General features: G+C 44.7%; 2 protein-coding genes, 1 long non-coding RNA gene and 1 pseudogene across 6 annotated transcripts; 2 read left to right on the top strand and 2 right to left on the bottom strand.

The window, feature by feature from the left end:
• The first annotated feature begins 15,455 nt into the window (after window positions 1-15,455).
• Window positions 15,456-20,069, top strand: LOC141735590 (uncharacterized). The gene is made up of 2 exons (XM_074568618.1): window positions 15,456-16,768; window positions 16,891-20,069. The coding sequence occupies exons 1-2, from the start codon at window positions 15,643-15,645 to the stop codon at window positions 18,294-18,296; spliced, it is 2,532 nt and encodes an 843-aa protein (XP_074424719.1). The 5' UTR covers window positions 15,456-15,642; the 3' UTR covers window positions 18,297-20,069.
• Window positions 20,070-27,431: 7,362 nt separating this feature from the next.
• LOC141735429 (uncharacterized) lies at window positions 27,432-45,438 on the bottom strand. The gene is made up of 3 exons (XR_012584719.1): window positions 44,898-45,438; window positions 29,366-29,451; window positions 27,432-29,160 (listed from the first exon to the last, which is right to left on the bottom strand). It is a non-coding gene; the product is annotated as an uncharacterized LOC141735429 (long non-coding RNA).
• A 41-nt stretch (window positions 45,439-45,479) lies between these two features.
• On the top strand, window positions 45,480-103,120 carry LOC141735428 (E3 ubiquitin-protein ligase KCMF1-like). 4 transcript variants are annotated; one of them, XM_074568158.1, is made up of 7 exons: window positions 45,480-46,011; window positions 67,977-68,144; window positions 76,786-76,925; window positions 88,644-88,745; window positions 92,802-92,976; window positions 100,210-100,489; window positions 102,498-103,120. In XM_074568158.1, exons 1-7 carry the CDS (start codon window positions 45,996-45,998, stop codon window positions 102,748-102,750), a joined length of 1,134 nt encoding a protein of 377 aa, XP_074424259.1. In that variant the 5' UTR covers window positions 45,480-45,995; the 3' UTR covers window positions 102,751-103,120. The 4 variants fall into 4 exon arrangements, with proteins under 4 accessions (XP_074424259.1, XP_074424260.1, XP_074424261.1 ...); XM_074568159.1 differs by having other exon boundaries at window positions 45,505-46,011; window positions 76,786-76,922; XM_074568160.1 differs by lacking the exon at window positions 45,480-46,011 and adding an exon at window positions 46,908-47,102.
• An 11,994-nt stretch (window positions 103,121-115,114) lies between these two features.
• On the bottom strand, window positions 115,115-117,956 carry LOC141735472 (uncharacterized; annotated as a pseudogene).
• Between the last annotated feature and the right edge of the window lie 26,223 nt (window positions 117,957-144,179).

The following is a 144,179-nucleotide window of genomic DNA, read 5'->3' as shown; positions in this document are numbered from 1 at the left end:
AGAACCAGTATCCCTTAGGCCAATGGGTAGCAGTCAGGCCTTTCCTCCTGCTCGAACCTCTCCCGGTTCATAGCTGAGAGGCTGCTTCCCGATTCTCTCTGTCTGCAGCCAGATAGATAACCGGTATCCCTAAATACAGGTAGTAGTCAAGCACTAACCCCTGCTCAAACCTCTCCCAGCTTATAGCTGAGAGATCACTTCCCTTAGGACCTTCCGACACCAAAGGAATCCTATCCGTGGCGCCTTTTAGAATGTCATGTCCCACTCTCAGGAAAGAGGTGTGTGTGGGGGGGTGTAAGTGACTCAGATTCGTAAATCCCCAACAGCGTGGACTGAGGTGAGATAAATCTCAAGGTCCATATGGAAACATTTATTAGCTTCCCAAAATGGTTAGTATAGGTCTTAACAAGTCCACGATAATTGGTTAGGTATATAACAAATTATGGCAAGCGGTGAGGTATGCATTGTGTTACTTAACAACAGGTATAGGACAACTTATGGCAAGCGGTACTTAAGGTCGTTACTTAACAACTCTAAGAGAAAAGAGAAACCGAGGGATAGAGAAAGGAAAAGACAGAGATAAAGAGATCACTGGTCCTGGTTCCAGCGTCTTTTTCAGGGAATCTTCCCAGGCATAATCTTCTTTCTTGGAAAAATCTTCCCAGGCACAGTCTTCTTTCTTGGGAAGAATCTTCCCAGGCACGATGATCTTTGTTTCTCTCCAGGGGTGCTTATTTTCCCCTTTTATGTTTGCTGAATGAGCATGGTCCACCCCCCTTGCTGAGGACAGCCTTGTCTCAGGTTTCTCCCTTCTCCCAGGTGATGTGTAGCATGATTTGGGTGGAGAGACGAGTGCCATAGTCATACATGTTTAGTATGATCTCTATAATCTTCATTAGCATATGCAGGGGTGTGCGCTTTCATATGCATTTCGTGGATAATGAAGCAAAGGTCACTTATCAGACACAATGGCCTTGAGAACTGAGAACTAGCAAGCTCACCACACGAGTGGCAGAACTACCTCATCTTCACAAAACAGTCTTCCCACTGCTTTTCCAGCACCTGTGAGTCTTATCAGTTCTTTGAATGTCAGGCCTGAGAGAGTGTGTTGTGAGTGTTTGAGGCATTCCATTGAAGGCTTGGAGGGCCTTCTCCCCCTCGTCAGGGAATTTACAGACCGTCTCTTGCACCACCCCGTGGCTCAAACACTCCAAGTTTTTCTTTGACCATTGTGATCTGAACATAGTGTATATGTGCAGAGGAAAGAGAAGACAGAAAGAGAGATCATACATATAACTTCTGTAAGGCCTAGCATTGAATCACACAATATCATAAGGGTGATATTTACAAGCCATTTTCCCCACCTTGTCACTCCTAATGATTTCAAGATGGAACATGACCACGAGAGTGGATGGTAGGAGTAAAGAGAACAAACAGGTAGTCATACTTTGCATCACAGCAATCCCTACCATTAAGAATATAAATCCTATTAACAAAGCTATTACAATTTGCGCTAGCCACTTTCCCCACCCCGTGAGTCCCAAAGTTTGCAGAAGAGAAGAGATCCATGATCCAGGACTCAGTCCATCAAACCAATCCTTCAGTTGGAGCGATTGGAACAATTCTCTGGTTTTATCTGCGACTTCCTTCATCCTTGCACGGTCATCTTCTATGGAGGTAGTGACATTGTGGATGCTAATACGGCTATTTAGCATGCCACACACTCCTTGTTCTTTAAGCAACAGCATGTGCAATGCTAATTGGTTTTGGAGTGTCATCTTGGAGACTTCTTGTACCTGTGCATTTAATTCTCCAAAAGCATATCTAAGACATATTTAACTGGGAATACAACTTACTAGAACTATTGGTTAAGGACTGATAACAAATTTGGTTCCATAAATATTCTCAAACAGAATTGCTCGGAAGTTGATACAAAAGCCCTTGGGTATTAAAATCCACACCCTGTTACTTTTCCATGATTGACCCTCTTTCTGGTCAAGAAAAAGGGGTCTTAAATTATTTTCAATATTTTTGTAAGATTTAGACTAATCGTTGTAAATTTGGACTCTTCTGTTGCGGAACTAGGGAGTGTGATGCACATCCCCTAGTCCGTATGGTTCCAAATGTGCATAAACCTTTGTATTGACTCCCATGCCAAAACTGGGATTCAAATTTACAACTGACTGAGGCAAGATTATACATACACTAAGTACGAATACAAACTTCTCCCACGCCATCTTTCCCTAGCAAAGTACAAAACCAAGCATAATAAAAATCAGACAGGCAATGCAAGGAATAACCCACTTAACAATCAAAAATATAAGTCCCACGATGGTTGTTGATAACCTGTAAAACATATATAGAGCAGAAAATAGTGAAAAAGGTGATCTGCCTAGTGTGGGTCCGATGGTCCTTCCCGTGAGCATCAGTGGCTGCCCACACATATATGTTGATGGGAGTCTTCAGGGTTTATATCCTTTTAAAAATAAAAAACAATCGTAATACAGTGATGAAAGGGTTAAGAAGGCAAGAGTTCAGTCATTCTGTGGAGTGTCTCTAAGAGGTCCACAAAAAAGGAGCAAACAAATTCATACAACAGGAGACAGCAGGAGACAAAGTTGGGGGTTTGGGGTTTTTTTTCTGATTCCCCACACACACACCTTTTTTTCTGGACTGCTGTTAGATTACTGCCATATCACTAGATTTCCTGAGGGGTAATTTCTTTTGGTTTTTCCATGCTCAAGTAAGCTTCTCAGTTCCTTCAACCAACAACAGATTCCTAATCCGTACATTCTTCAGGCGGGGTTCAAATGGAGAAACAAGTTTTATGCATGAGGGAGGAGGTTCTGTGTCTGGGTGGTTAGAGGACGAATCTTGTATTTGGAGCACTCTGGGGGTTCCCTCCTCTGTCTGCTGTATGTGGCAATAGTGAACTAATTGTGCATACCACTTCCTCACTCTTTCTCACTGTGCAACCCTCACAGGGGAGGGGGCTCCTGCCAGCACAGGTTTCAAGACCTTAAAGGGTCATTGTAGAATGATCGGTTGTTGCTGTATGATTCTTTCAGCTATGTTAGGCACTGCAGCTGTCAAGGAGCCTGTGTTGGCATTCAGACGCTGGTAATCAATTGTCAATTGCCAATTCCCATTGGGCTTACAGACTGGCCACACCAGGGAATTATAGGGTGAGTGTGTGGGGATAATTAGGAAGCATTTCTTTACTGAGAGGGTGGTCAAACACTGGAACAGGCTTCCTAGAGAGGTGGTCCCCAAGCCTGTCAGTGTTTAAGAGGCATTTAAACAATGCCCTTCATAACATGCTTTAACTTTTGGTCAGCCCTGACTTGGTCAGGCGGTTGGACTAGATGATCGTTGTAGGTCCCTTCCAACTGAAAATCCTATCCTATCCTATCCTATCCTATCCTATCCTATCCTATCCTATCCTGTCCTGTCCTGTGTTGATAAGCGTCTACTAGTCTCTGCAGTCACTTCCAATCACAAAACACAGCATGAGCCTAGTCCCTGGCACATCAAATGAGGCTCCAGGCAACCTCATGCATTTGTTTAGTCCTCAGGGTCCTTAATATCTGTGTAGGTATTGCAGTGATATGCAGAGTGATTTGGAGGTACAGCTTGTCCTTACCTCCTTTTGCACAGGAAGGTCTCTGCCATAATATGAGGAGGAGTGTAGGTAAGGACTGAGTTCCAGGCAGACTGTAGAAGAGAAGGCTCAGGGGAAGTTACCAGACCATTTTCTCTCCCTACCCCTGGCCTTGGAAGAAAGAGAAGTATACAGTCTGGGCCTGTGTTCTCTCTTATGATTTTGGGAGATTTGAGTTCCATGGCTGCCAGATGCTCTTTGGCTGACAGCAATCTGGGATGGTTCCTCACTGTTTAGGAGACAGAGACATGTCCTTCCTGATCCTCCAGCATCCAAGGGCAGTGAAGTGTGACTTGGCCTCCAAGGAGTTCTGGACAGTAACATGTCACTTATTCACCCAGCAGAGATAGGGGATGTTCTGATCGGCCTGAATCCTGAGGCAAGTGAGTCTCTAAAACTGTATGCCAAGCCTGGGATTTGGTTCAAGTCCTAGATCATGAAAAATGTGTTCTCTTCCTTCTTCGGAGTTTGGTGTCTGATGCATTTCCTGTTTGCAAACACTGCTGCCATTAGGACCTCACCCCTTCCCCAAGCCACATTGGATGTGGGAATCCTGATGCTGATTGATAGTTCTGTGTTGGATGGCAGGGGTTGTGTGTGCTTGCTTTGTAGCCATCTTGATGAGTGTTCCAAGACATAGCAGAGCTGTACTTCATTTTTTCCAAGTGGTCTCTGGCATTAGTGACCAACTAGCAGTTGTTTTTGAGCCTGAAGGCATTTATATGGAAGTGAGTTTAGCTTGACAAAAGCTGTTTGAGTCCACTTAATGCAGCAGAGAAACTTGGGGTGGCACTACTAACTTCCAGCAACTGTGCTGGCTATTTTAATTAGATTAGATTAGATTAGATTAGATTAGATTAGATTAGATTAGATTAGTATTTCTGGGAGGGAAAGGGGGGAGGGAAAGGGGGGAGGGGCACATGAGCACGGAACAGAGAGAGGGAGAGAGACAGCTATAAAGAGACAGGATGTGAGAGAGAGACAACTGAGAAGGCAGAGATAGCGAGAGAGGCAGAGGGACAGAGAGCAAGAGGGAGAGAGAAAGAATTAGAGAGGCAGAGAGAGAATGAGAAGGGAGGGAGACAGAGAGAGGCAGATCAAGAGGGAAAGAGGCAGAGAAATTATTAGAAAGTGAGATGGGGAGAGAGACAGAGAATGAGTGAGGAGTCAGGGAAACAGAAAGGTAGAGAGAGGGATGGAGAGAGCATGCATGAGCACATGTGGGGGAGACAGAGCACGGAGAGACACCGAGAGAGCATGAGTGAGAGAAGTAGGGAGAGACAGCATGAGAGAGAGACAGGCAGAGATAGAGGGCAAACAGAGAGACAAGAGAAGAGAGAATGAGCAAGAGCAAAACAGTGAGAGGGAAAGAGGCAAGGGGGGGGGAGGAGAGAGCGCTCAGTGGAGAGGGATGGGGGGGAGAGACATGCAGAGAGAAAGATGCAGGGAGAGCCAGAGGCACAAAGAGAGCCGGGGGAGAGAGTGTGAGTGACACTGACAGGAGAGAGAGAGTGTGTGACAGACAAGGGAGGGGGGAAGCGTACAGAGAAATAGAGAATGAGACATAGAAATAAATGGAAAGACAGACAGCATGAGAGGAGTGAGGAAAAAAAGCAAGAGAGAAAGTCAGGGAGAGCTATTGAGAGAGTGGGGGAGAGAGGCAGATGAATAAGAGGAAGGGAGACAGAGGGAGAGGGGAATGGACAGAGAGGGAAAGGCACAGAGAACAAAACGGAGACAGAGAGGCAAAGAGAGTGAATGAGAACTGAAGAGACAGAGAGGGAGAATGTCAGACAGAAAAGAGGAGCAAGAAAGACAGAGATCGAAACCAAGAAAAAAGGCAAAGGGAACAGAGAGAGGGAGACGGGGAGAAACAGGGAGAGGGAGAGTGAGAAAGAGAGATGATGAGAGAAATAAAAAGAGGCACAGCTAGAACAAGACACAGAGAGAGAGAGGCCGTAAGAGACTCCTCGATGTACAATGGTCTTCAGGATTACTACAGAGACCAAGAGAGAGAGGCAGAGACAGAAAAAGAGACCAGGGGAGAGACCAAGAGAGAGCGTGGCATGGGAAGGAGGGGAGATAGACTGTAAGAGAGTGAGCCCAAAGTAGGAAGAATAGCACACTGAGATAGAGTGTGGGACCAAAAGAGAGAAACTTACAGGGAGAGAAAGGCAGGAGAAGTTGCCTGAGGGGGCGAGATACTGAGAGAAAGAGAGGGGCACACACCGAGAAATTCCACGAGAGAGATAGAGGCACACTGAGAGTGAGAGGCACCGCATGACTGAGGAGAGACTGAGGCCTGACTGAGGAGAGACTGAGGCCGAGAGAGAGATCCAGAGGGTAAGAGGGCGGGGGGTGAGGCTGAAAGGGTCAGAGAGAGATGGAGATCAAGATAGAGAAACTGAGACTGAAAGAGAGGCCGAGGCTGAGGGAGAGATCTGGAGAGGCTGAAACCAACAGAGGTGGGGGAGAGGCCAAGACCAGGAGGGAGGGAGGCAGGAGGGGGAGACATGGCTGGGGGGATGGGAAGGAAGGGGGCGGGGGAGACACACACACTGAGACCTTCAGGGGGTGAAAGAGGGCAAGAGATAGTGGATGAGACTTAGGGGAGGGAGTAAGGGAGAAATAGAGGGGAGCAGGAATCCAAATGCTGAGAGAGAGAGAGAGAGAGGCCGAGAGAGCACGGGGGTGGGGGGATCGAAATGCAGGTGTGCAAGAGCAAGACAGAAACATAGAGGCTGAGGCAGGGGCAGCAGAGAGAGGGCGAGGGCAAAAGAGAGACCGAGAGAAGCAGAGACTGAGATAGAGAGAAAGAGAGAAGTCCAAAGGCAGCGAGACAAAGACGCACAGGATGAGAGCGGGTGGGCGAGGCCAAGACAGTGGCCGGTGCTGAGAGAGTGTGTCCGAGGGGGAGGGGCAGAGGTGAGAGAGAGAGGGGCAGGGAGAGGGGGCAAGAGAGGTCGAGAGACTGAGGACAAGATGGGGAGGTGGAGAGAGGGAAAGAGAGGGGACAAGGCAGAGAGCCACCGGGGAGGTGGGCAAGACCAGGGGAGGAGAGGAAGAGGGAGTCAAAGATAGAGAAGGGTGGGGGGAGGTGGGGAGAGAGAGATCCAAAGACAGAGAGGGGGTAGAGACTGAGAACGAGAGACCGAGTATGAGAGACAGAGAGGGTGAGAGTGAGGAAAAGAAAGACATCGGGGGGGGGGGGAAGGAAGAGATCCAAAGACTTGAGAGAGAGAGAATGTGCGGCCAAAACGGGAGGGGGTGGGTGGGGTAGAGGCAAGGGCAAGAGAGAAAGCGATAGACCAGGGGGTGGAGGTGGGGAGAGGGAGAGAAGTTGAGACAAAAAGAGATTCAAAGGTTGAGGGGGGGCAAAACCGAGAGAGGCGGGGGGGGAGGGGGCTATGCTATGACATAGAGAGAGAGATTGAGACATGCTGATAAAGAGAGCGTGATCAAGAGTTTGAGACAAGAAAAAGAGAGAGACCTAGGGAAGAAGAGGGATCTAGACAGAGTGGCTGAGGGGGGTGGGGTGAGAGAGTCTTAGAGAGAGGGCAACACCAAAAGGAGGACGAGACTGAAGGGGGGGAAAGATTGAGGTCGGAGGAAGGGGGAGAGCATGAAACAGGGAGAGGGAGAGAGATTGCTTGGGGAGTCGAGATACAGTGGGCAACGTCCAGAGAGAGGGAGGCAGGGACAGAGAGAGGTGGAGCGTGCATGAGTGAGAAAGGCCAGAGGCCATGGCTGAGAGAAAGAGGGAGAGACCAAGGGGGGAGGAGACCCCGAGAGAGGGGGAAGAGGCCAAGGACAAGAGTGTGCACGAGCACAAAACCAAGAGAGCACAAGACTGATCCATGCCAAAAGAGACTTAACAAGAGAGGAGCTGAAAGAGAAAGTGCAGGTGTGCTGGGGGGAGGGAAGGAGAGATGCCAGGCAAGACACAATGATACATGCTACAAGAGACTTAGAGAGAGTATGAGAGGGCAAGAGACAGAGAGTAGATGGGGAGAGGGGCCAAGGCCAAGAGGAGGGGATCCAAAGGCTGAGACAGAGGTGGGGGGGGGGGGAGGGAGAGGCTGTTACGTAAAAGGGGCAAAGCGGTTTTGGCAGAAAATAAACCCCCTTGCATTCTAACACTCCTCACCGAGGTGGGAGGCTAGGTGCGGCTAGGTTTAAATTCTGAGTGATGCCCAATTCAGCACTATCAGTCTAATCACGTTTAATATGTATTAAACTATTGCGATTTGGATACACTAATAGTGGACTGCACCTTCAGTCTAGTCGTGCTCCTGAACTAGCACGGCCACTCTCCAGTCTTTGGTCGCGTTCAGTGAGAAACCAAAACGACTAGCTACTTAAACAGTGTAGTTTATTTAAGCAACAGATATATAGGTTCTTAGGATTGCCGGTGATAAATACACTGTCTGCAAAGCACGTGCAAATGAAAGTATTGCTACATATACAAAACGCGCGACAAAGTTATAAGCGATACAGCCTGGCTATAAATGTAGGAAAGAGAGTCTCTAGAGAAATTTCTAAGTTTCCCGAGGAAGGACTCGGTATAGTCTAAGTCTTACCCAAAGGCGTCCCTATGGAGGGGGGAAGAGAGGCTCAGCCCGTCGACTGATCCCAGAAGTCAGTGATGGAATTCTTTGCGATGGTGTCTTCCCTGGGTATCCCCCCTCTCTCGGGCTATTTTTATACTATTTGTTATCTTCAAGGTGGAGTTTGAGTGACTTTAGTCATACATACTTTTATCATGATTGGTGTAAAATTCTCTCGCTTCACAACTAAAGGTATAGTTTACGAGAAATTCAGGGCGCAGACTCAAGAAGGAGTGGTTGCACCTTGGAGGCGGGTAGCCTTTGGGATGGAGGTGTGTTTTCGTATTATAATGACATTATAATGAGCAAAGTTCGCACAAAGGACAGCATTTCATCAAAATTTGACAAAATGTTGGCTCTGAGTATCGAGCGGGCAGCTAATTGGCAGTTTATCTGTGTCATGGTATCATCCCATTCCTGTATCCGCTATACATCATAAGGTAAAGCCGCGGAATAATTGCATCCCATCCTGTACCTCATGTAGCTTCACAAGCATCCTTATCAGGGAACCACAGATGTTGTGTCCTTCATGCCAGCTGCGGCTATTTTCTACCTCAGAAGCCTCTTGATTTTATACTTTTCCTTAATGTGTGAACAGTGCTGTACTTTTGTATTTTTAGCCAATTTGGTAATTATTCCACAGAGGCCAAGAGGGAAAGGGCATGAACAAAGCTGGGAGAGAAAGAGACTGACACATACCAGGAGGGACAGGGGGAGGGGAGAGGGAGGGTCCAATTCAGATTGAGAGAGAAGCTAAGACTAGGGGGAAGTGTCACACAGAGAGAGAAAGAGGCAAAGGGGGGGTATCCAAAGTTTTGGGAGAGGCCAAAATGGGAAGGAGGGGCGGCCGAGAGAGAGAGTGTAAGAGCTTGAGTAGGGAGCTGAGACTGAGAGTCCTAGTTTGAGGTAAAATAGAACCAATTTTTTTTTTTTTTTCTGGTAATCTTACTTTTCAGTTAAGTCTCTTCTAACTAACTGCACTTTCTGCATATGGGGGGGCAAGAAAGAAAGGGGCTGAGGGCAAGACAAAGAGAGGGAAGCCAAGACAGAGAGAAATGTAGAACTAGCAAGAGAGATGCAAAGGCTAAGAGAGGGTAGAGAGAGGAAGAGGTCCAAATGCGCATGAGAGAGAGGCCATAACCAAGAAGGGGGGGTGAAGGGGGTGAGACTGGGGGAGAGGGGCAGAGGACAAGGATGAGAGAGAGAGACTGAGACATGGCAAGAAAGACTTAAAGAGAGAGGGGCAGAGACCCAGAGAGGGAGGGCAATGCAGAGAAAGACTGAGACACAGTGATATCAGATTAAAGCCAATGAATAAAGGTAACCTGGTAGTTCAGCAAAATTCTTATAAGTTATAAATCAATAGTGCCATTAGTACAAGACAGCATGAATAACAGGAAAAGTTGAGTTTCACAGCTGGTTGGTTAAGAATAAGGCAGGTACCTAGGAACGGGAACAGACTGACCACCGAAACATACTGCAAGCCAAAGAAGAACCATATATGGCTAGATCGACTGAGTTCACCAAGCAGTCACCACAAGTTTTGGAGTCTACGGCCACTGAGGACCACCAGAGGGACCACCACGACTCGACCACGCATGCGTTCTATAGGAGGGGACTATGTAAATGAGTTCCAAGAATTTGAGTGAAGATGTGTAACCATTCCAGGAAATCAAAATGCATATGTATGTGATAGCCTAATAAAAACTGTGTTGTGTTTGACATAGGGTATGCACGCTAGGAGGAACGATCCCCCGTGCATCCAGCGCTGTAAATAAAGAATGCCTGCCTTCTAAAACTCAAAACAAGTCTTAGAGGGTTTTACGGTAACAACTTCAAGAAAGACTTAAAGAAAGAGGGGCAGAGACCCAGAGAGGGAGGGCAATGCGGGGGGGGGGGCATGGGTAAGACAGATTGATACATGCCAAGAGAGACTTAAAGACAGAGTGAGAGAGACAGAGAGGGAAAGGGGGAGGCCAAGGCAGAGAGAAAGGCCAGGACTGAGACAAGGGAAGGGGTGTGGTATTGAGAGAGTGAGTGAGACGGAGGGGGGGGGAGGCTGAGACCAAGAGAGACCCTGAGAGAGAGAGAAGGAGAGGCAAGGTCCAAAGGCAGGGGGGGAGACTGAGACAAAGCAATAGGCTGGGACACAGAGAGAGAGAGTGAGGCCGAGAGAGAGGCAGAAGTGCAGAGAAAGAGAGAGAAATCCAAAGGCTTGACAGAGCTAGAGAAGGGCCGAGACAGGGAGAAAGGTGAGAGAGGGGCCAGGACCGAGGGGGGGGAGGGGCGAGAGAGAGGCTGAGACAGAGAGACTGGTCCAAATACTGACAGAGGGACAGAGAGAGGCGCGACTGAGAGACACCTGAGACAGGGGGTGTAGGTAGATAGGAAGAGGGAGAGGAAAAGGCAGTAAAACAGAGAGAGAGCGATTTATATTGAGGGGGGGAAAGAGAGAGATTGAGGCGTTTGGGGGGTGAGAAAAAGGGATAGATAGAGATGTAATAAATAGAATCATGTTTGTTAATCAAATCAGGCTTTCTTAAAGGCTGGTGAAAACTTACACTGTTTCGACTCTTCACATACTTAAATCGCAGGCATCCAGCGTGTTATCTGGTGCACTTTGACACCTAAAGGCCTAAATCACAGGCATCTGGTGTGTTTTAACACTTCAAAGGGAAGAGCTAAGTTGTGCGATAAGCTGAAAAGAGTCTCCCCAAGGACACTGATAAAGATGAGGAGCCTTCAGCCTCACGACCATCAGGAGGCGGGACAAGACCGACCCCCTAGCAACACGTCGCTCAGACACGGAATATACCAGGATTGACACATATACGGGAACCAGAAGAGTATATAATCAGCTACTTTTGGGAAGTGGGTGTGCGCCGTTGGCGGAGCAAAGACTCCCCGGCCGCCCAGCGCTGTTTTGCTTGTTGCCGCTTGCTTAATAAACTAATTTGATTAATTGGACTGGTTCCTGTCAATTATTGGGCCTCAATCTATAACAAATTTGGTGCCGTGACTCGGATAGAGGCAATTTGGCTGTAAACCTCACGGGGGGGGCGCCCCGCTGAGTAAGCGGCCCCTGTTGGGGGTTTTTACACCCAAAACCTCTACCGACAAACTCGAAATTCGGCAGCAAGCAAATAAAAGCCGGCAACCCCGTAAACTTTGTGCACGAAGACCCGAACGAAGACTCAGGAGTGAGTAAGTATAGGCCGGTGATCCGTTCGGTTGGGGTTGGGTATCCTGGAGTGTGCCTGTGTGAGACGTCCACTTGAGGACGAAGCAAGTGCGGACCCCTTAGTAGTGCGGTTCCCATCTCCCGCGAGGGACTGGGCCACGAACAGGGGGAAAAGATTGTGTGTGTGTGTGAAGGCACTCCGGAAGATGGGACAGAAGAAAAGCAAGCCTTCTGATCCCATGGGTGGGTCGGTGCCTAAGGTTAGGTTACCCCAGATACCGCCAGACAGTCCGTTAGGATTAATGATTAAATATTGGGATGATTACCCTTCTAGGCAGGGTAAGGATAAAGCAAAAATGGTACATTATTGTATGGAAGTTTGGGGTGGGAAACAAATTAGAAGTGACCACCTGTATTGGCCCGTTTTTGGGTCCTTTGAAGATTGGATATGCCAGGCTTTACATATTTATGTTAATTCTAAGGAACTCTTTAGCCTGGAGGAGAGTGAATATGCACACTTGTGGATAAGGTCAGAGACGAGAGTAAATCTATATCACTTGAGAGAGAAGAAACAGGGGGGTAGGAAAAAACCCCGGGATGAGGATGAAATCCCTACCTCACCCCCCCCTTATGTACCACCAGCACCACCGCCACAGCCTTCACCACCCCCAACAGCGCCAGACTTTTTCAATACAGATTCTCCCTCTGGTTCTTCTGAAACTAGACGAGTAACTCGAAGTCAAACTAGGATGGGGGAGGATAAAAGTAACTTATATCCGCTTAGGGAAGTTGCTATGGGGGGAGCGCAACCTGGCATGGGATATGTTTCTGTCCCTCTGAACTCCGGGGACGTTAGAGAATTTAAGAAAGAAATGGGAAACTTGTTAGAGGATCCCCTAGGAGTTTCAGAACGGGTAGACCAGTTCCTAGGACCCAACATTTATACCTGGGATGAACTGCAGGCCATATTGGGCATATTGTTCACTGCAGAAGAAAGGGAAATGATCAGGAGAGCTGGGATGAGGATTTGGGACCAACAACACCAGCAGGGTCCTGTGGCAGATATTAAATGGCCTCTTCAGAGACCTAATTGGAATAACCAAAACGAAATAGACAGAGGTCATATGCAAGATCTGAGGACCATAATTGTCCAGGGGATAAGGGAATCTGTCCCTAGGGGACAGAATATAAACAAAGCCTTTAGTGAACATCAAAAGAAAGATGAAACCCCTACGGAATGGTTAGAGAGATTGAGAAAGAACCTCCAATTGTATTCAGGGCTGGACCCTAGTACACCGGTAGGGCAAGCCTTGTTAAAAACCCAATTTGTAGCTAAATCATGGATGGACATTAGAAAGAAACTGGAGAAAATGGAGGATTGGCAGGATAGGGGTTTGGATGAATTGTTAAGGGAAGCCCAGAAAGTGTATGTCCGCAGGGAGGAGGAAATACATAAGAAACAAGCCAGAATGTTGGTAGCTGCAGTCAGAGAAGGGCAAAGGACGTCAACCCCTGGAAAAGGGTTTGAAACTCGCCAGATAAGACAGGAGACCCGAAAACCTTTAAGAGGGAGAGAATGGGGAACTGTGGTTTGTTTTTATTGTGGAAGAAAAGGGCATGTTAAAAAGGACTGCAGAAAGAGAATGATGGATGAGAAAATGTTCAAAGAAGACTAGGGGTGTCAGGGGCTCTATTTGCTGGGAACCCGAGAAAAAACAGAGCCCTTGATAAAACCAAAAGTGGGTCCCCAGTAACAAGACATTGAGTTCCTAGTGGACTCGGGAGCAGAAAGATCTACCGTTCAAAAATTGCCCCAAGGATGTAAAATATCCTCGGCGACTATACAGGTTATTGGAGCAAAAGGAGAACCTTTTGGAGTACCCGTAATAAAGGATGTGTTTTTTGAAACCCATTCTAAGGTAGGGGTGGGGTCCCTGCTACTCATGCCTGAAGCAGACTATAATTTATTGGGCCGAGATTTGATGATTGAATTAGGAATTGGCTTAGAAGTAGAAAATGAAACACTAAAAATTAAACTGTGTCCCTTACGAGTAAGAGATGAAGAGAAAATAAATCCTGAAGTCTGGTACACCCCGGAAACAGTAGGTAAGTTAGATATTGAACCCTTTTCAGTAACAATAAAGAATCCAGAAATACCAGTCAGGATAAAACAATACCCCCTTCCTAGAGAAGGGAGGCTAGGTTTGAAACCTGAGATCCAAAGATTACTTGAAAAGGGGTTGCTAGAACCCTGTATGTCTCCTTTTAATACTCCCATCCTGCCTGTAAAAAAGCCGGATGGAAAATATAGGTTAGTACATGACTTTCGAGAAATTAACCAGAGAACAATAGCTAGATTCCCGGTAGTGGCGAATCCACACACCCTCCTGAGTCAAATAGGGCACGATAATCAATGGTATAGTGTAATAGATCTGAAGGATGCATTCTGGGCATGCCCCCTCAAAGAAGATTGCCGAGATTACTTTGCTTTTGAATGGGAAGACCCAGATAACCATCGGAAACAATTACGGTGGACGGTATTGCCCCAAGGGTTTACCGAATCTCCGAACTTGTTCGGACAAGCCTTAGAACAAATCCTGAAGGGGTATGAGTTAAGTGAAGGAATCACACTGGTCCAATATGTGGATGATTTGCTCCTAGCTGGTGATAGCGAAGAAAAAGTGAGGCAGGAAAGTATTAAGTTACTAAATTTTTTGAGTTTACAAGGATTGAAGGTATCAAAATCAAAACTACAATTTGTTGAGAAAGAAGTAAAATATCTGGGACACAGACTAAGCAAGGGAACTAAGAAATTAGACCCCGAAAGGGTGAATGGCATACTGTCATTACCGGCTCCTAGAACTAAAAGACAGGTTAGGCAATTATTAGGTCTCTTTGGCTATTGCAGGCAATGGATTGAGAACTATAGCAAAAAGGTGAAGTTCCTCTACACCAAATTAACTAAGGATGGATTATTGAAATGGTCGGAGGATGATGATAAACAATTAGAAACACTAAAAACTGATTTAGTAAATGCCCCAGTTTTGAGCCTGCCAGATGTAAAGAAACCATTTTATCTATTTATCAATGTTGATGAAGGGACCGCATTTGGGGTATTAGCACAAGAATGGGCAGGAAGAAGGAAACCTGTGGGATACTTATCTAAACTCCTGGACCCTGTAAGTAGGGGTTGGCCTACCTGCCTTCAAGCGGTAGTAGCCGCAGCCCTTTTGGTAGAGGAAGCCCATAAATTTACCTTTGGAGGAGAATTGAGGGTATTATCACCTCACAATATCAGGGAAATTTTGCAACAAAAAGCTGACAAATGGATAACAGACGCCCGACTCCTAAAATATGAAGGCATCCTAATCTCCTCTCCCAAACTGGAACTCGAGGTAACAAGCGTGCAGAATCCAGCACAGTTTTTGTATGGGGAGCCGAGTGACAAAATAAATCATGATTGTCTTTACAACATTGAGGAGCAAACGAAAATCAGACCAGATTTAGATGAGGAAGAACTTGGAGAAGGAGAAAAGCTATTTGTAGATGGATCATCCCGGGTAGTTGAAGGAAAGAGAAAATCAGGCTTTGCAATCATTGATGGAAAAACATTTAGTGTAATAGAATCCGGACCTCTGAGTCCTAGTTGGTCTGCACAGGCTTGTGAACTATATGCTGTATTAAGAGCCTTGCAACTTTTAAAAGGTAAAATTGGAACCATATATACGGATTCAAAATATGCCTTTGGCGTAGTGCATACTTTTGGAAAAATTTGGGAAGAAAGAGGTTTAATAAATTCTCAAGGAAAAGGATTAATACACCAGGAATTAATAGTCCAGGTCTTACAAGCATTACGAGGACCAGCGGGAATAGCCGTAGTACATTTAAAAGGACACCAAAAAGGATTAAGCCCATTAGTCAGAGGAAACAATCTTGCTGATCAAGAAGCAAAAAGAGCGGCATTAATGGTGATCCAGGCTAAAAGAACTCGGGAGGACTGTATAACTTGTGGAAAGGAATCAGACGAATTCCCATGTTATGAGTGTTGGAAGGATTTTGGAATCGATGCAGTCCCTTGCAGATGTCTAATTTATGATGAATGTGACAACCCCAAGTATAGCCATTGCCATCTACACGGAAAAATTCACTCAATCCTGAGTTTTACAGTGCAGGAAAAAGATAAGCTGACTCAGATGGGAATCAGGGAGACAGAAAAAGGAAAGTGGACACTCCCGGATGGCCGGGAAGTTCTCCCAAAACCTCTGGCTTTGAAAATCATGCAGAAATTCCATGAGAACACCCATTGGGGAACTCAGGCGTTAGTGGATCAGTTTGCCACAAAGTATATGTGCATTGGTGTATACAATATAGCAAAGAGAATAGTTAGCGAATGTATGACATGCAAAAGGGTCAATAAACATCAGTTACGGGAAAAAGCCCTGGGGGGAAGGGAACTGGCTCACAGACCATTTGCTAAAATCCAGCTAGACTTCACTGAACTTCCAAAGGTGGGACGATATAAATACTTATTAGTAATCATAGACCACCTAACCCATTTTGTGGAAGCATTCCCGACAGCTAGAGCCACCGCTCAAACCGTAGTGAAGACTTTGCTGGAAAATATAATCCCTAGGTATGGATCCATAGAGGTAATAGACTCTGATAGGGGCTCCCGTTTTGTTTCAAGAATAGCAAGGGAAGCTCTCTCCTCTTTGGGGACAAAATGGGAATATCATACTCCCTGGCATCCACAAAGCTCGGGAAAGGTAGAAAGAGTAAATGGGGAAATAAAGAAACAGCTCACAAAATTGATGTTAGAAACTAAGATGTCATGGGTAAAGTGCCTCCCCTTAGCACTACTGAATATAAGAACACAGCCCCGAACTGATGTAGGAATTTCCCCCTTTGAAATGTTATATGGGATGCCATATGATTTAGAAATTCCGCAGGACCACCCCCAACTTGAAAATTCACAAATTAGACCTTATATAATTCAACTCATGGCTAGGAGAGAAAAGCTGCGGAATAAGGGCTTAGTAGTACAGAGACCCCCCTTGGATGTAGCCATGCATAACATAAAGCCAGGAGACAAAGTGTTAATCAAATCATGGAAAGAGTCCTCATTAACCCCCCCGTTGGGAAGGGCCCTATCTCGTTTTACTCACCACAGAAACAGCCACCCGGACAGCAGAGAGAGGCTGGACTCATGCGAGCCGCGTAAAAGGACCATTAAAAGACTGTTCTTGGGAAGTGACAAGCCCGCCTGGAGATCTGAAGATTGCCTTCCGGAGGTTGTAAATGGACACACATATAACTGTGGTACAAGTGAGCGACTACAGCATATCAGTGGGGTACGGTTACGGTGATACAGGGGACATAAGAATCAAGTGTGACATTCTGAGCTGTAACTGTTATCCTTTTTATTTGTTTTATTTGTAAAGGGTGTCGAGAACGGAGGGGGACCCATTGCCGTTACGGGATACCCCCTCGAGGGGTTTGCCAACCTTGTGGGGACAAAGAGCGTGAGCTCACCAAATTGGCTCTAAACATAAAAATATTTAATGGTGAAATCCAGGAGCAATCTAGTGAATGGCGGGAGATATTTGCACGGGGTATTAAACCCGAGTACTATTGCTATCACCCTAGCGAACCTGCTCCATTTGTAATTGACATTATTAAAGTGTGTTGTCGCAAGACACTTAAAGGGGTTCAGTGCGATTCACCTGAAATGCACAGAAGCAAGCGACTAAAAATTGCATTTATTCTCCTGAAGACTACCCCTGCTGCCGAGAAGATGATACCCCTCGTGGCTCGAAGCAACCGAGTCGACGAGCGAGGCAGAGGAGTAAAAAGCTGTGGAGAACAGAACCCGCAGAGTGGGACTGTACAAAGCCACTGGGAGGACTGCCTCAGTGTTAACCAAGGGAATCGCACGAAATGCCCCGGGAGGAGTGATAGCACTGAAAAGGACTGGGTAATTGCAATGAGTGTTCAAACTAAACTTATTAGCCAGCCGGGTTTCCACCCTTCTCGCCACACTCTAATTCTGATTTTACTAAATCTTGTAGGTGTACACGGATACTCTCACCAACCATTTAAATGGACATTAAGTAGGTGGGAAGATCATCACGTGATTCAAACTGTCACGAGTCCTGGGGCACCGACATTTAAAACACACTTATGTGAGTTAGCTCCCATAAAACCCTGTTTAAATCTTATGGGGTATTATCTGTGTCCAAGCTCCAACTCCGGGAGAACATATTGCAATGCTCCCAACCAGTATTATTGTGCGTACTGGGGATGTGAAACGATCGCCTCAAATTGGAACCCAGTAGCAGGGCCGGATAAATACTTGACAGTTCAATGGGGCCCTCAGGGATGCAGGCCCCCACAGCGTGATCGATCTGGGGGAATTATCAATCTCGGAAATTGCATCCATCTAGAATTAACTGTACAACAACCTCTTGATGAGGGGTGGCTTCTGGGAAAAACATGGGGAATACGGTATTGGGAACCTGGAAGCGATAGAGGGGGACTCATATACATAAAGAAAGAAATAGTCCCTAATGACCCTGATCTGGTGGGACCGAATGAAGTACTAGCGGGAGAAATATCCCTCTCGTCAGATGAGGAGATACCTAATGGAACAGATACTGGGACTACTACAACAACAGCAACACATATTAACACCCAGGAACCTAGGGGCAATTCTCTTTGGAAATTGGTGCAAGCCAGTTATCAAGTATTGAATGCTACCTATCCAAACTTGACAGAGCATTGCTGGCTGTGCTATCACATTCGGCCACCTTTTTATGAGGCAATTGGGGTAACTACTAACCCTAAATGAATCAATGGGTCAAACCCCTCACAATGTCTGTGGAAAAAGGAAATCAGTCAGAGCCAGGGAATTACATTGGCTCAAGTAACCGGGCAGGGGAGGTGCATTGGGAATGTGCCCCACAATAAGAAGCACTTGTGTAAAACCATGATCCCCTCAAATAGGAAACCACCAGCTGACTGGTTATTACCAGCAAAGAATACCAAATGGGTCTGCTCCTCCATTGGAGTAACTCCTTGCTTATCGCTGGAATTATTCAATGAAAACCAGGATTATTGTATCCAAGTGTTAATAGTTCCTAAGATTATATATCACCCAGAGGAATTTGCCTATGAATATCAAACAGTCCCAAAACATCATTTGAATAAACGAGAACCCTTTACAGCCCTAACAGTGGCTACGCTGGTAGCTTTAGGTGTAGCTGGAGTCGGTACAGGGACAGCCTCCTTAATTCAACAAAATCAACAATTCAATTCCCTTAGAGCAGCTGTAGATGAAGACCTCGAAAAAGTAGAGAAATCTATTAGTGCTTTAGAGGCCTCCCTGAGATCCTTATCAGAAGTAGCATTACAAAACCATCGAGGATTGGACTTATTGTTTGCACAGCAAGGGGGGTTGTGTGTTGCTCTGGATGAGGAATGCTGCGTATATGCAGACCACACTGGAGTAGTTAGAGACACCATGACAAAACTACGAGAAGGATTAGAAAAAAGAAAGAAAGAAAGAGAAGCACAGCAAAGTTGGTATGAATCCTGGTTCAATTATTCCCCATGGATGACTACGCTATTATCTACCATTGCGGGACCTATGCTACTATTAATTTTGGGATTAACATTTGGCCCTTGTATATTGAACAGAGTAATTGAAATTGTAAAGGGCAGACTGGAAGCTGCCCATTTAATGCTTCTCAGGGCTAAATACGAGTCATTAGATCAGGAACCAGCAATAGAAGAAACATTAGCTTTAAGTCACGCTGAACTCCAAAGATTTGATGCACAAAATGGTAAATAAAAAAAAAAAAAAAAAAGGGGGGGATTGTAATAAATAGAATCATGTTTGTTAATCAAATCAGGCTTTCTTAAAGGCTGGTGAAAACTTACACTGTTTCGACTCTTCACATACTTAAATCACAGGCATCCAGTGTGCTATCTGGTGCACTTTGACACCTCAAGGCCTAAATCACAGGCATCCGGTGTGCTGTCTGGGGCGCTTTGACACCTCAAGGCCTAAATCACAGGCATCTGGTGTGCTTTAACACTTCAAAGGGAAGAGCTAAGTTGTGCGATAAGCTGAAAAGAGTCTCCCCAAGGACACTGATAAAGATGAGGAGCCTTCAGCCTCACGACCATCAGGAGGCGGGACAAGACCGACCCCCTAGCAACACGTCGCTCAGACACGGAATATACCAGGATTGACACATATACGGGAACCAGAAGAGTATATAATCAGCTACTTTTGGGAAGTGGGTGTGCGCCGTTGGCGGAGCAAAGACTCCCCGGCCGCCCAGCGCTGTTTTGCTTGTTGCCGCTTGCTTAATAAACTAATTTGATTAATTGGACTGGTTCCTGTCAATTATTGGGCCTCAATCTATAACAGAGAGAAAGAGAGGGGAAAGCTGATACCAGGAGACAGAGAGGTTGAGAGTGAAGCCAAACGAGGGGGAGAGGGGTTGAGAAACACGTAGAGAGTGAGACAGAGAGACACAGACAGGAGCCAAGGGAGGGGGGAGAGCTACCTCCAAAGACTGGGGGGGCAGACCTAAAAAAAAAAAAGGGAGGAGAGAACAAGAGGGGTGTGGTGAGACTGAGAGAGGAAGAGATCGATAAAAAAGAGAGATGGCAAGACCACGTGCATGAGAGAGGCCAAGAGAGAGGCTAAGACTGAGAGATAGGGACATGCTGATAGAACTCCAGAGAGGGAGAAGAAGGGAAGGAGAGGAGAGGAGAGGAGAGAGAGTGGGGTGCCAAGACTGGATGAGAAAGAGAGCTTGAGACATGCCAAGGGCAAGAGAGGGCATGGGGGAAGGAGAGCTAGAGGGAGACAGAGTGAGACAGCGAGGAGTGGATGAGAGAGGCCAAGACTGACAGAGAGAAGGAAAGGAGGAGGGGTGGAGAAAGAGAGAGAACAAGGCTGGAAATATGAGAGAGATTGAGACCCGGGGGGGAGGGGAGAGAAGGCAAGAGACAGAGGCTGAGGCTAAGGGTGGGGGAGAAAGACTGAGACTGAGAAATGCTGAGAGAAAGAGCAAGAGAAGGAGAGGGGAGGAGCCGAGAGAGGCAGGCTGAAACTGAGGGACAGAGATTCAGAGATTGAATGAGAGCAAGAAAGATCAAGAACGAGTGAGAGACTGAGACCTGTTGAGAGAAAGAGAGGGAGGTTGCAAGGTAGAGGGGGAGATGCTGGGGGGAGGACAGGGGGGCAGAAAGAGAAAGACAGAGAGAGAGATGAAGACTGAGAGAGGCTGTGGACAAGAATGAGAGAGAAAGAAAGGTAGGGGGCTGCAGTAACTGAGAAGTCACTTCCAGGAGAGCAGTTTTGTTGTGTGTTTTTTTCTGTTTTGCTAGAAACAGGAAAACAGTCCCATCAGCTCTTTTATCACCACCATCCTACCTGCTACTCCTTTGTTCCCAGAAATAAATATGGTCTTTCAGCTCTGCAGCATCCCCATTGCTCTTTCTGATTCACTTGCTCTTTCTGCAGTAGCTGTGATCTCTAAGAGCATAGGGATGCAGTCTCTGTCCCAAAGCCTGGGTCTTGCTGCTTTCACAGTAATCACTAACAGGACAGTCTTGACTGTATACCCAGTCTTCTGCTTCTTCTTTGCAGCAGTGCCCTAAGGATAAGGAAACACATATAGGACCAGCCTGCACACCATAATGATCTCACAGGAAGATAGCTGCAAGATTGCCTACAACCACGGGCAAAGGGATTTCCCACACGCACTCTCTGTGTGAGACACCTAAAAATTCAGTTTGGGATTCATAGTCTCATTGACCAGATATTCTGGCTTGCATGTTCTTTTTGGGAACCCCTGGGGATCCTTTCCTTATTATCCGTGTTATAGATTGTGGCCCAATAATTGACAGGAACCAGTCCAATTAATCAAATTAGTTTATTAAGCAAGCGGCAGCAAGCAAAACAGCGCTGGGCGGCCGGGGAGTCTTTGCTCCGCCAACGGCGCACACCCACTTCCCGAAAGTAGCTGATTATATACTCTTCTGGTTCCCGTATATGTGTCAATCCTGGTATATTCCGTGTCTGAGCGACGTGTTGCTAGGGGGTCGGTCTTGTCCCGCCTCCTGATGGTCGTGAGGCTGAAGGCTCCTCATCTTTATCAGTGTCCTTGGGGAGACTCTTTTCAGCTTATCTCACAACTTAGCTCTTCCCTTTGAAGTGTTAAAGCACACCAGATGCCTGTGATTTAGGCCTTGAGGTGTCAAAGCGCCCCAGACAGCACACCGGATGCCTGTGATTTAGGTCTTGAGGTGTCAAAGTGCACCAGATAGCACACTGGATGCCTGCGATTTAAGTATGTGAAGAGTCGAAACAGTGTAATTTTTCACCAGCCTTTAAGAAAGCCTGATTTGATTAACAAACATGATTCTATTTATTACATCCCCATGCACATGTTCACCAAATCACAGAATGGTTGAGGCTGGAAGGGACCTCTGGAGGTCACCTGGCCCAAACCCCCTGCAGACAGCTTTTGAATATCTCCAAGGAGGGAGACTCCACAATCTCTCTGGGCAACCTGTTCCAGTGCTCGGTCACCCTCACAGTGAAAAAGTGTTTCCCGACTCTCAAACGGAACTTCAGCTTGTGCCCATTGTCTCTTGTCTTGTCACTGAGCACCGCTGAAGAGAGCTTAGCTCCATCTTGTTTTCACCCTCCCTTCTGGTATTTATACACAGGAATGGACTGCACCAGCATGGGTCCTTTCCACGGGGTCACAAAGCCTGCCAACAAACCTGCTCCTGCATGGGCTTCTCTCTACAGGGCCACAGGTTCTGCCAGAAGCTTGCTCCAGCATGGGCTCCTCTCCACGGGCTACAGCTTCCTTCAAGGGCACATCCACCTGCTCCAGGGTGGGGTCCTCCAAGGGCTGCAGTGTGGATATCTGCTCTGACGTGATGCTCCATGGGCTGCAGGGGGACAAACTGCATCACCATGGTCTTCTCCACAGGCTGCAGGGGAATCTCCACTCTGCTGCCTGTAGCACCTCCTCCCCCTCCTTCTTCACTGACCTTGGTATCTGCAGGGCTGTTTCTCTCACAGCTGCTGCAGAGTGTTTTTTACTCTTTCTTAATCATGTTATCACAGAGGCACTACCACCATCGCTGATTGGCTCAGCTTTGGCCAGCAGGTGGTCCATCTTGTAGCCGGCTGGAACAGGCAGCCAGCCCAGGTCACCCAACCACAGATACAGAGACATTGTCTGAGCATACAGGGATGAGGTTAGGAAAGCCAAAGCCCAAATGGAATTTAATCTGGCCAGAGATATGAAAGACAAATAGAAGGGCTTTTCTAAGTACATAGAATCATGGAATCATAGAATTGTCGGGGTTGGAAGGGACCTTAAAGATCACCTAGTTCCAACCCCCCCTGCCATGGACAGGGACACCTCCCACTAGATCAGGTTGCTCAGAGCCTCATCCAGCCTGGCCTTAAAAACTTTCAGGGATGGGGCTTCCACCACCTCTCTGGACAACCTGCTCCAGTGTCTCACCACCCTCATGGTGAAGAACTTCTTCCTAACGTCCAGTCTGAATCGACCCATCTCTAGTTTTAATCCATTCCCTCTAGTCCTACCATTACCCGACATCCTAAAAAGTCCCTCACCAGCTTTCTGGTAGGCCCCCTTAAGATACTGGTAGGCCACTATAAGGTCTCCTCGGAGCCTTCTTTTCTCCAGGCTGAACAACCCCAACTCTCTCAGTCTGTCCTCATAGGAGAGGTGCTCCAGCCCTCTGATCATCCTCGTGGTCCTTCTCTGGACACGTTCCAGCACGTCCATATCTCTCTTGTAGTAGGGGCTCCAGAATTGGACACAGTACTCCAGGTGGGGTCTCACAAGAGTGGAGTATAGGGGCAGAATCACCTCCCTCGACCTGCTGGCCACACTTCTCCTGATGCAGCCCAGGATACGATTGGCTTTCTGGGCTGCTAGTGCACACTGACGGCTCATGTTGAGCCTCTCGTCCACCAGCACCCCCAAGTCCTTTTCTTCAGGGCTGCTCTCAAGCCAGTCACTGCCCAGCCTATATCAGTGCTTGGGATTGCCCCGACCCAGATGGAGGACCTTGCACTTGGTCTTGTTGAACTTCATGAGGTTGGCATGGGCCCACCTCTCCAGCCTGTCAAGGTCCCTCTGGATGGCATCCCTTCCCTCCAGCGTGTCAGCTGCCCCACACAGCTTGGTGTCGTCAGCAAACTTGCTGAGGGTGCGCTCAATGCCACTGTCCATGTGACAGTGACATAGGTGACAAAAGGAAGACTAGGGAAAAGATGGGCCTGCTGCTGAATGAGGCAGGGGATCTGGTGACATAGGACATGAAACAGGCTCATGTACTGAGGCTTCTTCACCTCAGTCTTTCCTGGCAAGACCAGCCTTCAGGAATCCCAGGTCCCAGAGACCAGGAGGAAAAGCTGGAACAAGGAAGATGTACCCTTGGTGGAAGAGAATCAGGTCAGGGAATACTTAAGCAACCTGGACATACCTAAGTCCATGGGCCCTGATGGGATGCACCCATGAGTGCTGAGTGTTGTGGTTTTGGCCGGATTGGCCAATCAGAATGACAGATGGCCCTCCCTCCCCCTCCAAAGAGAGGAGAGGAAGAGATAAGGAGATTTACGAGTTCAGAAAAAGAACTAAACTACTTTAATGAAAATAATAATAAATAAGGAAATAATAAATAATAATATTTTTTTTTTTTAAAGTATACAATATATACAAAACCGTATCCAGCTCCCAGGATGATGATCACATCACCAGCAGGCACAGGGAAAGTCCCAGACTGGAGTCAGCAACAGACAGGAGCTGAATTCCAGATCTGGAGTCAGGAATGCTCAGATCGGGATCAAAGGCAGACGAACAGACAAGGTTCTCCTCAGACGTTGGCCATTGAAGAAAGAGACTTGACCTTTTGATCCCTCAGCTTTTATACTGAGCGTGATGCAGATGGGATGGAATAGCCTGTTGGTCAGTTTTGGGTCACCTGTCCTGTCTGCTCCTCCCTGCAGGTGGGACCCCTCTACGCTTTTCCGCTTCCGACCCTCTAACGGGGCAAATACCGAAGTGAGCTGACCCCTTATGAGCTGAGCCCCTATGAGCTGAGCCCCTATGCCCTTTACCCTCATCCCCAGGGCTCTGTAGTCACTCTTGATACACTTTGGGATACCCTTGACAGTACTGGTCCTGCCTACATGGAAGAACAGGAAAGGGGTAATAGTTGGAGGGCCAGACAAGCCCTGGCAGTCCCTCTGCAATATCCTGGATCCTAGCTCCTGGAAAACAACAAACTTCCTGAGACATCAGGTCATGTTAGCAGATTAATGCCTCCATCGCCCGCAGGAAGGAGTCTTGAGTAACTATCATGTGCCTTTTCTCCTTTGTGCAGACAGAAGGCTTTGGCTCACCTAGCTCTGATGAATCCCCTGAAAGGTCTTGTTTCTCCTCATCAGTGCCCAGAGCATTATTCCTATTCTGAAGTGCTTGGTCACTCTGTGCCCCTGCTCTATCTGTTGTTCTCTGTAAGGAGGAGTTTAAGAGAATGGGATGTGCCAAAAGGATTGGAGAGACACAAAGAAGCTTGAACATGCACAAGGGCTATGGACTCCTATGAGGCTACTCAAGGGGCATCCATTTAACCCCTGCCCCAGTGCAAAGAAGAGACCAATCTTGTGAGCTGAAACAAGAGGCCCTCACAGCCAGACCCAAACCACCAGGATGACCATTGTGTTGGTTTTGGCTGGGACAGAGCTAATTTTCTTCACAGTAGCGGGTAAGGGGCTATGTTTTGGATTTGTGCTGGAAACAGTGTTGATAATAGAGGGATGTTTTAGTTATTGCTGAGCAGTGCTTACACAGAGTCAAGGCCTTTTCTGCTCCTCACACTGCCCTGCCAGCAAGTAAGCTGGGGGTGCACAAGAAGTTGGGAGGGGACACAGCCATGACAGCTGACTCCAACTGACCAAAGGGATATTCCATACCATATGACATCATGCTCAGCAATAAAACTAGGGGGGAGGTTGGGGGGGTGGGGCGCTGCTTGGGGACTGATTGGGCATCGGTTGGTCGGTGATGAGCAATTGTTTTCATTTGTATCACTTGTCTTTCTTGGGTTTTATTTCTCACTCTTTTTTATTTTCCCTTTCATTACAATTTTTTATTATTATTATTTCAATTATTAAATTGTTTTTATCTCAACCCACGAGTTTTCTCATTTTTACCCTTCCAATTCTCTCCCCCATCCTGCTGCTGGGGAGTGAGCAAGCGGCTGTGCGGTGCTTAGTTGCCAGCTGGGGTTAAACCACGACAGTCTTTTTTGGTGCCCAATGTGGGGCTCGTAGGGTCTGAGAAAATAACAGATTGACCAAAGCATATTAGAAGGGATTCTTGTCTGTTGGCAGTTGTGGGTCACGATATTGATTCATCGGTTCTCTAGTTTATCTGATCTGTGCCATGCTCTTTTTTTTTGCTGTACACGTGTCGTGGTTTAGCCTCAGATGGCAACAAGGAACCACGTGCCGCTCGCTCGGGCCTTCCCAATATGGGAAGAATCAGAAGAAAAAGACAAGACTCTTGGGTTGAGACAAAGGCAGTTTAACAGAACAGCAAAGGGAACAAGAAAAAACAACAATAATAACACGGAGAGAGGAATGTACAAACACGATTAGGGAACTGCCACTCCCCGCCCAGACCCAGGACGCCCCAGCCCTCTCCAAGCAGCGACTTCCTGTCCCCTCCCCCGGCAGCTCAGGGTGGGCACGGCTCACATGGCATGGAATACCTGTGTCCCTGCCGGAGCCTGGTTAGAATTAACCCTATCCCCGCCGGAACCAGGACAACATGTTAAAGATTGGTGTTGGCTTTTGCGGTTTGCTGTGCCCTGTAGTGATTAGTGGTGTTTTGCCTGGGAGATTTGTTATTAAAACATTGATCTTGATCTTAATCTTGTATTTGGACTCTGTACTGAAGCCATTACTATACTTCGGGTACCACCTCACGGAGACAATTAAAAATTATACTTCTTCTGAGAGGTTCTTTTTTTCTGGAGGAAATACAGAATGGCACCTTCACCACCTTCTTCTGTGATGTTTTCCCCCTCATTTCAATAACTTTTCAGTATCTTGAACATCCTTGGGTTGTTATAATACTTCTATTGGTATTTCTTAGGAATATTGCTTCAGTTTTGTCTAAGGTTAACAAGCAATTTAGGAATATGACCCAGGCTCCGCAACAGGATGGTCATGAGTGGCAAAGCATGTGGGAGAATATGGGCAGCTATCTAAAGAACTTCACTCACTCACAACTACAGGATCCTGATGAAGTGATAGAATGTTTGAAAAAAAAAATGCCGTGGCTATTCCAGAGAGGCACAACTTACCACATTGTGCTGGGCCCTGGTCAGCACCTACCAAACACTGCTTGATATTATGCAGCACCCTCAAGAAGATAGGGTTTCTGGATCTGAAAACATACCAACAGACACTATGGCTAAACCAGACACTATAGCAGTTACCCATATAACTAAAAAGAAACAATGGAAGCAGAAGTCAACTCGTTTAGTAAGGAATGAAGAAGCTTCTAAGAGGGAGCAGGAGAAAGAATCAGAAGAGGCAGCCTGTTCTGCAGCAGAACAGCCACAAGAACAGGAGGAGGAAGAGACTGAAATCCTAAATGAGGCAGAAGCCACCTGATCCCTATCCCAAACTGAACTGCGAGATATGCAGAAAGATTTTAGCTGTCAACCAGGCGAGCTAATTCTCATCTGGTTACTCCGATGCTGGGATATTGGGGCTAGTAGTCAGGAATTAGAGGGTAAGGAATCCCAGCAGCTGGGATCCCTTGCTAGGGATAAGGCCATTGACAAAGGGATCGTGTGAGAAACACTCCTTATCCAATAACAACGGCTCAGGCAGTGATCAATACGAAGCACATTTTATTTAAACATTCCTGCAAGAGCGGGTGTCCTAGCAGGTAGGCACACCTGAGGTCCCAAAATAACTTCTTTTTATTCCCTATTCCCGGCCGAAATTTCCCTCCCCTGTTTCCCCATTGGCTAGGTACTTCAGGGTTTACAGCCTATCCGATTCGCCTAAAACTACTTCCATTCGCTCCGCCTCTGTTTACTTCTCCCCATCACCCCTCCTAAACCCCTTGCTTCACCTGATTATTTCTTCCCTTTTTTGGTATTATTGCCCACGGTAGCTGGTCTCAGTTAAACATTCATCCTCCCGTTAAACTACCGATGTGGCATAGACTGGTTTCTCCTTTGTCTAAGGGATGAGCATTCCTGCATGTCTCCTGATAAGCCTTTGTGTTGTTAATCATTCCCTAGCTACATCATTGCAGACTGGCCACGTTGTTCCTCTGCAAAAACAATACTTAGATTTCTCTTACAGATTGGAAAAAGGGCAAGAGTGCTCAGTCTTTGGCAGTGACTCCTGTCAAGTGTGAAGGACAGGTATCCCTTCAAGGAAGAACTTGCAAATTCCCAAAGCAAATGGACCACCCTTTTGGGAGGTATCCAGTATCTGAGGGAATTAGCCATGGTGGAGGTGATCTACAGCAACCTGGATGATGAGCAGGTACCCAAAGACCCAGATGAAATCCAGCGCATACAGTCCATGTGGTGAAAGTTTGCACAAAGTTGTCGTGTCCCACTCTCAGGAAGGAGGGGGGGTAAGTGACTCAGAATCGTAAATTCCCAACCGCGCAGACTAAGGTGAGATAAATCTCAAGGTCCATATAGAAACATTTATTAGCTTCCCAAAATGGTTAGTATAGGTCTTAACAAGTCCACGATAATTGGTTAGGTATATAACAAATTATGGCAAGTGGTGAGGTATGCATTGTGTTACTTAACAACAGGTATAGGGCAACTTATGGCAAGCGGTACTTAAGGTCATACTTAAGGTCGTTTCTTAGGGATAGAGAAAGAAAAAGACAGAGATAAAGAGATCACTGGTCCTGGTTCCAGTGTCTTTTTCAGGGAATCTTCCCAGGCATAATCTTCTTTCTTGGAAAAATCTTCCCAGGCATGATCTTCTTTGTTTCTCTCCAGGGGTGCTTATTTTCCCCTTTTGTGTTTGCTGAATGAGCATGGTCCACCCCTCTTGCTGAGGACAGCCTGGTCTCAGGTTTCTCCCTTCTCCCAGGTGATGTGTAGCATGATTTGGGTGGAGAGACGAGTGCCATAGTCATACATGTTTAGCATGATCTCTATAATCTTCATTAGCATATGCAGGGGTGTGCGCTTTCATATGCATTTCGTGGATAATGAAGCAAAGGTCACTTATCAGACACAATGGCCTTGAGAACCGAGAACTAGCAAGCTCACCACACGAGTGGCAGAAAACAAGACAGTTCAGGCGCCAGAAGTGTGAGCCTTATCAGTTCTTTGAAGGCCAGGCCTGCATTATTTATTTCCTTGTGAGTGTTTGAGGCATTCCATTGAAGGCTTGGAGGGCCTTCTGCCCCTCATCAGGGAATTTACAGTCATCTCTTACAAAAGTGCATTGACATCATATACCCACACCCTGGCGATAAGGAGCTGGACAGACACGGAGGCACCAACTGTAGATGAACTGGCCAGACAACTCCAAGAATACGAAGAGAATCTCACTTCCTCCATGCGGGCCTGCATCTCGGCTGTGAAGAAATTGACCCAAAAATTGTCCCAGCAATTCAGAGAGAATATGTCTTCCTCGCTCGTACTGACCAATATGTCAGCTATTAAGAATCAGCTTTTTTCTGCATGAGGAAAAGGGTGCCAGTGGTGCACACCACGTGCAACCCTGTGATTCTATCTACGTGACCACGAGGGGGACATGAGGAAGTGGGATGGTGAACCTACCTGGAGACTAGAAGCTCGGGTACAGGAACTGCAAGGAAAAACAACAGACGAAAGGCATCCATCTGGGAAAATTACTGCTCCCGTTTCTGTTGGGCAGAGTAGAAGGGCTGATTGTACTTTTGAGCCTGATGAAGGGACTTCTCTTTTGCAGCTACAAAAATCAAGTAATGAAGACTCCAACCAGGAACAGAGGGGCTCTGCCTTTGTCAAGGCGGAAGAAAGGGACAACCAGTTCTACTGGACTGTGTGGTTTTGATGGCCTGGCAAATCAGCCCCATGGGAGTATAAAGATCTAGTGGACACCGGTGCACAGTGTACATCAGACTGCAAAGGGGCAGAATCTATCCATATTTCTGGAGTGATGGGAAGATCCCAACAGCTGTATGTGTTGGAGGCTGAGGTAAGCCTAACTGGGAATGAGTGGCAAAAGCATCCTATTGTGACTGTGCTTATGTGAGAAATAAGTTCTGGTCCGAATGAAATAGGCTCAGGCAGAATCCTCTGTGAAGCACATTTTTATTCACGTTCTTGCAAGAGCGGGTGACCTAGCAAGTAGGCACACTTTCAGTTCTTGAAACACACCTTTTTATTTCATAATCCCAGCCGAATTTTTTCCCTCCCCTGTTTCCCATTGGTTAGGTACTCCAGGGTTCACAGTCTGTCTGAGGCACCTAAAATTCTTCCCGGATGTCATAGAATCATAGAATCATAGGGTTGGAAGGGACCTCTGGAGATCATCTAGTCCAACCCCCCTGCCAGAGCAGGGTCACCTACAGCAGGTTACACAGGAACGCATCCAGGCAGGTTTTGAATGTCTCCAGAGATGGAGACTCCACCACCTCTCTGGGAAGCCTGCTCCAGTGCTCTGCCACCCTCAAAGGAAAGAGGTTCCTTCTCATGTTTATATGGAACTTCCCATGTTCAAGTTTGTGCCCATTACCTCTTGTCCTGTCCCTGGGCACCACTGAAAAGAGCCTGGCCCCATCCTCCTGACACCCACCCTTTAAGTATTTATAAGCATTGATAAGATCCCCCCCTCAGTTGTCTTTTTTCCAGACTGAAGAGACCCAAATCCCTCAGCCTTTCTTCATAAGAGAGGTATTCCTCTCTTATGGTGGTGTTCCCTAATCATCTTGGTAGCCCTTTGCTGCACCCCCTCCAGCAGTTCCCTCTCCCTCTTGAACCAGGGAGCCCAGAACTGGACACAGTACTCCAGGTGTGGCCTCACCAAGGCAGAGTAGAGGGGGAGGATGACCTCCCTTGACCTGCTGGCCACACTCTTCTTGATGCAGCCCAGGATGCCATTGGCCTTCTTGGCCACAAGGGCACATTGCTGACTCACGGTCATCCTATTGTCCACCAGGACTCCCAGGTCTCTTTCCACAGAGCTGCTCTCCAGCAGGTCAGCCCCCAACCTGTACTGGTGCATGGGGTTATTCCTCCCCAGGTGCAGCACCCTACACTTGCCCCTGTTGAATTTCATAAGGTTCCTCTCTGCCCAGATCTCCAGCCTGTCCAGGTCTCTCTGTATGGCGGCACAGCCTTCCGGTGTGTCAGCCACGCCTCCCAGCTTTGTGTCATCAGCAAACTTGCTGAGGGTGCACTCTGTCCCCTCATCCAGGTCGTTGATGAATATATCGAAGAGGACTGGACCCAGTACTGACCCCTGGGGAACACCACTCGTCACTGACCTCCAACTAGACTCTGTGTCCCTAATCACTACCCTCTGAGCTCTCTCTTTCAACCAGTTATCTAGCCACCTTACTGTCCATTCATCAAGCCCACTCTTCCTAAGCTTCCCTATGAGGATGCTGTGGGAGACCGTGTCAAACGCCTTGCTGAAGTCAAGGTAGACCACATCTACCACCCTCCCCTCATCTATCCATCCAGTCATGCCATCATAGAAGGCTATCAGATTAGTCAGACATGATTTCCCCTTGGTGAATCCATGTTGAGTACTTCTGATAGCTTTCTTTTCCTCCACATGCCTTGAGATGATGCCCAGAACGAGCTGTTCCATCATCTTTCCAGGGATGGAGGTGAGGCTGACTGGCCTGTAGTTCCCCGGCTCCTCCTTCTTGCCTTTTTTGAAGACTGGAGTGACATTGGCTTTCCTCCAGTCCTCAGGCACCTCGCCTGTTCTCCAGGACCTTTCAAAGATGATGGAGAGCGGCCCAGCAATGACTTCCACCAGCTCCCTCAGCACTCTCAGGTGCATCCCATCGGTACCCATGGACTTGTGGATATCTAATTGACCTAATTGGTCCCTCACTCGATCCTCCTCAACCCAAGGGAAGTCTTCTTCTTTCCCTGTTACTTCCCCAATGTCTGGGACTCATGAGGGCTGGCCTGAGAAGTAAAGACCGAAGCAAAGGCGGCATTCAGTCTCATTCAACAGTGGGCCCACAACTTCTCTGGTCTTCCTTTTGCCTCCAATATACTTGTAGAAGCCCTTCCTGTTGAGCTTGACATCCCTAGCCAGGTTTGATTCCAAGGAGGCCTTGGCTTTCCTTGTTTCATCCCTGCACGCTCTGGCTGCATTCTTGTAATCCTCCCAAGCAGTCAGTCCCTTCTTCCACTTATTGTGGATTTCCTTCTTCCGCTTGAGCTTTTTCTGAAGCTCCCTGCTCAACCATGCAGGTCTCCTGCGTCCCTTGGCCGATTTCTTGCTCTTAGGGATGCACCAGTCCTGAGCTTGGAGAAAGTGGTCTTTGAATACCAACCAGCTCTCTTGAGCCCCTTTGCCTTCCAGAGCCCTAGCCCACGGGATCTCTCCAAGCACTTTCTTGAAGAGGTCAAAGTTAGCCCTCCTGAAATCCAAGGTTGTAATTTTACTTCTTGTTGTTTTGTGCGTAGTACCCATAATCCTGAACTCTATCATTTCATGATCACTACAACCTAGGGTGCCCCCAACCTTAATGTCCTCCACCAGTCCCTCTGTGTTTGTCAGTACCAGGTCCAGGAGTGCTCCTCGCCTTGTTGGCTCCTGTGCCACCTGTGTCAAAAAGTTATCATCAATACGCTGGAGGAGCCTCCTGGACTGTGCGTGCCTGGCTGTGTGGTCTTCCCAGCAGATATCGGGGTGATTGAAGTCCCCCATGAGAACCAAGGCCTGTGACTGCGAGGCTACCTTCAGCTGTCTGTACAAGGCCTCATCAGCTTCCCCATCCTGATCAGGTGGCCTGTAATAAACACCCACAACAGTGTCCCTCATATTTGCCTGCCCCTTAATCCTTACCCACAAGCTCTCAACCCTCTCTTCATCCGCCCCTAGTGAGAGCTCGATGCATTCCAGATGCTCTCTCACATAGAGTGCAATTCCACCACCACGCCTCGCTGGCCTCTCTTTCCTGAAAAGGACATAGCCATCCATGACAGCATTCCAGTCATGTGAGCTGTCCCACCATGTCTCAGTAATTGCAATGAGATCATGGCCCTGCAACCGCACACAGATCTCCAGCTCTTCCTGCTTATTCCCCGTGCTACGTGCATTGGTGTATAAGCATTTCAGAGAGGGAGTCGTGTGTGTAGTTTTGACCCTTGAGATGTGGTGTGCCTTCTGGCTCTCAGAAATACTGGCACACTGGCCCACAAGTGCTGAGCTACTACGCCCTGGCACCTCACCAGCAAGCCCAGTACCATCCCCACCCCCCTTCAAATCTAGTTTAAAGCTCTCTCAATGAGCCCTGATAACTCTTGTCCTAGGACCCTTTTCCCCCTGGAAGTCAAGGTATTCCTACCTGTTACCAGCAGGCCAGGCATTTTGTAGATCAGGCCATGTCTTGCCTCTGTTTACTTCTCTTTATGCTACACCTAAAGGGATTATCTGACTAGTTTATTTCCTTCCTTTTTGGTAAAATTGCTCAATGTCATTAGCCCTGGTTAAATGTTTGACTACCCTTCTGGACACTAATCCAGTAGGAATCAGTTTGTCCTTTTGTCTGTGTGATAAGAGATGTTCTACAAGCCTTTGCTGGAGCCTCTTTGTCTTAGTCATTCCCTTATCATGTCACCTCTGATGGAAACGGCTTTTCTCCTCTGCAAAAGCAATACCTGCCTGTCTTACAGCTTAGTTTCCATCTGGGGTTAAACCACAAACAATGCAGTATTACTGGTGTAGCCTTTGGGGTTTGTGCTGTGCTGCAAGACAGAGGCAACACTGTCCACTAAAATGGAAACCCAGAACAAAACGCAACTTCAAAAGAACGCGTGCGTTGTCATGCAGTGATCCTAACTACAAGACAATTTACATCGAGGAGTTAGTGATCCACACAACAATTAACTAAGTAAGCAGAGTCCTGCATTGTGCTGCACATATCCCTTAGCCACAGGATAAACTTAGCCAGCTTTTTGTAACAGAGGAGCCTGCAGGCAGATCCCACCTGGTACCAGTGATTACAGCCACTGCATTTCCTTGCCTTGATCTAAAAGCAGTGAGTTCTCATTTAAACATCCTTTCTGTTTGACAGTAGAAATGAACAGAATTTTTTTCTTGTAAGAAAACCCTGTAAGAGCTCAAATGACTAAAATGGGGCAACCCTATCTACAGATAGGGTTTGCATGGTGTGCTGCACCCTGATGTGGAATAAATACTAAATTGGCTAAAAAATACAAAAGTACAGCATTGTTCACACATTAAGGAAAAGCATAAAATCAAGAGGCTTCTGAGGTAGAAAATAGCCGCAGCTGGCATGAAGGACACAACATCTGTGGTTCCCTGATAAGCTACATGAGGTACGGGACGGGATGCAATTATTCCGTGGCTTTACCTTATGATGTATAGCGGATACAGGAATGGGATGATACCATGAAACAGATAAGCTGCCAATTAGCTGCCCGCTAGATGCTCAGAGCCAACATTTTGTCAAATTTTGATGAAATGCTGTCCTTTGTGCGAACTTTGCTCATTATAATGTCATTATAATACCAAAACACACCTCCATCCCGAAGGCTACCCGCCTCCAAGGTGCGACCACTCCTTCTTGAGTCTGCGCCCTGAATTTCTCGTAAACTATACCTTTAATTGTGAAGCGAGAGAAATTTACACCAATCATGATAAAAGTATGTATGACTAAAGTCACTCAAACTCCACCTTGAAGATAACAAATAGTATAAAATAGCCCGAGAGAGGGGGGATACCCAGGGAAGACACCATCATAAAGAATTCCATCACTGACTTCTGGGATCAGTCGACGGGCTGAGCCTCTCTTCCCCCCCATAGGGACGCCTTTGGGTAAGACTTAGACTATACCGAGTGCTTCCTCGGGAAACCTAGAAATTTCTCTAGAGACTCTTTTTCCTACATTTAAAGCCAGGCTGTATCGCTTATAACTTTGTCGCGCATTTTGTATATGTAGCAATACTTTCATTTGCACGTGCTTTGCAGACAGTGTATTTATCACCGGCAATCCTAAGAACCTATATATCTGTTGTTTAAATAAACTGCACTTTTTTAAGTAGCTAGTCGTTTTGGTTTCTCACTGAACGCGACCAAAGACTCGAGAGTGGCCGTGCTAGTTCATGAGCACGACTAGACTGAAGGTGCAGTCCACTATTAGTGTATCCAAATCGTAATAGTTTAATACATATTAAACGCGATTGGACTGATAGTGCTGAATTGGGCATCACTCAGAATTTAAACCTAGCCGCACCTAGCCTCCCACCTCGGTGAGGAGTGTTAGAACGCAAGGGGGTTTATCTTCTGCTAAAACCGCTTTGCCCCTTTTCACGCAACAGAATTTTGGCGTAGTCGGCAGGATTGCCATGGATAAACTGCTGCAAAAATATGATTGTGCCCCTTCCCAGGCTGGGAAGGAGTGGGCCCGTAAATTTTGGAAGGATGAAGAGAAAGTGGTGGAACGTATTGAAGAGTGTCGGGTTTCACAGAAGCTCAGAGCGGGGAAAGGCAAAGGTGTGATTTGTGCGGTGATAGGCGCCTGTTTATCTTGTGCACAACAAGAAGCTAGGGAAACCCCTGCTCCTAATCTGATTTCAGCTGTAGAATATGCAACCCTGAAATCGGAGAATGAGGTGTTGAAGTCATCACTAGCCTTTCAAAAGGAGACAGGAGAAAAATTAAGAACTCAAGTTGATAAGCTTGTGAGTGAGAATGAATGTTTAGGAAACCGGAATGCTCAACTTGGGAGTGAAAATCACCAACTTAAAATGTTATTGGAAAGGGTGACTGGGCTCTTAGATAAAATGCAGCCCTCGACCCAGGTCCAACAGATTCGTAAATTAATGTGTTATCCAAATTCTGGAACCCAGACCGGAGATTTTTGGTCTAATAGTGAAGATGAGGAAGAAGATGAGGAGGGAAGGACTTTTACTGTGAAATCTCGAGTCTTTCCTTTACGACCTCTGATTAAAACTGAAACCACAGTTGATGAGGATGATGAGGAAGTCTGCAACACTGTGCGTACTATTCCGTGGACACCAACAGAGTTAGCGAAAATAAGGGAAAAATATTCGAGGTGGCCAGAAGAATCAGCTGTTGAGTATGTGTGGCGAGTTTCTTCTGAAGGAGGAGATAGAATTATGTTGAGTGAGGAAGAAGCAGGAGACTCTTGGGGACCAGGAGTGTTTTTAACTACAATGGACGGGGATCATAATTATTCCCTAACCGCTCGAGCAGCCTTTTGGGCAGGTGGTATGGATCCGCGAGAGAGGGGAGAGCCATTAGAGATTAGAGCTACAGGCTACTCTGAACTGTTTGCGGCGATACGGAAAGCAGCTTGTCTGCAAGCCATGTATGACAGAGAGGATTTTCGGAAATCCCCAATGTCAGCTGCTATCGACCCCGATCGATTAGCCCCTCTCATCCGTGGTCTTCCCGATTGCCTGAAGCCATTTGTTGTTCGTACTCAAGATCGTATACGAGAGGCTCGGGATGCTCATGGGCGGGGCCGGCGTCGCTACATGCCCACCTGGAATGAATATGTACAGGAAATAGACCAGTATGGGCGCCGAATGGGCTGGGCCAGCCTAACTAGTGAAAAATCCTCCGAACACCCCCGAAAGGTTCGCCAAGTCCGAACTCACACTCAAAACCCCAAACCGGTGGAAAGGTTTAAGCCTGATAAGGACCGGAATGAGTTGTGGCGTAAAGCCCTACAATTAGGGGTGCCCCGACAATTCTTGCACGGTGTCCCTACGGGAGATCTCCGTACGCTGGTCCAATCTCTAACTAGAAAGAATAATTCGGCTGGGGAGAAAAGTCTAACCAGAGAATCCCCAAGCTGTGAGAAAATTGTGCCTTCTGCACCGGAGCGTAATTTGATTGATTTGTCAGAGTCCCAGTCAAAAAACTCCTATCCCCGGGGAGGGCAGTGAGCCACCCTGTCCGGCGGGTACTGGCTATTCAATGGCTCTCTCATAAAGATTCTGAACCTATTATTGCCATTCCTGTCGGACCCCGGAGGATGTCAGTAAACTTTATTATTGATACCGGAGCCCAAATGTCTGCAATCACTAACGAAACGGCACAACTTCTAGGTATAAATCCCACCAAACGCAGAGTCAACTTCGCAGGAATTGATGGTGTGGTAAAAACATGCCCCGTTGCAAAAATTAACCTCTGGTTGCCAGGAGAGCAGCGGATGACCAGGGTGGAAGTGTTAGTGGGTGCCTCGCGTACTAACCTCCTAGGATTTGACGTGCTGCGTGGGCGAATGTGGAAATTCCCAGATGGAACTGTGTGGAGTTTTGCAGGATGCGAAAAAGTAATAGACACAGTGAAATTGAGTCTCTTGGAAACTTCCATGCCTTTACCTCCCTCTAAAATCACTAATGTCCGGCAGTATCCACTGCCTGCAGCTGCACTTGCAGGAGCAGACGGGGTGGTATCAGATTTAGAAAAAAGAGACATCATCAAGAGGACTCACTCGCCTTATAATTCACCGGTGTGGCCCGTAAAGAAACCAAACGGGCAATGGCGTTTCACAGTAGATTACCGAAAGTTGAATGCCAACACTGCACCCCTCACTGCCACAGTTCCAAATATCGCGGAAATTGTGACAATGATACAAGGAGCTGCCCATCCTTGGATGGCTGCCTTAGATGTTAAAGACATGTTTTTTATGATCCCCCTCCTTGAGCAGGACAAAGCGCGGTTTGCATTCACGTGGAAAGGAGTCCAATATACCTTTAACCGACTTCCACAAGGATACAAACATTCCCCCACCATTGCTCATAATGCTTTAGCTAAAGTGCTATCAGAGATTCCTGTTTCACAGGGATGTATGGTATACCAATATATTGATGACATCCTAATAGGGGGAGAGAACCAAGAAAGTGTAAAAGACATGATGGAAAACATCCGAAAAACATTACTTGATTTAGGATTGGAAATTCCAGACTCAAAGTGTCAGGGACCTGCACAGGAAGTTAAATTCCTGGGGGTCTGGTGGACTAAAGGAGCTGCTTCTGTCCCTCAGGATACCCTGGAAAAAATAGAGCATGGACAGAATCCATCCAGCGTGAAGGAGTTACAGCAAGTTCTGGGAACTTTAAGTTATTGGCGTAAACACATCCCTGGCTTTTCCATCATTGCTCGCCCCCTTTATAGTTTGCTCAAAAAGGGTAGATCCTGGGAGTGGACTAAACAACACACTAATGCTCTGCAATTACTAATAAAGGAGCTAAGGTTATTCCAACAGCTTGGTCCTATACATCCAACTGACCCTGTCCATGTAGAATGGGGGTTCAGTGAACATGGTTCCCATTGTAATTTATGGCAGAAAGGACCAGCAGGACCAGAGAGACCATTAGAATTTAGCTCTCACTCCTTCAATGATACTGAGAGCAGATATTCAGACCTTGAGAAGGGTTTACTGTCCCTAGTGCGAGCGTTGCAACGAACAGAGCAGATAAGAAGAGAACAGAGTGTGATCATTCGGGGACCTTTTCGCCTCCTAGATGTGGTCCGTAAAGGGACAACACCACCAGCTGGCATTGCCCAGAAACCTACAGTTCGAAAGTGGTATGCTTATTTAGAAGGCATTAATGAAATCATGCCAGTCTCTGAAGGCAGTGTTAAAGTATCCAAGCTGCAAAAGGATATAGATGGTGCCCTATTGTTCCAATCCCCACCAAATAGACCATCTCCGATCCAAGAAGCTCCTCCTTTGAAGGAAGGCAGTGATCTTACAGGAGTGTGGTTTACTGATGCGTCATCTCACCGTGAAAACAATAAGTGGAAATATAAGGCCGTAGCACTGGAAGTAGCAACGGGAGAAAGAGCGATTGAAACAGGGGAGGGTAGTGCACAAGTAGGGGAACTCAGAGCTGTCCTACTAGCTGCACAACATGGAGCCACCTCCATTTACACTGACTCATATGCTGTTTTTAAAGGAGCCACTGAATGGATAGGACACTGGGCAGCCGATGATTGGCAGGTGAACAGAGTCCCGATTTGGGAGACGGACAGTTGGAAGCAACTGTTAGAAATAGGAGGACAGAGAACATTGCACATTGGTTGGGTAAAAGGCCATGATCGTTCAAACTCGATCACTGCTCAATTCAACCAACAGGTAGATAGCCTCACGCGGCTACAGCAAATTGACATTGTAGATGATGGTCGGGAATGGGAACACTTACTTGAATGGTTACATGTTAAAGGTGGCCACACAGGCCGTGCTGACCTGTATCAGGAAGGTCTAGCCCGGGGGTGGCCTGTGTCAGTTAAGCTGTGCGAACAAATAGTAACTGCCTGTTCACAACGTCGCCTACGACTCAGCAAAGATCATCCGAGTAAGGCGCCTCCCTTACACATTCGGGACAAGAAAACGTTGTGGCATTCATGGCAGATTGACTATATTGGGCCCTTGAGATCATCAGGTGGGAAAAGATATGTCCTGGTAGGAGTGGAGATTATCTCCAGCCTCAGTATGGCCAGCAGTTTCAAATCAGCTACCGGGGACAACACAGTGAAAGGCCTAAAAGGGTGGTTCAGCACACTTCCCCTTCCCGAGGAAATCCAAAGTGATAACGGTTCACACTTTACCGCTTCGGTGGTACAAGATTGGGCCAAAGAAGAAGGGATTCGATGGGTATTTCATACTCCCTATTATCCCCAGGCTAATGGCATTGTTGAACGCACCAATGGATTGGTTAAGCATTTTGCAAAAACTCATGAACCTGGTTGGCATTTGCGATTGGACGATGCCATCTATCAATTAAATAACAGATGGAGTGGAGACGGCTGTCCTAAAATGAAAGCTTTCTGTGTATGTGCCAATATTATCTCTCCAAAGGCTCCCAATGAACCGGGAACATACCCCGGAAGATTTCACCCTGGGCAACCTGTGCTAGTGAAAATGCCTCAAATTGGGACGGTACCAATGGTGCTAGCTACTCCCAAAAATCCCTATGCATGGGAAGCCAAGGACTGTTCAGGGAAGATACACCGGATCAGCACCTGGTGGATCTCGCCTTCTTTTTAACCCTGTCGGTCGAATAAGACCGAGCAGATTTTCTTTTCCTTTGTGTCTTACAGGAACCTTGGATGAGCTGTACAGACGGATTGGCCTACGCTACCTTTGAGTGTCTCCAGGGAATCCTGACATTGATCCTGGCAATAATACTATTTTTATTATGTATGGCTACCTGGAGGCCCAAATTCTAAAATGACAAATTGGCAGATGGAATTGATGCTATTCAGTTTTACCTTTTTATTCCCTGTTGTTTGTAGTCAGAGAGACCCAGAGTGGCCATGGTCTCAAGCCTTTGTTAAACACAATGCGATGGCAGGTACTAGAAAGGGAGAATTGAGTTTGGCCACTGTAGTTCTACAGGAAAATGAGGTGTTACATGAGTGGACCTGGAATAGTTGGTACCCAGTCCTGAAAGGTAAGGCAGGGGTGGAAGCCCGAGTAGGGTGTAGAATGATCAATGGCTCAAACCATGAGAAGGCCATGAGAATAGAGATATTTCGCCCTCAGAACCCACGCTCAATGACGACAAAGCACTGTGTCACCGACAAGTGGGATTGCTGGTATAATTTTACTCTTGTTGAACCCACTCTTGTAACTTGTCGTTGGCAACAGGATGAAATAGCGCTGCTATTTGAATTCAAGATAGACGTAGCACCTGACCTTTGGGATAATGCATTGTCACGGTACACTGCAAGCACTGGAACACCAGGAAACAAAAGGGGTTTAAATCTCTCCACTCTGGTTATACAAGGAAGTGAAGTATATTCCAGAGATAAATGGAGATGGAATGATTCACTTCAAATGGCTAAAATCGAGGCCACCCTTGGAAAGAGAATACACATTGGTTGCCGATTTATCAATGGGTCTACTCACCACAGGCCAACTTTAATTAAAACCATCTATGTAGACTCTACCAAACCAGACAAATACAACACTGACTGTTACAAAATTATGGAGCCAAATTCAGATTGCTGGCACAATTTCACTTTTATCAAACCTACAATAGTGTATTGTATTTGGGGCTACAGGGGCACAGAATTGTTATTTGAATTTATGATTGACTCAAATACACCTGAACTTGCCGAAATAAATCCAGAACCTACACCCCCACAAACTCTCAAAGGCGTACCTTCTAAGCCCTCCATTAGTCTAACTCCTTACATTTTCAACATTGGCCCTTATGTTATTAAACACACAGGTCAACAACAGATACTGTTTAATCCCACATATTCCCTCAAACGAGTAGAATTGTCAATGCAGATTAAAAACTCTGCGATCAAACCCACTTGTTTACCATTCCTAAGTACATCTTATGCAGGATGGTCAGCATGGTTACGCAGACGAACTTTTGCCACTTCACAACGACTGAAGAGGGATGTGACTGGTATCTTAGGAACAGGCCTGGGAGTCTTAAATAGTATAGATGCTGAGATACTTGCCAACAAACTAGTCACAACCACTACTGATCTGGACAAATTAAGACGTCCCCTACAGTCCTCTCTATTAGCATTGGGAAACCACCAATGGCTTTTATCGAATATATTGCCTCAGTGGGAAGAAACGGGTGAAAAAGACCATCAGCTGATCACAGATGCACTTGGTACAACCCAAAACAATGTTTCCTTGGCTCTTAGTTGTATCCAAGCCCAATTGTGGATGCAATCTATGACAGCCGCAATCATAAGGGAAGGTGAAGAAGGCACCTTGCCCACCGAAATTCGAAAAGTAATATGGGATAACGCAATTGAATTTGAGAAAAAATTTCAGTCCTGGTGGTATCTGGTTAATTTCACCTATGATCCCATTGAGAGCAAGGCCACAGCTTTTGTCTTAACAATACGCAATGCTTTGGTATACACCATATACCCAATCATTGCGCTGGGGTTGAATCACCAAGGAGCCATACTCTATCCAATAGAGCACAGAGTGTGGGCACAACAAAATGAGAATAAATGGCAAACTGTTGATGTTGACGCATGCGTTTCACGAGACGAACAAGGATTCATTTGTGAGAGTAATACCCTCAAAGCACAAGACATTTGTCTTGACACCAACCAGAATGTTTGTCACTTTGAGATACATCCCGATGAAACCCCAGAAACTGTGCTTGTATAGATTGGGAAAGGGTGTGTTTGCATGAGGTCTCCCTGTACTCTTGTATTCATAGATGACATAGTAGTTGATATAAGTAATCACTCAAACCTTTTTGTTTGTAACTTTACTAACATTATCGGATGTGACTTCAATTATTCAGCTCCTGTTACATCTTTTCAATTGCTACAATCTAATTATACATTGATTCGAGATTTGTTGCCTACCCCCATCGGAATGAATCTCTCACTGGTGAAGAAGTTACTACAACACGATGAATTGAAGCGACTGTTGAAAGAGGCCCAAGAAAATGGACAGAGAACTTTGATTACCGTCCATCATGATGTTGAAGAAATACACCAAGTGCTGGAAAGAGTCAAGAGAGACAGAGGACATGGATGGGGAGATACTCTTTTTGGATGGTCACCGACAGTTACAGGACTTTATAACAAGATGCTCCATCCTGTTGTTGTTTTACTAATACTCATTGTTTTGTGCTTCGCTTTGACAATTGTTTTGTATGTTAGACTTTGGATTATGATGAAAAGTTTAACTCATTTGATCACTCCACGAGATGTATTTGCACTTGATATCCCTCACCACAAGAACACATGTGATCTTTCCTATCAGTATTGAGTATCATGGAGCTTGAGTGACTGTAGTCACGGGGTGGATTATGTGGAATAAATACTAAATTGGCTAAAAAATACAAAAGTACAGCATTGTTCACACATTAAGGAAAAGCATAAAATCAAGAGGCTTCTGAGGTAGAAAATAGCCGCAGCTGGCATGAAGGACACAACATCTGTGGTTCCCTGATAAGCTACATGAGGTACGGGACGGGATGCAATTATTCCGTGGCTTTACCTTATGATGTATAGCGGATACAGGAATGGGATGATACCATGACACAGATAAGCTGCCAATTAGCTGCCCGCTAGATGCTCAGAGCCAACATTTTGTCAAATTTTGATGAAATGCTGTCCTTTGTGCGAACTTTGCTCATTATGATGTCATTATAATACCAAAACACACCTCCATCCCGAAGGCTACCCGCCTCCAAGGTGCGACCACTCCTTCTTGAGTCTGCGCCCTGAATTTCTCGTAAACTATACCTTTAATTGTGAAGCGAGAGAAATTTACACCAATCATGATAAAAGTATGTATGACTAAAGTCACTCAAACTCCACCTTGAAGATAACAAATAGTATAAAAATAGCCCAAGAGAGGGGGGATACCCAGGGAAGACACCATCATAAAGAATTCCATCACTGACTTCTGGGATCAGTCGACGGGCTGAGCCTCTCTTCCCCCCCATAGGGACGCCTTTGGGTAAGACTTAGACTATACCGAGTGCTTCCTTGGGAAACTTAGAAATTTCTCTAGAGACTCTCTTTTCCTACATTTAAAGCCAGGCTGTATCGCTTATAACTTTGTCGCGCATTTTGTATATGTAACAATACTTTCATTTGCACGTGCTTTGCAGACAGTGTATTTATCACCGGCAATCCTAAGAACCTATATATCTGTTGTTTAAATAAACTGCACTTTTTTAAGTAGCTAGTCGTTTTGGTTTCTCACTGAACGCGACCAAAGACTCGAGAGTGGCCGTGCTAGTTCATGAGCACGACTAGACTGAAGGTGCAGTCCACTATTAGTGTATCCAAATCGTAATAGTTTAATACATATTAAACGCGATTGGACTGATAGTGCTGAATTGGGCATCACTCAGAATTTAAACCTAGCCGCACCTAGCCTCCCACCTCGGTGAGGAGTGTTAGAACGCAAGGGGGTTTATCTTCTGCTAAAACCGCTTTGCCCCTTTTCACGCAACACCTGATCAGAGGCCCATTCAGTGCTGCACAACTCAGGGTTCCCAGAGTCTGAAGGGATGTAACATTATCTATACTATCTTCTCCTTCTTTATAGTGTTAGCTCTAATAAATAGCATTTTAAATGATGCGTTACAGAGTGTAAGCGCCTTTCTTACCGGGATCATGATGAACCAGCACCTCCTGGTGCAAAACACTCTCCTCCCTCTCTGCTCCTGAATCCCTATCCCCCCAATCCTGTTCTGCCCTCTCCCCCCCGCCTATTTCCCCCTCCCCACACTCCCTCCCCCTAACCTCCAATCCCCTTCTCCTTTCCCCCTCCTCCACAACCCCTTCTCCCTACTTTCCCCTCTTCCCCTTCCCTTCAACCCCACTGCGGGCCCCTGTGCCTTCTCCCCTCTCTCTCCCCCTAACCTCTTACCTACTCTCCCTTCTTCCCCCCTCCCCATACCTCCCTCTCACTTCCTGTCCCCCTCCCCACTCCCCCCCCGTTTTCCCCATCTTCCTCTCCTTCTTACTCCTTCTCCCTTCTCCCCTTCCTTCCTCCCCTCCCTACCCCTTCTTTCCTTCCTTCCCCCTACCACCCCTTCCCCATCCGATCCGTCCTTCCCCCCATCTCCCCCTCCCATGATAGATGTTTTACCTTTACAATTTCTTCTCTAGACTAATGTCTTTTCACAAAATACAAAAAGATGCAGGGAAAGCAAATAAAATTCTGCAAGTCAGAAACTTTTTGCTATTTCATCATTCTTTATAAGGTTCTGCCTCCCCCCTTCCCAACTATGTGGCGCTCACTTCTAGGGACATGTCTGTCACAGTAATTGGGCACGCTACTGCTACCTTAAACCTCTCATCGGAAAGCTCCTGCAGCGGTCAGGAGCTGTGCAATGTTTGGAGTTCCCCCTTCCCATTCTGAAACACACATCCCTATCCTTTGGAGTCTAACACCAGTAAGAGGCAGAATGAAAAAAAAAATGCACAGAAAAGTATGGGAATATCCCACTAAAATGGCTTAGTTCACCTATGACAAATCAGTATGTTACTGTGGCCACAAGGTCGTCCTCTCTTCACCTCTCATCACTTCGCAGACTAAGCAGAAACACTGAGAATTATCAAGACTAGGTAAACCCCACGCATATGCAATATGGCACCTGTTGCAGGCAGGCTGGCATTTACCTTTCTCGGCTGATTAAGAAGTTATCCGAGCACCCTCAGCATTGCAGGAGTCAGGAAGCCAGGACCGGGCAGGAAGCATCAGGGCACGTATCAAATTCATCACTGCTCGCTACACCTCCCCGAATTACAGAGAGGGTTTTGCAAGCTACACTGGAAAGTAGGGGGAATGGGAAGTACCATGAACCACCTCGCTGAACTTTGTCCCCTTCCTCAAGGCTGCTGTCGGGTTTCTGCTATTCCTCGCTCTCTGGCGTCCTTACTAGAGGATGAGGGAGGAGATCTCCGTGCATCCACAAAGGCACAGCTCCACCGCTACAGCAGCGTGTTCTACAACAGGGGCGAGCGGGGGGACTCTTCTCCCTGCCTCCCGCGGCACGCGGGCAGTTGTCATAGGCCGAAATGGTGGAGGAGGCTATGTCTCTGATGAATGCCTGGAGACAGCAGTCTTTCCTAATTTGGAGGAAGAAGGGGAGAACCCCATCCAGTACATGTAAGCTACTCGCAACCCCGCGGCTCCCCCTGCGTTGGGTGGTGCCGATCCTCCTTTCCATTGGCTATTTCCTCTTCCTTCCTGCTTGCAGTAGCAGCGGCTATTGGACAGAGAAGGAATGAAGTAAAAAAAGAGAGAAAGAATTAAAAAAACACAAAAGAGATGGAGAAGGAAAGAAACGGGGAGACTTTGAGCTTAGGACGGGAAAGAGCTGAAGGGTGCAAGAAGGAGTCAGTGTTCTTACAGTAACAATAGAAGAGGAAACAGAGGCGGGGACTCAGGAAGCGGGGTGTAGATTAAAGCGGCGGAAGAGGAAGAGAGGCCTAAGATTCGCTGTATCGCGGTACCTGGGAAGTCGCTGCTGGTGGATCCGCCCCCCCCGAGGGAGGGAGAGAGAGAGAGGGGCCGGCCGGCCGGCCGCTGCTGCCGCCGCCGTTAGAACAGATACCTCTTTGCTTCACCCTCCCTACTTCTTTCCTCTTTTTGTTGCCTGTTCGCTTCGCGCTTAGGGGTCAGCGCGTAAGGCGGCAGGGATCTAGGCTAAAGCGACGCCCGAGCAGCCCAGCGGGAGCCTAGGGACAGGCCTGGGCTGCAGCCTCAAAATTAGGATGTCCCGACATGAAGGTGAGAGGCCCAACGCCGCGGGGCTGGGGGGAAGAGATGTCCTTGAGCCCTGTACGGCGTTAGGGCCTTGCATGCCGCCGTGGGAGGTGGGTCAACATGGCGGCGCCGTCGCTGAGAGCGGGGCCTGTAGAGTCGGTCGCGGAAAGTGGCCGTGGTGGGAGGAGGAAGGTGGAGGCTAGGCCTCACTTTGCAGTATCGCGGGAGGGGAGATGATGGCCGTGTCCGTTACGGGTGGATCCCTAGTCTCTTTTTCTGTCGCCACTAAGCACGCGCGCCAGGCCTGCGCTTGCTGAGGTTGAAGGGGCTGCTGCAGCTTGAAGTGGGCATGATCTCTGTTACTCCTCGCTAGCCTGCGACTCGGGCCTTGCCTCACCCCGGACAAAGAGCGTGTCCGAGGCAGATAATGGAGAAGACAGGAGAGCTGATTATTTTCACTTCTCATAATTCACTGTTTGAAGGATGGGGCCTGAGAGGTGGGCCTGGGGGAATCTGTTTTGGGGAATGGAGGAAGGTGTAAGGGAGGTGGGAGGTATGTGTCAGGATGAGTTGCTGATTGTGTCCCTGGAGTTGTGAATGGCATGATGTGAAGGGAGAAGGGGTGCAGGAGAGGAAGAGGAGGCAGGCTTGGCATGATATGCTCCCCGTAAGGGGAAGTACCTCCAGGTTTCTTAGGGTAGGGAAGAGGAGGAGAAGGGACTGTGGGGCACGAGGCGCGGGGAGAGTAGTGTTTGAGGGGAGGCGATACAAGGAGGGTGGCGTGGCACCCAGGAGAAGTGGATTGGGGTGTGGTCTGCTTTAGTATAATGACGGGGGAGGGGTTGCACGGCAGGTGTGGAAGGAACTCGCGCACGTAATTGGCTGTGGTGTTGGGAGAAAGAGTTTATGCTGTCTTCGTGGTTTTGTTCAGTTGTAGTTTGTATTTTGGTAGCTTTGGCAGGTTGAGAAGTAACATATTCTTTTTCAGTTTTGTATTTTAAAAGAGGAAGCATGCTGATGCAGTAGCAGCTTTTGTAGAGAGTTCATCATACAATTATTTTCAGTGTTTGTCCTTGTTTCCTTGTTCTATGGTTTGGGGTTTTTTTTTGCTATGGGTAAGTGAAGTGGATAGTTATGGATTAATAAAAAAAGTGAGAAGAATGGAGAGAAAAATATAAAAGGGAATTTACATAGAGAGAAGTTGTGTGTGATATTTGTAAAGAAACTTGCTTAGTTTTCTACCTCTTATTACTGGTACTTGCACTAATATAAAATATTCTGTAGAAGTTCTGCCTTGTATCTTGAAAGGATAATTTTTTGCTCTGTTAGGAACTAAGTTTAGCACCTGTATCCATACATAATTTTGATTCTTCTAGAACTGTGAGAATAATCTATTTAAAAGGAATGGAGAGATCTTTATTTAAGATTAATGTTTTGAAAGCAGTGTGCTAGAAGACTTCAGTGTTTGGGAGTAATAATACTGACTTTAGATGGGAGGGTTGGTAGCTTGATGTTGAACTAGAGTAAGTATGATGGCTATTCTTTGTATAGCTACAGCATTTTGTTGTTGTGTGTGCTTGCCTATCTAAGACCAGTCTTGCCTGAATCTACTAACTTTTTTTGTCTAGTAAATGTACCAAATCCTCTTGCTTTTCTTCTGATTAAGATGTGGTTTTATGTGTGTTTGGTTTTTTTGGTGGTGTGTGGTTTGGGGGGGGGAGAGTGGTTGTTTTGGTTTTGGGGGACTGGTTTTGTGGGTTTTTTGTTTTGTGTTTGTTTTCTTTTTTTTTTTTCAAAGAGAGTGTGTGGGGTTGTTGGATTATCTGCATAGGACACAGATAATGAGGCAAATGCTAACAACAGTGAGTAAAATAAGGGTTAATAAAAACTTTTTTTGTGGTTTAGGAGAAAAAGCTCTGTAAACTGCTGCTGTGATAAATATCCATGGTATGCGATTTAAAGCAGGATAGCAGGATGCAGACTTCTTAGACTGCGCTGGTTAAAGCTACAAAAATGGTATGATGTGTTCAGTGTTGCAGTGTTTTAATAAAGGAGAAGAATTATAAAAACTTTTTTTAAAATGTGTTTCTGACATAGAGGTTATGTTTTGAGGTTTTTCTAGTGGATAGTAGGTATTGTTTGTAGTGTGGGGAATAATGTTTTTCTCAGTCTCTGTTCATCAGTAGAAATCGAAGTATGGAAATAACATTAAGTATGGTTTTGTTAAAAATTGGAAACGGGTATATCAATGGTCTTTGAAGTGGCATGTTTTTAAAAATGAGAACAGTTATCTTCTAATAAACTGTTGATGGTAACGTTACATTGTTGACTTAAATATCTTTTTATATAAAGGAAAAAACCCATCAAAACTGAAAAGATAAAACTGCAGCAACAGTTGTACTTTGTGATAGGATTTTTATAGGAACCTGGTTTGTCTTGAGTTTTCTTAATGTTTTTCTTTTATTCCCCATTTAGTATGTTCTAAGTGTTAATTTTATATTAGTTATAAGGGCAGAATAAGCTGCCTTGATGAAGGGTTTGTGGCTGGCTTAGAGTTCTCAAACTGTAAGTTGATGAAGTTGTTTTTGCAAGGATAAGGTGTAAGAGAAAAGCGAGTTTCAGTCATGTTAATAAATTTTACCTCTGCTGTTTGTTTTTTGTCAAAATGGCTTGTTTTTGCCAGAATCAGTTTTGTGATGGGGAAGGATGTATTTGAGAAGATAAATGCTGGAGAACTTGGAATTCTGATGTCTCGGGGCTCTAAATAAGTATTTGATGGAGGTATAAGCTTACTTTTCATCAGGGTCTCTTGGCAATTTTCTTTGCTTTGTGGCAAGAAATTAAGTCATGTTGTGGATCAGAAAATAGTTGGGAGATAGGGGGGAAAAAAAAAAGTAGAATTCAGCCATTGCCTTTTGCCATTGACTGTTTAATACCTTCAGAAATGGAACTGATGTAGAACTTTAAAAATTATCCAGAGAGTGGAGGATGTGGGTGAAGGGAATAGTGGGATAGAAATGTTTGTGAATAAGACAATTATTTGAGCTGGGGGTGACTAAAGGTTTTCCAAGTAACTTTAGAAAGTACTAAATAAGCTCAATGCATGACCACCACAAGATGAGTGAAATTAACTTGTGCTAAAAAGAAGAGCAACAGGGAGAAACTAACTTTTCATATACCTTAAAGTGTCTACTTAAGTGGTATCAACTTGGGAGAGGTTGTGGGGTATCACTGTAGATAATCATGCTTCTGTTTTTACTGCTACTGAGTTTGGTGGTGAGATATGAAAAATGTTACTGCATTCAAGAAGCTGTTCAGAACAGCAAAGTTGTCAAGCTGAGCACTTGAGAGTTGGGATGTGCCAGAACTAGCTTGTGTGGAGAGACCTAATTCAGCTCTCTGAGTATGTGCGCTGTGAAATTACGTAGCTGTATATTTTCTTCTCTGTTGTACTCTGCTTTGTCAAAGGTGTATAGGGAAGGAGGTTGTTGTATGTAGGGGAGGACCAGATGAGGCATTATAGAAAGAAAGTATTTTTGACATTGAATTTTGTTGTGGAAAGCTGGATTCATTCCTGCCTCTCTTATGGAGTTCTTGGGAAGTGCCAGGCAAATCACTTGGACAAGAGTTTACAGGTGGCTGCTATCTGTGTGCTTCTTGTTTCATGAAGGCTGAAAACTTTGGGCATTCACAGCTGCAACTCTAATACCTGCAAATGGGGTAGTTAAAGGCTGTGAAAATGAGTCATAAGATGACCAACAAACAGTTTAACTCAGATATCACTGTCAGATTTCAGTATAACAGTGTTATAAACTATTGTATGTAGCTTGAATCCCTTCCAAAGAGCTCAAGAAGTGATGTGAATTGGGGGGGGGGGGGGGGGGAGGAGACAAAGGACTCTTGCATGAATAGAGACTGAAAAAATCTTTATCTTCAAGGTTGACAGAATCTAAAAAGGGAATAGCTTAAATAATATAGATGAAGAGTGCCTATAACTTTTTTCATAATACAAGAATAGGAGGTTATACAATTAGAGGCAAATAATTCAAAACCAATTGACAGAAGTGCTTTTTCACACAGTGTGTAACTAGACTGTGCAATACTTTTTCACAGAAAAAGTATTTATTTGAGATAGAATCCAAAGTTTTAATCCTTCAAACTTTGTATTTCATGTCTCTTAACTACTTGAGATTAAAAGGTTGTAGAGAATCTAATGTCTGATATTCTGTCATGTTTCCTACAACTTCTTAGTCAGCTGAATCTCTGTCCTGAACTCATGCTAATTCTGATGTTTTTACGTAAATATGATTCTTAATGTCATTCACATGTATTAGGTTTATGTGACAAGGTTTTGGGGGGTACTGCAGGGGCAGCCTCAGTGAGAAGAGACATGGGACTGCCTGTGTGCTGAACAGAGCTGGTTCTAGCTGGCTCTGCAAAGGACCCGCTGCTGGCCAAAGCTGAGCCAGTCATTGAAGCTGATGGCACCTCTGAAAACAAATTTAAGAAAGGGTAAAAATGCTGTGCAGCAGTGTGTGTAAGAAAGGGGGGAGGGGAGTGGAAGTGTAAGAAACAATCTTGCAGACAGCAGGGTCAGAAAAAAGGAGGGGAAGGAGGTGCTCCCAGTGCTATAGCAGGTATATTTCCCTGCAGCCTATGGAGAGGAGTGGGAGCAGGCCAGTGGTGGGACCTGCAGCCCATGGAGAGGACCACAGTGGAGCAGGCTCCAGGAGAGAATTGCATCCTATGGAGAAGATCTGGTGCAGGAGCAGGCTAGTGGCAGAAACTGTGGCCTGTGGAGAAGACTGTGCTGGAGCAGTCTTTTTCTGAAGGACTGTAGTCCATGGAGAGGACCTGTGCTGGAGTAGGGGAAAAGTGTGAGGAGAAGGAGTGGCAGAGACAAACTGTTATGGACTGACTGCAACCCCCAATTTCACATCCCTCTTGGTTTGGGGAGAGGAAGTAAAGAGTTAGGAATGAAGAAGTGAAGTAGAGCCTGGGGAGAAGGGAGGGAAGGTATTTTATTTTTTTAGGTTTGTTTCTTGCCATCCTACTTAATTTATTGCAAATTAAAAATAAATTTTCCCTAAGTCGAGTCTGTTTTGCCTCTGAAAGTATCTTTATCTCTACTCATGAGCTTTTCCATCCTATTCCATCCCCCACCCCTTGCCCTCTTGAGGAGGGGGAGTGAGAGTGTCTGGGTGGCTATCTGGTAGCCAGATGAGGTTAACCCATCACAAAATGTTTGTTTCAAAATTATATCACAGTGTTATCATAATTAGTAACAATGAAATAAAGTAATTCTGAATTTCTTTCAGTGCAGAGTATAGTGACGTGTTCAGTTGTTTCACTGGCTTCCAGTACGTGTAAATGAATTTTTTGGTTTTGAACTATTTCATGAAGCTTTATTTTGTGTAAGCTCAACAACTGTCTAGAGCCTAAAAGTGAGACCTCTGCAAGTTTAAAATATTGTTTTTTCCTCGTAGAAGTGCCTTCAACTCTTCTTATCACTTACATAAGTGCTCCTCATTCGTAGAGTTCAGAACTGAATCTCAGAAGTGAGTACAAGCACTCGCTTGACTCGTACCTTTTGCAGTCTTTGGTTCAAGGTTGGAGCTCTTTTTGAAAAGAAATAAAACCCTCAAGGCACTTTGAAAAGTGACTAGGTTTGTTGTTTAAACTAAAGCTGTTTTCTCTACCTCTGCAAAACATTTGAGTTGCTCTACAGAATTATGGTAGTGTGGCAGGAAATTGGTGGTAGCCTCTGTGAATAAATATATGGGTCACATGCAAGTGTGCTAGAAAGCCTTCAGTATTATTTGGGGTCTGGACATAAGTGTCTTTTAGAGGTATCCAACTGGATAGTCATGCTCTAAACTGCTTTATTAGTGATGTTGTTGAGATAACTATCTCAAGTACCCTAGCCCCATAGCAGTGGATCATCGGAGTTTCTCAAGGTTGGAAATGTATTAGGAGATCTTAGTAGAAGGGCTCATTGTGTACCTGTCAGTAATCTTAGTCTTGTGAGAAACGCTTCTTATCCAATAACAACGGCTCAGGCAGTGAACGATACGAAGCACGTTTTATTTAAACATTCTTGCAAGAGTGGGTGACCTAGCAAGTAGGCACACTCTCAGTTCTTGAAACACACCTTTTTATTCCCTAATCCCCGGCTGAATTTTCCCTCCCCTGTTTCCCATTGGTTAGGTACTCCAGGGTTCACAGTCTGTCCGAGGCACCTAAAATCCTTCCCAGATGTCTGCCTCCACTTCTCCTTATGCTACACCTAAAGGGATTATCTGACTAGTTTATTTCCTTCCTTTTTGGTAAAATTGCTCAATGTCATTAGCCCTGGTTAAATGTTTGACTACCCTTCTGGACACTAATCCAGTAGGAATCAGTTTGTCCTTTTGTCTGTGTGATAAGAGATGTTCTACAAGCCTTTGCTGGAGCCTCTTTGTCTTAGTCATTCCCTTATCATGTCACCTCTGATGGAAACGGCTTTTCTCCTACCTGCCATTCCTATGGTCTTTGATGGGGGAAAGAATAAAAATACTGTTCAGACTTATTGGCTACACATTTATTGTATAACTTATATACTTCTGTGTATACTGGTTATATTTTAGAAATTTTTTTCCTTGGGTGGATCTTGAAATTGCTGGGAGTCTGAATATAGATAAGCCTTGCACTTTGGGGTCTGAATATATAATTAGGAATAATGAGACCTGGATTTTGATCCTTTCTGCTTGTATCTCAATCTATGGAGTGAGATACATGTGTGCTGATGCAATGACTTATTAAATACAATGTTGTATCGTATATTTCAACATAATAGTATAATAAAGTTTGTATTTTTCAGAAAGCTAGTTCAGTAAACAAAGGAAAACATCTCTGTAGCACAGAATCACTTGAACTTAGGAAAAAAGTTTTTTTTGCTTCAAGTTTAATGTTCTGATTTTTAAAACTTGATGTTTATGTTTTGTTCAGTTAATAAATTACTAAATTTGGGATCCCGTATTAAGCCTTTTGAAAGGGGTTTATGTTGAGCATAAAACCACAGTGACTATTTTAAGGGAGCTACTTTAGAGTCATAAAAAATAAAAATAAGTGCTCTAAATAATGGTCTTAATGTGCTTTTAATTTCTAGATGTGCAGAAATAACTTTTTTAAATTGCATGTGCTTCTGTTTTGTGAATTCTCATTGTCATGAAATTTCCTAATGTGATTTGGATTGTATGGCATTAATAATGAGGCTGATAAACTTGTATTTCTTATTTGTTCTCTAAAGTATGTTGATCCGTTGCTATCTGGTGTTGACAGAAATATGAATTTGCTTTTTCCCAATTGTAATCAGTGATGTCTCGTCTTCTATCTGCATTAGACTAAAAATGAAGCTGCATAATGTTCTTGTTGTGGAACAGATTTTTATTTTTCAGAGGATGGGTTTTCACACGTACTCTAATCAAAAAAGCATAGCAGTTTCACTTAAGTGTTAAGTGAAAAACTGAATTATGAAAGATTCCTCACCAAGAGGAAGTGGTAGGTGGTGATAGTTGGAGACTTCCTGTGGGGAATTGAGGCACCCATCTGCAAAACTGACTTGCAGTATTGTGAGGCTTGTTGCTTATCAGGGGCTTGGATTTGGGTAGTTGCAGAAAGAGCAAAGACTCTCCCTCTTTTGCTTGTGCACGTGGGCACCAATGATAATGCTAGGGTGATCTCGAGTGTATCAAGAGTTTTTATAGAGCTGTAGGGAGCCTAGGACATTGGCTGAGCATGCAGGGATGAAGTTAGGAAAGCCTGAGACCAGCTAGAGTTGCAACTAGAGAGAGATGTGGAGAACAGCAGGAAGGGTTACATTGTCACCAAAGGCCCAGTTTTCTGCTCAATGAACATGGAAAAGGCTGAGGTACTTAGGTACTAGATGACACTTTGCCTTGGTTTTCACTGGTAAGGTCTGCCTTCTGGTCTCTCGGATCCCAGAGCCTACTGGCAGTCTGTGGGAGTGAAGTATTTCCCACAGTAGACAAAGATTAAGTTAGGGATCCCTTAAGCCAAGGGTAAATTGTGCCTGATTACCTTCTCTGTGATGACTGGCTGTGTGGACAAGGGGGAAAATGGTGGATGTTGACTTTAGAAAGGCTTTAGATGTGATCTCCATATGTCACAAATTTGGTGAAATGGGTGGAAAATTAGCTGGACTGCTGGACTTGGAGGGTTGTGATCAGCATTGCAAAGTCCAACTGGTGGCCAGTTTCTAGTGGCATCTCTTAGAGATGGATATTGGGACCAATACTGTTTAATGTCTGTTAACAACTGGATAATGCAAACTTGTCCCTTATCTGCAAGTTTGCAGATAAAAACAAATTGTGGGGAGCAGTCAATATGTTATAAGGCTGGATTGTTATTCAGTGGGACCTCAACAGGCTGGAGAAAGGGGCTGGCAGGCACCTCGTGCAGTTTCAACAGGGACAAATACCAAATTCTGCACCTGGGGAGGTATGATGCCCCACACCAGTTCAGGCTGAGCACTAACTGGCTAGAAAGCGGCTTTGCAGAAAAGGATATGAGGGTCCTGGTGGGCAAGTTGAATATGAGACAGCAGTGTGCCCTTGTAGTGAAGGACAACCAAATACTGTGCTGTGTTAGCAAGAGTGTAATAGCAGGTCAAGGAAAGTGTTTCTTGTCTTTCTCTTCAGCACTTGGGACTCCAGATGTGATCTTGTGTGTCCTGTTCTGGGCTCCCTAGTACAAGACTGGCACGGACATGTGGTGCAGTTGACATGCCTGAGGGATGGCATGCCATCCAGAGGGACCTGGACAAGCTCAAGAAGTGGGCCTGTGTGAACATCATGAGGTTCAATGAGGCCAAGTGCAAGGTCCTGCACCTGGGTCAGGGCAACCCCCAGTATCAATACAGGCTGGGGGATGAAGGGATTGAGAGTAGCCCTGCTGAGAAGGACTTGGGGGTACTGGTGGATGAAAAACTGGATGTGAGCTGGCAATGTGTGCTCGCAGCCCAGAAAGCCAATTGTATCCTGGGCTGCATCAGAAGAAGCGTGGCCAGCAGGTTGAAAGAGGTGATTCTGCCCCTCTACTCTGCTCTGGTGGGACCCCACCTGGAGTACTGGGTCCAGTTCTGGAATCTTCAGTACAAGGCATGGACCTATTAGAGTGGGTCTGGAGAAGGATCACAAAAATGGTCCAAGGGCTGGAACACCTCTCCTATGAGGACAGGCTGAGGGAGTTGGGGTTCTTCAGCCTGGAGAAGAGATGTCTGGCTCTGGGGAGACCTTATTGTAGCCTTTCAGTACTTAAAGGGGGCTTATAAGACAGATGGAGAGTGACTTTTTAGCAGGGCCTGTTACGATAGGACAAGGGGTAATGGCTTTAAATTAAAAGAGGGTAGATTTAGACTAGATATAAAGAAAACAATTTTATGATGAGGGTGTTGAAACACTGGAATGTGTTTTCCAGAGAGGTGGTAGATGCCCCATCCCTGGAAACGTTCAAGGTTAGGTTGCTCTGAGCAACCTGATCTAGTTGAAGATGTACAACCCCCCTGCAGTGAGAAGAGACTAGATGATCTGTAAAGGTCCCTTCCAACCCTGAGCCATTCTATGATGCATTGGAGTGAGCCCAGTGGGGGTAGCCAAGTAGTTGGGGGACTGGAGCATGTGATATGTGAAGAGAGGCTGAACAAACCTAGATGCCTTGAAGAGAAGGCTTGGGGAGATTTCATTGCTGTCTAAAACTACCTAATGGGAGGGAGTGGAGAAGATGGAGCCAGTCTCCTCTGAGGCGTGCAAAGATAGGGCAAGAGGAAATGGCAACAAGTTGGAACATGGGAAATACTGATTAGATATAAGGAAAACCCTTTTTCCCCATGAGGGTGGTTAAATGCTGGAACAGGGTCCCAGAGAGGTTGTAATATCTTCATCCTTGGAGGTATTCAAACCTCAGCTAGAGAAGGCCCTGCACAATCTGTTCTCATTGTCCCTACTTTGAATAGGGGGTTAGACCAGAAACCTGCAGAAGTCCCTTCCCACTTAAGTTATTTTGTGATTGTATCAACTGTGATCCATAGGTCAGTGATGGCTCTTAAAGTCTTTATTGGTGTATATATAAAGTTGTTTTGTCATTTGTTTTTACTACTTTCCTTGTGTTTGTGTGATGTTAGGGAGGAACATTTAGGCACTTTATGTTGAGAAATAGGTCTGAGGCATGTAAAACTGATGTGAGACTGGAAGGGGGAGCATGTTGTGGTGTATTTTGGATACTTCCTGTGTATGATAACAGGAGAGAAATTGGAAGCTTTGAATCGTGAAGCTAATGGGGTGACCCTTGCTGATGAGACCAAGAGAAAGCAAGATGGATGTGTGGTATGGCAGACAGTTGTTTGGGTTGTGTATTTGTGGAAAGTACAAGCCAATAGCTAAGAAGCATGTGCAGTAGTGAATGAAAGAAGGGGGGGTGAGGAATGGAACAAGTTTAAAGCTTGACTGAAGTAAGTATGAAAGTTCTTGAGGCTTTTTATTATAAAGACTGTACAATTCCCATATTAAAGACGGTACTTTCCTAGTATTGCTTTTCCTTCTAAGCAATTGTAGTTTCTGTGAATGTATTATCTAATGGAAAAGAGAGATTCTCTGTGATGGTGAGTGGGAGTGGTTGTGAAGCCATTCTCTTTAGTATGTTTCCATTGTAAGAAAACATTTGAGAATTTCTCAAGGTAGAACATGGGTAATATTTAAATGATCCAGCATAGTTTTTTTATGTTCTACTATAATATTTTTCAGTACACTTGTATTATTTTGGGTTCAAAGAAACCTGTATTTTTGCAAGTTAGACCACTGTCTGGGTGTGAGACATGCTGAGAGGAGTCAATGAGAGAGGCTCTCCATTTACTACTGTGCAGACTCTGGGGGGATGGGGGTGTGTGTATTTTGCCTTTGGGGATGTAGGATGCAGGGGAAGCATTTTGGGATTGTGCAAGACAGTATGGGGTATTTAGGGAAAGGCCCGAAGCGAAGGGGGGGAGGTATCAGGGTGGATTGGAGAGGAATAAGCATGGGAAAATAGAGGGATAAGGGGATAAAAGGCCCAGTCACATGTAAACAGGTTGCTGATCAGTATGCTTGTCTGACTGTGCCCTGTGACTGATCAATACAGTCTATCCTGTCTTATTAAACTCCGTAACTATTTTTCCTAGCTGAGGAGGTTCTTTATTTTGCGTGCATGTATGTGTATGGAGGTCTAAATGTCAGCAACTGGAGAAGGGGCCATGGAATTATAGGGGCTCATGAGCCTGAGGTCCCAGCAACTGGAGTGCCTTCCAGTTGTGTGGGTGTGTGTAATAGTGAGTAAACTTCAAGCCAGACTAGCCAGAAAGTAGGATGAGAGGCTTGGGAGCCAGGTATTGGAGAGGTTGTAAGTCTGTGTCAGTTACTGGAGAGACCAGAGGGTCTGAGAAAGGGTCTAGCTACAGGAAAGGCCATAAATCTGGATGAGTTAACAGAGAGAACTATTTGTGTGTGTGTCTGTGTGAGGCAACTGGAAGACCAGGGGATCCAGGGGCCAGCTACTGGATAGACTGAGTGTCTAAGGCCAGTTACTAGAGGAATACGCAGTATGTGTATGTATGAGGTCTGAGTACCAGCAGCTGGAGTGGGGTTGCAGGCCTTGTGAGTTCACATGTCCAGTTACCAGGAATGGGGGAGACTAGGGATCTAGGGGCCAGCTACTGGAGGGATTCATATTGCACATATGTATGTATCTTTCCATTAACGGGCTTTCATCCTGATCAGCTGGAGAGAGGAATGGGATATTGGTGCTGTTTGAGAGTGCTGCTGTATCTTTCTGTCAGCCTTGATCTGTGTGGCTGGCTTTGTGTGTATATATTGTGTGTGCCTATTGGAAATACATGGTCACTCAGTCTTGCTACTCTTTGGACCTGGGGGTATGGCACTGTGGTAGCATTGCCTTTATTGAGCTACTAGCTTCAGCACCTCCTAACAGAGTGTACCTTTTAAATAGAATAGCAAATTTCCACCTAGCCTTGTGTAAAGGTAAGAGTTCACAAGGAAAATTGAGTTGTACTATTGCCAGATGTGTTAAATAATCAGTGGCTGAAAGAAAAAGTTTGTTTAAGTCTATAAAAGTATGAGTTAAGGTGAAGGCAGTCTGTGTCCTCAACTGAGCCCATACTACTTAGTTCTCCGAAGCCTAATTGGGTATATCACTTGTTCCCATTGTTTGCTTTCTCCTTTTTTGTCACTCTTCTGTGTGTGTTTTGTTGTGTGTTAAGGCAAGTTCTTAAAAACCTTCAAAGCTTTTTTTTCAAGAAGACAACCTCTAAGCCTTGCAGGACTCAACAGAGAAATGTCAGTTCTTAATTTGTTTTGTCTATCCTTAGGATTTTCCATGTTCCTTCTTTTCACACTTATGTTAACTAGAAAATTAATTTTCAGGTGATTCCTTCTCCCCCTTCAGCCTGTGTTCTCCCAAGCTGAATCTTTATTGTCCTTTCTACAACTACAAAAACTTCATGACCTTGATCCCATGCTATTAAATGAGAAACTTTACCATTGATTTTAATGAGTGCAGGGTTAGGGTGCTACTATTAATATTTTCTTGCACTTGTTACTGTTTAGAGCTTTCCTCAGTTCAAGTATTCTCTGTTCATAAAATTCATGTGCTGTTTACCAATTTCCAAACAAACAGAAAAGTTAAGTAAGACCACGCACAGTGCTGATTCTTATGCTGCCACGTAAGTCTTTCTGTGCTGATACAATGCATTGCTGTTTACTTAAATTACTGTGTTTATAGTAGTTGTAGAGTGTTAGGCAAGTCAAACTTCATTGAGTGCTTATTAATAACTTCTTTCTTGCTTTCTAGATGACTTGCACTTTTTATGTATGACTTCTGGAATCTGGGGTGTGAAAGCAAAGCGAAACAACTCCTTTTAATGTTATGTTTATACCCTTATGTGTTATGAGCAGAGCTGAAACTCAGCAGTACTGGATGGTGCTCATATCTTTAGAATAGGGTCAGACAAGTATTAGGTGCTGTATCAGTGGAGTCCACAAGTTTGTTGATAACAGAGAGAACAAGATCTGGGGACCTGCTTCTACTCCAGGTTGGAGTAGAGGAGAGAAGTCTCATTTGGAGAACAATAACTCTTCTGCCACTCTGGCCTACTATAGGCCTGGCTTTCTTCCTCCTTTCTATTCAACTACAAATCTGCCTTGCCTTTGACTGCAGCCTCAGTCCAACCAATTAATTTTGGAAACACTTTATTCTGGTTCCTTTTCCATGCTGCTGTAGGATGATGATGCATGTTGAAATTCAGTGGTATTCTTGTGTGTAATTTCATTAGTCTTTGAGAAGGATCAACCTGCTTAGCATTCCATATAAGTTAGGAAGAAAGTTTAGGTAACTGGCACTTTTTTTCTGGAGAGGAGATTGTTGTTAGGCTAATTTTGTATGTACATAGGATACCAAAAGGATTTGGTAATCCTTACTTTGTGTATTAATGAAGGAAGGACCGTAATCAAGTTAAAGGCCAGAAGGCTAGTTCTTTAACACTTAACTGGAATGTTACATTAGTGGAACTACCCACAAACATCATGTTGCTTCAGTGTCCTGCTAAAACTAAAGGGTTTTAGTCTAAATTGTTTTTCTAACCTTGAGATACTGTTCTGTATCTGCAGCTAAATCTTGCTGTCTTCGTTGAGCTTTCTTAGCCAGGAACGTTTCTACTTGAATACCTCAGATGCAGGTTTCATGTCCATCTTAAGTAGGTTTTATAGTGATTAGGAGATAATCTGTTCTCCCTCTGGTATTTCTAAAAGTTAAATATGTATCCCAAAATATTGCTACATGTGCAGTGCTTCAGAATGTTTCAGGCAGAGAGCAAGAAACAACTGAATATTTCAGTTTCACTGTATGATTCCCCTTGACCATGCATTCTTCACGAGAAAACTAGCTACTGAGTTCTAGTCCTGACTTAGTCTGTTGATGAGTGAAGTTAGCACTGCTTTATAGTTTTCACAGCTTAGATCTTGAGCTCTTCACTCTAGATGACAATTCATCTTTGAGATGTCTTTCATGTGGTTTGAAAATATCCATCATGTGGCTGCTTTAAGTCATGCCAATTGAAATAGAATCATAGAATCATTTAAATTGGAAAAGACCCTTAAGATCACCGAGTCAACTGTAAACCGAACACTGCCAAGTCCACCACTAAACTATGTCCTTAAGTGCCATGTCTACAAATTTTTTTAAATACCTCCAGGGATGGTGACTCAACCATCTCCCTGGGCAGCCTGTTCCAGTGCTTGACAACCCTTTCAGCGAAGAAATTTTTTCTAATATCCAATCCAAACCTTCCCTGGGGCAACTTGAGGCTGTTTCTTCTTGTCCTATTACTCTTTACCTGGGAAATGAGACTGATACCCACCTTGCTACAGCCTCCTTTTAGGTAGTTGTGGAGAAAGATAAGGTCTCCCCTGAGCCTCCTTTTCTCTAGGCTAAACAACCCCAGTTCCCTCAGCCGTTCCTCATAAGACTTGTGCTCTAGACCCCTCACCAGCTTCGTTGTTGTTCTTTGAATGTGCTCTACCTCAATGTCTGTCTTGTAGTGAGGGGTGCAAAACTGGACACAGTATTTGAGGCGTGGCCTCAACAGTGCTGAATACAGAGGTGCAATTGCTTCCCTAGTCCTGCTGGCCACACTATTCCTGATATAGGCCAGGATGCTATTGGCCACCTGGGCACGCTGCTGGCTCGTATTCAGCCAGCTGTCAAACAATACCCCCAGGTCCTTTTCTGACAGGCAGCTCTCCAGCCAGTCTTCCCCAAGCCTGTAGCGTTGCATGGGGTTGTTGTGACCCAAGTGCAGGACCTAGCACTTGGTCTTGTTGAATTTCATACAGTTGGCCTTGGCCCATCGATCCAGCCTGTCCAGATCCCTCTGTAGAGCCTTCCTACCCTCAAGCAGATCAGTGCTCCGGCCCAACTTGGTGTCGTCTGCAAACTTACTGAGGGTGCACTCAATCCCCTCATCCAGGTCATTGATAAAGATATTAGAGAACTGGTCCCAATACTGAGCCCTGGGGAGCACCACTCGTGACTGGCCACCAACTGGATTTAACTCCATTCGCCACAACTCTCTGGGCCTGGCCCTCCTGCCAGTTTTTTGCCCATCCAAGCCATAAGCAGCCAGTTTCTCCAGGAGAATGCTCTGGGAAATGGTGTCAAAGGCCTTACTAAAGTCCAGGTAAACAACATCCACAGTCTTTCCCTCATCCAATAAGCAGGTCACCTTGTCATAGAAGGAGATCAGGTTTGTCAAGCAGGACAGTGCTTTATAAGTAAAGGATGTTCTTAGAGTAGTTTTGTGACCCTCATGGGCCAAACTAGTAGTGGTAGGTGTTGCTATAGCTGTTATTCCAGATACCCTGTTCCTTCAGACAGCTATCTGCAGAGCACAAGTTACTAGGCTTAATGCATGGCAGCATATTAAAGAAATCATATTTAAATGGTGTTTTCACATACATGGGTGTGTTTTATAGTCTGTAACGGTGTGAGAAAAGTAAATTATTCAGTCTTTCATGTAATGGAGAATCATGGCTTTCCAGTAACTGGTTCCTTGTAATATAGGGCTTAGTTATTCCTGTTTCTTGTAGCCTGGAAGCAGGAATGATTTAAGCAGTGTGACCAGAAAGCTGAATAAGGAGCTCATCTCTGATAAGATTGTTGAGAATGATATGTAAAAATATGAACAGTCTACTTAGCAATTAAAAAAAAAGGCAAACTTTGAAATAATAACTGGTTGAGGATACAGAACTCTGAATTCTGGCTTGGGGGGATGCCACAATGGTTTTTTGTCTAGTGATTGTGAGACTTCTCCCAGCTGCTTATAGGCTATTTCATCTGCCTCTTGATCCTGGTTGGGCGGTCTATAACAGACTCCCACTGTGATATTAGCCTTGTTGGCCTTTCCCTTTATTCTTACCCATAAACACTCAACTCTCTCTCATCACTATCATCAAGCTCCAGACAGTCAAAACACTCCCTAACATATAAGGCTACCCTATCTCATCTCCTTCCTTGCCTAGTCCTTCTGAAGAGTTCATAGCCATCCAATGCAGCACTCCAGTTCTGTAAGTCATCCCACCATGTTTCTGTGACTGTAACTATATCATAGCTTTCTAGCTGCACAGTGGCTTCCAGCTCCTCCTGTTTGTTGCCCATGCTGCATGCACTGATGTAGATGCACTTCAGTTGGGATATTTATCCTACCACCTTTTTGGGGGGAGAAGCCCTAATTCCTATGTGACTGTTCTCAGGTGCTTCTGTGGTTTCTAACACATGAACAGCCCTTGTGTCTTTGCTGTTGCGTGGATCTCCATCCTATGCCTCCACAGAGATGGCTAGGGTGCTGCACGCATTGGTAGAGAGATATTTCAAATGTGCTCCAGTGTACTCTGCACATCATGGAGCAGACTGAAGGAGCTCGCTAGCACACTGTCCCTCAAACATTGTCATGCCACCTCCATGCTTATCTCTAGTGAGCCTGTTTTTGTCCCTTCCCCCTTCAAATCTAGTTTAAAGCTCTTTCAATGAACCCTGTTAATTCCTGCACAAAGATCCTTTCCCCCCTTTGAGAAAGGTGTACCCCATCTGTCACTAGCAGGCCTGGTGTCATGTAGACTGACCTGTGATCAAAAAAACCCAAAACTTTGCCTGTGACACCAGTCTCGGAGCCAGTTATTGATCTGCTGGCTCTTCCTGTTTCTTCCCTCATCACTCCCTGCAACTGGAAGGATAGAAGAGAACACTACTTGTGCTCCTGATCCCTTAACCAGTTGTCCCAAGGCCCTGAAGTCTCTTTTGATTGCCCTTGGACTTCTTATTGCAGCTTCATCATTGCCTATGTGAAAAAGCAATAATAGATAATAATCCGAGGACTGTACCAGGGTAGGAAGTTTCCTTGTTGCATCTTTAACCTGGGCCCCAGGGAGGCAGCAGACTTCCCTAAGAAATTGGATCTTCTGTTCCCCTCGGAAGAGAGTCTCCTATGGCAATAACTTGTCTCTTTTGCTTTATGAATGTGGTTTTGACACAGTGCATAGGCTGACTTAACTTTGGAGACATTTCCATCCTAGGTGGACCATCGTCCTCGTCGTTGTTTGGTTCCACTTGCAGAGCCTCATACCTACTGTGCAAGGGCACCTGGGAAGGTGAGCTAGTCATGGAGATGTGCCTGCTGCGCTGGGCAGGAACTTGTCACCATTCCCCTCTATCCCTTAAGTCACTGCATTCTGCTGGGTGGAGAGGGGATAGAGAATCCTCTGTATCATGTGTCCTATCTGCCTGACAGGTCTGTCCCAAGGATGGTAGGGTGCGGTTCTAGTAATCTATCTCTGACTCCCTGATGTTCCTCAACCTACTTGCTTTCTCCCAGAGCTCTGCCACTAAGCTGAAGAGCTCCTCTACCTGGGTGCACCTCCCACAGGTGTACTTGCTGCTGCCATCTGGTACTGGCATAAGAGTAAGGCACACCATGCAGTGTGACACCTGGGTAGCAGCGTGTTTCCATCGGAGCTCTGTCTGGGAAGACGTGTCAATCACAGCAAATGCAGAGTTTAGAGATAGATATCGTTGCTCCCTGGTCGGGCCGGCAGAGTTACAGCGCTATTCTTGCACGTCCTTCCGTGCAGGCTACCGCGCCATGACCTGCTTGCCCGACCTGGTCGCTAGCGCTCCCTAGGGGCTTTTTATATGTGTGGGGGTTTGGCAGCTGCTGCTGCTCCTGGCCCCGCCCGGGTCTTGTCTGCCGCTGTTGCGTGAGCTGCAGGCTCCTGACGGCGCCCTCCACTCTAAGGCTTCCTCGGTTCAGGAAAACCTCCCTGTGCACCTTGCTAGAGCGCTCCGCTGCGGATCGTGCTGCTACCGGAGCGGCTCGCCTCGGTGACCATAGACCATGTCTTTTAATTTGATTGTGAAGGGAAGAGTTATTACTCTCTGCTTTGCAACTGCTACTTATTCTAATTAAAATCTGTTATCTTTCTTGAGTATACATTCTGAGTAGAAAGTAATTGTGACTTCAAGTAAAGAGTGCTTCTTTGTTTACAATGGACGTGTTCTCTTTAACTGTTTTATATTTACATCAAAGTGTTGTTCCTACTTTGTCTAGTAGTTAAGTGGAATTCAATATTTCTGTACTTTCCCTGTGAAATACTGCAATAGGATAGAGCCAGTCTTGGATAAGACTGACAAAGGAAGCAAGTTATTTAAAATTTTATATTGGACTAATGTCCTTGAAATGCTATTCCTGATGTCTTTTGATAAGCCTGAAGTCTTGTGTATCCTGTGTGAGCTGAATGTTACAATGTTATTCTTAACCTGCTCCTAATATTATCGTGATTGTCCATATTTGTGGAAGTCAAATGTTATTTCTGCTTATTCAGGGCTATTCTTTTTTTGGTTTAGATGTTCAGGTTATTTTATTAGATTTCACACCTGAGTTTTGTTTGTAGTTTTAAAAAATAATCCCAGTGTGAGGTGGTATTTGAACCCTAATATTATTCAGTACTATTCTCCTTTTCTTGATGTTAGATCAGATGTTCATCTTAATCTGAAATACTTAACTCCTCTTTTCTGTGGTGTTTTTTTATTAGGAATTAACCAAATGTTATAGCAGAAAAATAAATTATATTTGATTGGGAAGATGAGAATAAATATGGAACTATGTATATTTTTTAATATGTTAATATTAAGCATGTTGCTCATAAAATGCTTGTGTGATAACTTCTCTGAAATTTTTAGCCATGATAGAGGGGAAAAATGTGGTTAACTTTGTGTATCAGAATAGTGAGTCCAAGGTGTTAAAGGAAAACAACAACCTTTTACTTTTTTCTCTTTTCTATTCATGGGGCTGTTATGTGTCTCTTGATTTGTCCATAAATTCAAAATGCTTACCTGTAAAAACTGATAATATTACTGAGAAAGAAATACCCTTGAAGATGCCTTTAGGAGTGACGTTTGATCACTAAAAGGTATAATGAGTGAAAAATCTTTAGGCTTTTAGCTCAATGCTGTCCTTTAATGGAATACTGTTGCATTAAAAAGCAAGCACGTTTTTATCCATGAGCAACAAGTTTTTTAAATAGACCTGGTAGCCCCAGTTATTCTGATTGTGAGGAGAGGGTATGTTGGTATAAATATTAGTTTAATGACATAAATGACATAATGACATCATCTACCTGGACTTGTGCCAAAGCATTTGATACTGTCCTGCACAACATCCTTGTCTCTAAATTGGAGAGATGTGGATTTGATGGATGGACCACTCAGTGGATAAGGAACTGGCTGTATGGCCGCACTCAAAGAGCTTGCGGTCAATGGCTCAATGTCCAAGTGGAGACCAGTGATGAGTGGCGTTCCTCAGGGGTCAGTACTGGGACCAGTGCTGCTCAACATATTTGTCAGTGTCATGGACAGTGGGATTGAGTGCACCCTCAACAAGTTTGCCAATGACACCAAGCTGTGTGGTATGGATGACATGCTAGAGGGAAGGGATGCCATCTAGAGGGACCTGGACAGGCTTGAGAGGTGGGCCTGTGCAAGCCTCATGAAGCTCAACCAGGCCAAGTGCAAGGTCCTGCACCTGGGTCATGGCAATCCCAGGCACAAATACAGGTTGAGCAGAGAATGGCTTGAGAGCAGCCCTGAGGAGAAGGACTTGGGGGTGCTGGTGGATGAGAAGCTCAACATGAGCAGGCAATGTGCACTTGCAGCCCAGAAAGCCAACTGCATCCTGGGATGCATCAAAAGAACCATGGCCAGCAGGTCGAGAGAGGTGATTCTGCCCCTCTACTCTGCTCTGGTGAGACCCCACCTGGAGTACTGCATCCAGCTCTGGAGTCCTCAGCACAAGAAGGACGTGGACCTGTTGGAGAGGGTCCAGAGGAGGGCCATGAAGATGATCAGAGGGCTGGAGCACCTCTCCTATGAGGACAGGCTGAGAGAGGTGGGGTTTGTTCAGCCTGGAGAAGAGAAGGCTCTGGAGAGACCTTATAGCAGCCTTCCAGTACTTAAAGGGAAAGATGGGGAGGGACTCTTTACGAGGGAGTGTAGTGATAGGATGAAGGAGCTTTAAACTGGAAGAGGGGAAATTTAGATTAGATACTAGGAAGATATTCTTTACTGTGAGGGTGGTGAGGCACTGGAACAGGTTTCCTAGGGAAGTTGTGGATGCTCAGTCCCTGGTGGAGGTGTTCGAGGCCAGGCTGGATGGGGCTTTGAGCAACTTGGTCTGGTGGAAGGTGTCCCTGCCCATGGCAGGGGGGTTGGATCTTGATGCTCTTTAAGGTTCCTTCCAAGCCAAACCGTTCTATGATTCTGTAATTATTTGGGCCTGTTTATCAGTCTACGTGTGTATTTGTGTATTGATAATTGACAGTAGAAAAACTGAAAGTCTCGTTGCTATTCTCTAAGGTAAAATGCTTAAAACCTTTATTTAAAAAATAAACTAGATTACTTCTCTTCTGTGGTCATTTCCATAAGGTCATGCTGGAGAAGATGTAGGAGAACAATTTCTATTGAATAGGAATTAATTTTAAAAGCTTTAAAAAAAAAAAGTCACTAACATATCACATGAATCATAACTTTGTGAGGAATCTGAACTCTTTTCACAACTTGTTTGCTCTCTTTGTTCACTGCTTATAATGGAACCCTTCCTGAGTGTGTTTTTCCTCAAAACCTGAGATTAATATGGATGCATCCAGTTCAATTTGGTATTCTGTTATCTTTCAGTGTGGGGTGGTTGTTTGGGGTTTTTTTTGGTTGGTTTGTTGGTTTGTTTTTTTTTTTTTTAGGAACAGAGAGGCAAAGTTCTAAAACTGTAATTAACAGTGTATGGGTTAAAAAGAAGAGAGCTGAACTTATGAGGCTTTTATTTTTCTTGACACTTTACTTTCATGTTACACTAAAGGATATGAAAGTAGTGTGTTAGTCACCTGCTGTCAGGTTATCAAAATGAAACATGGTAATTTTAGAGTGATATGAAGAAGTACTAGCCTGGAGAGATGTTGAGAGAATTCTCTCTATGTAATTTAATTTTGTCCTCAACCTGACACTGCAAGTAGTAGTGGTGACTTGTGTTATACTAGATTTTTATCTGATCATAAATTTATAGTCAGGAAATGATCATTGGGATATTTGCAGTTTTGAGACCACCTTCTAACTAATCCTCTTGGAGTCAATGTCAGTGCTTTCTTCCAATAACACTGTTTCTATAATGTTTTCTGCATTTGCACTGAAGTATGAAAGCTTGTTTAAATTGATCCTGAAAGAGGACTTAGATCAAAATACTTCCAAAAAGAAGAAGCTGAAGAGCTGATGCAACATAAAATTAAGATGTATTCAAAGTTCTTCTGTACTTCAAAATAGAAGACCCAAATTTCTGCTCCCAGATATGTGTACATTGTGAAAAACTATTGTGGCACTCTTCAGAATTGAACTATTAGAAAGTATAAAAATAAACACAAAAGCTAGGAAGGGATGGTGTTATGTGGTGGTGGGGTGTGTGTGTGGTTTGTGGAGTGGTCTGCTGTGGGTTTTTTCTTTGTTTGCTTGTTTTCACAAAACTTCCAGATCAACTGCTGTATTGTTTAATTTCAGGAGTGTTTTGGACCAAGCTTCTGAACAGGGGAAGAAAGCAATTAAAAAGAATTTATAGCCTAACCAATTATCATTTTGAGTGCTTGACTGGTTTTATTTTACTTTGAGTTAGACTTTTACTTTGGATGATTATTGTCTTTTTAAAGATATAAATATGCTTAAAACAGAGTCTTATCGTGCATCAGCTGCATAAAAGCTTCTCGGCTGAATCCCTTTTGTTGTTGGGGGGCAATAGCAATAAATCTGTACCATTAAAACAATGTGAAATTGTTGTTTTTAAGCAATTTCTTTGTTCGCAGGTGTCAGCTGTGATGCATGTTTAAAAGGAAATTTTCGAGGTCTCAGATACAAGTGTTTAATTTGCTATGATTATGATTTGTGTGCAACTTGTTATGAAAGTGGTGCAACAACATCGAGGCATACAACTGACCATCCAATGCAGTGCATACTAACAAGAGTAGATTTTGGTAAGTAATAATTTAATTCATATTAGAACTTTTTGCAGTAGTTAAACTTGTATTTTTGTTTCACTACTTAGTAACTTTTTTCCCCAAATAGCATGCTGAAAACTATAGCAAGCTCCTATTTCTGTGAATAAAAGCTTGTTTTCTCTTTGGTTCTAGCATATGAAATCTGTTTGATTCTTCTGGGTTAAGTGTTTTGGCACACAGCAAATTATCAGACTATTAGATATCTATCTGATAATTTAAGAGTAATACTTTTTTTTTAACTTCTAATTCAAAAGGTACAACAAAACTACATGTACCCACCCACCCTTTGCCCCAATACCTTGTACCAGAAAGTACCATGGTGAAGAGGAGAAATAGTGGTGAGAGTTTGGGAAAAACATTGTTTTCTAGTTACATCGTGGGATGTTAACGCAGCAGGGGTGGTAGGCTGTACTGAATGTAGAAGACTAGTGGCAAGGGCTAGGAAGTAGTCCTCTTTAGTTGCTCTTCTCTCTTCCCTGAGTCATTTCTATCACATCATATTTATAACACCAATGTTGTAATTCAGGAGGTACTTCCATAGCAGATCTTTACATTAAGATGATGTTGCCATTGGATGCTTATTTCTCTTTATACATGTTTTAAGTCCACAAGGCTAATGTTTTAGTAAAAAGTGTAGTGATTCAAACTACATTTTTTTTTTTAGTCAAAAAGGTAAAAATTACTGAAAGAGCTTAAAAACTTCAAAAACAAAGTATTGAATGTACACATTTATGCTGCTTCCTATATGCATTTAAAGCTTAGAGCAGCTGAATATACTAATATACAGTTGCTTTCTCAGAGCACTCTCTGAGCAGAGAAGCATTCCATTCATGTGTAATTCACAAGTAGCTGCTTGCCCTAAGCCTGCTTTGTTATGAATTTGAAATCTGTGCTCTGAGAATCCAGAGTTTGGAAAGACAATTTTAAATATACAAATATATATATTTTTTTAAAATCATATCACTTAAGTTTCTTGATATTTCTTCTCGGGCTTCACTTTTTTGCTTACTCATGAGGTAAAAATATCTTTGTTCTGGTCACTATTTGAGATAATGGTTCAAACTTATTTGTCCCCCGATGACAGTTATTCTTGTATATTACATATAGGGTTAAATGGCATCATAAACATTAAGTGTAGTGATTCATAGGGAAGAGAGGACTGATGTATGCTTGCTATGGAGCCATTAGTTAACATTCAATGCTAACAGTCTGAAGGTAATAGAATGGGAAAACTTATTGCAAGTCATTCATCTTCTTAAAAGTCCTTCCAACCAATCTTGTGAATGTTCTGTGCATCTAGAAAACACTTTGTTTCTTGGAAACCTCAATGCTTTTCTCTGAAAGCCTTTAAGTAAAAGCACCTTTGGATTAGGGTGTGTTACTCACATAATTTTAAAAACCCCATGAGGGGGTAGAGGCTTGTCTGAACAGGGGGAGTTCCCCAAGCAACTGACTCTGGACCTGATGATTGGAAGAGACAGCAAGGGATGGAGCCTGTACCTGGCAGCATGGGAGACTCAAACAGGTGAAAACAATCAGCCCAGCTGATTGCAATGACAAGCATATATATTCCCAGCAGGCAGGTGTAAGGTGACCACCTGGCAAAAAGCAGTATTCTCTGCCTCTCTTGAGCTTCTTGGTACCTGGTAGAACCAGTGCGGCCACACAGACAGAGCTCTTGTTCAAGCATGCGACTACCCAGGTTTCTGACTGTGGGATGTGTGAAGGGATATTCCTAGAGGTGGAAAGTGATTGCAAGAAAGCCTGTGGGAGGTGTGACCAGATCAATGAACTGCTTTGCTTGGTGGCTGAGCTGCAGGAGGAGGTGAGCAGACTGAGGAGTATTTGAGAGCCTGAGAAGGAGATTGATCAATGGAGCTGTAATCTGGCATCTGTGATGCACAGAAGCCAACTCAGTGTGGCCACTATGGAGGCAGGTCCTGGATCTGCTTTGTGCCAGGAGGAAGGCAGTGTCACAAGGGATAAGGAGGGGTGGAAGAAGGTTACAACACAAAGTGGTAAGAGAAACCCTTCCTTACCCTCTAAGATACCCTTACAGAACAGGTATGAGGCCCTGGGTGCAGTAGATTAAGCACATAATGAGAAGGAGGAGGAACCTGCACAGGCAGTCTTGCCAAGGTCAGAGAGACCAACCCCTTGCAATAAAACCTGCATTAAGACCAGTGCTGAGAAGAAACAACGGCGAGTTGTGGTCATTCCCTCCTGTGTGGAATGGAAGTACCCATATGCAGACTGGACACTCTTTTCAGGGAAGCTTGTTGCCTCCCTGGGGCCTGAATTAGGGATGTCACCACAAGACTGAAGAGCAGAGTTCAACCTTCAGACTACTGTCCATTCCTGTTCTTTCACATGGGTACAAATGATGTTGTAACAAAAAGTCTGAGGTCAGTCGAAAGAGACTTTAGAGCCCTGGGAAGAATGCTAAAGAAATTTGGGAGCACAGGTAGTGTTTTCCTCAATCCTCCCAGTAATGGGGGAAAACTTTGGAAGAAACAGGGAAGCCCAGGATGTCAGTACCTGGCCCTGGGACTGGCACCTGTGCCAAAACTTGGGGTTCTTAAACCATGGAGGAGCCTTTGAGAGACAAGGTATGCTGGGGCCTGATGGGATCCACCTGTCCCCATGGGGAAAATGGGTCTTTGGGCATAAGCTGGTGGGGCTGATTGAGAGAGCTTTAAACTAGAATTGATGGGGGAAGGGGACAGCAACAGGATTGCAGTAGGTAAGACAAGGGTTGGCATGTCATCGCCTGAGGGTGGCAATGCTAGTGAGAACATTTACACTGCTCCTGGGAGCATGGAAGGCTCAGGAGCGTATCTGAAATGCTTGTACACCAATGCATGCAGTATGAGAAACAAACAGGATGAACTGGAAGCATTGGTCAGCTCCCAGAGCTTACGATATCATTGGTGTCAGTGAAACTTGGTGGAATGAGTCCCACGATTGGGGTGCTGGGATGGAGGACTACAGGCTGGGCAGGCAAGGTGGAGGTGTCGTGCTATACATAAGGGAGAGGTTTGATTGTACAGCCCTTAGAAGTTAGTGATGATGTGGTTGAGAGCCTCTGAGTGAGGATTAGAGGGATGGAAACAAAACAGGGTGTTGTAGTGGGTGTCTACTATCAATTACCCAGACAGGATGTAAGCACTGATGAGTTATTCTATAGGCAATTAGGGGAAATTTCAGGATTGGTAGCCCTTGTCCGTATGGAGATATCAACTTCTCAGGCATTAGCTGGGAATATCATGTTGCTGTGATGAGAAGGTCTTGGAAATTCTTGAAGTTTGTGGAGGATAACTTCTTGTCGTGAGTACTCGGTGACCAACTAGGAAAGATGCTCTCCTAGACTTATTATTTGTGAATAGAGAAGGACTTGTGGGGGATGTGATGGTAGGTGGCTGTCTTGGCCACAGTGATCGTGAAATGGTTGAGTTCTTAAAATTTTCAGTGTAATGAGAAAAACGGACAGTGGAGTTGCTACCCTGGACTTCAGGAGAATAAACTTTAAGCTGTTTAGGGAGCTATTTAGCAGAGTACCCTGGGAATCTGCCTTTGAGGGCTTAGGAGTCCATGAGTGCTGGTCAGTTAAGAACCACCTTTTAAAAGCACAGGAGCAGGCAATCCCATTGTATCAGAAGTCAAGCAAGCGGGGCAGAAGACCAGCTTGGCTGAACAGGGGACTCCTTGTGGAGCTCAAGAGGAAAAAGAAATTGTATGACCTCTGGAAGCAAGGTCGGGCTTTGCAGGAAGAGTACAGAGCTGTAGTTTGTTTATGCAGGGAGAAGACCTAAAAGTCTAAAGCTCAGAGTTGAAACTGGACAGTGTTGCTTCAGGCAACAAGGGCTTTAAGTAAATTAATAGCAAGAGGAGGTCTAAGGAAAACATCGGACTGATACTTGTTGAAGATGGTCACCTGACTAATATAGGGATGAAGAAAAAGTGGAGGCATTCAGTGCATTTTTTGCCTCAGTCTTTAATAATACTGATAGGCCTTGGGCTGCCCAGTCCCCTGAGTTTGAGGTTACGAGTGTGGGAGCAGTGACTCTTCATTTATGGACACTGAAATTGTAAGGGACCAGTTATATCAGCTGAATGTTCACAGGTCCACGGGGCCTGATCGGATTCATCGCAGAGTATTAAAAGAGCTAGTGGATATTATGGCAGGACCCCTCTCGATCATCTACCAACGGTCTTGGGAGTCTGGGGAGGTCCCCACTGACTGGAAGCTAGCCAATGTTATTTCACTTTACAAGAAGGGCGTGAGGGAAGACCCAGGAAACTACATACCTATTAGTCTAACCTCAGTACCTGGAAAAGTTATGGAGAAGATCATACTGGGTGCTGTTGAAAGGCATTTAAAGAATAATGTGATCAGCAGGCACAGTCAATGTGGGTTCACAAAGGGAAAATCCTTCTTAACTCATTTGATAACCTTCTATGATAAGGTCACATACCTAGTGGATAAAGGGAAGGCAGTGGATGCAGTTTTTCTGGATTTTAGTAAGGCTTTTGGTACTGTCCCTCACAGCATCCTTCTGGACAAGTTCAACTGTGGGATGAGTGGGTTCACGGTGTGCTGGGTGAAGAACTGGCTGAAGGGCAGGGCTCAAAGGGTTGTAGGGAATGGGGCTACATCTGGTCGGCGACTGGTCACCAGCAGTGTTCCTCAGGGCTCAATTCTAGGGCCAGACCTGTCTATCAATGATCTGGATGCAGGAGCTGAATGCACCATTAGCAAGTTTGATGATACCAAACTGGGAGGTGCTGTTGACTCTCTCGAGGGACAAGAGGCCTTGCAGAGGCATCTGGATAGATTGGAGCATTGGGCAATCATCAATGGCATGTAATATAACAAGTCCAAATGCCAGATTCTGCACCTAGGATGGAGTAATGCTGGGCACAAGTATAGATTGGGAGAGGAGTAGCAGGAGAGCATCCCTGCAGAAAGGCATCTGGAGGTGCTGGTTGCCAACAAGCTCAATATGAGTCAGCACTGTGCCCTGGCAGCCAAGAGGGCAAACCGCATCCTGGGGTGCATCAAACACAGTATAACCAGTCAGTCAAAAGAGGTGATTATCCTGCTGCATTTAGCACTGGTGTTGCCTCACCTTTAGTATTGTGTGCAGTTCTGGGCGCCACAATTTAAAAAGGATGTTAAGGTCCTTGAATGCATCCAGAGGAGGGCAACAAAGCCAAGGACACTGGGTTTGTCTAGTTTGGAGAAATGGAGACTCAGGGGGTGACCTCACTCCTCTCTACAGCTTCCTGAGGAGAGTGAGTGGAGGGGGAGGTGCTGATCTCTTCTCCCTGGTATCCAGTGATAGGACATGTGGGAATGATTCAAAGCTGTTCCAGGGGAGGTTTAGACTGGACATTAGGAAGCATTTCTTTACTGAAAGGGTGATCAAACACTGGAACAAGCTTCCTAGAGAGGTGGTCGATGCCCCAAGCTTGTCAGTGTTTAAGAGGCATTTGGACTTTGCCTTTATTAATATGCTTTAACTTGGTCAGCCCTGAATTGGTCAGGCGGTTGGACTAGATGATCGTTGTAGGTCCTTTCCAACTGAAATAGTCTATTCTATATTAAATTTGCATGAAGAATCAAGCCAGGAAGGTGGAAGAAACTTTGCAGTGAAGTAGGGAGGGGGGCTGATCCAAAAGGACTACTTCCAAATTATTTAATTTTTTTGGAGCGTAGGAGGTGCTTCTGTTTCTGTAGCTTTTTTTTAAGTAAGAAGAACTAAAAATATATTCTAGTGTTTTCATGTGGCTTAATGCACTGTTCCCTTAGAGCCAATGTTACTAAGGGGAGAAGAAAATGTTGAAGCTTTGCTCTTCAACAAGACTTTTTGTTCTATTAAACCTGGAACAGCATGAGGGGAAAGCACAACACTGTTTTCTGAACCACAACTAGGACTAATGGCAGAGAACACCAAAGTACAAGTTGCCTTGTTGATTTATGCAGCAGAGTAAAATAAAGAATGTTTAAATGTCTTTCTGCTTAGGCTTTAGGAAGGTTTATGACTTCATTCTGAAAATATGCCTTGTGTTACAGCCCTGTATAGAATGTAAGGTAAGAAAGAGTATGTACAGTGTGGTTAAAAATCGGATGCCTAGAGAAAGTGTTGTAACTTTTTTAAAGGGCATTTTATAAATAAGGAGATCATGTGACTTAAAGGAACATAGATGAATTTACTAGATATGGAAAAAATATAATTAATGATGGAGTTAGTCTAAACTTGTTTCGGAGTTGTCAGGTTAGCTGTTCCAGTGAAACTAAAAACTGTGAAGCAAAGATGTGCAAGAAGGTTAAAAGAAAACATCCTGAAGGGAAACATCACCAGTATAAAACTAAATGGAAAAAAGATGGAACTGAATGGAGATGTCACTTGCTGTCTATGGAAGTATGAGTGGAAAACATAAGAGTAAAGAACACTGGGAGGAAAACACCTGAAGTAAAAACATAGAATAGAAGACTCTTAATGGAGGTAGATGTATGACTACTAGAATACCTTTCCATTGACAAAATTCAGAATTATTGCTTTCAGTCATATTTGAATAAAAGATGTAAGGTTGTGCATGTGTGAAGACTGTTTTTATCATAGAATGTGTTGGGTTGGAAGGGACCCTTAAAGGTCATCTAGTCCAACCCCCCTGCACCAAGCAGGGACATCTTCAACTAGATCAGATTGCCCAGAGCCTCAGCAAGCCTGGCCTTGAATGTCTCCAGGGATGGGGCCTCCACTACCTCTCTGGGCAGCCTGTTCCAGTGTCTCACCCCCCTCACTGTGAAGAACTTCTTCCTAATGTCTAATCTAAACCTACCCTGCTCTAGTTTAAAACCATTGCCCCTCGTCCTGTCGCTACATGCCCTTGCAAACAGCCCCTCCCCAGCTTTGTTGTAGGCCCCCTTCAGGTACTGGAAGGCTGCTATAAGGTCTCCCTGGAGCCTTCTCTTCTCCAGGCTGAACAACCCCAACTCTCTCAGCCTGTCCTCATGGGAGAGGTGCTCCAGCCCTCTGATCATCTTCGTGGCCCTCTTCTAGACCCACTCCAACAGGTCCATGTCCTTGTGCTGAGGGCTCCAGAGCTGGATACAGTACTCCAGGTGGGGTCTCATCAGAGCAGAGTAGAGGGGGAGAATCACCTCTCTGGATCTGCTGGCCATGGTTCTTTTGATGCAGCCCAGGATGCAGTTGGCCTTCTGGGCTGCAAGTGCACATTGTTGTCTTAATGGGCATGAACTCATTGTGGTTGTCACTAGTTGATGGAGTTCAGGAGTGGATGGTAGGCAAAACAGTGAACACTGTGGTAAAGAGGGAGGCAGGAGACTATTTCTTTTAATTGCAAAATTGAAAGCAAAAAGCTTGTCAGCATTCAGTTTCTTCAAATTTTTTAGTTCAAATTTTTTAGTTCAAATATTAGTGTGAAATCAGCATATTACTTGTATGATGTCAACATTTTTAGTTTATGTATATTAAACTGAAATGAAGTTGCACTTGTATGAAAATAAGTGTTTTTAAGTAGATACACAGAAGACAGAGGAATTTTAAAGTAATATGTCTCCTCAGTCTACAAGGACAAATCATTACTTTTAGTTCTGAATCAGCTCCTTGAAATACTGGTTTTGTCTGAGGAATGCTAGTGTTCTTTCTGAATGAGTGCCAGGAGGTTTACAACCAGAGAGAAGAATGTGCTAGCTCTGTGGTTGATGAAGCAAAATTGTTCTTTTCCTTCCCTAATGAGATTGTCAGATGTCCTAAAGTCATTTCCTTTTGAAAACACTGTAGTTTCCAAATACCCTTAGGCTTGAAATCTGATTTAGTATGCCATCAAGTCCCTTTTAGAGAGCCCCCTTTAGAGGGCGTTCTGAGCCTAAGCATCTTCTTAATGCTCTTCCTCTAATAAACAGTGAAGGCAACTTTTCCTGGGGTGATGCAATTTTGTATGAATTTAGCATGGTTTATTAAATTTTCATGATCAGTTTGGCTTATGTTAATTGCTAAATTGGCAGCTTAAGGGAGGCTGCTACTTTGGTAGTCAAGAAGTGTTGAAGTATTGAAACTGGTAGGTAACATCTCACTCCTTTTGCTTCGCTAAATTTTCCCCTTATTGCTAAACACTGGTTCAGCTATGGCACCAATATCAACTTATGGAGTGCTGGTGTCACTGAGGCATTTTAAATTACAGTATTTAACATAGTTTTGCTGTGAATAAGGCTGTGAGAGCACACTGCATCTACAGTGATCTTATCTGTACTACAGGCTCACCTATGGTAAAAACAAGAATGGGGGGAAAAGTGATAGTTTGGCAGCACCATCAGACTTTGCTCTTCCTGAATATTAGAAAGTTATGTTGTTTGCTAGTGAAAACTGTATAATCTGTCTATTCTTTTGGAAGTTGAGTCACTGAACAACTTTAGAATATTGGCATATGCACTTTGTGCAGAATCGAAATGTTTATTTTGATTAAATAACTAATGAATTTGACAGTGATTATATGCACATAGGCATATATATATAAAGAGGTTATATAAATAAAACAAGGAGCTATGCTGCTTGAAAATAACCCCTCCTAAAACATCATCTCTTTCCAGATTTATATTATGGCGGAGAAGCTTTCTCTGTAGAGCAGCCACAGTCCTTTACTTGTCCTTATTGTGGAAAGATGGGTTACACAGAAACAACTCTTCAAGAACATGTTGCTTCTGAACATGCAGAAACATCAACAGAGGTGGTAAGCCACTTCAACATTGTTTTTCAATTGACAATTTTTCATATACTTTCATTGTAGAATATGAGTGTGTTTTTCCTGAAATATGTGTTTATTTAAATGCTGATTAGGAAGATATGTACCATACATACACACGCACATACCATGCTGATGTTTTCCTTCTTGACTCCTTGAGCTACTAACAATCCACAACTCGATGATCCTACATCTGCCTACATCATCGCCTTTACCCTCCACACCCCCCCCCCCCCCCCCCCCCCAAACTTTCTCACAGTGTGCTCTCAACAGTCTGAGTCAAGGTTATGCAGCTGGATCCTTGGTATGGAGGCCACTAAATCTTAGTGTTACAGAGAGGGTTAAACCCTTGTAAAAATAAATAGCTTTTTTTAATATATTGACTTTTTATAAAGTGTCCGTTGCTGTTTCCCTTTACCCTACCACTTGATTTTCCTGATGATTTCAACAGTAGTAACTGGTGCAGAGCAGTTATACACTATATAATAGACTACTGGAACAATTGTTTTGCTTCTGGTTTTGTCAGTAAGCATTCTGATCTCATCAAGTTTTTTATATCTAGATGTTACTGTTGCTTGTGTCAGATGATCTGAAATTTTTCTGAAATGTGAGGTGACTTTGCTATGTAAACAATAAAATAATAAGTAACTTGGATTTTGATACTATTAGAAATGGTTTGTTCTCAACCTTCATTACAATGTTAAGCAGTACAAGCATATAGTTTCTCAATGTTCAGATTACTTTTTAGAAAAGTCTGTATCCCTGTTTTTAGATTTCCCTTTATGGTACAGGGGTATGCTTTGTATTTATTTTTAAAGCTTCTTTACTAATTCAACAGTTAGGTTAAATTCTTGACCAAGAAGTTTGGGTATCTTTCCAGCAGTGGGGAATATTCATGTTTGTGTGTGAATACTGTTTATACCTGAGGAATGTATGATTATAAAAGGACATTCAGGGAACTGTTGTCTAGTTATTTTTTTATGTAGAGTCCTATAAAAATGTGCATGCTTGAGGAAAACTATTAAGATTTTAATAAGTTGTGGAGAAATGACTTGTGGTTTGTTCTGACCTCTAAGACCTCTTCACTCTTTGAGAAATTATGTGGGAGAAGGAGAATCTCTCTCCTTAGAGTCTGCTAAGGCCCTTATGTGAAGGGATAGCAGAGGTGGTAAAATTGGTCAACCTATTCTGAGACTCAAAGGTGTCATGGTCTTCCCTAAGAATGTATGAACTATTGGCGTATGTTTCTTTACTTTTAGAATTAAAAACTCAGTAATTATTTCTGTTAAATGATCATGGATAATGGTCAGCAATACAGGGCAAGTGCAGATGGATGTGGCTGGCATTATGGTGATTGTTACTGTTGTTGTTAGGTTTTAGTAGAGTGGAGTGATTAACAAATAAAACACAGCATTCGGGTAGAAGTTTTCTAGGATTGCAGCTCAGAAAATTATAAGAAATGCCATTGGATATCATAATTGAATCAAGTTTCAGAATGAAGGCATTGGTCTTCGGCTACTCAGTCATGCTTAGTGGATTCATTCTGTATTTAGTAAGGCAGCAACTAGACTGAAAAAAGGACCAGGTGGGGTGGGTTGTCCTTGGATGGCTGCCAGGTGCTTGCCAAGCTGCTCTATCTCACCTCCCTCCCCAGCAACAGGATGGGTAGAAAATATGGCAAAAAGCTCATGAGTCAGATAAGGACGGGGTTGTTACTCATCAATTACCATCACGGGCAAAACAGACTTGCCTTGGGGAAATTAGTTTAATTTATTGACAATTAAACAGAGTAGGACGATGAGAAATAAGAACAAATCTAAAAACACTTTTCCCCCACCCCTCCCTTCTTCCAAGGCTCAACTTCACTCACAACTCTTCTACCTCCTTCTCTCTCACTGAGCAGCACAGGGGGATGGGGAACGGGGGTTGCAGTCAGTTCATCACACATTGTCTCTGCTGCTCCTTCCTCCTCACATTCTTCCCCTGCTCCAGCATGGAGTCCCTCCCATGGGATACAGTCCTTCATGAACTGCTCCACCATGGGTCCTTCCTACAGGCTGCAGTTCTTCAGTAATAGACTGCTTCTGTGTGGGTCCCCCACAGGGTCACAGTTCTTCCCAGAAAATCTGTTCCTCTGTGGGCTCCTCTCCATGGGCTTGCAGCTTCCTTCAGGGCACATCCCACCACCTCTGGTGTGGGGTCCTCCATGGGCTGCAGGGGGACAACCTCTGTCACCATGGTCTTCTCCCCAGGCTGCAGGGGAATATCTGCTCTGTTTCCTGGAGTACCTCTTCCCTCTCCTTCACTGACCTTGGTGTCTGCAGGGATGTCTCTGAGGAGACCTTATAGCGGCCTTCCAGTACCTAAAGGGGACCTACAGGAAGGATGGGGAGGGACTCTTTACCAGGGAGTGGAGTGATAGGACATGGGGTAATGGCCTCAAGCTGAAAGAGGGTAGACTTAGATTGGATATCAGGAAGAAATTCTTTACTGTGAGGGTGGTGAGGCACCGCAACAGGTTGTCCAGGGAGGTTGTGGATGCCCCATCCCTGGAGGTGTTCAAGGCCAGGCTGGATGGGGCTTTGAGCAGCCTGGTCTAGTGGGACGTGTCCCTGCCCATGGCAGGGGGGTGTTGGAACTAGATGATCTTTAAGGTCCCTTCCAACCCGAACCTTTCTGTGTTTCACACTTCCTTGCTTCTCTATCACAGCTGCTGCTGTGCAGCTTTTTCACCCTTTCTTAAATATGTTCTCTCAGAGGTGCTGCCACCATCACCGATTGGCTCAGCTTTGGCCAGGGCATATCTGTCTTGGAGCTGATTGGAACTGGCTCTGTTGGCCATAGGGGCAGCTTCTGGTGCATTCTCAAGCTAAAGAGTCTTGAACATGTACAGCAAAAAAGGGAGCATGGCACAGATCAGATAAAATAATATCGTGAACAGATAAGCTAATATTGTGGTCACAATGGTTAAACAGCTATAATAATTATATGTTCCCTATAATATGCTCTGATCAAATCAGTCATTGTCTCAAACCCTTTGAGTCCCACACTGGATGCCAAAAGTGCTGGTTGTGGTTTAACCCCAGCTGGCAACTAAGCACCACACAGCTGCTTGCTCACTTTCCCCTGCCCCTGATGGGATGGGGAGGAGAAGAAGGAGGGTAAAAGTGCAAAAACTTGTGGGTTGAGATAATGACATTTCATAGGGAAAGCAAAAGCTGCCTATGCAAGCAAAGCAAAATAAGGAATTAATTCACTCCTTCCCATTGGCAGGCAGATGTTTAGCCATCTCCAGGAAAGCAGGGCTCTGTAGTGGTTACTTAAGAAGACAAACACCATAACTCTGAACATCCCCCCACTATCCCCCCCTTCTTTCTTCCTCGTGTTTTTTATTGCTAAGCATAAAGGCATATGGTATGGAATAAGTAAGTTGAGATCAGCTGTCCCGGCTGTGTCCCCTCTGAACTTCTTGTACATCCCCAGTCTATCTGCTGCTGCGGCAGCGCGAGAGACAGAAAAGGTCTTGATGCTATGTGAGAGCTGTTCAGCAATAGCTAAAAACATTGGTGTGTTACCAACACTTTTGGGCACAAAACCACAGCATAGCACTATATGGGCTGCTATGAAGAAATTTAACTCTATCCCAGCCAAAGCCAGTATACTTGTATAAATAGGGAGATGGTGGTGTCATGTTCCACTCTCAGGAAAGGGGGGGGGATAAGTGACTTGGATTTATAAATCTCCATGTTGTGTGAAAGGCGCAAAGCGGTTTTGGCAGAAAATAAACCCCCTTGCGTTCTAACACTCCTCACCGAGGTGGGAGGCTAGGTGCGGCTAGGTTTAAATTCTGAGTGATGCCCAATTCAGCACTATCAGTCTAATCGTGTTTAATATGTATTAAACTATTACGATTTGGATACACTAATAGTGGACTGCACCTTCAGTCTAGTCGTGCTCCTGAACTAGCACGGCCACCCTCGAGTCTTTGGTCGCGTTCAGTGAGAAAGCAAAACGACTAGCTACTTAAAAAAGTGCAGTTTATTTAAACAACAGATATATAGGTTCTTAGGATTGCCGGTGATAAATACACTGTCTGCAAAGCACGTGCAAATGAAAGTATTGTTACATATACAAAACGCGTGACAAAGTTATAAACGATACAGCCTGGCTCTAAATGTAGAAAAAAAGAGTCTCTAGAGAAATTTCTAAGTTTCCCGAGGAAGCACTCGGTATAGTCTAAGTCTTGCCCAAAGGCGTCCCTATGGGGGGGAAGAGAGGCTCAGCCCGTCGACTGATCCCAGAAGTCAGTGATGGAATTCTTTGCGATGGTGTCTTCCCTGGGTATCCCCCCTCTCTCGGGCTATTTTTATACTATTTGTTATCTTCAAGGTGGAGTTTGAGTGACTTTAGTCATACATACTTTTATCATGATTGGTGTAAAATTCTCTCGCTTCACAACTAAAGGTATAGTTTACGAGAAATTCAGGGCGCAGACTCAAGAAGGAGTGGTCGCACCTTGGAGGCGGGTAGCCTTTGGGATGGAGGTGCGTTTTGGTATTATAATGACATCATAATGAGCAAAGTTCGCACAAAGGACAGCATTTCATCAAAATTTGACAAAATGTTGGCTCTGAGTATCGAGCGGGCAGCTAATTGGCAGCTTATCTGTGTCATGGTATCATCCCATTCCCGTATCTGCTATACATCATAAGGTAAAGCTGCAGAACAATTGCATTCCATCCTGTACCTCATGTAGCTTCACAAGCATCCTTATCAGGGAACCACAGGTGTTGTATTCTTCATGCCAGCTGCAGCTATTTTCTACCTCAGAAGCCTCATAGAATCATAGAATCTTCATGGTTGGAGAGGACCTTTGAGATCATTGAGTCCAACCATACACACAAAAAAACCCAACCCTACAATCTCTGTTACTAGAGCATGCCCTGAAGTGCCAAATCTAGATGTTTCTTAAATACCCCTAGGGATGGTGACTCAACCACCTCCCTGGGCAGGCTGTTCCAGTGCCTGACCACTCTTTCAGTAAAGTAATTCCCCCTAATATCTAACCTAAACCTCCCCTGCTGCAACTTCAGACCATTTCCTCTGGTCCTGTCATTATTCACCTGGGAGAAGAGGCCAACACCCACCTCTCTCCAACCTCCTTTCAGGTAGTTGTAGAGGGCAATGAGGTCTCCCCTCAGCCTCCTCTTCTCCAAACTAAACATGCCCAGCTCCCTCAGCCTCTCCTCATATGACCTGGTCTCCAGACCCCTCACCAGCCTGGTAGCTCTCCTCTGGACACGCTCCAGCACTTCTATGTCCCTCTTGTACAGAGGGGCCCAGAACTGAACACAGTACTCGAGGTGAGGCCTCACCAGTGCTGAGTACAGAGGTGCGATCGCTTCCCTACTCCTGCTGGCCACGCTATTTCTGATACAAGCCATAATGCTGTTGGCCTTCTTGGCCCCCTGGGCACACTGCTGGCTCATGTTAAGCTGGCCGTCCACCAGCACCCCCAGGTCCTTTTCTGCTGGGCAGCTTTCCAGCCACTCTTCCCCAAGCCTGTAGCGTTGCTTGGGGTTGTTGTGACCAAAATGCAGGACCCGGCACTTGGCCTTATTAAACCTCATACAGTTGGCCTTGGCCCATCGATCCAGCCTGTCCAGGTCCCTCTGTAGAGCCTTCCTACCCTCAAGCAGATCAACACTCCCACCTAGCTTGGTGTCGTCTGCAAACTTACTGAGGGTGCACTCAATCCCCTCATCCAGATCATCGATAGAGATATTAAACAAAACTGGCCCCAAAACTGAGCCCTGAGGGACACCACTGGTGACCGGCCGCCAAGAGGATTTCACCCCATTAATCACAACTCTCTGGGCACGGCCATCCAGCCAGTTTTTAAGCCAGCGAAGTGTACACTTGTCTATGCCATGATTCGCCAGCTTCTCCAGGAGAATGCTGTGGGGGACGGTGTCAAAGGCCTTACCAAAGTCCAGATAGACAACGTCCACAGCCTTCCCCGCATCCAGAAGGCGGGTCACATGGTCATAGGTTGGTAGATCAGGTTGGTTAAGCAGGACCTCCCTTTCCTAAACCCATGCTGGCCAGCCCTGATCCCTTGGCTGCCCTGCACTTGCCGTGAGAGCTCACTCAAGATGATCCTCTCCATGATCTTTCCTGGTACCGAGGTCAGGCTGACAGGCCTGGAGTTCCCCGGATCCTCCTTCCGACCCTTCTTGTAGATGGGCAAAACATTAGCCACCCTCCAGTCATCTGGTACCTGCCCTGTTGACCAGGATTGTTGATCAATGATGGAGAGAGGCTTGGTGAGCTCTCCCGCCAGCTCCCCGAGTACTCTTGGGTGAATCCCATCCAGCCCCATAGACTTATGTGCATCTAGGTGCAGAAGCAGATTGTTGACTACTTCTTCCTGGATTATGGGTGGGTTGTTCTGCTCTCCATCCTTATCTTCCAGCTCAGGAGGCTGAACACCCTGGGGATAGCTGGTCTGACTGTTGAAGATGGAGGCAAAGAAGGCATTAAGTATCTCAGCCTTCTCCTCGTCCTTGGTTGCAACTTTTCCCCCCACCCCGCATCCAGTAGGGGATGGAGATTCTCCCTTGCTCTCTTTTTGTTGATGTATTTATAAAAGCTTTTTTTGTTGTCCTTAATGTTAGTGGCCAAGTTGAGCTCCAGCTGGGCTTTTGCCTCCCTAATCTTCTCTCTGTATAACCTAACGAGATCTCTGTACTCCTCCTGAGTTGCCTGTCCCTTCTTCCAAAGGTGGTAAACCCTCCTTTTATTCCTAAGTCCCATCAGAAGTTCCTTATTCATCCAGACTGGCCATTTTCCCCGCCCTTTAATCTTGTGACACTTGGGGGGGACAGCCTGCTCCTGGACCTTTAAGATTTCCTTCTTGAAGAGCGTCCAGCCTTCCTGGACCCCTTTTGCCCTTCAGGACTGTCTCCCAAGGGACTCTCTCAACCAGTGTTCTGAACAGGCCAAAGTCCCCCCTCCGGAAGTCCAAGGTGGAGGTTTTGCTAACCCCCCTCCTTACATCACTACCAGTTGAAAACTTGACCATTTCATGATCACTAAACCCAAGACGACCTCTGACCACCACGTCTCCCACTAGTTCTTCTCTGTCAACAGTAGGTCTAGCGAGGCACCTCCCCTGGTAGGCTCACTCACCTACCAGTTGTGTCAGGAAGTTATCTTCCATGCACTCAAGGAACCTCCTAGCCTGCCTGCTCTCTGCTGTGTTATATTTCCAGCAGATACCCAGCAGGTTGAAGTCCCCAACCAGAACAAGGGCTGGCGATTGCAAGACTTCAGCCAGCCGCTTACAGAATACTTCATCTGTCTCCCTCATCCTGGCCAGGTGGTCTGTAGCATACTCCCAGCACAACATCTCCCTTATTTGCCTTCCCCTTCATCCTTACCCATAAACACTTGACTTTATCATCACTGGAATCTAGCTCTATACAATCAAAACACTCCCTAATGTACAGAGCCACACCCCCACCTCTCCTTCCTTGCCTGTCCCTTCTGAAGAGCTTATAGCCATTCATCGCAGCATTCCAGTCGTGACAGTCATCCCACCATGTTTCTGTGATGGCAACTACATCATAGCTGTCCTGCTGCACAATGGCTTCCAGCTCATCCCGTTTGTTGCCCATGCTGCGTGCATTCGTGTAGATGCACTTGAGCTGGGCTACCGATTTCACCCCCATCCTTGGCCCTTGATCCCTAGGCTCATTACTAGTGGGCCTGGTTTTATCCCCTTCCCCCTTCGATACTAGTTTAAAGCCCTGTCCATGAGCCTTGCGAACTCTTGGCCTAGTACCCTTTTCCCCTTTTGGGATAGGGTTTTCCCATTCTTAGCAAGCAGGCCCGGTGTCCTGCAGATCAAACTACGATCACAGAACCCAAAGCCCTGCTCGTAGCACCAGTTTCAGAGCCAGGTGTTGATCTGTCTGATTTTCTTGTTTACCCATTCGTCAGTCCCCAAAGCTGGAAGGACAGAGGAGAACACAATTTGTGCTCCCAAACCCTTGACAAGCCGTCCCAAGGCCCCAAAATCTTTCTTCATTGCCCTCAGACTTCTACTCTCCAGCTCCTCACTGTCTGCCTGTAAGATCAAAAGAGGGTAATAGTCTGAGGGCCGTACCAGGCCAGGAACCTTCCTGGCTATATCCCTAACACAGGCCCCAGGCAGGCAACAGACCTCCCTGTGGGAAGGGTCTGGCCTGCATATGGGACCCTCAGCTCCCCTCAGAATGGAACCCCCTATGACTATTGCCCTCCTCCTGCTCTTCACAGGAGCAGTCTTAATGTGTGGAGCTGGCTGCTTTGACAACTCCCTGGATGGGGTTTTGTCAGCATCCTTAGTTCCCTCCTCATCTGTCTCCAGAGGCCCATATCTGTTCTGTATGGGCACCTGGGGGGGCATGGGGGGTCTGGAGGGGGCTCTCCTGCTGCCACGAGCAGGCACCTGCTTCCATTCCCCCCCCATCCTCTCCTAGTTCCCCTCCTTCTGCCTGGTGACAAGAGGGCAGGGGATCTTCTGTGTCTCATGGAGCCTCCTCCTGCTGCTTTTTCCCTAAGGATGACAGGGCGTGATTGTTTTATACTTTTCCTTAATGTGTGAACAATGCTGTACTTCTGTATTTTTAGCCAATTTAGTAATTATTCCACACCCCAGCGGCACGGACTAAGGTGAGATAAATCTCAAGGTCTATATAGAAACATTTATTAGCTTCCCAAAATGGTTAGTATAGGTCTTACCTAACCAATTATCGTGGACTTGTTATATAACAAATTATGGCAAGCGGTGAGGTATGCATTGTGTTACTTAACAACAGGTATAGGACAACTTATGGCAAGCGGTACTTAAGGTCGTTGTTACTTAACAACTCTAAGAGAAAAGAAACCTAGGGATAGAGAAAGGAAAAGATAAAGACAGAGATAAAGAGATCACCGGTCCTGGTTCCAGCGTCTTTTTCAGGGAATCTTCCCAGGCATAATCTTCTTGGAAAAATCTTCCCAGGCATGATCTTCTTTGTTTCTCTCCAGGGGTGCTTATTTTCCCCTTTTATGTTTGCTGAATGAGCATGGTTCACCCCTCTTGCCAAGGACAGCCTGGTCTCAGGTTTCTCCCAGGTGATGTGTAGCATGATTTGGGTGGAGAGACGAGTGCCATAGTCATACATGTTTAGCATGATCTCTATAATCTTCATTAGCATATGTAGGGGTGTGCGCTTTCATATGCATTTCGTGGATAATGAAGCAAAGGTCACTTATCAGACACAATGGCCTTGAGAACTGAGAACTAGCAAGCTCACCACACGAGTGGCAGAACTACCTCATCTTCACAAAACAGTCTTCCCACTGCTTTTCCAGCACCTGTGAGCCTTATCAGTTCTTTGAAGGCCAGGCCTGCATTATTTATTTCCTTGTGAGTGTTTGAGGCATTCCATTGAAGGCTTGGAGGGCCTTCTCCCCCTCGTCAGGGAATTTACAGGCCGTCTCTTACAGGTCGCAATAAGAGAACAGATCTAGAAACTGTCAAGTCAACTGTGATGTTTGGAGTCTGGCTTAAGGCTTTTTAATCATCTCGTGGATTTCATTCAAATAATATGGTGATCTGTTAATTTTAAGGGATGTTAAGAGTGTGTCTGCCTTCTCCAGCCCAGGACTCCCTTCTGCTTAGCTGCCGAAGCCCAGCCCGGGGACCTGGGGCCTCTGCCTAGGCTTGAGGGATGCAACTGCCAATTTCCCATTTGCAGATTCAACCAGTAGTGAAGCTGAGCACATATTCCAGAGACCCATACACACACAGAGGACGTTGACGTGGCCCATCACACAGTCACAGATATGGTGCTGCCTTCAAAAGCATCTACGTGTAAGACTTGCATAAAACATAAGTATAGGCAGCCAAGTCCCCTTCTTCCTCTTCAGCTGGTAGAGATAGAAGGTCACTAGTGAAGGTATACACATGATACTATCTAGATTTACAAGCACGCATACATTCAATGTGATCCCTCAAGTACTGGCATGCCCCCCTTTGTCTGTCCAGTACCCATGCCTGGATCCCAGGCACTTACCTGTTTCACAGGTCTCCTACTTGCCAGTTAGTCCAACTTGATGCTCACTAGCAAACACACATGCACTTGTGCACTCATGCACTCATCTCGCAGGCACTGCATGCTTGCAAGTGCCCCGAGCATACCAGCACAGACCCTTGCCTGCTTCATATTCCTGCCTAGACTCAAGGCTCCTCCCTACTCATTAGCTAGTCTATCTTGAAGTTTGCTGGCCAATACGCATGCACACCAGGTTTGAGGAAGATGCAGACTCCAGGCACAAAGTTTGTAGTACCCACCCTAGGTCTAGAGAGCTATGGCCCTTCCAACTGCTGATGCTAGGACCCTTGCTTGTTCTAGTAGCTGACACCACAGGTCACAAGGGCACATACAGCCTCAATCTGACTCCAGTATCTGGCACCAAATTTTGCTCACACATACACAAGTCTCACTGGTAGCTGACACTTAGTCCTTGCAGCATACATACGCATGGGATAGAGAATGAGATTACGCAGAGAGATTGTTAAGATTTAATAAGAAGATATAGGAAGACAGGACGGACTGCGGTGATTAGGCTCAGCCAGACAAACATACTGACCAGCTGTTTTACATGCGACTGGCCCACTTTATACTCCTTTCTGTCTACCCCATCCCTTTGTTCCTCCCTGCTCTTTCTTCCCCCTGCATGTGTGTCTATCGGTTTGTATGTTTCTATTGATTCTCTCACCCCTCCCAGTCTGATATCTGGGGTCTCCCCCCAGTTTACAGTCTTATCGCTTACAAAGTCCAGGTTGATCTTCCTGGAAGAGTAGTTAAGACCTAACATACTATGTGGAAGCTTCTCCTTTCTGGCTTATTAACCTGTGATCTGTCAAATTTTAAGGCTGGCCTGCAAAACTGTTGTAAAGGACTTTTAAAGCACACTTCTCTCAGGTGTATGCAAAGTCATTGGGAGGAAAAATAAAAATAATAAATGAAGGTTGCTATGGCAGTAAGTGTCCCTAGACTTTTTTTAAATATGTGTTTAGGCTTAAGAAAAAACCAAAACTATAATGCCATCTCCCATAATAATTGGTAGGAATAAGGAGTTTCTCTTCTCTGCCAAATCTCTACTTGTATGTTACCTCAGTAGGTGGTCTCAGTGGTGATACTTTAATGAATATTCACATCTGGTTTCATTCTCCTTCCCACGCTTCCCTGGTGAGATGAATGAGAAGTTGCTTGGGGATTCAAAGAACAGTAAATGGATTCAATAGTGTCTTATGTAGGTACATAAAAGCAGTGATCCTGTGTAACTAGACCTACTGTCTATGCTGGAATTGACATATAAAGACAAGTTTGAAAGCTGGAACATTGAGATAGGATTTGAAAACTTTACTTGTTGGTTTCTATGGTATTATTAAAAGCATAATTACAAGGAAAAGTGGGTCTTAAAAAGATACTAAAATTAACAGCTGCATTTGAACATGCTTACTGTTTTAAACTCGTGGCTGTTTAGATATAGGATTAGAATGTGATCTTTAAAGTATAAGAGTCCATATCAACTGATCAACTCTGAATTATGTGTTTTGTGATTTGTGTAAAGTTGGTTGTGTTTGTTTTTTTCTCTTTGTTGTTTCAGATCTGTCCAATATGTGCAGCATTACCTGGAGGGGATCCTAATCATGTCACAGATGACTTTGCAGCTCATCTTACACTGGAACACAGAGCTCCTAGAGATTTAATATCCTTTCTTAAGTTGTGGAAAAAGGGATAGACTGTTCCTTATGATAGCTGTAACTACTTGTTTTGACTTATATGGTCAAGCGGCTACATCAGTTTTGCTTATTTTTTAGAATTGGTGTTTATAGGGGATCTGTAGGTCTGAGGTTTCTTTATACGTATATATATTTATATCTATCAGAAAGTGAATGGGCTTTCGGTGTAGCTTGACAATGTGGGTGTGTGTTTTTGTTTTATTCCTGATAGCAAAACCTTTTAAAGGTGCCCACCTGCCTCTTTTTGCACTGCAGGTTTTTACCCTTCTTGGTCATTAGTTCTGATGCCATTTTGTGTATGGGAAAGCAGCAATCTAGATGCAATAGTGTATTATAGATAATTGCAAGACTGAAAGCAGTAAATTTCACCAAAAGCAAATGTGTTAGAATGCTTTGGACTTTGAGTGATTTTAAGTGGTTTATTAGTTTTATCACTGTATTTCAATAGGGTAGTTTCGGGCTGTTATTTATTGACTTTTTTTAACGCTGTAACTAGAAGAGCTATCAGGAGACTTCCTAGAGATTAGGGCTGTCTTTTGTTATCTGCAGGTTGTAGCGATGTAACTACTCTTGATGACTGAAGAGCTCAAACTGTTGGTTTCTTTGCACTTTAAGTTCAATTTTCTTTTGCGTTACTTGGTCTTAGTAATAGTGATGTGGCTTTTTTTGACTGTGCAAATAGCTACAACATTTCAGAAGGTACTCTTTGTGGAAGTATAGGCTATCATGAAAAACTCTTGTTAAGTGATCACTATAAATTATTTATCTTTCTGTATCTTATTTAAAAAAAATACTCTCCTAGTGTAACTTGATAGTGCCTTTTTTGTTCAAGGCTTCTTAGAAGAAGGGGAAAAAAGGCCTAGCAACTCAAGTTCGTTATATCTACTGCTAGCAACATCAGAGGAAATAGTTTCACTTTGGTTGTAGTCTGTATTTACATTTAAATTTGTTAGTGTTTAAATTTGTTAGCATTTAAATTGTCTGTTCCAATTACACAGTCAAATTAACTTCCTATTGAAGTGGATGAGGTGTTGGATTAGAATTCATGCTTCTGGAGCTGTTCTTCCCCCTCCTGCATCAGTGATGTCAGATAACTTTTAATTGGGAAATGTGTGTTTATTACTAGCTGCATAAGAGCTAGAGAAATAAGAACAATCTCTTCAGTTACTGAATAAGGCAACAGTGACAGTCATCACAAAACTGATGGGGGGAGCTTTGTAAATTGGACCACGTTATAAATAATTATAGAAAATGCATGTGGAAGTTTCTGTACAGTGTTGCTTTAGCAATCTGTTGCCAAGTGCACAAAACTTGATTGAGAAAATTTTTCTGGACTAGCTGTTCCATGTTGGGTGCTATTTCATGTCTTCTAAAAGCTAAGATTAAAAGCAAGAAAAAGGGGGAGAGATTTCCCCCTGCCCAGTTGCTAGCAGTTTAGGAAAGGATATCATCTTCTGTGTAGCAGTTAGAAGGGTTTTTTAAGCTGTTTTAAATGGCCACACATATTTCTTGTGAAGAATTCTGTGCAGCCATGTTGTGGTTTGGGCTGGATTGGCCAATGATGAGATGACAGATGCTGCAAGGTATCACCTTTATCCCTGGAGACTCCAGACAGCTCTTTAAATTCCAGTTTTTCTTAAACAATTTTCAACTGCTTTACTGTTTAAAACATGACTTCAGTCATGACCATGTAAATGGTTCTAGCTTGGTTGTTTTCAGTATATGTTTGCAATGAGTTAAGAGTTCTAAATGCTTTTTTTTTAACCCCAGCACAGTTGGGTGAGTGTCATGGTTTTGGCCGGACTGGCCAATCAGAATGACAGATGGCCCTCCCCCACCTCTCTCCTCAGAGAGGAGAGGAAGAGATAAGGAGATTTACGAGTTCAGAAAAAGAACTAAACTGCTTTAATGAAAATAATAATAAATAAGGAAATAAGAAATAATAATAGAATAATAAAAATTAAAGAAAAAAAGTATACAATATATACAAAACCGTACCCAGCTCCCAGGATGACGATCGCGTCACCAGCAGACACAGGGAAAGTCCCAGACTGGAGTCAGCAATGGACAGGAGCTGAATTCTGGAACTAGAGTCAGGAGTGCTTGGATCGGGATCAAAGGCAGACGAACAGACAGGGTCCTCCCATCGGCCATTGAAGAAAAAGCGAGCCAGAGCCCCCTTGCCCCTTTGATCCCTCAGCTTTTATACTGAGCGTGATGCAGATGGGATGGAATAGCCTGTTGGTCAGTTTTGGGTCACCTGTCCCGTCTGCTCCTCCCTGCGGGTGGGACCCCTCTATGCTTCTCTGCTTCCGACCCTCTAACGGGGCAAACAGCGAAGTGAGCTGACCTTGGTTGTTATAGCAATAAGTCTAAGCAGGAGCCTCTGTGCATACCATTCCTTGGTATAATCAGGTCTTATCACTCTGAGAGTGAACAGTTTCTGAACAATATGCTGTTAATTTCAGACTTCAGTCAGTTAGAAGAGGCCCAGCTAAAAAGTAAAATTACAAATCAGAAAATTGGTTCTGTTTTACCTCAAACCAGGATAGTGAGATATCAATATACTCTTAGTATTTAACTAATGTTGTTTATCTTAAAAATACTTTGAAAGGTGCAGTTAGCAAGCCACTAAGTTTCTTTTCTAAATGAGACCAAGGCTGGAATTTTTCAAAGGATTTATATTAAGGGTGTTCCAGTAATTTTATTTCACAAGTTTAATTTAAAAAATATCCCAGAATGGGGGCATTTTTCTGTCAGGTGTAGCTGTGGAAGCTTCCCAAACTGCATGAGAGCAGTAGTCAATCAGTAAAATATTAGTGACAGAACACTGTCACTACCAGTATCAACAGATTCAAAGGAGGAACAAACCAATCTGTGCTAGACACCTATATTCTGTCCCAAGGGAGAATTCCCCCCCCCCCCCCCCCCCCCAACCCTGCAAGTGAAATGTTTTATGCTCTACAGCATAATAGATTTGAAAGAAGTCTAATAATTTTTCAGTCTTAAATTTATCAACTCAGTGATATCATGAGGAAATGAATTCTACACCATAATTGTATGTTGTGGAATAAGTACATTGGGCACCAGTCTGATACAAATAATAGATTTTTATACAAGTGATAAACATGGTATTTTTGAAAATAAGAAAATGGAAGATAACGTGAGCTAAAGTTACTAATTAGAAACTGGAAAAATAAGATATGTCCAAATACATTATTTCCTAGCTTAGTAGTTAATTGCACTAGTGCTTCTTAAGATAAAAGGAAGCCTTAGCTAGACTGTCTTGGGAGAACTCATATATTAACACTGTTCTGGAAAAGATCATCTTTAAATGATTTTCTGATAGTCTCTTAGTATATATGAAAAAGCTTATATTTTAAGTCATAGCTTTTGTAGACACCTCCTAAGAAATGTGGGAAATAAAGTGAAATGGCTTGTTTTCATAATTGGAGCAAATGGAATTTTTGTGGAGAAAGAGAGGGCAGATGGAGCAAAGGGGTATGAGAGAAGTGCTGAATCCTCTGTTGACCTGTAATTCCTTGAAGACCGGATTGGGTGAAATTCCTTAGATAAAAGTATAAAATGCAGTAATTACTGTGTGTTCTTGGTAAAAATGGCAATAAAACTTCATAGATTATTTTCAGTATTTAAATACCCTTCTTTACTAATTTTGATGTTAAAATCCTATGTCTGTTGAATAATGTGTTCTGCTGAATATGCATCATCAGTTTAAATTACCTAGTAGAGAACTCTGATCCAGAAGGCAGGAAACCCATCCTGACACTTTTTTTTTAAAACGTGATAAAAAGCCTGGGAAAGATGAATTTAGTGCAAGCAGCCCTGGATGCCTTAGGTTCAGATCTATAGGTCTGACTGGCACCATAGCTATGATTGCATTACATTTATAAAATGGAATAATTGTTTTATGAATGAGTAGTGTCGCCTGATTATTCCACTTAGTAAATGTTCTTGCTGTTTAATACTTGATAGCAAAAGACTTTTCTTAACTGCTTGGTTACGATGAATCTAGTGGTGTTCGGCACGTACGTAGAATGTTTCACCCAGGCCGGGGTTTGGGAGGCCCCCGTGCACGTAGATCAAACATGCACTTTACTAGCAGTTCCACTGGTGGACTTTCATCTTCTCAGAGTTCATATTCTCCAAGCAATAGAGAAGCCATGGATCCTATAGCTGGTAAGAGCTGTAACCACTAAATTTAGCTCAGAGTCCTTGACAGAGACTTTGAAACAAAATCCAAGATGATAATAGTTGCCTTGCTTTTCTGTGTTTTGGAAAAAAATATTCTTCCTGATGTCGTAATTGATGGGTGTTTACTGATGAAAAGTATCCTTAATTGGATTGCCTACAGGGACTGAACATGGAACTTATGAAATGAAAAACACTGCCCCTTTAGCTTGTGCTTTTAAAATTAGAGGCTTCTAGGCTCATTCCTGTGACTGACCTGTCTACAGGTGGTATCAAAGAATGGTTGAGGTTGGAAGGGACCTTTCAAGATCATCTAGTCCAACACCACCCCCTAAACCCTAAAGCAGGGCCACCTAGAGCAGGTTGCCCAGGACCATGTCCAGTCATGTTTTGAATATCTCCATGGATGGACTTCAAAACCTCTCTGAGCAACCTGTTAGTGTTTGACCACCCTCACAGCAAAAAGTGTTTTCTTGTGTTCAGATGGATTTTGTTTGTTTTAATTTGTGCCCATTGCCTCTTGCCTTGTCAGTGGGCAGTACAGAGAAGAGTCTGTCTCCCTTTCCTTCGTTCCCTCTCATCAGGTATTTATATACACTGATAAGATTCCTCCCCCTTGAACCTTTTCCAGGCTGAAGAGTCTCAGGTCTCTTAGCCTCTCATATGGTATGTATTTTTAAATGTAATTGTTTCTAACCACTATTACCTACTTCAATGCATCTCACTTTAATTTGCTGTGTGCATGGAGGTTAGAGGTTAATCTTAATTTTTTTAGCACAAGCCAAGTGCTGTACTTCAGTTCATTAAGATGAAATTGGTTCAATTGGAATATTATTGATAGACATTTAAAATGTGCTCAGTTTACTTTCAGATGACAGGCTTGCTGATTTTTAGGAGGTCTTTTAACTCCCTTTAAAAATTCTTAAATAACTGTATTTTAATAAGCATTTTATATAGAGCTGAGCAACAGCTTGTCCTTAAGGTTGTGTAAGGGGGGAAGGTAAGCCTGAATTCAACCTTGAGCTGACTGACACAAGTAACTCACAAGATGAATGAGACTGAACCCTTGTCTCAGCTCAGGGGAAGAGAAAGAATCTTTCCCTAAAATGCCCCTATGTAACAGATATGATGCTCTGGGGTTGGAAAACGAAGAGCACGTGAGTAATGGACAGGATCCAGGAAGAGCTGACCATGCAAAGTTGATCCAACCGCATTAGAACCAGCGCCACCAGAAAAAGCACATAAAGTATTAGTAATTGGAGACTCCTTACTGAGAGTCACAGAAGCACCCATTTGCCATCCAGACCGTTTCTCTAGAGAAGTTTGCTGCCTACCAGGAGATTGCATTTGTGATGTCACTGAAAGGCTGCCGAGCCTGGTAGACCCTACAGAGTATCATCCGCTCCTACTATTCCATGTAGGGTCTAATGATACTGCGACAAGGCAACTTGGAACCATCAAAAGAGACTATATGTCCCTCAGAGCGATGTTAAAAGGATCTGGAGCACAAGTGATGTTCTCCTCTATCCTTCCAGTCAGAGGAAAGGGGTTCAGGAAGGAGGAAATGAATTCAACAGGTGAATATCTGGTTGCATGGCTGGTGCCATACTCAAGGGTTTGGTTTCTGTGATTGTGGATCAGCCTTTGAGAAGATGGGTCTGTTGGGAGCTGATGGGATTTACCAAAGTGAGGCAAGAGAGTCTTTACCAACAAGCTGGCCAGACTTATAAGGAGAGCTTTAAATTAGATTTAGTGGGGGAAGGGGACTGAGTTTTGAGCACCAGGCAGAAGCTAGGGCTTGCTGATGTATTAGGAACCAACAGGGAAATGCCTGTGAAAAGCCTCAAAGGAATTAGGGTATGTTCCTTTAAAAAGGTTCAAGGCTGATAGCCCAGCTGAAGTGCCTCTATACTGATGCACTAAGCACTTAAAGAGGAGCTGGAAGCCACCATGTAGCTAGAAAGCTATGATGTAATAGCTATTACTGAAATGTGGTAGGACAAATTGTGCAACTGGAGTGCTGCAATTGATGACTATAAACTCTTCAGAAGGGAAAGGCAAGAAAGAAGGGGTGGAGGGGTTGCCCTGTATGTGTGTGTTTTTTTAAAAAAAAAAAAAGAGAGACTGCACAGAGCTGCCTTTGAAAAACAACAATGAATGGGTTAAGAGCATATGGGTAAAAATTAGGGGCCAAGACAACAAAGAAAACCTTGTGGCTGGTGTTTACTACAGGCCACCCAATCAAGGGGAGCCTGTTGACAAAGCCTTCTTGCTTCAACTGCAGGAAGCATCATGCTTGCAGGCTCTGATCCTGCTGGGGGACTTCAGTCACCCTGACATCTGCTGGAAAATTTGGATAATTTTTTTAATCCAGATGATAGACAGCCTGACCAGAGGAGAAATAGTAAACATTACTAGACCTGTTGCTTACCAACACAGGTCAAGATTGGTGGCAGCCTGGACTGCAGTGATCATGCCCTGGTGGAATTCACAATCTTGAGGGAAATGGGCCAGGTGAAGAGTAGAGTCAGGACCCTGAATTTTAGGAAAGTGAACTTTCAGTTGTCAAAGGAACAAGTGGATGGGACCCCTTGGGAAACTGCCCTCAGGGACAAAGGAGCAAAAGGGAGCTGGCAGATCTTTAAGGACGTTTTTCTTAGAGCACAAGTGCTCTTGGTTTCCATGTGCAAGAAATTGGGCAAGGAAAGCAGGAGACCAGCATGTCTGAGTAAGGACCTCCTGGTCAAACTAAAGTGTATGAAGGAAATGCACATGCAGTAGAACCAGGGATGTGTACCCTGGGAAGAATATAGGGACACTGCCTGGATGTGTAGAAATGGGACCAGGAAAGCTAAGGCACAGCTGGAGCTGAATTTGGCAAGGGATGCAAAGAATAATAAGGGCTTATACAGGTATGTTGGCCAGAAAAGGAAGATTAAAGAAAATGTACCCACCCCCAATAAATAAGACATGGGAACTAGCGACAACTGACATGGAGAAGGCTGAGGTATTCAATGATATTTCGTTTTTTTTTTTTTGCCTCAGTTTTCAATGGTAATCTCTCCCCACATTCCTCAAGCACCCTGAACCTCAGGGCAGGGACTGGGGGAGCAAAGTCCATCCCACTGTAAGAGAAGATCAGGTTCGAGACCACCTGAGGAACCTGAAGATACAGAAGTCTGTGAGACCGAACGAGATGCATCCCGGAGTCCTGAGCTGGCTGATGTAGTAGCCACTCTCCATGATATTTGAAAGGTCACAGTAGTCAGGTGAAGTCCCTGGTGACTGGAAAAAGGGAAACATCACACCCATTTTGAAAAAGGGTAAAAATGAGGACCCTGGGAACTACCGACCTGTCAGCCTCACCTCTGTGCCTGGGAAGATCATGGAACAGATCCTCCTGGAAGATATGTCAAGGCATATGGAAGACAGGGAGGTGATTAGAGACAGCCAGCATGGCTTCAGCAAGAGCAGATAATGCCTGACTAATCTAGTGGCCTTCTATGAGAGGGACAAGGGAAGAGCTACGGATGTCGGCTACCTGGACAGTTCCCCGCAACATTCTTGCCTCTAAATTGGAGAGAGATGGGTTTCACAGAAGTACTGTTGGATAAGGTATTGTCTGGATGGCTGCGTCCAAAGAGTTTCAGTCAATGGCTCAATGTCCAAGTGGAAACCAGTAACAGGTGGTGTCCCTTAAGAGCCTGTACTGGGACCAATGCTATTTAATATCTTTATCAATGACGTAGACGGTGGGATTGAGTGTACCCTCATCAAGTTTCCAGACGATACCAAGCTGAACGGAGCAATTGATTTGCTAGAGGGAAGGGATGGCATCCAGAGGGACCTTGACAGGCTTGAGGAGTGGGCCCATGGGAACCTCATGAAGTTCAACAAGGCCAAGTGCAAGGTCCTGTGTCCAGTGTGTGGCTAGATTTGGGGTCACCAGTACAAGACAGACATGGATCTGTTAGAGTGGGTCCAGAGGAGGGCCACAAAAATGATCAGACGGCTGGAATACCTGTCCTGTGAAGAAAGGCTGAGAGAGTTGGGGTTGTTTAGCCTGGAGAAGAAAAGGCTCCAGGGAGACCTTATTGTGGCCTTTCAATATATAAAGAGGGCTTATAAAAAAGATGGAGAGACACTTTTTATCAGGGTCTGTAGTGACAGGGCAAGGAGCAACAGTTTTAAACTGAAAGAGGGTTGATTTAGATTGGCTGCAAGGAAGAAATTTTTTTTTATGATGAGGGTGTTGAGACACTGGGGCAGTTTGCCCAGGGAAGTTATATACACCCCAATGTTTGAAGTGTTCAAAGTCAGGTTGGGTTGGTCTCTGAGCAACCTGATCTAGTGAAAGATGGCTCTGCCCATGGCAGGGGAGTTGGACTAGATGATCTTTAAAGGTCCCTTCCAACCCAAACCATTCTTTGATTTCCATGTTATATTTTGGTCAGGTTTAGGAGAACTTTCAAGGGGAATATGTCTCACAACAATCACACAAGCATGTTTTTAGGATTTATAGATATAATCTGTAAGTATTTTCTCAGCTTTGTGATTTTCAAGAATAAGTTCTCTATAAAGAGATAAAAATTGACCAAGAAGTTGCTTTTAAAAAGAGCTATAATTTGTCCTAATGTAAAATCTTAAGATATCAATCTTGCACTCATATAGTGAAAGATAAGTGTCAGAAACTTCAGAACTTCCTGCACTTATCTGAGTTCCTGCTATTATCTGCCTTTGCTTCAGATCCTGGAAGAATGTGAATGTTTAAACTGGAGCTTTCTTATTTTTTAGGTTATGGTTCCTTGAGAGGCAGTGAACCAACTTGAGTGCATTGCTTTTGAAAGAGGAAGCTGCAGCTCCATGCCCCACCCCCTGCTTCTATAGGCATAGTTACTTTGCCTCTATTGTGCTGGCAGCTCTTCAGACTCTCTGTGAGCTGATTTAACTCATTGAAATGGCAAAAAAATAATAGGAAAAAATAGTTTGGAATTAACCTCTGTGGGTTGTCTATTTCCAACCCCTTTTCCAAAGGAAAAGTGTATTTAGATCAGGTCGCTCAGGGCCTCATTCGGTTGAGTTTTGAATGCCTCCAAGGACAGAGATCCTACGACCTCTCTGGGCAACCTGTTCTAGTATTTAAAAACCTTCATGTTTTAAAAGAGGGGAGTGGGTGGGATACAAAAAATAAAACCCTTTGGATGTAACTGTAATTTCCCATGTTCCCTTGCCTGACTCTTGTCCTGTTGCTGTATGCCTCTGAGAAGAGTCTAGTTTAGTCTTCACTGTATCTTCCAATCGGGTAGATTCAGACAGCAATAAGATATCTTCCAAAGTATTCTTTTCCAGGCTGAACAAACACAGTTCTCCCGCTCTTTCCTCATGTACTGTGTTCCAGCCTCTTGATCATCTTGGTGGCCATCCACTGGACTTGCTCCATGTGTCTCTTGTCCTGGGGAGCCTAAAACTGGACACAGCACTCTGGATGTGGCTTCGCCAGTGCCAAATAGAGGGGAAGAATCACTTCCCAGGATCTGCTGGCTGCACTCCTACTATTAAAATTAACCCAGCAAAAGAGGATGAAAAACTTTGTCATCTTAGTGAGTTAAGTTAGGTCATGGGTCTGTAAAGCACTAGAGTTGGTGCAAGAAGGGGAGGGGAGGATGTTTGTTTGTCCTGGAGTGCAAGGCTTCCTCTTACTGTTATAGTGGGTGTTAGTTCAGCTGAGCTAAATGTGAAGTGGCTGCCTTGGTTTGTTTCAGCCTCACAAGGCCATTTAGGAGCATGTGTAACAAAATGGTGTTCCTTTGAGTCTTTTTTTTTTTTTTTTCTCTTCTCTCTTCCCCCCCCCCCCGGGGTGTGTGTGTGGAAGCAATGTGGTTTTTGCATTCAGAGAATGTAGTGCAGCCTGGCTGGGTGTCTGTGTCATGCCAAGCCTGTGTCTCAAATTCACATCTGCTACCAGGCTTCTATTAAGCTGTACTCAAAGTGATCTTACAGTCAGTGAGGATAAATACATCTGTCTTACCTGGCAGTGTTATAAGCATTCCTTTGTATTTGGGATAATAATTAGTACGTACTACCAGAAGTTAGAACTTGTGCTTGTAACAGACCTGTAAATGTTATTTTTTTTACCTTGTGGTGGTTATCAGTAATTAGTAAAATAAAATATTATTGGTAGTTAATCTTGATATGATTATCTGTGCTAATTAAAAGTCACTTGAGCATTTACTGTTGGCATTCCAAGTGTTCCTGATGCAAAGAGCTAATGCATTGTGCTTTATTCCCCTGAAAAAAAGCCTAGTTTCAAAGGATTATATCTTGAAAGTAAGACGGAAAGGATTTCTTTATGACCTGTAATAACAACTTGCAGCTTTAATGAGGGTTGGATGGATAGGGGGGGGAAAAATAATCTTCTACTGCCCTCCTTGCATTAAACACTACAAAGTAGTACTCACAACTTTGTGTGGAATATTGCTCAGTGATTTTTACTACAGACTATAACTTATTATTGACGCTTATTTTGGGAAGTGCTTAGCATGGACAGAACTTGTCAGTATCTTGAACTTTGGAGGAAAGGAATGCAGGCTAGACTTATTTAAATTTTTTATCATTACAATTTATCTTTTTCCAGCAGAGGTCAAAAGTCTCACAAAAAGCCCTGCTGTGGTCAAATATTTTTCATATAACACAACACTTGAAAAAACCTTTCTGAACTGAATGTTTTCTAAAATATCTGAAATGATGCTGTAATATTTCTTTTCTGCTGCACAGCTTCCCTCTGGAATATGCATTGAAGGTGCATGGGGGGATATAAAGCCACCAACTGAAGTCAGAATTGAAGTGGTTTCTTAGTCAATAACTATTTTGACTTGAAGATAAAATTTTAGAGAATTGTTGCACAGGATATTACTTATATGGTATTCCCCATAGGTTGACTCTTATTGGTTTAAAAAGTTTTAAGCTTTGACTCTCTTATTTGTGCACAGTTCTTCACTCTAGATGATTCCTTACCCTGTGGGTTTTGAGACATGGGATGCTTGAGACATTGGGATAGCCCGTGAAGTTTTTCAAATCGATACAATTTGTTCATTAATTTAATTGATGAAAGGTTTTAGAAAGCAAAGGAATTGATATACTGGTATTCAGGACGTATTTATGCTGTTGTGTGATATGTATTTAAGGAGATTTCACTGAAGAAACTTCTCTCTCTTCTGGCAGAGCTTTTATCTCAGTTATCAGGTGTGAGACGTTCTGCAGGGCAGCTCAATTCTTCTGGCCCTTCTGCTTCTCAGTTACAGCAGCTGCAGATGCAACTGCAGTTGGAGCGACAGCATGCACAAGCAGCAAGACAACAACTGGAGACTGCACGCAATGCAACTAGACGCACTAATACAAGCAGCATCCCCACCACTCTTACACAATCTATAGCAGCAACCAATGCATCTAACACAGAAAACAATCAGCAAACTCTACAGAATTCCCAGTTCCTTCTCGTGAGGTAACTTGTTCAGTGGTTTTAACTCTTGTCATTTCTGTTTTTCTTAGTCCATTATGGACATAAAGTTCAGTGAAACTACTGCCAGATCCCTAATGAAGTTTGTAGTTGAGATACTGTGCTTCTGTTTGCATTTGTAAGATCTTTTCATCCCTGCTGTGTGCTTGTTCCTAGGCAATCAATAAATATTACTTGCTGTTTCTCAATTTTAAGAGAAAGATAAGGGATGTTGCTTTGGTAAACTGTGCTTGTTTACCCTACTACTTCTGATAAAACAAGAGCCTTTACAATAATATGTTTTGAACTTTTATGCTGATAATGTGAGGGGAGAGCACTTAAAAGGTAGTTTAATAGGAAATGAAACTTTAATGAAGGCTGAAGGTTGAATAGATGTTTTTGGATGAAAAAAAGCAAATAAGGAATGTACTGTAAATAAGCAGAATACATATCTGTTTCAGAAAGTACAGTTAGATCTTAAAGTTCCATAGAATAGAATGGTTTAGTTGGAAGGGACCCACAATGACCATCTAGTCCATTCTGCTATAGAAGAGTTGCTCGCTCTCATTCCAGCTCTTTTAGGAAGTTTAGAATATTGATTTTCTGGATTCAAGGGGGAGGGTGTTTTTCAATTACATGTTGAGAAAGAGCACAGGCATTTAAACAGTTTCTGTGTTGAGAAACCTGGGTTGGGACAAGTTATTGCTGTCCTGACGATTTTTTTTTATCAAAACTTGTGATAATATCTCAACCAAAACTTTTTGAAAATACCTTCAGTGACAGTATCTGCGAATGTCAGTCACTGATCTTGTGAGCTAGGATAGAACTGGAGCAAGGAATTTCCTTGCTTCTATTAGGTGATGGTGCACGCACTAATAAGTGAAGTGAATGATGTACTGTGCTTTGGGAATCTCTGGGCATTAATGTGTGTATTAATGTATTTTGTGTCATGCTTGCATTTAGAAGTTGTCCTGGGGACAAAATGAGCACTTAAGTGATGACTAGAGAATTTTAACACCTCTTAAAACAAAACCCCTCTGAAGGGAAAGAAACTTCAAAAATCACATTATTTTTTTTTTTTTTTCATTCAGCCTTAGAATCTATTTCTGTGAAGCTTTTCAAAGCATCTAGGAACAAGTTTGCGTCCTGGTTTGAGCAACACAGGATTAATATCTCTTTCAGTAATTTTACTTTTCAGTAAGGTCTCTTCTAATGCCTGGGAAAACTGCACTTTTAGAGGACTCCAGTGTCTGAAAATACTGTTGTGAAAATATTTAGCCAGCTATGGTATGTGGGTTTCAAGGTCTCAGTGTTTTTGAGCTAGCCAGGTGCAGGGATGAGGAGGAGTGAGACCCAGGCACTCGTCCCAAGCTGGCCAACAGGATTATTTCATACCACGAACGTCACATTCAATATAAATTAGACAGTTTGCTGAGGAGCTTTTCTCTTCTGTAATGTCTGCGATCCTGAGAACTTGCCCAGGTGCCAGACCCCTGAGGCCTTCCCTTCCTCCCAAAGCTGTAGCTCTCCAGTGTCCGACATCTGCTGTCCACTGCTGGGAGTGCACAGCTTCCTACTGATATGATTGGCTGAGTATAATCCTCCTATATTTTATATTGGAATCAATACTGGTTCTTTAGTATTATTAATGTTAACTATTTAGTCTTATTCTATTAAATATGTTTAAATTTCAGCCCTTGGGTTTCCTTGTTTTTTCCCTGATTACCCTTCCCGGGTGGGGAGGGGTCATTGGGTGATAGAGTAATTGTCTAAAGGACAATAAATTGTTGTGGGTTCTTCAAACCATAACAGTTTGTTAAATGTCTGTATTCTTGCATCAGGAGTGCCGGGTGTTGTCAGATCTGTACATGTCAAAAGAAGTGCAGGAGTACCTAGGTTGTTTCTCAAGTCTCAGATGTTATTCAGCATGCGTCAGTCCAGCTGAATTAGTGAAAGTCCAGTTTGTTGATGATACTGCTAAGCCTGTCTTCTCTCTTTCTGTGATGCTATGCAGGTTGAATGATCCTAAGATGTCAGAAGCAGAGCGTCAGTCAAAGGAAAGCAAACGGGCAGACCGCAGCTTGTTTGTTCAAGAGCTTCTACTGTCCACTTTGATGCGGGAAGAAAGTTCCTCCTCAGATGAGGATGAACAGGGAGAGATTGCTGATTTTGGTGCTATGGGCTGTGTAGATATTATGCCTCTAGATGTTGCTTTAGAAAATCTAAATTTAAAAGAGAATAATAAAGGAAATGAGCCTCCTCTTTGATGGCATCCCACTTTGCAGACAGTGTCCTCTGTGCTGTATTTGCCAATGAAAGTGGACAACAACTATCTTTGGTTTGTTTTGGTGATTGTAATTTCAGGTCTGTCACTCTTGTTACATTGTGTACATTCAAAGGAAGAGAGAAAAGATATATACGATAATCACTTCCACTTAACCGATTTTTACTTTTAGCAGGTAAATATAGGTTGCAGTGCAGAGAGAAAAGCTCTGCATCCTGTAGCTTGACATGCAAAAAGCTCTCCTAATACTCCACATTCAAACTGTAGAGGAAAAAATGAAAAGTCTCTAATGAAGCTGCTGTGTGTATTTATGAATATTAATGAATAAAAATTGCTTGGATGGTTTACCTTAACTACTGCATGATGTGTTTTTGCAGCGTGCATGATTTCTAGTGACCTTGTCATTAAAAATAAATGTAAATACAAGGAGTAAAACTATAAAACCCCAAAGCTTTCCCATTATTCAAAGGTAATGTGACAAAAAAAAAATAATAATGCTCACTAAGTTTGTGGCGGTGAAGTAGCCTTTGAGTAACACATGACCTTTTTATGTGCTCTCCCTGCGTATTAATGCAAACTCCCCAGTGAGCTATTTTTTTTTTTTCCTTCCAGTGTGTGACATTTTGCTATATTGTGACTACTATGTTGCCCTGTTCGACATCGTATCCATGCAGAATTGAATTTTGTATTCATCTGTAGGAGACAAAAAAAAAATAAGGGCCGCTACTGGAATCTACCACAAAGGGCTTCTGTGTGCCCCAAAACCAAATTGTGTTCAGCTTTCTTTAAAGTTTTCCTTTTTGTATTAAATATACTTTATTTAGGTGTAAATGATTCATATATTCACTGTTTGGGGGGTGGGGTGTTAACCTGGATTATGTTGTCTTAGTTCTAAGCCTTCAAAGTCCTTACCATTTTGAGTTATTTATGTATTTGCTTCATAGCTTGCAGAGACTCCTAGTATCAGGAGAGCTTGAGGATTTGACTTCCTATATGTTACAATTGAATTCTTAATGCTAACTTCCTATCAACCTTTATTTATTGGGGTTTTAGGTTATATTTCTGATATAAAAAAATAAAGCCTTTTTAAGTGAGCGTCATGGTTTAGCTCCAGCCATCAACAAAGAACCATGCAGCTGCTTGCTCAGCCCCCCCACAGCTAAAGGCAGTCTAACAGAACAGCGAAGAAAAAACAACAACAATAATGTTGACGTAGGAATGTACAAAGCATGATTACTGTACTACCACTGACTGTACCAGGGAAGCCCCAGCCTGCTCCAAGCATCGACTTCCTGAATCCAGCCAGCTCCCTGGCTATAGACTGGGCATGGCATTACATGGTATGGAATACCTGTGGTCTGTACTAGCTCCTTGGGAAAACTAACCCTATCTCTGCTAGAACCAGGACATTATCCACCCCTTATTCTATACCATCTAGGTCATGCCCAGATCTTACACTTTCCAATTAATTACCACCGCTTTTCCCTGTCTTTGATTTACATGCATATATATATATATATACACACATGCCCTTAGTCTATGGGCCATCCCTCCACAATGTCTGCTGAGTTCATCTAATCCATGACTTTGGGCTCCATCTGTTAGAACAGTCTCTCAGGGCAGGTGAGGTGGTGTGTGGTCCTGGACTGTTGCAATGCTGTATTTTGGAGTTTGAGGCTGGTGTGTCATGCCCATGGTCTGCAGGTTGAAGATGTTGATCTTGAGGAAGTTGCTGGGTGCCAGCTGCTGAGGTCAGTTCTGATCCCATCACCACTGTACTTGACTTGGTTTTCATCAAAGTCCATCTGTCCTTAATTTGGGTGATTCTTACTGTAGTACAACTGATAGCAATTCTAGTAATGAGGACGTACAGTGACAGGGTTACTTAGCAATTAACATCATACAATTTGATTCATTGGCTATTTCAATCCTTAGCTTTCCTTGTTTTTTCCCCTGATTCCCCTTCCCAGGTGGGGAGAGGTCATCCACTGATAGAATAATTGTCTAAACAACAATAAATTGTTGTGGGTTGTTCAAACCATAACAGTGAGTCACCTCCTCTGGCAGCACTCCAAATTTTTGGCTGTCTGGCCAGTCCATGGTCTCTTTCAGTATTTCTAGGCAGTTGAAGTTATCCATTCAAGCCTGTTGCATGACCAACACTACCCACTTACTCCACATAGCAAGAGTTCCATGATGTGTAGAGAGGACCCTCCCTTTGAACATCCAACCCAGGCCAGGCAATCGAGGCGCCAGAAGGAGCTGTGCTTCAGTACCAACTACTTCTGAAATAGCTTGAAACCCTTCATATGCTCCTAATATTTCTTTTTCAGTTAGAGTGTAAAGGCTTCAGATCCTCTATATCCCCAGCTCCAAAACCCTAGTGGTCGTCCTCACATCTCTCCAGGTGCTTTCTGCCAGAGGCTCCAGGTGGGGCCATTATCCCTGGCTGAGGTGTAAAGCACATTTTTCACATCTTGTCCTTTCCCAACTGGCCCAAGTGCTACTGAACCAACTGTCTCCCATTTAATTTGTTCAAAGGCTTGCTGATGTTCAGGGCAACATTCAAAGTCATTATTCTTCTGGGTCACTTGATAGAGAGGGTTTATGATCAGACTATAACCTGGAATACGCATTCTCCAGAAACCCAAGACACTTAAGAAAGTTTGTGTTTCTTTTTTGAGACATAGCTATTATTTTATTGATCACATCCAATGAGATATGACAATGCTCATCTTGCCTAAAAAGTGGATCTCCTGTGCGGGTCCTTTGATCTTACTTTGTTTTATAGCAAAACCAGCTTTCAAAAGAATCTGGATCATCCTTCTCCCTTTCTCAAACACTTCCTCTGCTGTGTTGCCCCACCCAATGATGTCACCAATACACTGCAGGTGTTCAGGAGCTTCACCCTTCTCCAGTGCAGTCTGGATCAGTCCATGGAAAATGGTAGGGCTGTGTCTCTACCCCTGGGGCAGTCGATTCCAGGTGTACTGGACACCCCTCCAGGGGAAAGCAAACTGTGGCCTGCACTCTGCTGCCAAAGGGATCGAGAAAAATGTGTCAGCGATATCAATTGTTGCATACCATTTGACAGCCTTTGAGACTCCAGTTCATATTGGAGTTCTAGCATGTCTGGTACAGCAGCGCTCAGCAGCAGCGTGACTTCATTCAGGCCTCGATAATCCACTGTTACCCTCCATTCTCCATTAGATATTCACACTGGCCATATGAGACTATTAAAGGGTGAACGAGTCTTACTGATCACTCCATGACTCTCCAGTCACCGGATCAGCTTATGGATGGGAACCAGGGAGTCTCAATTGGTGCGATATTGTTGCCAGTGCACTGTCATGGTAGCAATTGGCACCTGCTGTTCTTTAACCCACAGCAACCCCACCACAGACGGATCCTCTGAGAAACCAGGCAAGCTAGACAACTGTTTAATCTTCCCTGTACACAAGGTAGCTACACCAAAAGCCCAGTGATACCCTTTTGCGTCTTTGAAGTATCCTCTCCTGAGGTAGTCTATGCTAAGGATACATGGAGCCTTTGCAACAGTCACAATGGGATGTTTTTCCCACTCATTCCCAGTTAGGCTTACCTCAGCCTCCAACACATACAGCTGTTGGGATCTTCCCATCACTCCAGAAATATGGATAGATTCTGCCCCTTTGCAGTCTGATGTACACTGTGCACCGGTGTCCACTAGATCTTTATACTCCCATGGGGCTGATTTGCCAGGCCATCAAAACCACACAGTCCAGTAGAACTGGTTGTCCCTTTCTTCCGCCTTGACAAAGGCAGAGCCCCTCTGTTCCTGGTTGGAGTCTTCATTACTTGATTTTTGTAGCTGCAAAAGAGAAGTCCCTTCATCAGGCTCAAAAGTACAATCAGCCCTTCTACTCTGCCCAACAGAAACGGGAGCAGTAATTTTCCCAGATGGATGCCTTTCGTCTGTTGTTTTTCCTTGCAGTTCCTGTACCCGAGCTTCTAGTCTCCAGGTAGGTTCACCATCCCACTTCCTCATGTCCCCCTCGTGGTCACGTAGATAGAATCACAGGGTTGCACGTGGTGTGCACCACTGGCACCCTTTTCCTCATGCAGAAAAAAGCTGATTCTTAATAGCTGACATATTGGTCAGTACGAGCGAGGAAGACATATTCTCTCTGAATTGCTGGGACAAGTTTTGGGTCAATTTCTTCACAGCCGAGATGCAGGCCCGCATGGAGGAAGTGAGATTCTCTTCGTATTCTTGGAGTTGTCTGGCCAGTTCATCTACAGTTGGTGCCTCCGTGTCTGTCCAGCTCCTTATCGCCAGGGTGTGGGTATATGATGTCAATGCACTTTGTGCAAACTTTCACCACATGGTCTGCATGCACTGGATTTCTTCTGGGTCTCTAGATGTCCAGTTGTTGTCCAGGTTGCTGTAGATCACCTCCACCATGGCTAATTCCCTCAGATACTGGATACCTCCCTTAATGGTGGTCCATTTGCTTCGGGAATTTGCAAGACCTTCCTTCAGGGGATACCTTTCCATCACACTCCATAGGAGCTGCCTTCAGAGACTGAGGACTGCTGCCCCTTTTCCAATCCCTTTGTCAATGGCTTTATCCCTAGCAAGGGATCCCAGCTGCTTCCTTACCCTCTAAGTCTATTGGCACCGATATCCCAACATAAGAGTAACCAGCTGATAGTTTTCCAGCCTGGTTGATGGCTGAAATCTTTTTGCATATCTTCCCACTCACTTAGTGATAGGGATCAGGTGGTTTCTCTCTCATTATTTCTGTCTCTTCCCTCTCTTGTTCTTGTGTCTGTTCTGCTGCAGAACAGGCTGCCTCTTCTGATTCTTTCTCCTGCTCCCTCTTAGGAGAAGCTTCTTCATCCCTTACTAAACAAGTTGACTTCCATTGTTTCTTCTTGACTATAGGGATGACTGATGAGGGTTGGGTCTCTGTTTTAGCCACACTGTCTGTTGGTATGTCTTCAGATCCAGAGACCCTCTCTTCTCCTTGAGGGTGCTGAGCAGTACTAAATAGTGTTCAGTAGTGCAGTGCGTTGACCTTGGTGGAGGCCAGGTGCCCACCAACCCCCCCCCCCTCAACTGGACAGGGGGAGAAAAAAAAAAAACAACAAAAAGCTTGAGGGTCAATATAAGGACAGGGAGATCACTCACTGCTTACCATCACAGGCAAAACCTTGGGGAAATTAATTAAATTTATTACCAATCAAGTCAGATTAGGGTAACAAGAAATAAAATCAAATCTTAAAACACCTTCCCCCCACCTCTCCTTTCTTCCCAGGCTCAACTTCACTCCCAATTTCTCTACCTCCTCCCCCCGACAGCACAAGGGGACAGGGAATGGGAGTTGTGCTCAGTTCATCACACATTGTCTCTGCTGCTCCTTCCTCCTCACGCTCTTCCCTTGCTCCAGTGTGGGGTCCCACTCACGGGAGACAGTCCTCCATGAACTTCTCCAACCCGGGTCCTTCCCACAGGCTGCAGCTCTTCACAAACTGCTCCAGCGTGGGTCCTTTCCACGGGGCGCAGTCTTTCAGGAACAGACTGCTTCAGCGTGGGTTCCCCTTGTGGTCACATGTCCTGCCAGAAAATCTACCCCAGCACGGGCTCCTCTCTTTGTGGGGTCACAGGTCCTGCCATGAGCCTGCTCCAGCACAGACTTCCCACACGGTCACAGTCTCCTTCGGACATATCCACCTGCTCCACCATGGCGTCCTGCATGGACTGCAGGTGGATATCTGCTCCACCATAGACCTCCACGGGCTGCAGGGGGACAGCCTGCTTCACCATGGTCTTCTTTACAGGCTGCAGGGGAATCTCTTCTCTGGTGCCTGGAGACAGTTTTTTCTCCCTTCTTAAATATATTAGCACAGAGGCACTACCACCATCGCTGACTGGCTCAGCCTTGGCCAGCAACAGGTCCATCTTGGAGCCAGCTGGCACTGGCTCTGATATAGGGGAAACTTCTAACAGCTTGTCACAGAAGCCACCCCTATAGCCCCCCTCCCCACTACCAAAACCTTGCCACTCAAACCCAGGCCCCAGCACAGTGCAAGAAGTTGTGTCTCTGGCATAGACAGGGCCAGGTCATCCTTTTTTTCAAGCATTTTATCACATCATCAGGATCCCGCACTTGTTCAGGGATGAAGTCCCAGATCATTGGAACTGATAACCATTCTATGTACCTGCTCATGTTCTCCCACATGCCTTGCCACCCATAACCACACTGCCTCGGGGCATATCCCTTGGTGATATTACTAAATAGTTGGTTAACCTTATGTCATCATCGGCCAACCTGGCACAAAGAACAAGCCAACAGATGCTCTACCAGACAGATGGAGTACCATGTCGCCACAAGACTTGCCTTTCAAGGCCCAGGATGGTATTCTGGGCAGTAGCATGGGGTACGGCATAGGTTTCCAACCATCTGGTGCTTCCTTCCACCATTGTCAGCACGTAATGCTTACCCTGGCGCGTTTGAGGGAGTGTGATGCAGTCAATTTGCCAGGCCTCCCCATACTTATATTTCAGCCATCGTCCCTGTCGTGGTTTAGCCTCAGACGGCAACAAAGAACCACGTGCCGCTTGCACGTGCCTTCCTAATACAGGAAGGATCGTAAGAAAAGGCAAGACTCTTGGGTTGAGACAAAGGCAGTTTAACAGAACAGCAAAGGGAACAGGCAAACACCACCACCACCACCACCACCACCACCACCACCACCACGGATAGGGGAATATACAAACGCGATTACAGAACCGCCGCTCCCCGTCACTCGCCGACCGGCTGGACCCGGGACGCCCCAGCCCGCTTTTAAGCAGCAACTTCCTGCCCCCTCCCCCGGCAGCTCAGGGTGGGCGTGGCTCACATGGCATGGAATACCAGGAAAAGTTAACCCTATCCCCACCGGAACCAGGACAGTCCCCCATACCACAAAGGTTTTAACCATTTAGCTTGCTTGATTTCGGCACATGTTTCACAGTTGTGGATAACCTGCGCAATAGCGTCCATGGTTAAATCCACCCCTCGGTCACAGGCCCATTTATATGTTACATCCCTTCCTTGGTGACCTGAAGTGTCATGGGCCCACCGAGCTAAAAATAGTTCACCTCTATGTTCCCAGTCCAAATCCGTCTGGGAAATCTTAGCAGCCTGATCCACTTGCTGATTGTTTCGATGTGCCTCAGTGGCTCGACTCATGGGTATGTGGGCATCTACACGGCATACCTTCATGTCATGGTTTTGGCCAAATTGGCCAATGGCCGGCGACAGATGCTCCCCCCCAAACTCTCATACACGGAGAAGAGGAGGAGAGATAAAGAGAGATTTACAAGTTTAGAAGGAACTAAACTACTTTAATGAAATATTAATAATAAAATAAAAAAGGAAATAATGAAATAGATACAGTATATACAAAACCGTATCAAGCTCCCAGGATGATGTCACCAGCAGGCACTGGGGAAGTCCCAGACTGGAGTCAGCAACGGGTGGGAACTGGATTCCACAGCTGGAGTCAGGGACACACAGATCGGGATCAAAGGCAGATGAACAGACAGGGTCCTCCTCGGACGTCGGCCATCGAAGAAAGAGAGCTGACCCTTTGATCCCTCAGCTTTTATACTGAGCATGGGGCAGATGGGATGGAATACCCCTGTTGGTCAGTTTTGGGTCACCTGTCCTGTCCGCTCCTCCCTGCAGGTGGGACCCCTCTACGCTTTTCCACTTCTGACCCTCTAACGGGGCAAATAACGAAATTAGCTGACCTTGGTTGTTATAGCAATAAGTCTAAGCAAGACCCTCTCTGTGTACCATTCCTTGGCACTAATTGTAAACATTGGTCTTATCACTCTGAGAACAAACCGTTTTCGGCACAACATGCTGTTAATTTCAGAGAGTTAGAAGAGGCCTAGCTAAGAAATAAAATTCCTGAAAAGAAAGTTGGTTCTGTTTTAACCATCCCCACAGAACATTTGCCACCATCCATGAGTCAGTACAGAGACAGAGTATTGGCCACTTTTCTCACTCAGCAATGTCTAAGGCCAGCTGGATGGCTTTTACCTCTGCAAATTGACTCAATTCACCTTCTCTGACTCATCATGTAGGACTCCACACAGCAGCTTTCCACCTTCAATGCTTTTCTACAGTACAACAAGATCCATCCATGAATAGAGCACACTGTTTCTCATTATCTGAGAGTTCATTATATGGTGGGGCTTCCTCGGCACGAGTCACCACCTTCTCTGGTAGCATTCCAAAGTCTTTGCCTTCGGGCCAGTTTGTGATCACTGCCACGATTCCTGGATGATTGGGGTTTCCTATTTGAGCTCGCTGCGTGATTAAGGCAACCCACTTATCATGCCACTGATGCTACCTGGAGTGAGTAGAAGGAACTTTACCCTTGAACATCCAGCCCAGCACTGGTAATGGGGGCACCAGGAGGAGCTGTGCTTCCATACCAATTACCTCTGAAGCAGCTCTGACTCCTTCATATGCTGCCAAGATGTCTTTCTCAGCTGGAGTACAATTGGCCTTGGAGCCTTTGTTGCCTCCACTCCAGAATCCTAGGGGTCGACCTCGAGTCTCCCCTGGTGCTTTCTGCCAGAGGCTCCAGGTAGGCCCATTGTTCCCGGCTGCGGTGTAGAGCACATTTTTAATGTCCCATCCTGTTTGGACTGGTTCCAAGGGCTACTACATGCACAATCTCTTGTTTAATTTGCTCAAAGGCCTGTCGTTGCTCAGGACCCCACGTAAAATCATTTTTCTTTCGAGTCACTTCATAGAGAGGTTTCACAATCTGACTGTAACCTGGAATGTGCAGTCTCCAGAAACCCACAATGCCTAAGAAGGCTTGTGTTTCCTTTTTGTTAGTTGGTGGGGACATAGATTTATTTTGTTAATCACATCCATTGGGATCTGGCGACGACCATCTTGTCACTTAATTCCCAAGAACTGGATGTCTCATGCAGGTCCCTTGACCTTACCTCTTTTTATGGCAAAACCTGCTTTCAGAAGAATCTTGATTATTGTCTTACCTTTCTTGAAAACAACTTCTGCTGTATCACCCCACACAATGATGTCATCAATGTACTGCAGGTGTTCTGGAGCTCCACCCTTCTCCAGTGCAGTCTGGATCAGTCCATGGCAAATAGTAGGGCCGTGTGTTTCCACCCCTGGGGCAGTCGATTCCAGGTGTACTGGACGCCTCTCCAGGGGGAAGCAAACTGTGGCCTGCACTCTGCTGCTAAAGGAATAGAGAAGAATGCATTAGCAATGTCAATTGTAGCACACCACTTGGCTGCCTTGGACTCCAGTTCATATTGCAGTTCTAGCATGTCTGGCACAGCAGCACTCAGTGGGGGTGTGACTTCATTCAGGCCACGATAGTCTACAGTTAGCTGCCAGTCTCCATCAGACTTTCGCACTGGCCATATCGGGCTGTTAAAGGGGGAGCGAGTCTTGCTGATCACTCCTTGGGTCTCCAGCCAATGAATCAGGTTCTGGATGGGAATCAGGGATTCTTGGTTGGTGCGATACTGTCATCGATGCAATGTGTCAGAAGCTATTGGCACCTGCTGTTCTTTAACCCTCAGCAGTCCCACCACAGAAGGGTCATCTGAAAGGCCAGGTAAGGTAGACAGCTGTGTAATGTCCTCAGTCTCTGCAGCTGCTATACCAAAAGCCCACCTACACCCTTTTGGGTCTTTGAAATACCCTCTCTTGAGGTAGTCTATGCCAAGGATGCACGGAGCCTCTGGGCCAGTCACAATGGGGTGCTTCTCCCATTTATTCCCATTCAGGCTCACTTCAGCCTCCAGTACAGTCAGTTCTTGAGACCTGCCTGTCACTCCAGAAATAGAGACAGATTCTGTCCCTTTATGATTCGATGGCAATAGGGTACACTGTGCACCAGTGTCCACCAGGGCTTTATACTTTTGTGGCTCTAATGTGCCAGGCCATTGAATCCACACAGTCCAATAAACTCGGTTTTCCCTCTTCTTCTTACTGAGAAGGACCCCCTCTTGGATTTTCATTATAAGGGACAGGGGAACAAGCTGATTTCTTTTTCTGCTTTCTGATCACCAGGGCAACTTGTACCAGTTCCATTTGAGTTTGAATAGCAATAGTTCTTGTTGTCAAGGCTGGAGCAACTGGTGCCAGTGCAGGCAGCAGAGTAACTTTTACTGCACGCTGATGAGTGCCAGGATGGGCTGGAGCATAGCCTGCACTGGTGGTGGGGGTGGCTGGCATGGCCAATACTGCTAGGGCTGGTGGGGCCAATGCTGCAGCTTCCCACAGTACAAGCAGGGACAGAAGCATGGACAGTCCGCATTAGGGGGGTAGCTTGTGTCTGTGCCAGCTGTGAATTGGCCCATGGGACATGAGTAGCAGCAGCACATGTCACACAATACCCACTCCTGCAGCGATGTTTAACACAAAACCACCCCTACAACACATTCAGGAGCACCAGCAACAAAATCACAATCTTTTGAAAGTAACATTCATTTCCTAAGCAGCCCAAAAGGTTTCCATCCCCTAGCTCTTTGACATAAGCATTGAAGGGCAAGATAAACCTTTCCCAGGTGAAACCAAAAGTGTAATTAGTAATAGAATCCATCACATGATGCCCAAAACATGCAGGTACAGCCGTTATCCAAGTAATCATATTATACATCTGAATGCCAAACCATATAAAAATAGCATGTTTAAACCACCACATAAAAATACAAAGAGCACGTAAACCATGCAACATATTCAGCATGTTCAACAGCATTGTATCTATTAACTTCAAACAAAGCTCTCTAAAGGCATGATATAACATTTCACTTACGAACGACATTCCCTGAGCAAGCTGGAAGCACATACCCCACTGGTTACCAAGCAAAACATCAGTAAGTGCTACAGAGCACAGCAAACTGCAAAAGCCAAAAAAATCTTCAAAATATACAGCAAAAAAGGGAGCATGGCACAGATCAGATAAACTAATGTCGAGAACAGATGAGTCAATATCACAATCAGCAACTGTTAAGCATATAATAATTATAAGTTCCCTCTAATATGCTCTGACATTATCTCAAACCCTTCGAGCCCCATGTTGGGTACCAAAAAGGACTGTCGTGGTTTAACCTCAGCTGTAAACTAAGCACCACACAGCTGCTTGCTCATTGCCCCTGCAGTGGGATGGGGCAGAGGGGGGATAGGAAGGATAAAAGTGAGAAAATGCACGAGTTGAGAAAAAAACCAGTTCAATAATTTTAAAAAAAACCCAACAAACCAATGAAGAGAGAGGAAAATAACACCCAAGAAAAACAAGTGATGCAAAATAAAACAATTGCTTAACACCAACTGACTGATGCCCAGCCAGTCCCCGAGCAATGGCAGCCCCTGCCAACCTCCACCCCCCCCAAATTTTATTGCTGAGCACAATGTCATATAGTATGGAAAATCCCTTTGGTCGGTTGGGGTCAGCTACTATGAAGAAATTTAACTCTATCCCAGCCAAAACCAGTACATTCTCCACCTCTTATTCCATACCACGTGACATGCTTAGCAATAAAAAGCAGGGGGCAGAAGAAGGAAGGGGGGGATGTTCAAAGTTTAGCATTTGTATTCCCAAGTAACCATTACACGTGATGGAGCCCCACTTTCCTGGAGATGGCTAAACATCTGCCTGCCGATGGGAAGGAGTGTATAAATTCCTTATTTTGCTTTGCTTGCACATGCAGATTTTGTTTTCCCTATTAAACTGTCTTTATCTCAACCCACGAGTTTTCTCACTTTTACCGTTCCTATTCTCTCCCCATCCCACTGCGAGGGATGGGGGCGAGCGACTGTGTGGTGCTTTGCTGCCCAACGGAGTCAAACCATGGCAGTCAGCAACAGTTAAAACATCGGTGTATTATCAACACTGTTTTGGTCACAAATCCAAAACATAGCATCATATGAGCTACTATGAAGAAAATTAACTCTGTCCCAGCCAAAACCAGTACAACAGGCAATACAACCTCAATTTGGGAAAAATTAATTTAATTTATTGCCAATTAAAATATATTTCAGTGGTGAGAAAAAAAGACAGAAATGAAAACACCACCTTCCCTCTCCCACAGCTCTTTCCCAGGCTCAGTTTCACTTCTTCACTCCAGGCTCCTCTACCTTCCCCATCCCTGAGCAGTGCAGGAGTAGAGGTGGGAAATGTGGGGTTATGGTCAGTCCATAACAGTTTGTTTCTGCCTCTCCTTCCTTCTCACACTTTTCACTTTCTCTGGAGTGGATTCTCCACAGGCCACAGTTTCTTCAGGAAAGTCTGCTCCAGCATTGTCTCTCCACAGTCTGCTATTCCTTCAGGAAATATCCAACTACTCTGTCATGGGGTCTTCCACTGGCTGCAATGTTGTCGCGGGCAGAGTGATTAACTTCACTCCTAAGAGAGAAGTAGTGAAATATTTATTAACATAAAACAGTGATTTAACAAAGTTAGTAGTGAATGCAACAGTGGTTTATGAGATTCGATGCCAGGGTACACTTGATTATTTACTGCATAGAGGACAGGGTCAGACAGAGCTGTCAGGGAGACCCTCCTGTTGAGTCACGAGGCTCAGAAAGGACCCTCGTGCTTTCTAAACTCCTTCTCAGAGAGGAGTCTAGGTGCGGCTAGATCCAATCCCAGTCCCAGACTTGGCCAATGCTTTATGTCTAAAGGATTATATATGCACAATCAATCCTTTATATCACTTAGCTAAGATTTCAAAGTTTAGCATGCTATTAGTCACTTACGGAGAATCTGTTGTGGCAAGGAATCTCTCAGCCTCGAGGAGTAGAACCTTAAGCAAGCGTCCCCACTCAAGGGGAGATCCTGTCGTGCAGCCCCCTGCCATGCAGGAGAGCTCAAAGGGCTCTTGGGCTGTCCACTATTTATAGAGTAAGAGAATTGACCTATAGTCATATTCGCAAGGGAACAAAATACCTAGGTCCCCACTCCAAACAGTGTTTTGACTATGTTGCCAACCATCCCCCCAAAGTTCAAGTGCAACTCATAACAACTCCTGCTGATGGCCATGGCTTGAGCAGGAGCCAGAGGGAGAAAAGGGGAGAGCGCACCGCCACACTCCACCCTGTTACTATAGTCAATTCATCTTACCTTCACAGAGTGGTGGTACGGTCACCTCTTGCCTCTGTGCCATAAATAGTATACTAATAGTTTGTGTGCTTAGAGATTCACAGTAAGTAGACAGTAAAGCACTGCTATTTGTTATTAATTTGTATGTTTTGGGTGGTTGAAGTTGGGTTATTTGTTTGGTCAAGTACCAAACTTTTATATACAACATAACTATAAGCAACAAACATATTAAAATTAGAACTAGCAAGATCACAACTGGGTCAAGCATACAATTAAACAGTCCCGATGCTGTTCGTGACCATCCAAAAAGAGTGTCCCACCAATGGTGTTCTCCATCCTTCTTCACTCTTTCAAAGACACGGTGTATCTCTTCTGTATCATGCTGAACAGTGATTAGAGTTTTGTGTCCATTATTTCGAATTCATTCTAGCAGCTGACACAGGTCATCATGCTGTAGTAGTATCTTCAGCAATGTAAGATTCATTCCGATAGGGGTAGGCAACAAATCTCGAATCAATGTATAATTAGATTGTAGCGACTGATAAGACATAACAGGAGCTGAATAATTGAAGTCACATCCCATAATTTTAGTAAAATTGCAAACACAAACATTTGAGTGATTACTTGTATCTGCAGTAGCATTATCTACGAATATAGTATTACAAAGGGTTCTCATACAAACACATCCTTTTCCAACATATACAAGTACAGTTTCAGGATTTTCATCGAGGTGTATTTCAAAATGACAAACATTCTGTTCAGTGTCAAGACAAACGTCTTGGGCTTTGATGGTGTTACTCTCACAAATCAGTCCTTGTTCTTCTCGTACAATGCATGCATTAACATCAACAGTTTGCCATTTGTTCCCATTCCATTGGGCCCACGCTCTGTGTTCTAATGGATAGAGTATAGTTCCATTGTGATTTAATCCTAGTGCAATGATTGGGTATATGGTGTACACCGAAGCATTGCGTATTGTTAGGACAAAAGCTGTAGCCTTGTTGTTGATGGGGTTGTAAGTAAAATTGACTAAACACCACCAGGATTGGAATTCCCTTTCAAATTCAGTTGCATTATCCCAGATTACTTTTCGAATTTCAGTGGGTAAGGTACCTTCTTCACCTTCTCGTACAATTGCTGCTACCGTAGATTGCATCCACAGCTGAGCTTGGATACAAATAAGAGCTAGAGAAACATTGGTTTGGGCTACACCAAGTGCATCCACAATCAATTGGTGATCCCTCTTATTAATTCTTTCCCACTGAGGCAACACATCAGATAAGAGCCATTGGTTAGTTCCCAGTGCTAATAGGGAAGATCACAATGGGTGTATCAATTTATCAGTTTATTTGCAAGTACTTCAGCATCTATACTATTTAAGACTCCCAGTCCTGTCCCTATGATATCGGTCACATCTCTCCTTGTTCGTCTTGGAGAAGTGAGTGTTCGCCCATGTAACCATGCTAACCATTCTGCATAGGATGTACTCAGGAATGATGAACAGGCTGGTTTGATGGTAGAGATGTTAATTTGCATCACTAATTCTACTCATTTAAGAGACCATGGTGGATTAAATAACACTCGTTGTTGGCCTGTATTTTTGATCACATATGGTCCAATTTCAGAAATTTGTGGGGATAGAGTTTTCTCATCCTTTACGATCGGTGTGGATGTTGTCATATGAGGCTTGGTAATGTCAATTTTGAATTTAAATGATAGCCCCACACTATGGCGAGCCCAGAGACAGACTACAAAACCAGGTTGTACTAAGGTAAAATTGTACCAACAGTCCAATTTTTCAGAGGCGCACTGTTTTGTACCATTGATTATTGGGTTTGATACAGTGCTATACACTGAAATCTGAGATGATTTCTCATGGGTAGACCCATTGATCATCTGGCACCCTATTTGAATTCTTTTCCCTGACATTCCCTGAAGTCGGAGAACTCCATTAGTTCCATCTGTATCCCAGCTCCATTCGTTTTCTAAGTATACTTTGCTTCCATGCATGACCACAATGGAAAGATTTAAATCTCCCTTCCTAGAGTGTATTCCCATATTCCCGGTATACTTAACACGAGCTTGAGACCATGGCCACTCTAGAGTTCTTTGACCACAGGTTAGAAGCAGCATTGCTGAGGTTTGGAATATTAACACGAACACAGCATTTCCGTTTGCCATCCTGCAGGGTGCTGTAAGAGAAAGCAAAGACTTGTTTCGGTGGGGAGAGGCCGAACAGATTACCCCATTAACAAGAAGGAAAAATCCATCGTGCACTAATTCTGTGTTTTGCACCACTGCTATCAGTAGCTTCCCAGGCACGTGGGCCACGAGGTTTAGTTAAGGTCATAGGCACAGTACCTATGGCTGGTAAATTGACCATCACAGGCTGTCTTGGCTGTAATGTTGTCGGATATTCTTTTTCCTCATTGGATGGGGCACTGAGCTCAGTTTTTACAAAGAATGCTCAGCTTACAGGGCTTCCAGTGGGCCCATATCGATTATTTAATTGATGGACTACTTTGGAAAGTCTCCTATCCCATTGAGCCTCGTGTGGTTTGAGATTCTTTTTCAATAAGCCATTAGCTCTTTCTACCATCCCATGTGATTGAGGGTAGTATGGAGTATGGAATACTCATTTAATTCCCTCTTGTTTTGCCCAATTTTGTACTTCTTTACATGAAAAATGTGAGCCATTATCACTTTGGATAACATCAGGAGTAGGTAGATTTGAGAACCATAACGATAGTGCTAGGATTGTATTTTTCCATCAGCTCTCTGACACTTAGTGGCCATAAGCAAGCTGGAGATGACCTCCACTCCTGTGAGGATATATCGATATCCTGCAGAGGATGTGAATGGTCCAATATAATCAATTTGCCACATAGACCATTAAGTTTTCCCTTCATTGATATGTAGAGGTGGTGCTTTAGCAGGATTATCTGCCTGCAATCGCAGTCTACACTGGGGACATTGTGTAAGAATAGTTTCACAAGTTTTTCAGTTTATAGGCCAGCCTTTATTCTGTGCAGCAAAATAAAGTGATTCTTTACCTGTGATGCCTAAGTTTTGATGTAACTGTGAGAAATGCTCCTTATCCAATAACAATGGCTCAGGCAGTGAAGCACATTTTATTTAAACATTCCTGCAAGAGTGGGTGACCTAGCAAGTAGGCACACTCTCAGTTCTCGAAACACACCTTTTTATTTCCTAATCCCCAGCCGAGTTTTTCCCTCCCCTGTTTCCCATTGGTTAGGTACTCCAGGGTTCACAGTCTGTCCGAGGCACCTAAAATCCTTCCCGGATGTCTTGCCTCTGTTTACTTCTCTTTATGCTACACCTAAAGGGATTATCTGGCTAGTTTAGTTCCTTCCTTTTTGGTAAAATTGCTCAATGTCATTAGCCCTGGTTAAATGTTTGACTACCCTTCTAGACACTAATCCGGTAGGAATCAGTTTGTCCTTTTGTCTGTGTGATAAGAGATGTTCTACAAGCCTTTGCTGGAGCCTCTTTGTCTTAGTCATTCCCTTATCATGTCACCTCTGATGGAAATGGCTTTTCTCCTCTGCAAAAGCAATACCTGCCTTTCCTACAGTTCTACCTCAAACCAGGACAGCCTGCAATGGGTCCATTGCCAAACCAAGTGGAACCGGCTGTATCTGGCACAGGACAGCCCCTTACCTCTACTCACAGAGGCCACCCCTGTAGCTTCCCCCACTACCAAAACCTTGCCATGTACACCCAGTAAAGCACACAATTCATAGACTCTCTAAATTTTTTACGCATGAAACTAAGCAAACTTCACCAAGCTTTGTGTATCGAGGGCTGCAAAGGTTATTTCCCCCATTTTTTCAACACTGCTGAAAATCAGAGTTATGTAGGCCCTCTTCCACCACAGGAATATTATGGGGTGGACAGCATGATGCTTGAGGGGAAAAAGCAATTCTTTGCATAGCACACAGCTATTCAGGAGAAGGTGTTTGACTTGCACAAAGAACTGAGTTGCCATTGCCAGGAAGATGTAAACATTTTGAGGGAGGCCTGCAGACATTACAGGAATGAGGTTATGGTTATAACCCATTGCACATTCTATAAGAATGAGGGCAGTAAAAAAGGTGACAGTTTATTGCTGGATAGCTCTCTTTCAGTATACTACACTGGCCTCTACTTGCATGGCCACATACCAGTTTATGTTCCTTAAATCTAGTATGGTTGCACTCTTCCCTCCAGATGGCTGTCATCAAAGGAAAAAGATATATTCAACCTCCTCTATTCAATGGTTTATGTATGTGGCCGCAAAGTAAAATATTCAAATCCATATAGGCATTACAAGGTGGTGAATATCAAGTAGGATATTACTTCTTGGATGGCTATGCAATCATTGATGGGGCACCAACAGCTTTTGAACTGAATGGGTACTTTTTCCATGGCTGTATCCAATGCTACCATGAAAATGGCTGGAACCCTCTGGCGGGGGCCACCTTTGGATATTTGTACCACACAACACAACACAAGATGGACCACATAAAGAGACTGTGTTTTAACATCAGATGTATATGGGAGCATGAGTGGGTCACCATGAAAAAATCAGATGGGGAACTTGCAGAGTTCTTAGCCAGGATTGAACTGCCCATACTGCCAATCTCCAGAGATGCATTTTTTTGACAGCAGGACAAATGCCATTTGTCTGTATTGCAAAGCAGCCCCTGATGAAAAGATATGATACTACGAATTTATTAGCCTCTATCCCTTCATCAAAGAACCCCAAAACAATACTGTCTTGGGCAGTGCAAAAGTATTTTTTTTTTTTTATTTTTACACCCTGACAGCCTACTTTGGGACTGTCAAAGTAAAGGTGTACCTGCCTCATGGGCTCTTTTTCCCTGTGCTTTCCATGAAGGTAAACAGCAAGCTATCATTTCCCTTGTGCCACGCTTGTGCTGAAACCTGCCAGGCCCTCTGCACCCACAGTGATGAAGAAAGAGCCCTTGTGGGCACCTGGTGTTCCCTGGAACTGAACAAGGGTCTGGAAAAGGTTTACAGGGTTTCCTAAATCTATGAGGTTCAGTATTTTGAACAGAGAGGTAGCAGTCTTCCCAGATTATGTAAAACTCCACCTCCACCAGAAACAGGAAGCTTCAGGTTATCCAGACTAGTCCACAGATGATGACAAAAAGGCTATAAATATGTTGAAGATTACAGGAAGAAACAAGATGCCATTTTGTGGCCTGAACATAATTAAGAAAAACCCTGCCAAATGCCAAGTTGCAAAACTTTTTTTAAATTATCTCTGTGGAAAGTTTGGACAGAGATGCAATCTGCCCAAGACCACCATTGTGAGAGAACCAGACAAGTTGTATGGTTACCTCTTTTCTCCAGCTTACAATGGGTCTTCTTGTGATTTTTATCAACAGATCCTCCTGGAGCTCTTGATCCAGTCCTCCCCCGGCAATACTCTGCACTGCTTTTGATGACCTCATAAAGGTAATTTCTGAAATTGCCCTAAATACCTTGACGGGGACCATTCCATTAGTAGCTCTGGTGACAGGGAAAACTCCATACTCATATTTTCCAAAATTAATCACCATCATTTTGTACTAGATCATTATATTACAGTTCTCAACCCACGAGTTTTCTCACTTTTATGCTTCTGATTCTCTCCCCCATCTGTGTAAGGGATAATAGAGGATGGTCAGAGTGAGACATGACAGAAAATTACTAGTTGAACCAAACCCAGTATACGTGCTGAGAAAAAGGACCTCAGTACTGTTGCTGCAAAAACTATGTACATATGCATGAGAACCTGACCTTCGAAGAAGAAGATAACAAAAAGGGAGTACAACAATGTAGTCACGTATCAGACAGCCGCTGTTAGCAAAGCTGGATCGTGAGTCTGGTGGGGCTCGCTGCATGCGCTGGCCACGCGTGCAGCGACTCTAGCCTGTACTTTTCCACTCAGTCCGGTGCAGGATATAAGGGGGCTGTCTCGGGTCAGAGAGGGGGAGAGAGACATGAGCGCACTTTGAAGATAGAGGGGATGCCCTGAACACGCTGTGCCTTGCCTCCCTCTGCCGTACTGATGCAGCTCCTTGTTATCCTGCTGCTCAGCGGTGCTACTATGGTCTATGGGGTTGGTAAGACTCTCTGAAGTAGCTTTTGGGACATTTGGGAACTGCTTAGCAAGGCTTCACAATAAAGCTGAATTCACTGCTTTTTTTCTCTGTAGCAAGGCTTCACAATAAAGCAGAGTTAACCTTTTTTTTTCCTTTGTGTGGGACCCAGTTTGTATGTTGGAATCTTTAAAAAAGAACCAGTTACACCATCCCACTGGGGGGTGAAAGTGAGTGAGCAGCTGTGTGGTACTTAGTCACCAGCTGGGGTTAAACAATGACACCAGGGAACTGAAAGAGCTGGCTGATGTTATCACGGGACCTCTCTCCATTATTTTTCAATGGTCTTGGGAATCTGGAGAGGTCTCAGTCAACTGGAAGCTAACAAATGTCCCAATTTGTTGTCCCAATTTTCAAGAAGGGTAAGAAGGAAGACCCTGGTAATTACAGGCCTGTCGGTCTCCCTTCAGCGCCTGGTAAAATTATGGAGAAAGTTATTCTGGGAGTTATTGAAAAACACTTGAGAGACAATGCAGTCATTGGTCATAGCCAATGTGGGGTTTCAAGGGGAAAATCCTGTTCAACTAGCTTAATTGCCTTTTACGACAAGGTCATCCATCTAGTTGACCAAGGGAAGCCAGTAGATGTGGATTTTTTGGATTTTAGCAATGCTTTTGATACTGTTTCTCACAGTATCCTTCTGGATAAACTGTCCAGCACACAGCTAGACAAGTCCATAATACATTGGGTAAGCAACTGGCTGATGGGTTGGGCTCAAAGAGTTATATAAATGGGGTTACATCAGGCTGGTGGCCAGTCACCAGTGGGGCTCCCCAGGGCTGAATTTTTGGGCCATCAGTCTTTAATGTTTTTGTAAATGACCGGGTGCGGGAGTTGAATGTACATTAAGTAAGTTTGATGATGATACTAAACTAGGAGGAGCTGTGGACTCCCTTGAGGGTAGAGAGGCCTTACAGAGAGATCTGGATAGACTAGAGAGCTGAGCAATCACCAAATATATGAAATTTAACAAGAGCAAGTGCAAGCTTCTCCACCTAGGATGGGGTAATCCTGGTTATACGTACAAATTGGGGGACGAGAGGCTGGAGAGCATCCCTGCAGAAAGAGATCTGGGAGTTTGGGTTGATGGCAAGTTGGAACAGGCTGCCCAGGGAAGTGGTTGAGTCACCATCCCTGGAGGTATTTAAAAGACGGGTAGACGTAGCGCTTAGCGACATGGTTTTTGTCAGTATTAGGTTGATGGTTGGACTCGATGATCTGAAAGGTCTCTTCCGACTAAGACAATGCTATGATTCTATGATTCTATGATTCTATGATTCTATAAATATGAGTCAATGGTGTGCCCTGGCAGCCAAAAGGGGGAACTGTGTCCTGGGGTGCATCAAGCACAGCATAGCTAGCTGGTTGAGGGAGGTGATTGTCCCACTCTACACTGCACTGGTATGGCCCCACCTCAAGTACTGTGTGCAGTTTTTGGGCACCTCAATATAAGAAGGACATCAAACTATTAGTATCCAGAGGATGGCGACCAAGATGGTGAAAGGTCTCGAGGGCAAGACTTATGAGGAGTGGCTGAGGTCACTTGGTTTGTTCAGCCTAGAGGAGAGAAGGCTGAGGGGTGACCTCATCACGGTCTACAGCTTCCTCAAGGGGGGCAGTGGAGGGGGAGGTGCTGATCTCCTCTCTTTGATGACCAGCGATAGGACACGTGGAAATGGTTTGAAGCTGCATCAGGGGAAGTTCAGATTGGATATTAGGAAAAGGTTCTTCACTGAGAGAGTGGTCGGTCACTGGAACAGGCTCCCCAGGGAAATGGTCATGGCACCAAGCCTGTCAGAGTTCAAGGAGCATATGCTCTCATTCACATGGTTTAGTTTTAGGTAGCCCTGTGAGGAGCAGGGAGTTGTACTCAATGATCCTTATGGCAACCAGCAGGGAATGGTCCTCCATATGGCTGCTGACTGTCTGAATGAGCTGCATTTATTCTCTCACATAGCAGCTATTCTCAAAATCAGGCTGCAGCGGTTTCACTGGCATTTGTTCACCATCCACATAGAGGGCCACAAAATTTATATCACAATGTTTAAAGTTGAAAGGGTTCTTAGCATAATTGCTGCTAAAAGCATTGTTATCTATGAACCCAATAACAACAAGCTTGAGCAGTTGTCCCAGAAACAAATTGGTAGCTGACACAACTGCCAGCTGGTATGCTGAACACTTTCACGCCCACCCAGTCCACTGGGTATTTAGTGTTGGCCCTAATTAATGTCTCAGCATGCTATCCGCACTTTTTTCACAAACAGCAAGGCATAGATAATAACCAGCTTGCAGGCTCCTGCTGTGGGGGAGCTCATCAAACAAAAGCTGTCTTTGCTGCACGTGAGATTAATTTTTACATCTGCACCATTCAACAGAAGCTTGTCTTGAAAGAACAGATTGCTGTGGAGGGGACGAATAGTTTGATCCTCTTTCTCTGGGCTGTCAGAGCTGAGCATTGCTTGAAGCCCTGATTAGCAACACCATCCAGCATGATTGCTTTCTGCTGCCCAGCTGTGTCTTTCTAGAGCAGCCTTGTGGAGAAGTATGTGGACCGGGTGTCACAGCTGTAATTGAGAAGCAACTCAATGAAGTCACTGTAGGGGTAGCAGTTGTTGCTCTGACTTGTCAGTCAATCCCTCAGCATAATGTCCAGCTGGCTGAAAATAGCGAGCAGTGAAAATAGCAATTCAAGAGACCCATTGGCTCCAAGGTTGGACCCATCAGCTTTTACAATCTTGCGGCAAAGGTGCAGCAGAGTGTTGTTTGGGTCTTTTTAATCTTCCCCATTTCCAGCTATGAAAAAGTCTGGAGGTGCAGATGCTGTAATAGGGAAAAGTGAAGGCACCTCAATAGACAGGCATTTCTCAGTGATGATCTGCATCGGGGACACTTCAAACAAATCCATCTTGGTTCTGATATTCTTCTGAGCAGCCATGAATTAAAGCCATCCCTTTTAAAATATATTTCCTTTTCTAGTGGTAGAATGGGACCTCTTTCTCTGGGTTTTTTGTTTCTTTTGCACCGTTTGGCCTGGCTTGTTCTTTTTCTTCTTCTTGTCCTGGTCAGACTGTTTTCTGGTGCCCCCTTCTTTTTTCTTTTAAAAGGCTGGGGTGGTCCTTCCCTCTGGGAACGTGACATGGCTCTCATTAAGGCTTTTTCTTTGAATATAAGCAAATCCCAAGCCGTCCTGATTTGCCAGTGTTTGCAACTTGTCCATGACAACCTTGGAAACATATCCAAACATGTTTTTTGCAATATCTTGAGTGGCACTTTTTTAATGTGAGGCGTAACAATTTCCAAAACCCTTTTCAAAAGTGGGATGGCCTTCTAAACAGGCTACAGAATATACCTGCAGTACCCACACCATACATCACAGGAATTCCTTGAAAACCAGGGAGACCATTGCAAACCTGGGCTCTGTAATAACTCACATATGAGGATGGGTCCCCATAACTTTTTAACACTACCATTTTGGCATGGTTACTTAAAATATCAGAGGCTTCTGGGGCCAAAGATGCAGCTTCCCAATCATCTTCCCAAAGCAAAATGAGACATGCTTGTTCTGGTCGGTCTTTATTTCAGTGCTGATCATGTTGGTGGTTTACTGGCACGTAGTGCGGCTTATCATACATCACTGTCACAATCTTCTTGTTATTACCACCAGTCAGAACTTGAATGCCACTGTCACTTCTTTGCCCATTCTCCTTTCTTTGGCCACTGCAGGCCCGAACAGCAATGCAGACAAGTCAAGGTGCAGTTTTGACTTTTCCCTCATCAGTCAGTCATCAGGAGTTTTTTGAAACATTCTGTAAGGTCATCAACCTAATGATAAAAAGCATAGAGCACCAGCCTGCGCCCCATAGTGATCTTACAGGTAGCACACAATCATAGGTAAAGGGAGCTTCCCACCACTATCACCTGCCTGTGTGACATTTCCAAATCCAGTTTGGCATTCATAGATCCCTTGGCCAGTCCTTCTGTTTTGCATGATCTTTTTTGGGAATCCCTTAGGGTCTTTTACTTATTGTCCCATTGCCCTTGTTCTGAATTTGGCATTTTGTTCTCGTTTTCATTTTTGCAGGCAGCGTTGCCTGTGTCTTGAAACACAGTGCAAAGCCCAAAGTCTGACCCAGTAATACTGCATGGTCATCCTGTTGTCCCAAAGCGGAGTCATTTACCCGGTGTGCAAGATGCCAATATACACACAGAGTAGAGGTATTTATTTAAATTATTTCTGCAGAGATGGGTGCTAGGTGGTAATCCACAGGCCTACAAACTCCTCAAAACACAGAAATATACACCCTTAATTATAATTATTGGTTAGTACCTTATCTTAACAATTTTTTATTGGTTATGTTACTGTAAAATCCAGTTAAAGGGAAACCCTCTAAGACTTGTTTTGAGTTTTAGAAGGTAGGCATTCTTTATTGCAGTGCTGGATGCACAGGGGATCGTTCCTCCTAGCGTGCATACCATATGTCAAACACAACACAGTTTTTATTAGGCTATCACATACATATGCATTTTGATTTCCCGGAATGGTTACACATCTTCACTCAAATTCTCGGAACTCATTTACATAGTCCCCTCCTATAGAACGCATGCGTGGTCGAGTCGTGGTGGTCCCTCTGGTGGTCCTCAGTGGCCGTAGACTCCAAAACTTGTGGTGACTGCTTGGTGAACTCAGTCGATCTAGCCATATATGGTTCTTCTTTGGCTTGCAGTATGTTTCGGTGGTCAGTCTGTTCCCGTTCCTAGGTACCTGCCTTATTCTTAACCAACCAGCTGTGAAACTCATAACTTTTCCTGTTATTCATGCTGTCTTGTACTAATGGCACTATTGATTTATAACTTATAAGAATTTTGCTGAACTACCAGGTTACCTTTATTCATTGGCTTTAATCTGATATCAGTTAGTATAGTCTCTCGCTTTCATTTAAAGCTACAATGTTCTTTAATTGATGTATGTATGCTCCAGTACTGTGGGGGGGCAGTCCTGTTCAGTCTCTAATTGAGTCGGTGGTCATGATCTCCCACTGCCGCCTTTACCTTTCCCCCAGTTACTGCAAATCTTTGTTGACTTTATGCTTATCCAGCAGCTGTCCGGTTTTCAGCTGGTTTTGGCGCCTCCTGCGGAGGGATGTTCCCTTGTTATCAGCCTTCTGTTCTTCTTCAAGGGTATATTCATTAGCAAGGCATGTATTGTTTATACAAAGTGTCTTGTTTCACAAGGCCTTGTAACCTTTTTACAGCTCTTCACTCTTGCTTACTGAGCGATTCTGCCTTCTAAAATACATTCTACCTTTTTAAAATACATCAATCCTTTTTGGCTGGGCCTGGAAGTGGGGGGCTCACAGGATTCATCTCTTTGCATGTGACGGGATTTGCGCTGGGGGCACCTTGGTGGGCCTCCTAGGAGGGGTCCATAGCCCTTAGGCATGTTCCACCTTGTCTGTGCCCCCACCTTTTTGGCACCCTACACCGTCTTGAACTTCCCCCCCCCCCAGATGTGCTAGGCTTGTTTTTCAGCCTTGTAAATTGGAGCACCCCAAACGTGCCTTTTACCTTTGTTTAATTATTGTCTATTCACATTTAAACTTTAATTATTCATTCCATTAGCTCTTATTAGAGAATGTTTTAAAGAATGATTAAGGGACTAGAGCATCTGTCCTATGAGGAAATTGAGCCTATTTCTATGTATGTATATGATATATATATTGTATATAAATGAGCATTTCCTGGACCAAAGGAAGTGGGCAGCCAATCAGAAGGAGATCTTAAAACATGTGGGTATGACAGTGTCAATGACATTGAGGAAAATGTCAGCTACCTACCATAAAATGGTCACTGAAAAAACATGGTGGACTCTGCATATTTAGTGGGAGAGGGGCTTCCTACTGTGACATCATTCTGGGGTAAACAGGAAAGTGTGAGTGGCTGTCTGAGAACACATGGGAATGACAGTGTCAAGAAATCGCCATTAGCCAATCACAGAGCAGTATGAAAACATATGGGTTATGCCGTTTAACAAAATGGCAGCTCCCTGCCATAAAATGTCTGGCTGAAACAAAATGTCACCACCCTGTGTATGTAGGGGGTAGGGACTTTCTGGTCTGATGTAAAACTGGAAGGGGTGGCTGGTCCTTCCAGGCAATCACAACAGACCACATGACCAGAAGAGGGGAGTGACTTCCAGGACAAATGCTACCTGAGACTATCTGCAGAGGGGTGGGACTTCTGCCAGGGCACCTGTCACTTCTTATCTTGGATAAAAGTTGTCCCTATACTACTGAAGGCAGTACTAGCCTCACAGCCTGTAAAAAGCAGCATGATTTGGGGGGCATCTCAAACACCTCTACCCGAATACACATCACATGGGAAAGAAATAGGAGGAATTAGAAGTCTGTGCACATCTGCAGAGCTATGACCTCAGTGGGACTGGAGAAGTTGGGGGATAGCTCTCATGACTGGGGTGATGCAATGAATGGATATAAGCTCTTCAGGAAAGCGGGAAGGGGAGGAGGAGGCATTGTGATCTCTCCAAAGAAGTGGCTTAAATGCATGGAGCTTTGCCTTGGAACATGTGATGAGCTAGTCAAGAGCTTGTGAGTAAGGATCAAAGGACAGACCAGCACAGATGATGTTGTAGGTGTCTGCTACAGACTTCCTGAAAGAGAAGGCAGATGAAGCGTGGAGTGCTGCATTAGATGGCTACAAACTCTTCAGAAGGGACAGGCAAGGAAGGAGAGGAGGTGGGGTGGCCCTGTATGTTAGGGAGTGTTATGAATGTCAAGAGCTTAATGATGGTGACAATAGGGTTGAGTGTTTATGGGTAAGAATCAGGGGGAGGGCCAACAAGACTGATATCATGGTGGGAGTCTGTTATAGACTGCCCAACCAGGATGGAGAGGCAGATGAAATATTCTACAAGCAGCTGGGAGAAGTCTCAAGATCACTAGCCCTTGTCCTGGTGGGAGACTTCAACCTACCAGATATCAGCTGGGAACACAGTACAGCTGAGAGGGAACAGTCTAGGAGGTTCCTGGAGTGTGTTGGGGATAACTTCCTGACACAGCTGCTGAGGGAGCCAACTAGGGAAGGAGCCCTGCTGGACCTGCTGTTTGTAAACAGAGAAGGACTTGTGGGGGATGTGACAGTTGGAGGCCATCTTGGGCATAGCGATCATAGAGTTTTCTATTCTCAGAGAAGCAAGGAGGGGGGTCAGCAGAACTGCCACCATGGACTTCTGGAGGGCGGACTTTGGTCTTTTCAGGAGCCTGCTTGACAGAGTCCCTTGGGAGGCAGTCCCGAAGGGCAAAGGAGTCCAGAAAGGCTGGACATATTTCAAGAAGGAAGTCTTAAAGGCGCAGGAGCAAGCTGTCCCCATGTGCCGTAAAACGAGCCGTCGGGGGAAAAGACCGGCCTGGCTGAACAGAGAGATACGGATACAGCTCAGGGAAAATGGAGAGTTTATGGCCTTTGGAAAAAGGGGCAGGCCACTCAGGAAGGCTACAAAGATGTTGTGAGGCTATGTAGGGAGGAAATTAAAAAGGCCAAAGCCCAACTACAACTTAACCTGGCTTTGGATGTTAAGGACAATAAGAAAAGTTTCTATAAATACAGTAGTAATAAAAGGAGGACTAAGGAGAATCGCCATCCTTTATTAGATGGGGGCGGTAAAATGGTGACAAAGGACGAGGAGAAGGCTGAGGTACTTAATGCCACCTTTCCCTCAGTCTTTAGTAGTAGGACCAGTTGTTCCCTGAGTACCCAGCCCCCTGAGCTAGTAGATAGGGTCAGGGAGCAGAATGAAGCTCCCATAATCCAACGGGAAATGGTGAGGGACCTGCTACAGCATGTAGACATACACAATCTATGGGGCCAGATGGGATCCACCTGAGGATACTGAGGGAGCTGGCAGAAGCGCTCACCGAGCCACTTTCCATCATTTACCAGCAGTCCTGGCAAACCAGGGAGGTCCCAGGTGACTGGAGGCTAGCAAATGTGATGCCCATCCACAAGAAGGGCCAGAAGGATGATCCGGGGAACTACAGGCCTGTCACTCGGACCTCGGTGCCTGGGAAGATCATGGAACAGATCGTCCTGAGTGCCATTATGCGGCACATGAAGGACAACCAGGTGATCAGGCCCAGTCAGCATGGGTTTATGAAAGGCAGGTCCTGCTTGACAAACCTGGTCTCCTTCTATGACAAAGTGACCTGTTTGGTGGATGAGGGAAAAGCTGTGGATGTTGTTTACCTGGACTTTAGTAAGGCCTTTGATACAGTTTCCCACAGCATCCTCCTGGAGAAAGTATCTGCCCATGGCTTAGACGGGAGTACTCTACGCTGGGTTAAAAATTGGCTGGAGGGCTGGGCCCAGAGAGTTGTGGTGAATGGAGTTAAATCCAGTTGGTGGCCAGTCATGAGTGGTGTTCCCCAGGGCTCGGTATAGGGGCATGTTCTCTTAAATATCCTTATCAATGACCTGGACAAGGGGATTGAGTGCACCCTCAGGAAGTTTGCAGACAACACCAAGTTGGGTGGGAGCATCGACCTGCTTGAGGGTAGAAAGGCTTTGCAGAGGGATCTGGACAGGCTGGATCGATGAGCCAAGGCTAATGGTATGAGGTTCAACAAGACCAAGTGCCGGGTCCTGCACTTGGGTCACAACAACCCCATGCAGCACTACAGGCTTGGGGAAGAGTGGCTGGAGAGCTGCCTGGCAGAAAAGGACCTGGGGGTGTTGGTCGACTGCCAGCTGAATATGAGCCAGCAGTGTGCCCAGGTGGCCAAGAAGGCCAACAGCATCCTGGCCTGTATCAGGAACCGCATGGTGAGTAGGACTAGGGAAGTGATTGTCCCCCTGTACTCGGCACTGGTGAGGCCCCACCTCCAGTACTGTGTCCAGTTTTGGGCTCCTCACCACAGGAAAGACATTGAGATTCTGGAGCATGTCCAGAGAAGGGCAACAGAGCTGGTGAGGGATCTAGAGAACAAGTCTTATGAGGAGTGGCTGAGGGAGCTGGGGTTGTTTAGCCTAGAGAAGAGGAGGCTGAGGGGAGACCTTATCGCTCTCTACAACTACCTGAAAGGAGGTTGTAGCAAGGTGAGTGTCAGTCTCTTCTCCCAAGTACAAGAGGAAATAGCCTCAAATTGTGCCAGGGGAGGTTTAGATTGGATATCAGGAAAAATTTCTTCACTGAAAGGGTGATCAATCATTGGAACAGAGTGCCCAGGGAAGTGGTAGAATCATCATCCCTAGAGGTATTTAAAAGATCAATGCCTGGCTCCAAGCCTGGTGCTGCCGGCAGGACTTTGGGTTCTTTGATCATGGCCTGATTTACAAGACACCAGGCCTGCTGGTAATGGATGGGAATAGCTTATCTCGCAGGGGAAAAAGGGTTCTAGGACAAGAGTTATCAGGGCTCATTGAGAGAGCTTTAAACTAGATTCAAAGGGGGATGGAGATGCAACTGGGCTTGCCAGAGAGGTGCCTGGGCATAGTAGCTCAGCACTTGTGGGGCAGTGTGCCAGTATTTCTGAGAGCCAGAAGGCACACCACACCTCAAGGGTCAAAACTACACACACGACTCCCTCTCTGAAATGCTTATACACCAATGCACGCAGCACGGGGAATAAGCAGGAAGAGCTGGAGATCTGTGTGCGGTTGCAGGGCCACGATCTCATTGCAATTACTGAGACATGGTGGGACAGCTCACATGACTGGAATGCTGTCATGGATGGCTATGTCCTTTTCAGGAAAGAGAGGCCAGCGAGGCGTGGTGGTGGAATTGCACTCTATGTGAGAGAGCATCTGGAATGCATCGAGCTCTCCCTGGGGGGGCGGGATGAAGAGAGGGTTGAGAGCTTGTGGGTAAGGATTAAGGGGCAGGCAAATATGAGGGACACTGTTGTGGGTGTTTATTACAGGCCACCTGATCAGGATGGGGAAGCTGATGAGGCCTTGTACAGACAGCTGAAGGTAGCCTCACAATCACAGGCCTTGGTTCTCATGGGGGACTTCAATCACCCCGATATCTGCTGGGAAGACCACACAGCCAGGCACGCACAGTCCAGGAGGCTCCTCCAGTGTATTGATGATAACTTTTTGACACAGGTGGTGCAGGAGCCAACAAGGAAAGGAGCACTCCTGGACCTGGTACTGACAAACACAGAGGGACTGGTGGAGGACATTAAGGTTGGGGGCACCCTAGGTTGTAGTGATCATGAAATGATAGAGTTCAGGATCATGGGTACTACGCACAAAACAACAAGAAGTAGGATTGCAACCTTGGATTTCAGGAGGGCTAACTTTGACCTCTTCAAGAAAGTGCTTGGAGAGATCCCGTGGGCTAGGGCTCTGGAAGGCAAAGGGGCTCAAGAGAGCTGGTTGGTATTCAAAGACCACTTTCTCCAAGCTCAGGACTGGTGCATCCCTAAGAGCAAGAAATCGGCCAAGGGACGCAGGAGACCTGCATGGTTGAGCAGGGAGCTTCAGAAAAAGCTCAAGCGGAAGAAGGAAGTTTACAGCACGTGGAAGAAGGGACTGACCACTTGGGAGGATTACAAGAATGCAGCCAGAGCGTGCAGGGATGAAATGAGGAAAGCCAAGGCCTCCTTGGAATCAAACCTGGCAAGGGATGTCAAGCTCAACAGGAAGGGTTTCTTCAAGTATATTGGAGGCAAAAGGAAAACTAGAGAAAATGTGTGCCCACTGTTGAATGAGACAGGAGCCATGGTGACAGAGGATGCGGAGAAGGCAGAGTTACTGAATGTCACCTTTGCTTTGGTCTTTACTTCTCAGGCCAGCCCTCAGGAGTCCCAGACTTTGGAGAAAGTAACAGGGAAAGAAGAAGACTTCCCTTGGGTTGAGGAGGATCGAGTGAGAGATCAGTTAAGTAAACTGGATATCCACAAGTCCATGGGTACCGATGGGATGCACCTGAGAGTGCTGAGGGAGCTGGTGGAAGTCATTGCTGGGCTGCTCTCCATCATCTTTGAAAGGTCCTGGAGAACAGGCGAGGTGCCTGAGGACTGGAGGAAGGCCAATGTCACTCCAGTCTTCAAAAAAGGCAAGAAGGAGGAGCCGGGGAACTACAGGCCAGTCAGCCTCACCTCCATCCCTGGAAAGATGATGGAATAGCTCGTTCTGGGCATCATCTCAAGGCATGTGGAGGAAAAGAAAGCTATCAGAAGTACTCAACATGGATTCACCAAGGGGAAATCATGTCTGACTAATCTGATAGCCTTCTATGATGGCATGACTGGATGGATCCTCATGGGGAAGCTTAGGAAGTGTGGGTTAGATGAATGGACAGTAAGGTGGATAGATAACTGGATAAAAGATAGAGCTCAGGGTAGTGATTAGGGGCACAGAGTCTAGTTGGAGGTCAGTGACGAGTGGTGTTCCCCAGGGGTCAGTACTGGGTCCACTCATAGAATCATAGAATCTTCATGGTTGGAGAGGACCTTTAAGATCATCGAGTCCAACCAAACAACCTACAATCTCTGCCACTAGAGCATGCCCTGAAGTGCCACATCTAGATGTTTCTTAAACACCTCTAGGGATGGTGACTCAACCACCTCCCTGGGCAGGCTGTTCCAGTGCCTGACCACTCTTTCAGTAAAGTAATTCTTCCTAATATCTAACCTAAACCTCCCCTGCTGCAACTTCAGACCATTTCCTCTGGTCCTGTCATTATTCACCTGGGAGAAGAGGCCAACACCCACCTCTCTACAACCTCCTTTCAGGTAGTTGTAGAGGGCAATGAGGTCTCCCCTCAGCCTCCTCTTCTCCAAGCTAAACATGCCCAGCTCCCTCAGCCTCTCCTCATATGACCTGGTCTCCAGACCCCTCACCAGCCTGGTAGCTCTCCTCTGGACACGCTCCAGCACTTCCACGTCCCTCTTGTACAGAGGGGCCCAGAACTGAACACAGTGTTTCCTTTTTGCTAGTCAGTGGAGACTGACTATTTTTGTTGATCAGTGGAGAGCTGCTATTTTTGTTGATCACATCCATTGTGATCTGACGGCGTCCATCTTGCCATTTTATTCCTAAAAACTGGATCTCCTGTGCAGGTCCCTTGACCTTCTTTTTATGGCAAAACTGGCTTTCAGAAGGATTTGAACTATATTCTTACCTTTCTTGAAAACTGCTGCTGCTGTATTGCCCTGTACGATGATGTCGTCACTGTAGGTGTTCCGGAACTTCACCCTGTTGTAGTGCAGTCTGGATGAATCCATGGCAAATAGTAGGACGGTGTTTCTATCCCTGAGGCAGTTGATTCCAAGTGTACTGGACGCCCCTCCAAGTGAAAGCCAACTGTGGCCTGCACTCTGCTGTCAAAAGGATTGAGAAAAGCGCATTAGCAATATCGATTGCAGCATACCACTTGGCTGCCTTTGACTCTAGTTCATATTGAAGTTCTAACATGTCCAGCATGACAGCAGTCAGCGGCGGTGTGATTTCATTCAGGACACTGCCATATATCAAAGGCATTATAGCAGGAACCTTTCACTGCTAGCCAAGCAGAGGAGAAATTTATTGCCATGTTAAAACTTAAGGCCTAGTCCAAAGGGACCAAGGGTGGGGAATGTTTTAAATTGTTGTAGCCCATGGTTTGAGTTGCATGTTGTAGGAATTACACCTAAACCAATGGAGGACAAGCCTTATAAGAAGCAGTGACCCAACCTGAGCTGGCTTTAGTGTCAATAACTCCATTGAACACACCACCTCTCCTGTCCTGAGTGACCACCATAACAGATGGAGCCCAAAGTCATGGACCAAATGAACTCAATGGACATTTTGTGGACATTTTACAGGGGTGGTCCACAGACTAAGGGAATGATATCTGCTTATTATATTAAAGGATGGGAAATGGAGTGGTGGTTAATGAGGATGTATTGGATAGTGTGGGACCTGAGCATTACATAAATGGTATGGAATAAGGGGTGGAGAACGTGCTGGTTTTGTCTGGGATAGAATTAATTTTCTTCACAGTAGCGGGTAAGGGGCTATGTTTTAGATTTGTGCTGGAAACAGTGTTGATAATAGAGGGATGTTTTAGTTATTACTGAGCAGTGCTTACACAGAGTCAAGGCCTTTTCTGCTCCTCACACCGCCCTGCCAGCAAGTAGGCTGGGGGTGCACAAAAAGTTGGGAGGGGACACAGCCATGACAGCTGACCCCAACTGACCAAAGGATCATGCTCAGCAATAAAACTAGGGGGGAGGTTGGTGGGTGGCCACTGCTTGTGGAATGGCTGGGCATCAGTTGGTCAGTGGTGAGCAATTGTTTTCATTTGCATCACTTGTTTTTCTCGGGTTTTATTTCTCTTTCTCTCTTTGTTACTTTCCTTTTCATTACAATTTATTATTGTTATTGTTTTTATTTTATTTTATTTTGGTTATTAAACTGTTTTTATCTCAACCCATGAGTTTTCTCAGTTTTACCCTTCTGATTCTCTCCCCACATCCCTGCATCCCACTGGCGGGGAATGAGCGGGAGGCTGTGTGTTGCTTAGTTGCCGGCAGGAGTTAAGCCACGACAGTGTTTGTGTGTGTGTGTGTGTGTGTGTGTGTTGAGGTGTTGCTTACACTGCAGTAGAACTGCCCTAGTTTAACAACCAGATTACAGAATAATTTAGGTGGGAAGGGGCCTCTGGAGGTCCGGTCCAACCCCCTTGCTTAGGGCCTTGTCCGGCTGACAAGGATATCTCCAAGGATAGAGACCTGACAACCTCTCTGAGTCCCTGCTCCAGTGTTTGACTGCCCTCATGGGGAATTTTTTTCCTACTTACCTAATCAGAATTTCTCCTGTTGCAATTTGTGTCTGTTGCCTCTCTTCCTATATGCATGTTCTGTCTTCTCTACACCCTCCTATTAGTTGTAGGCAGCAATAAGGTCTCCCTCAAGACTTCTTTTCTTAAGGCCGAACAAACACTCTCAGTGTCTCCTTGTAGGTCATGTGTTCCAGCCCCCTAACTATCTTGATAGCCTTCCACTGTACCCACTCTCGTATATCAATATCTTTCTTGTACTGAGGAGCCCAAAACCAGATGCAGTACTCCATATGCAGTCTCACAAGTGGCAAATAGAGGTCACTTCCTTCAAGTTGCTGGCTATACTCCTGCTAATACAATCCAGTATGGGGTTGGTTGTCTTCACTACAAGGACACACTGCTGACACACATTCAACTTGTTGTCCACCAGGTCCTTTTCTGCAAAGCTGCTTTCTATCCAGATTGGCCCCAGCCTGTCGTGCTGCATGGGGTTATTCCAACCCAGGTGCAGGAGTTGGCATTTGCATATGTTGAAACACATGAGGTTCCTGCTAACCCATTTCTTCAGCCTGTCAAGGTCCCTCTGAATAGCAGGCCAGCCCTCCAGCATGTCAACTTGCTGAGAGTGCATTCCATCCCATCATCCATGTCATTAATAAAGATGTTAAACAGTATTGGTCTCAGTATTGATCCCTTAGGGATACCACTAGTAACTGACTGGGGTTTGAGTAGCCACAATGCCTGTTGTTGGAGATCGAGTAGCTGCAGTGCTTGTCTCAGAGGTTGGAGTAGCCGCAGTGCACCTGCATCTGCACTGAGCACCAGTAGCAGCTGGGGTGGTATTTTCAAATAGTTGTTTAACCCTAAGCAAGACCTGAAACACATTCAGAAGACCTAGAAATAGGAGCGTGCTGTTTTGAATATCCCAAGGATATTAAAAATTCTCGAGAGCTGTTGTAATTAGCCTGGAGGAGAAGGGGGAGTGGAGTTGAAAGAAGGTGTCTCCCCCACAGATTGGTTCTCCGAGGAGAAAAGAGAAAGAGTAATTATTAATTGTTTCCGCTAGATGGCTCCCAAAACAAGGAGTGAAACCGCCGCTGCCGTTCCACCCTGCGCGCCGCCACCCGCCATCAATGAGTACAGACACAATTTTATCATAACATAAACCAGCGTTACACAGACCAGCAAAGCAATAACGTTAATCTAACACCCAGAGGTGATAAAGTGCCCATAAGCACCGATGAACAGTATGTACGACAAGTAAGGTGTTACATAACACAACTCTGTGAACTCTAAGAGCAAATAAAACAACATTGTGACCAGCGACAATTAAACTAATATAATGAATGCTTATAACAAATTTGCTTTAACACTTTCTGTTCAGATCTGTCGCTATCTCAACCCTTTGTGCCCCACGTTGGGTGCCAAAAAAGACTGTTTAACCGCAGCCAGCAACTAGGACCATACAGCCATTCGCTCACTCCCCACCACCACCCCAGTAGGGTAGGGAGGGAGAAAAAGAAAAAACTCCTCATGGGTTGAGATAAAGACAGTTTAATAAATAGTAACAGAAGAGGAAAATAATAATAATGGTAAAAGAATATAAAAAAATGTGATGCAATACGAGTTGCCCTCACCACCCAATGATTGATTGCCCAGCCCATCCCGAGCAGCGATTACAGATTCCTGTCCCCCGGCCAACCCCCATTTATATACTGGGCATGGCATCTATGGTATGGAATATTCCTTTGGCCAGCTTGGGTCGGTTGTCCTGTCTATGCTCCCTCTCAGCTTCTATGGGAAGATGAAAAAGTTCTTGACTTAATATAAGCATTACTTAGCAACAACTAAACCAATATGTGTTATCAACATTATTCTCATACCAATTCCAAAACATAGCAGCTAGTAGGAAGAAAATTAATATAGAATACAGAATATAGAATGTGTTGGGTTGGAAGGGACCTTTAAAGGTCATCTAGTCCAACCCCCCTGCAGTAAGCAGGGACATCTTCAACTAGATCAGATTGCTCAGAGCCTCATCAAGCCTGGCCTTGAACATCTCCAGGGATGGGGCCTCCACCACCTCTCTGGGCAGCCTGTTCCAGTGTCTCACCACCCTCATTGTAAAGAATTAGCTCTAAATTAAAAAAATTAACTCTATCCCAGCTGAAACCATGACAACTACAAACAACTGCAAGCCCCCATAAGCACTGGGATATTGTAGCAAAAATTGTTTTAGGGAAATACAGACTGGCTGGCTCGGTGTATTGATGCTTTATTGCCGAGTTTCACACTGTCATGAATGGAGTGATACACTTCACCCATAAGAGAGAAGCAGCAATATATTTATTGATATAAAACAGTGATTTAACAAAGTTTGATAGTAAATGCAACAGTGGTTTAACATGGTTTGAAGGAAAGTTCATTTACTGCATGGAGGACAGGGTAAGAAAAAACTATCAGGTAGACCCTACCATTAAATCATGAGAGTCAGAGAGGACTCCCTTGCCTTCTAAACTCCTTCTCAGAGAAAAGTCTAGGTGCAGCTGGATCCAATCCTAGTCACAGAATTGGTCAACGGTTTATGTCTAAAGGATTATATACCTACAATCACTCTAAGATATAATCTTAGTAAAGCTTCAAAGTTTAGCATGCTATTAGTCACTTACTGAGAATCTGTTGTGGCAAGGAATCTCTGAACCTCAAGAACTAAACCTTGAGAGGCGTCCCTACTCAAGGGGAGATCCTGGCATGCAGCCTGCTGCCATGCAGGAGAGCTCCAAGGGCTCTTGGGCTATTCAGTATTTACAGAGGTAAGATGATTAACTTATAATCATATTTGCATATCAACCACAGTACCAGTATTGTTGTTAGGTGGACATATGCTTGTATACTGCTTGGTCCCATATGCTCGTATACTGCTTTAAGCTGTCCCTAAATTCATCTTCTTCTACCATGGGTAACACTTCATTCCCAGAGTGTGCCACTGTGTTCTTGCCCAGTAAACCAGCAAGTTCCCATCTACACAGTTACTGAAACGCCCTTTGCTGACAAGAGAAACAGGGGCAGGACAAACAGGGAACAGTTTCCTCGCCTGCCAGACCAGGATGAACACATTGTTCTTTGGCTTTGCTCCATATGCAGTTGTCCCGAGGGAACTAAAGTTAACGTAACAAGGAAGGAGGGGTGAGTCTCTGCTTCAGATGTCCTGGAATCCAAGTGGTTAGAAAGGGGAAATTCTTTTTCACTGATCTGCAGGTTGCATGGGATCTTCAGGATAAGCTTTTGACTCCTCTTGAATGCTAGCATCCCTTTCCATTTAAGGACAGGAGCAAAAGAGCATTGGAACCCCTGACTCAGTCCTCAGCATGTAGGTTTATACCATCCAAGCCACAGGACCACAAAGTGCCACAGCTGCTTCTGCTTCACCAAGATGGCCCACATCTTGTACTGAGGAGAGGTAATGAGCATTGTTACTGATTTAAGTAAGCTCCACCAGTATGGAAAGCAAAGTAACAGGGCAAATGTCTTCTCACTATTCCTTTTCATCTCCCGTGGTCTGCAGCTTCTATAGCTTGGGGTGGGGATTTCTCCAGACTTGGTAGAGCAGTGTCACAGGTTCTGCTTCCTGAACCAATGCTGAGCTCGCTCTTGCTGGCTTTCCAGAAACAAAGTGCTTCTTTTCAGGGGAAAGTTAATCAGACCATGACAGGAAAGGCAGATCAGTGCTGGAGGACAGAGGAGACGGTGCTTGGCCTTTAGAGTCTGCATAGGCCACAAAAACTTCTGTCACATGCCTGTGGACAGCCACAACAGTAATTCCAGAATCATAAGGGCATGGGCCTGTGTCCCTTGTGGAAGCTTACAGGAAAATCACCTTAAGTTCCTCTGAACTTGGGCAGCCTGGCACGTTCTGGGTTGCAGTTACCCCTGGACTTCCTTTGGTCACTGAACATCACAGTATGACCCATGGAGATGGCACGGGTGAGCAGAACTTTAACCTATTGACCAGAAGATTTACAAAACATGGACTGATCTTCACATGGGATAAACTAGCATCAGTCCTCTAAGTTCAGTGGGGCTGCCTGATTTATACCAGGTGAATCTAACTCACAATGTCTTTGCTAGGGAATTTCAAAGTGACTTCAGGGAACTGTACAATTCTAAAAAAACCCCACTGCACTGGACACATCTGACTCAGCATTCATCTCTATACCATGCAGTCAGCCACTGACTTGGCTGTCAGATTTTTCTCTCTGACTGGCATAATATTTACAGAGCCAGTTAATGATATTTAGCAAAATAACACACACTGTTTAAAGTACTCATCAAACTGGCTTGGAAGAAATTAAGAGCCTTGGGGAAAAGCCCTTAGAGAAATATATACGCAGTGAGAATTTAGAGATTATTTTTGCCCGTTAAAAATTAAAAAATACCTTGACTGTTTGTTTTTTTCTAGAAAATGCTAGGAAAAGGCAAACCAGAATGAGTCTTAAAATAATAAATCCATCTAGGTGCAGTCTTTCAAACATGCACATTATGCAAATAAATTTGAATTGTCCTAATTTATACATAATTGATAATGCATGTGGACTTTAATTTGCTCTATTTTAAAGTTTTTCTTCTCATAGGCATTTCAGAAATTTTGAAGAAGTTCCTTGCACATTTACTGATATTTATATGTAAAACAATTTTCAAGCCAATTTTCATAAGATTTTTAATTCCTCACATATTAATGTAGCCATAAATTTTCTTCTATTACAGTCCAGTAGTCATGACATAATATTAATATTATCCTGTAATAATAATAATAGCTGGGTCATGAGAGATTTTTTAAATTCAAATTTGTAATGGGTGTTTTCAGAGTTCACAGCTTAGGGTAATGCCAATTCATGTATGCATTTGTAACGAGAATCTAAACTTAATCTCTGTGTAAAGTGCCAGCGGCTAGTTCTCCTCATTTGTTGAGAATTTCCAAACTAAAATCAAATTGAACTTCATCATAACTCAGCCAATTCCATAGATGCTTTAAACTTTACCCTGATTACAAAATGTTAATAACATAAGTACAGTCTATTTGTGTCAGGAATTTATAAGATTTATTTCTATTACATTTAAGCTCCAGGGTAAAAACTAATACCTGTTGTCAGTGTGGGTTCATTATTAGAAATACTGAACATATTTGCCTATTTGATGATCTGGAATCTAGCTGTAAACCTCTACTTAAGTTCTTAAATAGCTTGAAATTTGGTGCTAATTTACATACATATATCTGCATGTATATCTCCATATAATTTACGTATATGAATATGCCTATAACTCACATAACTAGATATGGGGTTAGGCATAAAACTTTACTTGGAAAACAGGTCTCAAACCCACAAAATTTGCTGCAGAATTTTAAGCATCTGTAACAATTTATCAAATGTTTATATAGACTGTTAGTCACTTTGCTTAATGCATTCATTGCTTTCAAAATCCAGCAACCCTAGAAAAACTTATCTAAAGAAAACATCAAAACTACCCAAAAGAAAAATGAATATGCAGTGTGTTATGAATACTTCAGTGATTCCTAGAACTCTTTAGATCTGGATTATCCTGTCACTATTACCATTCTAGTGAGTTGATCTCTGCTAGCATTTTGACAAAGGTGATTGTTATAGCTATATGATCCTTTCTAAAACACAAAGAAATTGGTTAGAAATTGAAAGGAGGAGGTGGAGAGAAAAGTTTTTAATTTCTAAGGCTCTAAAATCAGCAGGCTAAAAGGAATGATTGGTCCATACCCATAAATTCAATCCCAAGATGCTCTGCCAATGCAAAAATTTGATGAAAAAAAAAAGGAAGAAAAAGTTTCAGAAAGACAGACACTGTACTCAAAAACCAAATCATACACAAGTATTATGGCTAGTTTATGTCTGCACATTAAAGAGGACAAAGGGGCATGTGGTTAAAGGGGTAGTGCCCAAGTATGCCCCTGTAAACTATATGATCAGAACTTCAATCTTAAAAGGGTTACACACCAAAATATGCATGTCATAACTTCACAGGCACAATGCAGTGAACACAGCAGGAACCATTAACCCTTAAAGATCTTACTGAGATGAATGGGGCCATGGCTCGAGGATGCCACTTGAAAGAGTTGCTTGTTTTAAGACCGGACCATAAGAACGTAGAGATTATCTACATGGAATAACATACCCACACACACAAAGAGTTTAGCAGAGTCCTCCCTTCTGGCCCTGTTTCTCAAAATGCAGTCGTGGCAGGACACGTCCCTCTTCCTGTTATGTGTATCACCTTGTCACAAAAGGAGTGATGCACTTCACTTGTAAGGGAGAAGTAGCAATATATTTATTGATATAAAATAATGATTTATCAAAGTTTGACAGTAAATGCAACAGTGGTTTAACAAGATTCGATGGCAAGGTACACTTGGCTGTTTACTTCATGGAGGACAGAGTCAGAAAAAACTGTCAAGGAGACCCTATCATTGAGTTGAGGTTCAGAAAGGACCCCCTCGCTTTCTAAACTCCTTCTCAGAGAGGAGTCTAGGTGCGGCTGGATCCAATCCTAGTCCCAGACTTGGTCAACGGTTTATGTCTAAAGGCTTTTATATGCACAATCAATCCTTTATGTCACTTAGCTAAGATTTCAAAGTTTAGCATGCTATTAGTCACTTACTGAGAATCTGTTGCGGCAAGGAATCTTTGAATCTCAAGAAGTAAACCTTGAGAGGCGTCCCTGCTCAAGGGGAGATCCTGGCATGCAGCCTGCTGTCATTCAGGAGAGCTCCAAGGGCTCTTGGGCCGTTCACTATTTACAGAGGTAAGATGATTGACTTATAATCATATTTGCATATCAACCACAGTACCAGTATTGTTGTTAGGTGGACGCATTGCTCAAATTAGCCCTCGGCTATTGTGATGTTATCTGTCTCCCCAAAACCACTTTTGAGCTGGATGTAGCCATCACATCTAGATGCACCCATTATGACCACCACGGGTGGTTATTGATTGGGCAGGGTTACAGGAGATAAAGGTCAGGTTGGGGGCAGGGGGGAGCACACTGTCACAGACACAGAACTTGTTTGATATTTTGATTCATCATTTTATCCATGTTATCACTTTTTCTAAGGGCATATACATATGCACGACTATAATTATAGCTTCGTTGTGACCAGAAGTTATTAATACAGAGGACACCAGTCAAATAAAAATCATGGCTTCTAAAGGGAGTCTTCATACAGTGTAGCTTAAAAGCATAATTTAGGATGTTAGTCCTCTTTATACACTCAGTGGAGAAAGAGAGTCACTTTTAGGGGGCGCAATTTAAGGGCGGACAAAAAGTATCACTTAGGGGGCAATTTTGAAAACCCAGGCTAGATATGATTCCCAGGACGGTGGGGTTTTTTGCTAACTAGGAAGCTGATGGGAGCCTAGATTCCTAATGCAGGTACTTGTTAGGTGTCTGAAGCCAAGCAACATCAGTACTGCGTCAGAAATGGAGCATCAACTGCTTTAACGTGCTCTTCTTATGCATCTTTAATCTCTGGAACATACACAGTCTCCCTTCTAAGCTGCTCTAGCAAAATAGATTTACTGCTGCTAAGAGCAGAATCTAAATTTCCTGATTTGCCTCTTAAGTGGTCAATGGCACATGCTCCCAAAGCCAAGGGCTTGGGCCCAGTTCTCAGTTGCCTGGACCCAGCAGCAACTGTCTACTTTGGGGAAAAGCCAAAACACAAGAGTTTTGCACATCTTTTGTAGGGACATAACCACAGAAATATGAAAACATACCAACAGGGCTTTTTGACTGTCATAAGAAGCTGTAAATTGCTTCGCCACCAAACATAATTGCGTCTGAGGTCATAAGCCGAATCATAGAATCATAGAACCATAGGGTTGGAAGGGACCTCTGGAGATCATCTAGTCCAACCCCCCTGCCAGAGCAGGGTCACCCAGAGCAGGTTACACAGGAACGCATCCAGGCGGGTTTTGAATGTCTCCAGAGTTGGAGACTCCACCACCTCTCTGGGCAGCCTGTTCCAGTGCTCTGCCACCCTCAAAGGAAAGAAGTTCCTCCTCATGTTTAGGTGGAACTTCCTATGCTCAAGTTTGTGCCCATTACCTCTTGTCCCGTCCCCGGGCACCACTGAAAAGAGCCTGGCCCCATCCTCCTGATGATCCCCCCTCAGCCGTCTTTTCTCCAGACTGAAGAGACCCAAATCCCTCAGCCTTTCTTCATAAGAGAGGTGTTCCAGTCCCCTAATCATCTTGGTAGCTCTCTGCTGCACCCTCTCCAGCAGTTCCCTGTCCCTCTTGAACC

Source organism: Larus michahellis, chromosome W (genome assembly GCF_964199755.1).
Source record: "Larus michahellis chromosome W, bLarMic1.1, whole genome shotgun sequence".
In the NCBI taxonomy this organism is placed as follows: Eukaryota; Metazoa; Chordata; class Aves; order Charadriiformes; family Laridae; genus Larus; species Larus michahellis.
The sequence above is the reverse complement of the archived record's forward strand: the minus strand, read 5'-3'. Positions and strand labels throughout refer to the sequence as shown.

Bases quoted from the DNA above. Each gene is read 5' to 3' on its own strand.
- LOC141735590 (XM_074568618.1), top strand. From the start codon at position 15,643: ATGGGAATCAGGGAGACAGAAAAAGGAAAGTGGACACTCCCGGATGGC. The intron at 16,769-16,890 runs GTACAAGTGAGC...TTATTTGTAAAG, and splicing joins TGGACACACATATAACTGTG to GGTGTCGAGAACGGAGGGGG.
- LOC141735428 (XM_074568158.1), top strand. The intron at 92,977-100,209 runs GTAAGAGCTGTA...CTCTTCTGGCAG, and splicing joins AGCCATGGATCCTATAGCTG to AGCTTTTATCTCAGTTATCA. The intron at 100,490-102,497 runs GTAACTTGTTCA...GATGCTATGCAG, and splicing joins TCCCAGTTCCTTCTCGTGAG to GTTGAATGATCCTAAGATGT.